This window comes from Tauraco erythrolophus, chromosome 1, assembly GCF_009769465.1.
Source record: "Tauraco erythrolophus isolate bTauEry1 chromosome 1, bTauEry1.pri, whole genome shotgun sequence".
NCBI classification, from domain to species: domain Eukaryota; kingdom Metazoa; phylum Chordata; class Aves; order Musophagiformes; family Musophagidae; genus Tauraco; species Tauraco erythrolophus.
The window spans coordinates 113,802,826-113,947,004 of record NC_141465.1 but is presented as its reverse complement, the minus strand read 5'-3'; the positions used below and the strand labels follow the sequence as shown (position 1 = coordinate 113,947,004).

The 144,179-nt window shown below is 43.6% G+C and overlaps 3 protein-coding genes and 2 non-coding genes across 8 annotated transcripts; 4 read left to right on the top strand and 1 right to left on the bottom strand.

Moving 5' to 3' along the window:
* Window positions 1-23,147: 23,147 nt before the first annotated feature.
* On the bottom strand, window positions 23,148-66,413 carry USP12 (ubiquitin specific peptidase 12). 3 transcript variants are annotated; one of them, XR_015222582.1, is made up of 10 exons: window positions 66,237-66,413; window positions 52,034-52,114; window positions 43,754-43,967; window positions 39,579-39,805; window positions 33,921-33,997; window positions 33,629-33,712; window positions 30,939-31,136; window positions 28,508-28,586; window positions 26,062-26,422; window positions 23,148-24,395 (listed from the first exon to the last, which is right to left on the bottom strand). XR_015222582.1 is itself a non-coding variant. In XM_086621291.1 (9 exons), exons 1-9 carry the CDS (start codon window positions 66,282-66,284, stop codon window positions 26,321-26,323), a joined length of 1,110 nt encoding a protein of 369 aa, XP_086477417.1. In that variant the 5' UTR covers window positions 66,285-66,413; the 3' UTR covers window positions 23,148-26,320. The 3 variants fall into 3 exon arrangements, 2 of the variants coding, with proteins under 2 accessions (XP_086477417.1, XP_086477424.1); XM_086621291.1 differs by having other exon boundaries at window positions 23,148-26,422; XM_086621298.1 differs by lacking the exons at window positions 23,148-24,395; window positions 28,508-28,586 and having other exon boundaries at window positions 26,349-26,422.
* Window positions 66,414-87,368: 20,955 nt separating this feature from the next.
* RPL21 (ribosomal protein L21) lies at window positions 87,369-92,393 on the top strand. The gene is made up of 6 exons (XM_086621279.1): window positions 87,369-87,428; window positions 88,591-88,669; window positions 89,294-89,355; window positions 90,271-90,383; window positions 91,225-91,375; window positions 92,259-92,393. Exons 2-6 carry the CDS (start codon window positions 88,603-88,605, stop codon window positions 92,346-92,348), a joined length of 483 nt encoding a protein of 160 aa, XP_086477405.1. The 5' UTR covers window positions 87,369-87,428; window positions 88,591-88,602; the 3' UTR covers window positions 92,349-92,393.
* Window positions 89,976-90,050, top strand: LOC147529460 (small nucleolar RNA SNORD102). The gene has a single exon (XR_015222680.1). It is a non-coding gene; the product is annotated as a small nucleolar RNA SNORD102 (small nucleolar RNA).
* LOC147529459 (small nucleolar RNA SNORA27) lies at window positions 90,443-90,575 on the top strand. The gene has a single exon (XR_015222685.1). It is a non-coding gene; the product is annotated as a small nucleolar RNA SNORA27 (small nucleolar RNA).
* Window positions 92,394-99,577: 7,184 nt separating the features above from the next.
* Window positions 99,578-101,147, top strand: RASL11A (RAS like family 11 member A). Of its 2 annotated transcripts, XM_086613128.1 has the most exons (4): window positions 99,578-99,707; window positions 99,804-99,860; window positions 99,930-100,009; window positions 100,668-101,147. In XM_086613128.1, the coding sequence occupies exons 1-4, from the start codon at window positions 99,587-99,589 to the stop codon at window positions 101,118-101,120; spliced, it is 711 nt and encodes a 236-aa protein (XP_086469254.1). In that variant the 5' UTR covers window positions 99,578-99,586; the 3' UTR covers window positions 101,121-101,147. The 2 variants fall into 2 exon arrangements, with proteins under 2 accessions (XP_086469254.1, XP_086469261.1); XM_086613135.1 differs by lacking the exon at window positions 99,578-99,707 and having other exon boundaries at window positions 100,665-101,147.
* Window positions 101,148-144,179: the final 43,032 nt, after the last annotated feature.

The following is a 144,179-nucleotide window of genomic DNA, read 5'->3' as shown; positions in this document are numbered from 1 at the left end:
AAGGGAATGAGGGAGGAGGTGGTGTGGGGTGTAGAGACATGCATCCTACCAATAGTCCCTGAAAATCCCAGCCGCTGCCCACTGAAGGCCAAACCCTGTCCTCAACCCCTTCAAATTTGTGCCCCACCATCTCCCCCCACACTCTTCCCTCTCAGCTGCCTGCAGCACCCATGAATTTGCCTGTGCAGCTTTGAGCCAGCTCTGGCATTTCCAAAGCTGCTGAGAAACTGTTTCTTACAGAACAGATGTGCTTACGAAAGCAAAACCACTACCTGGGTCCCCGAGAGGCAGGAGACACCAGCACAGCTTAAAGTCTGTTGGCTTGTGAGTGATGTACTTTGCACCTCCAAAGAACGTGACTCTCGGCTTATTTCTGAACCCAGAAAGCTCAAAAGGAATTTTTTTTCTACAGCATCACATTCTTGAAACAGTCACACACGCACACCCGCCCCAACCCTGTCTTTGCTAACTGTCTTTCGTTCTGCTGGTGAAAATCATTACTTGAAATACAGTTTAAAAAAATTCTAAACAGATGAATGGAAGAAAAAAGACACCCATGACATCAGCAAAACAGATACTAATGGATATCAAAGAGATGCTGCCTTCAGCTACACACTCAAAATAATGCTGACGTCAATCTGGGGCACATTTTAGCCTCCTGTGCTTTGCATTTAGGAAGCTGCAGTACATTACATATAATTGGTTCCACCTACATACAATTTGTTGAGGAGAAAAGCAACAAGATGCAGGTTCTCACCATGACTGTAGGCACAAGGCATATTCCTGATGCCTCAGCAGCTTTCCTGCAGACCGGCTTGGGTGAGGAGCACAGGGGAGTGCTGGTAGGAGCGGCCACAACTCCCAGCCACCATTTCCTGGTCCTTCCCCACCCGAGCCGCAAACAGGGACTGACCTCAGTATTGGGCGCAGGAGGGACCACAGTCCCATACCCACACACCACATATAGCAGATGATGAAGGGGACACAACTTTTTACCAGGGTCTGTAGTGACAGGACAAGCGACAACAGTTTTAAACTGAAAGAGATTTCATTGTAGGCTGGTCATAAGGAAGAAATTCTTCACTCTGAGGGTGGTGAAGCACTGGAACAGGTTGCCCAGAGACGTGGTAGATGCCCCATCCCTGGAAGTGTTCAAGGCCAAGTTGGATGAGGCTTAGAGCAACCTGGTCCACTGGAAGATGTCCCTACCCATGGCCTGTCATGGACTAGACAAAGATCTTCAAAGATCCCTTCCAATCCAAACCATTCTATGATCCTATGAGCTTTCACTTGCATCTTCAGCCCAGGGGCTGAGCGGGTGCTATCCTGGACATTACAGATTGCATGAGAAAATACTGATATTGCAGAAGAGAGTTTTTCCTCCCAGCTGTCCCAGTGCTGATGGCACTGACATACTGACTCAGCTGGGTGCCAGAAAGCATCCTTGGTGGACACAGGACCACAAAGGCAGCAAACCCAGGGCACTTCTGCACTTGGATCCCAGGTTCCTGTGACTCAGCCAAGAGCATTATTGATGGAAAAATATGTTAAAGGCCCTTTCTGTGAAATGTGTGACTGCTGACTTGATTGCTTTAATCAGAAAATAGGTTAATTGAAATAAATACTGTTGCTGCAGAATTTATAGTTGCACTAGTGCTATCCTAACAGACAGGTCAGGATCCCACGTGAGCTGGTGGGAGGAAAGGGAGGCAGACAGGAGCACGCTGCTCTTCCGGTGGAGAGGAGCAGGGACTTCTTCTTAGCAAGAACCTTACAGTGAGAGGCTTCATGCTGGCAAGGAGCTGGCAAAAGCTCTGGCTTGCCAATGCCCCCACCCTCCTAGAAGGAGAGGCATAAATATTTTTGCACTCCTCCATCACACGTCAAAGTCTCCTCCCCGGGCCTTTCATCAAATTTGTGAAGCAAGAGTTATCGGCCTCCTCTTGCTGTGTTGTCTCATCCTCCCTGCGTGGAGATGGTAATGCTCGGGGGTTTCATAAGCACCATCAGGTCTATCTGCACATTCGAAGAAGCAAATGTCCAGTTCTCTGAGACAGTCTCACCAAAATCACCCCCAGAGAGGTGTGGGATTCTGAAGCGGGCTGTAGAGAGGTAGTGTAAAGTCTTTCTTGCTGTGCTGCTCCTCTGGTTGAGTCGTAGCGGGATATTCCACTCATGTTGTTTATTTTAAGGTGCTCTTCTTCTCTGTGAGACGCCACCTGCAGTACTGCATTCAGCTCTGGGGCCTCCAACACAAGGACATGGAGCTGTTGGAACGAGTCCAGAGGAGGGCCACAAAGATGATCCAAGGGCTGGAGCACCTCTCTTATGAAGACAGGCTGAGAGAGCTGGGGCTGTTCAGCCTGGAGAAGAGAAGGCTCCAGGGAGATCTTCTAGCAGTCTTCCAGTACCTAAAGGGGGCCTACAAGAAAGCTGGAGAGGGACTTTTGACAAGGGCATGTAGTGACAGGACAAGGGGCAATGGCTTTAAATGGAAAGAGGGTAGATTTTGATTTGACGTAAGGAAGACATTTTTTACATTGAGAGTGGTGAATCTCTAGAACAGGTTGCCCAGACAAGTTGTAAATGCCCCATCCCCGGAGGTGTTCAAGGCCAGGTTGGATAAGGCTTTAAGCAACCTGGTTTAGTGGAGGGTGTCCCTGCTTGTGGAAGGGGGATTGAAACTCAAAGATCTTTGAGGTTCCAACCCAAACCATTCTATGATTCTATGATTCTATGACTCTATGATTCCCTCTTTCCAGTTGCTGTTTTTCCCAAGCAGAAGAGCCCCCAGGGTCTCTCCAACCTCCCATCAGCAAGAATCTTTCTTGGAGGAGACACAAGTGAGGTGACTCGAGGAACCCCTACAAGGTACCTGAGCTGACCTGACAGACTCTAGTGTTTGTGTGTTATTTTTCCAAGTTATTCTGCAATACTCCCCAAAAAGACCCACAGTGGCCCATGGCTACCTTGCAGCCATTAGCTCTCATGGCACTCTACGTCAGCAGAGCTTCTCCTTCCCTCCGCACTCCCCTTCCAAGCAGCTGCATATGGATGAGTGCTCCTCCATCCTACACGCGCTTCAGCTCGGCACAACCAGCTGAAGAACAGAAGAACAAAGGACAGCCCCAAACCAGTCACTGAATCAGATGAACCTTTTGCTCTGTAAGGATCTCACATGATGGCTGATTTTGGGCTCTTGCAGACCTACAGAGAAAAGGCTGCGTGTGCGATGTACCAGGGTTCAGATTCTTCACATGCAGTGGGAGCTCCTGACCTTTGCTGAAGGCAGCAGGCAGTACGGGTAGGTTGGACCTTTGGAAACCACATATTTTACAGTTCGACTGTATCTAAAGGGAAGTTGGCCTACATCTGAAGACAGCAGGCATGAGAGGGAGGAATGAAGTCACATTTGTGCTCAATCTGACCTACTAAACCAAACAGCCCAACGTGAGCGTTGCAATGTAATATTTTCGCCTCCTACAGACTTGGATTTAAAAAAATGGTTTTGAAAACCTTCCCATAGGTCTTGCTGAATCTTCCACTTGTCTGTGCCTTAAAATAAATGTGCTGCTTTAGTTAACCCAAGCTGGGCCTGGCTGTCCCTTCGGGGAGATTCTAGCAGACCCTGTGGAAGGGAATGTTGCTTCTGCCCTGTCTGCTGGGGGACATGAACACCCTTGTCCAGATGAGAGCTTGGCTACCAAGCTGTGGGCCCAGGGTGGCAGCTGGGGCTCTGCAGAGCCGTAAGGAGATGGCTAATGGGTGCCCACCCGCGGCTGGCCCCGACTGCCCATTGTTGAGCTCCTCAGGGCTCCCGCAGCCGCAGGCGGCACCTCCCGCTTGCCCCTGCCGGCACCCATCGCCGCACCGCCACGTCCGGGAGCCACTCCTTTAATTAAATCTCTCACATAATACACTGAGACAAGGACATTTCATGTGAAGTGGGAATAATTCACAGGGAGGTCTGGTAAGTGAGAGACACTTGCAATGCAGACTTCCAGCACCTGTCCCCTCTTATCTCTCTTCCTCCACTGGAATAAACCATGCTCCATAGTGGCAGAGACAGAGCAGGGAAAAGACGCTCAGACCCAGAATCTGCCCTCTGAGGAGGGAGCTGCAGAGAGCACGTGACCCAAACCTGCCATCTCTTTCCAAGGCTCTTGTCTCCAACCTGCAAGGTGATGCCCATGTTCGTGTACAGGAAATCTTCCCACACCCAACTGGTGTTGTCCTCTCAGCCAGGGGGACAGGGATCCTGCTCCTGGTCTCTTTATATAGTTGATACATAACAGACTTGGGTAGAAATAAATCTGGAAGGGAGGCAATGGTTGTCTTTAACACCGCTCCCCACAAAAAACCCTGGTAAGGCTCTGGGACACAGGGCCAGAGCACTTTGAGGTGGAAGCCCTCTTCATGCCCACCCCCAAGGACTTTTCATTTCATTCCATATTGAGCACTTCTCTGCTCATGTTTCAGTATCCCTGTTAGAACTGCTTGAAAGCAGTTTTTAGCATTTTCAGTACAACCTGGTTCTCACAGAGGCCCTAGCTGCCACAGGAAAACATGGCTGGCAGCTGCTACATGTTCAATGCTTCCTGGGGTACCTCTGTACCCACTGTTCATCACAGCTACCCACGTACCCACTGCTCATCACAGCCCAGAGGCCTTTTCTTGCTTTCTTTCTGATGTTTCTACCTTGAATAACAATCATCCTTCTTGATAGTCTGGTGATTTGTAAGACATCAATCAATTAACCAAGAGATGGGTTAACCATAGAGACCTGAGCCATCACGGTGCCAGCGTGCTTGTCTACTAGCTCGACCACTATGTTGTTGACTGGAGAACTTCTCCTCCTCTCCCTGGTACTTCCCTACAGTCATCGATTTTCTAGAAGTATTTGCCAGAAGAATGGCTTCTATTTTCCAAGTTAAAGAAGAGAGGGACGGTCTGTTTTGCTGACAGCAGCACTCAATCCTCAGTTGTTGGGGACAGAAGAAGAGCCCCTGTCCCCAGCCTCTGCTGCACAGACTGCTTGTCCTTGCCTTAGACATACCTGAGGGGCTGATGGAAGCCCATCACCAAGCCAGCTGGTGTAAACCGTGCCAGGAGGGATCCTCAGACAGGGCAAGCAAGGATTTACGACTGCAAGTCCAAGTCACTGCCTACTCCAAACAAGAAAACTGTGGCAGAGTGGGTGAATAATTCATATTAAATGGAAAGATATTCACGGATGCAAAATCCTTTCCAGGGGTTTATCATCAGCTCTAAAAATAACTGACTGCCTACTCAGTTCTTTCTGCCTTTGATGACGGCTGAAGTATTTGTGGGACTTTAATACATATGTCTAGCCTCAAAGCAGGAGGTAGCATTTAATGAGTTAGAGGAGCACCTGAAGAGACGCAAAGGCTGGCAGAACTCGGGTCACTTGGAATCGCAGCCAGGTGGGAAGTGGAGCCGGCTGTTGGCTTTGCAGAGCTGCAGCAGGTTAGCACAGCCCTGGGGCTGCCCTAAGGCAGGTAGCCTCATCTCAGCTAAGGTATCATATTTGGATGCTGACCTTAATTTCAACAACATTGTCCACAGCTCAGAGGACAAGCCAGCTGCAGACTCCTGGGATACTTGCTTATATCAAGCATATGCCCTAGTTTCAGATGTTTCTAAGAAAGCTGCACACCAGCAGAGCACTGCAAGGCAGATTGACCAGAACTAAGGCCTGGTAACAAGATTAATATTTTCGCATCATGCCTGGAATCAAAACATCCTGCCGTTATTTAACCCTGCCCCACTTCTGACCATCCTCCCTGTGCTGGAGTTCAAGGGCCCCTAATGGAAGCTTCTCAGAAAAGACCTAGTGTAAACATGGTGAAGGACTATAAATAATCAGCAAAAATGAGCACTGACGTATGTTTTGGTAGAGCTATTGGAGGAAGAATTGGTTTTTAAATGGAAAATATTAACTAGGATGGGAGTAAAATGAGATTCAGCCTAGAAAAATGCATAGTACCCTCTGTATAGGGGAAGCGCTGTAATAAAAACCTGAACTATTTGAAGAGCTTGGGGGAGCAGTGATGTTAAGGAGACATCCCCAGGATTTGGGGCAAAGTCACTGACACTTGGCAGGGGGATGGTTTTTCCATCTTCAGTTCTCAGATACAATTTCGTCTCCCTGATACTTCAAGGAAGATGAAAATTATGAAAACTTTGAAATAAACAACTAGTGGAAACATTTGTCTAGGTTTCCTCCTTAACCCACCTATCAGCACGTATGAAGTGTAGAGAAACTTGATGACCTTTGAGACTCCTGCACTTTGCTCAGGTTCGGTTCAAAAGCTGCTGCAGAAACAGCATGGAGGGAAGGCAGTGGGTGAGGCACGAAATTCAGGGAGAGGTTTTCCATGGTACAGGCTCTTGGGTAAGGAAAGCTGCCCTGCAGTGAGGAGGAGTGGCTGGACACAGAGGGTGAGGAGAGGATCCCACAGAGCCCACCAGCGTGCCAGCTGGTACCCCATCACATCACCAGGGGCCAAGAACCAAACCCTGCTCTGCTCTGAAGCAAAGCACCCCGTCCGCTCGTCTTGTCAAACTTCTGGGTTCAGTATCTGCTGCCAACTTGTCTGCCATTGCTGACCTGGATTTTGTTCTTGTTTCTATGCTAAATGTCAGGGGAAGAGGTAAACACCTTCACCTCTAGTTTCCCAGCCTTCAAAGCCCTAGGAAATGTTCTCCCCCAGGACGTTGCTGGCAGCAGCAGGAAAGAGGGAAGGTGGGTCCTGAGACCTCGGCAGCGCACCAAGGAGCCATGGGCAGGATGCTCAACAGTCATGGTCCCCTTAGACCTCCCAGTTAATCCAACCTGTTACCGGGAACAGTAATGCCAACCATAAGGGCTTCCATCAGTTAGAGATTTTCAATACATTTGAGATTGAGAATGAAACCTTTCCCTGTCATTCATGGCTGTGTCTCCCCCAGGCTGGGAGACTCAATTAGCTGGGGCAGGCTGTCACCCCAGGCCCTTGGGAAGCTGCTGGCTGGTGGGGATGGTCTGGCACAGCAGGAGCCAGAAGACCAGAAGCCTGCGAAGCATCCCCAGGGCCTCATATACCAGATGGCTTCAGTGTCACCCAGCATCTCTGCACAGCCCGGCATTCGATGTGTGCGCTTCCCATTTGGAAACACAGAAAAGGCAAGGGTGTGATCTAGAAAAGAGAGGATTTTCTAAACACGAGCAGTACCTTTCCCTTCCTTGGAGATTTCAGCAATAAATATGGACTGTCTGCACCCTTTGCATCATGGCTTGTCAAAACCACAGGTTCCACGTTTTCTCCTGAGCTGGAAGACAGGGACAGGGAGAAAAATGGACCCTCATAATCCAAGGGGAAATGGTCAGTGACCTGCTATGCCACTTAGACACACACAAGTCTGTGGGACCAAGGGTATTGCCATCATTTATCAGCAGTCCTGGCTAACCAGGGAGGTCCTGGTTGACTGGGAGTTAGCAAATGTGATGGCCACCTACAAGAAGGGCTGGAAAGAGGATCTGGGGAACTACAGGCCTGTCAGTCTAACCTCAGTGCCAAGGAAGGTTATGGAGTAAATAATCTTCAGTGTCATCACATGGCACATACAGGACAACCAGGTGATCAGGCCTTGTCAGCATGGGCTTATGAAAGGCAAGTCCTGCTAGACTAATGTGATCTCCTTCTATGACAAGACGACCCGCTTAGTGGATGAGGGAAAGGCTATGGATGTTGTCTACCTAGACTTTAGTAAAGACTTTGACATGGTTTCCCCTAGCATTCTCCTGCAGAAATGGGATGTTCATGGCTTCGACAGGCATGTGCTTCACTGGGTGAAAAACTGGCTGGATGGCCGGGCCCAAAGAGTTGTGGTGAATGCAGTTAAATCCAGTTGGTAGCTGGTCACAAGCGGTGTCGACCAGGGCTCAGTACTGGGGCCAGTTCTGTTTAATATCTTTATCAATGGTCTGAACAATGGGACAAAGCACACCCTCAGTAAGTTTGCAGATGACACCAAGTTGAGTGGGAGCGTTGATCTGCTCGAGGATAGGAAGGCTCTACGGAGGGATCTGGACAGGCTGGATTGATGGGCTGAGGTCAGTTGTATGAGGTTCAACAAGGCCAAATGCTGGATCCTGCACTTGGGTCATAACCACCCCATGCAATGGTACAGGCTTGGGGATGAGTGGCTGGAAAGCTGCCTGGAGGAAAAGGACCTGGAGGTGTTGGTTGATAGCTGGCTGAATATGAGCCAGCAGTGTGCCCAGGTGGCCAAACAGGCCAACAGCATCCTGGCTTGGATCAGCAATAGTGTGGCCAGCAGGACTAGAGAAGTGATTGTCCCCCTGTATTCAACACTGCTGAGGCTGCACCTCCAATACTGTGTTCAGTTTTGGGTCCCTCACTACAAGAAAGACCTTGAAGTGCTGGACCATGTCCAAAGAAGGGCAATGAAGCTGGTGAAGGGTCTGGAGCACAAGACTTATGAGGAGCAGCTGAGGGAACTGGGGTTGTTTAGCCTGGAAAAAAGGAGGCTGAAGGGAGACCTTATCACTCTCTACAACTACCTGAAAGGATGTTGCAGTGAGGTGGTGGACAGTCTCTTCTCCCAAGTAACAAGCAATAGGACAAGAGGAAATGACCTCAAGTTGTGCCAGGAGAGATTTAGATGGGATATTAGGAAAAATTTCTTCACCAAGAGGGTTATTAAGCATTGGAACAGGCTGCCCAGGGAAGTGGTTGATTCACCATCCCTGGAGGTATTTAAAAGCTGTGCAGATGTGGTGCTTAGGGACATGGCTTAGTGGTGGACTTGGCAGTGTTAGGTTAACAGTTGGACTCGATGATCTTTAAGGTCTTTTCCAACCTAAACAATTCTATAACATATAAACATGAAACTCCAAATAACATCCACTTCACTGGAAATTTTAAAATCTAAAAATTGGTGTGTTGAGCCTTTCTGACTCGGACAAAGTTTCCAACATTTGTGTATTTGTTCTCAGCTGGTACAGAGAGGAAATAAAATCCAAATATCAAAATCTCCTACAAGCTGGTAACATCCGTTTTGCCTAGTGCAACAACCACCAAGGCGAACGAAAAGGCTGTTTAAGGCAGGACCGACGTCCGACAGTCTTCATCCTACCTACAAATTAGAAAGTGCGGTGTGCTCGTCTCTGCATGAATTGATACTGGGTAATTAGCACATCCCTACAGCGCACGGGCACCAGCTGGAGGGCTGAATTACAGCTGGGGAGCCGATTTCCCAGGGAAGCCACGGCAGGCGCCCGGCACAGCCTGAGGCTGGAGCCCGGCCAAGCGAGGAAGCGGCGCCACTGCCATCGGCTGCGGGGAAACAACAAGCGCAATTTTCAGTAACTGTTTGTAAGAAAGACAGCAATACGATTTCACGTTTCAGTGCAACCGGAGTGAGTCCTCTCGACTTTGCCGGAGACTGTTCTTAGATGTGTGACAGCTCCAAGCGGATGGGTTTTGCCATGACTTTAGGTGATTATAACTGAATGTCACTTTATTTATTCATCAAGGGGAATTTGTCACGGGAGGAATACCACATTTTGAATTACAGCTGGAGAGAGAGGCACTGACAAGTGTGCTTGGATTTTTAGTACCTAATTAGCAGCGTGCTGGAACTGCACCTCCTCTCATTACTCCTGATTACAGCCTCATGCCATTTTGTAAAGCATTAATGCAATGTGTATAAAACCCTTCCTCGAGAGTTTGTTTCTGAGGTTTTTCTGCCTTGCTGCCAAGCTGTTCACCTTCCCTGGGGGGCACAAGAGCTGATATTTTGACAAGGGAAAGAGAAGTGGGAGTGCCGGGGAGATGTGCCCCCCGAAGCAGTGGTTAGCTATCCCAGGGCAGCTGTCGTAGCGAGGGGCTGGAGAGGCAGCTGCCCCTAAGGCAGGAGCAGCAGCATTCCCTGAGCAAGCAACTGGGAAAACTCCATCCCCCTTCACTGAAAACCAGTGCGTTGAACTGGAGCAGTGTTTCGATGATGACAACTCATTCCGCATCATGAACGCAACGGCACAAAGGATCCATCCTGCATCCCCTCATTACTTATCAACAGAAAAATTCTCAGCACCTGTGCCGTGCTCTTCCTTAGGCAGAAAGTGGTCCTCTAGCAAGCTCGGTTTGTTATTGCAGAAGAGATGAGACAGGCCTGCTGTTAACACCAGCAGCAGCACGGCAGCCATTTACAGTGAAGCTGTTGTAACACGCGGGTTGTTTTAGTGTGGCTTTTCCTCCTCGCCTTACCCAGCACCGGCTGCGTTTTGTGGGCGATGCTGTTTGGTCAAGCCAGGGATGGCAGCAGGGCAGCCGGAGCACTGCACTCTGTGGCTGTCTCCCCAGGACCCCCTCCTTGATGTCCCTGGTCTCCACCGCCATGGCTCGATTAAAGCAGCAGAAGACCCCAATGCACCTGCTATGCAGGACAAAAGATGAAAATGGCAATGCGTTACATGATGCTGAGAATGAAATATCCCACGGTGGATGGAAATCCCCACCACCACCAAAGGAGGGGAATAAAAAAGGAATTAGAAATAATATTTAACTAATAGCATCACAAAATGCAGTTTCCATCACTGTCATGGGGAATACAAGTATGAATCTGAGCTCGACAGTAATGAATGTCTCCTATTTGAGTGTCTAATATCTGCCATACATAATGATTGCTATAATTGCCCTTCCACAGCATATAGGGCCCCAGACCCACTGGACTCACGCTGTATAAACAGATGGTAAGAGCCTGGTCCCCCCCTACAATTTAAGGATAACTCAGTAACTCACAGGGAGACACAAATAGATGTGAGAGGTGCAAATTTAAAATTAGAAAATGAGAAAAGGATGATATTATTAGCGGCAGACACAGTACATCAGATGATTTTACAGGTGAGTTTCAAGGATAATTTTGTTTAGGAAGAAGGTAATGAAGTGAAGTCATCTTGCCAATGCTTTTAGTTTACAAATGATTACATTTTAAGCAGAGCGCTCATACTGTACGTAAATGGGGATGCAGGAAAAGGTACTGTGACTTTGTTAGGAAAATTAAACTGACATGGTTGCCCAAGCCAGAGTGCAGGTAGAGATGAGGAGCAGACCACTGATAGGTAGGAAGTCTTGGAACTAAAGTGTGTAGCTTTCATATAGTACAGCAAAAACACTGCACAGGAGAGGGGGTATCCAGGCTGGAAACAGTAAGTGGTAGCATCCTCTCTGGCACGCAGCTTTGCCCAGGCCCTTGCAAAGGGCGACCCCATGTTACACGGACTAGAATCACAGAATCATTAAATTCTGTCTACCTAAAATTTGTGAATCTGCAGGTCTCAAAGGTGGGACTCATGAGTCATAAGCCACATGCTGGGGTTGGGGGTTAGACTTGAATCTGCAGCAGAAGCATCCTGCGGCTGAGCCTGGGCAAGGAGAGGCCAAGATCTTCTAGTCCGAATGCAGGCGGAACAAGTCTGAGATGGACTGCAGAGGAGGAGGGAGAGAGAGCAGGAGGAGAGTGGGATTAGAGCTGGTGGGACAAGTCAGGGTGGGAGTCCAGGCTGAGGAAGACAGCAGGAGGAAGAGAGAGCAGAACTGCACAGGTGCAGACATCTCCCCTGAGACACACAGAGTTGGGAGGTGAGGAGCAGGTTATATGGAAACTGAGACTCACTCCCACAAAGAAATTGGAACCAGATTCAGGGAGAGAGACGTGAAAGCAGGCATGAGGAGAGAGAGACTAGTCAGATGGGAGGGGAGGAAAGGGACTATTCAGACTGACCATATAGGAGGTTAACACGAGAAGTGTGAAGGCAGCAAGAGAGAAGGGTACTGGGTTCCAGCAGCCTAGTTAGAAACACCAGCAAGAGGCACCTTAAATGAAAAGTCATGTTCTGCTTAGAGGTGTCCCACAGGAACAGCCAGATGGGATTTATAGCTCTGTGATGCCGCAGTGGGTTGACCCTGGCTGGATGCCAGGTGCCCAGCAAACCTCTCTGTCATTCTCCTCAACTGGACAAGGGAGAAAAACATGACAAAAGGCTCATGGGTCAAGATAAGGACAGGGAGGGAACACTCACCAATTACCATCATGGGCAAAACAGACTCAGCTCAAGGAAATTAATTTAATTTATTACAAATCAAAAGTTAGAGTAGGGTAATGAGAAAATAAAAGCAAATCTTAAAACATCTTCTCCCCATCCCTCCCTTCTTCCTGGGTTCAACTTCACTCCCAGTTTCTCTACCTCCTCCCCCAAGCAGCGCAAGGGGACAGAGAACAGGGGCTGCAGCCAGTTTATCACATGTTTCTGCGATGCCTTCCTCCTCACACTCTTCCCCTGCTCCAGCACGGGGTCACTCCCATGGGAGACAGTCCTCCATGAACTTTTCCAGTGTAGGTCCTTCCCACAGGCTGCAGTTCTTCATGGACTGCTCCAGTGTGGGTCCCTTCCACAGGGTGCAGTCCTTCAGAGACAGACTGCTCCAGCGTGGGTCCCTCACGAGGTCACAAGTCCTGCCAGGAAACCTGCTCCACCGTGGGCTCCTTTCTGTCCACAAGTCCACAGGTCCATGGTGAGGCCTCACCATGGTCTTCACCATGGGCTGCTGGGGAATCTCTGCTCCGGTGCCTGGAACACCTGCTCCCCCTCCTTCACTGACCTTGGTGTCTGCAGAGTTGTTCCTCTCACATAGTCTTGCTCCTCTCTCCCAGCTGCTGCTGTACAGCAGTTTTTCCCCTTCTTAACTATGTTATCACAGAGGCGCTGCCGCTGTCACTGATGGGCTCAGCCTTGGCCAGGGGAGAGTCTGTCTTGGAGCTGGGTGGCATGGGCTCTATCAGACATGGGGGAAGCTTCTAGCAGCTTCTCGCAGAAGCCACTCTTGTAACCCTCCCTGCTACCAAAATGCTGCCACACAAACCCAATACAGATACAGAAGAGGTCATATTAAGTAATAATAGATCTTCAGTTTTAAAACACGGAAAATAGAAGCCAGGCTATTCTCTGTGGTACATGGTGGATGGATGGGAGATAATGACCAAAAATTGAAGAGAGAGAAGTTCAGACTTGTAAGGAGAAATTTCTGCACGGGGGGCAACCAAGCACAGGTTTCCCAGAGAGGTTGTAGAGTCTCTGCCTTGGGCATTATCAAGACACAAATGGAGAGAGCCCTGAGCAATCTGGTCTGACCACAGCTGCTGTCTGAACACGGCTTTGGGAAGGGAATAGTTCCTGCTCTTTCACCAACTGACTGTTTAATCCTGAGTTAAAAGCAGACAAGACAATGGCATGGGAGACAAATTTTAAAAGCTTGCCAATTGTTGTTAAGTTTCCCACTTAACAACAGAGGGTTAAGTGGGAAACAATCTCCTCCAGCCTGGAGAGTCAGAAGCCTGCTCCAAGGTCACCTGTTTTCTTCAGAAAATCTCTGTGAAACCCACTTGTAACCTCATATGACTCATCTCTTTTCATACCAAACTGTTTAGGAGATAACCATTCTCTCTCTTGCTCTCTTAGCACAAATGCCAGGTTTTTTAGACAGATCCAAAGTTTCCATTCCTTCTAAGGCCTGATAAATTATCTGCACAAGAAAATATCTCTGCTTCTCCCTGTTGCCTTTCATTAAAAGCCAGAAAGCTACAAACAAACACCAGTGAATATTATTACCAAGTCTGTAACGTCAAGCATGCAAAGGGTACTTAGTCCAGACTCCTGGTGCATACGCAACAACACCCAAATGCTTAGACTGAAGCCACTGTAGCATGTGAAGATGTTAAACAATCACAGCAGCCTCAGATATTTATGTTGTCTTAAACCCTTGTGACTACTCAGTAGCCTCGTGGGCTAAGGGCTCCACCGGCTGGGATCTCCTCTCACTGAAGAGTTCACATAGCAGTTATGCCCTAGTCCTCAAATCTGGGTTCCCCATAAACCTCTCCGATGACCTAGGAGGCAAGCAAACCGATTGTTCTCTTCGCTCTGCAGCTGTTTCACAGCAAATTGGTGAATGACATTCCCACAAAGCATTTCAGTTTTCAAAACTCACTGATTTCTGATAAAATAATCTTTGCTGGAAAATTCCTACCCAGCTGTAGCTCTGAAGACACAACTGCACAAATACTGAGAGCTGACCCTCTTCAGAAAGCACTGTACTCCACCAGTGGTTTTCACCCTGGCCTTTGATGGTTTGGTGATCTCCATTCCATTGACGCTAATCAGCATGAGAAGGATGGGATTTGAGAAAGCTGGAGCGCGTTCTGTTGGCGCTCTGAAGACCGTGAGTAGCACAATGGATCTGAGCCAGTATCTTACTGGAAGCTCACACAGGGCTCAGAGCGCCCAGGTGTTACGTTTACTCTGACGAGCACTGCTTGGTAGGTGGCCCACAGCATGCTCAACAAGCTGGCTGGAACTTCTCCAAAGTTCCCTCCTGCAATCCCATTGTTTGCCCAAGCAAATTGCTGGATTTCTTTTTTGACACTGAAAGAGAAACATGTTTCAACAGAACCAGATTCCCTTTTCTCACAAAGCTGCTCGTGCAGCCCTGCTTTTAAAAGCAAGTCTCACTGACGTGAACGCGTCTACTTCTCCTCGCAACAGCACTCTAAACCAAAAAATCCCTGATACACCATTAGCCAACAGTGAAACTCCTGATGACAATCAAATACTCAGCACGCACTGTACGTGGCGTTGCCTTGGGAGGACTGGTTTAACGAGAGCATTTGTATCCTGTGCAGTGCAATGTTATTCCCCCAACAAGACAGCCAGAGCCGTACCCGGAGCCTGGGTGACAGGGTGTCCTGACGGGACCACCTGCTCTCTCCAGTCGGCATCGCTTGGGAGCCGCTGAAGGTTAATCCCAGGGTAAACCTTCAATTGCCTGCTCATGAAATCATGAATTTGGATAAATCTCTTCCGTAACCATAGTGTTTCAGCTCGCCTTGTTCTTGAATGATATGGGGCAACACTAATCATTGTTGCACAGTTTGCATGAAACCGAGCACACACATTATGTACAGCGACCAGTATTCCTCTTTGCTTACCAGTTCCAATCCAGCAACACGAACACTAGATTTAGATTTTAGTCTCAGGGCACTTTGAAAAGAGCACAAGACACAGATTAGGGAAAGGCCAATATTTACATCTGGCAACCAAAGCATGATTTACCAAATAAAAAAATCAAACCCTCCAGGCAGCCGACTATTCTGTAGCTCAGAATTGCACTTTATTAATCGGTATCATCATCAATGTTTATTTCAGTATTTTATCAAAGACATACACACTTTCACAGAATTATATGTATATATTTATATCATTGTAATTTTGTAATTTAGTTTATTACATGTCATAGAAGGGGGCTTTTCTTCTCAAATAGCATGTCTGCTTATCAAATCCAAAAAAGCTAAGGTCAACAGTATAAGAAAACAGAATAAGCACAGTTCTCCAAATATTAATCATTCAGTCCTGAAGATTTAAAATTCTATATGTAATAAGAGAGCTATTAGTGAATTGTGAATAAACTAATCAGAACTATGTTCAGCTGCGTTCTTCAACTCAGTTTTCGTTTGAAACTCACTCATTTGAACATAGAAAGGAATCCAAATTTACTGTGAATGTTTTCTGCAAGCCCCAAATGGTATCTGAAGGAGACTAGATTAAATTCTGGTGAAAGATTTGTGCAATTTGTGCATAACTGAGCACAGTAAAGTTATGAGCAAAGACTGTTTTCAAAAGGCTATTTAAAGAAGAGAGAACTTCTCTCCCACACTTAGTATGTGAAAGCTGTTGATGTTAGTATTTTTTGTATGAAGAGGATTAATCATCCATAAACACGAATTTGTGCTCATATAGGTTTGAATATGCTATGCTATTTTGCCACACTTGGAACATTCCTAATGCTTTGACCATCGCTATTACTAGCTCCAGTGATTTTAAGAAAACTAGGATTTAATAATACAAAAATTTTTCAATTATATGGAACTGTAAATTTTCGCCACCATCCATCCACGAGATGGATTCTTTACCTTATGTGAAGCTACTGAAAACTTCTATTAATAAATCAGGCTGAAATTGTCAATTCTGTGTAAAAAGTTAGGCTTCCAACTCTGTATTAGACACCTACGTTATAATGACCTTTCCAAAGACATTGAGATTCTGCAGCTGCTTTTCATTTCAGGGGACTTTTACTGTTAACACTGAAAAAATATTCAGGAGACAAGTAGAATTTGAAATCATAATGAGATGATTAGCTTCAGGCACTTGCATTTCAGAAGTTTTTGTTTTTAAATACATAGCCTGTTTTCCAGTATAAAAGTAGCAGTTTGAAAACATCCGTATTCAGATACTGCGGAGTTTAAGCATTTGCATGTACACATTCAGCTGACATTCGCACAACTATGTCAAAATGTTTTTCAGTTCCTCCTCACGCTTTAGGAGTAACATTCAAGAACTGACAGATCTGTGGGAAAAAACGCTCAAGTCGGCCATTAGCAAGAGTCGGTGATTTACATATAATTATCTAGACATCGACAACAGACCAATCTGCCAAATAAATGGAATGCTAATGTGACAGCTGACTTCTAATCTCATCTTCCTCACTATAATTAAAAAAATAACAGCAACAATGGGAAACCAGCATTGATATAAGGAGACTTAGAACTTTAATTCCCCTAACTTAATCATCTATGAGAAGTATTTCAGTAAATTATTAATCACAAAACATCGAACTAATTTTCAATGAAAAACATCTCCAGCCTCAAAATTCATGTAGGTCTTGCTTACAGAATGGGAAAAACGATTCATCACTTTTCATTTCATCAGAAAAGGTAAGTCCTTTGCATTCAATCAGCATCTCCAAGATGATGCTCAGGGAGAGCTGTTGCTTCTTGAGAGTCTATACGCTCTTATGGAGCACCTGGAAGGTTTATTTCTCAGATGTTCAAGACCACAAACTTTCCTTGCTTCCGCAGGAATTACAAGTGCTCCTTGCTTCCACAGGAATTACTATGGATTTTGCACTATACTATCTTTGGTCCTTATTGACACAAGTTATTTAAAATACATAACTCCTATTAAATCTAATGATTAATTGGATTTTTGTAATCTCTCTGCATGCCGACCACTACAATTTTATCCAGCCTTTGAGGGAACTAAACGGAAAATGCAGTGCTGCTCTTAGTATTCAAAGTAAATAGCCACGAAATATCATGAACTGCTTTCTATCCATGCCCTGCCAGCAATGGAAATTGGAGTCAGATCATGGTTTAATGAGATAATCTTCATGAGCAGATGCTAAATGCCCCTCAGTTAGCAACCACTAAACAGAGCAAGTTGGAACAAGGATGACGGGAACATAAAAAAACCCACCAAGGATATGTGTAAATTCTAGAAGCTGCGGTACCTGTGGCACACAAGCGAAGAGCAGCAACCAGCCTATGCAGCCTTGTACCCAGTCTGATATCTGTAACTTTGCAAGGAATGTTTTAGAAGACAGAATTTTTATGTGCACTTCATGTAGGGAGCATGGTGCCAAATTCAGTCATGGCTTCAACGCTATGGTGCAGTAAGCAAGAGGCAGGCAGGGGTCCTCCAGGGAAGATTTGTGGCAGCTCTTTGAAATACAGGGGTTTTCAGGAAGGGAAACACTGAAGTGAGACCAGTCTATTTAACATCTTTGTTGGAGACATGGACAGCAGGATTGAGTGCACCCTCAGCAAGTTTGCAGATGACACCAAGTTGTGTGGTGTTGTGGACACGCTGGAAGGAAGGGATGCCATCCAGAGGGACCTTGACAGGCTGGAGAGGTGGGCCTGTGAGAAACTCATGAAGTTCAACAAGGCCAAGTGCAAGGTCCTGCACGTGGGTCAGGGCAATCCCAAGCACAAGTACAGGCTGGGCGGAGAATGGATTGAGAGCAGCCCTGAGGAAAAGGACTTGGGAGCGCTGGTGGATGAGAAGCTCAACATGAGCCGGCAATGTGCACTGGCAGCCCAGAAAGCCAACCGTATCCTGGGCTATATCAAAAGGAGCGTGGCCAGCAGGTCGAGGGAGGTGATTCTGCCCCTTTACTCTGCTCTTGTGAGACCCCACCTGGAATACTGTGTTCAACTCTGGAGCCCCCAATACAAGAAGGACATGGAGCTACTGGAACGAGTCCAGAGGAGGGCCATGAAGATGATCAGAGGGCTGAAGCACCTCTGCTATGAAGACAGGCTGAGAGAGTTGGGGCTGTTCAGCCTGGAGAAGAGAAGGCTCCGGGGTGATCTTATAGCAGCTTTCCAGTACTTAAAGGGGGCCTACAGGAAAGCTGGAGAGGGACTTTTTACAAGGGCGTGTAGTGATAGGACAAGGGACAATGGCTTTAAACTGAAAGCGGGCAGATTTAGGTTAGATATAAGAAAGAAATTCTTTACATTGAGGGTGGTGAGGTACTGGAACAGGTTGCCCAGAAAAGTTGTGGATGCCCCATCCCTGGAAGTGCTCAAGGCCAGGTTGGATGAGGCTTTGGGCAACCTGGTGTAGTGGAGGATTTCCCTGCCCATGGCAGGAGGGTTCGAACTAGATGATCTTTAAGGTCCCTTCCAACCCTAACCATTCTATGATTCTATGATTCAGGACTCTGGAGAATGACACTCAGCATCTCCATAAACCCAAGATTTGTCTGTTTTTTTGGGACACAAGGCAGCTGTATTTTTGTATTATTCCTTCTCAATTTCCAAACTTGAAGTTGATATTTGTGCAGTTACAGACAAATATTCATGTGCTGTACGAATTGGGCACGTTCTTTATGGGAGTCTTCTGTTGAAGGAACAGCTGTGTCTTCTGATGTACGTACATGTATCTGAGATACAGCATAAACACCAGCAGACGCCTTTTTTTGGACATGCAGGCTCACAGCGCATGCTGATAATCTGTGTAACATAGACTGCCCCATCAGCCTGCACAAACAGCTTTTTTGCTCCTTTTTTTTTTTTTCTTTCAGTCTGGTAGGACGATCATTGCTTTTAGAAGATTTCAAGGCTCTGGGGCTTTTTTCATCTCACCCTAACCCTTATCAACAAGCTTTCAGTATGCTAGTTATTTTTATTCTTAAAAGTTACCAAATTCGGCCAAAAACAATGTTTTGCTGGTTTATATTTTTTAACTATTACTACTGAAGCACAAAATTATCATGTTTTGGGGGTTTTTTAGATGCTTAAGTTCTTTTTTTTATCCTTTTTCTCCCAAAATACATACTACCTCGCACACAATCCCATAACAAAGAAAGACAAAAAACAGCTTAGCAACTACAGTCACTTCTGTCTCATTTCTCTTCTGGTGAATTAACGACTTTTTCTATATGCAATATACAGAAAAAAAAGAGGCTAACTGGTGTTGCAACATCCCTCTTGATCTCAACCTGTAGTCCCTCTCCCTAATACTCTACAATTCAGAAAAAGTTAGCAGAACTTTATCACAAAAAAAAAGTGACTGAATTACATAGCCTATACATACGAAAACTGTATCTTTAGAACAGTCTCTCTTATAAAAAAAAAAACGGAATGAAAAGGGGCAGTGGTCAATCTCGGAGACTTGCATACACTTAGCAAGTACAGTACTGCTGAATGCAGTTTTTCTCTAGATATTCACAGAAGGTTCTTGGTGGCTGCTCTGCAAATATCACGGATGGAGATACTAGCAAAACGTGGGTCCTGCTAGAATACATTTGGATTAGCAAACACAGCGATACCTCCTTGGTATCTAGGTCCTAATTGGTCTTAACATAACCTGCTACTCATTCTGATAGATCTCTTCTGTGTACTATTGCCGTGCCTCCACACTGAACCCTAAGGGAACTCAAAATTAATCTGCAGGGTATCTTCTATAAATCAAATGTTTCCTTTTTCCAAATATGTTTCTGGTTCTGTAACAATCTTAGAAACATTGGATGCTTTTCAGTATCCTTAAAGAAAGAAAGGGGTATATCAATGTTGTGTTTGTTCAATCTCATGACTCCAAGAAAGTGTTTTTGGTATTGAAGAGTACTTTCACCAGAGAGGCATGAGGAGTAGAAGACAAAAAGCTCCAGATGTTTTCAGTACAAAAATGTTAAACATTGATCTCACCTCTGAAATACAGCTCAGTAATTAAGCAAACATTGCCTGTAGCTGCGCTATCAGCAGTCTTCCTTGAAATGAAAGATGCAGAGAGAAGACTGACGTGACATAACATTAGGATAATCAGCTTCTAGAAACACAAATAAATGTGCATGCATGGAAGTATGAAACTCGAGCTGAACGTCGTTAGCACATCTCATGAGAGCTGATTAAAGCAGCCATTACAATAAAGCAACATTTAGTGAAACAGAGTTGAAATAACGTAATGATTACAGCTCAAAGCAGTTGATGTATATCAACTTGTGTTATCAGGTGATGACATTCAGATTCTGAACCGCTGATACTTGACAGCAGTGAGATTTTCAGGCATCCATGGATATTGAATCACTTAATAATATAGCACACTAATAAAATATTTGGAGATCTTCATTTTTTTTCTAACTTAAAATCAGTAGCAGAAAATACAGAAATGAATCCTAGTGAATAGCTGAAATTGCTTTGCAGATCATATAAATCATCAAATGATTCTATTCCACTTGATTGACATATATGCATAAATTGTTTCTGGAGGAGCACTCGTTAATACAGTCGTATCAACCTAACAAATTTGTGTACAGATGGAAATTTCAAATGTAGGCTTGAATACCAAATTAAACACACAGACAAGGGCATGACTCTTTAATAAGCAACAAAAACCTAGCATGGTAGGGTGTTCTGAGCACTCCAAGTTCTCCAAACACCAGAAATCTGCATTAAATGTAACATTTTATCTTTTTGGGAAATGCTGCTTTTCTATCTAGTGTGTTAGTAAATAATTGTAAAGCTACTTCTCCATATTCTCTGACAGATCCTGCTGTGCATTTTCTCTCCCGGATTACAGAACCTACGGAATGCAGATCAAGGACATGACTGATGATCCTTCTGTAATTACAAGCTCCCTAATGCTGCCAAAATGAGTTCTATACAAAGAGCTATGTAGAAAGTACCTTGCCCTTTTCTGAGCCCTTACAATCTTTTATGCAGGCAGCAATCACAAGCCATTAGAGGCAAAAAAAAAAGAATATAATTTATTTGCACTTCTGGGAAGAAACTGGAAGATATTACTCAGTTAATTTCAAAACTGGTGATGTCTGCAAGCAATCCTCTTTATATATCCAACACATTCTTACACAAGTTCCCCCAAAGGGATTCATCAACTGTAACGGCAGATTCTTAGGTTTAGCCTAAAAATTAACTCACTTAAGAAAAAAAAAAATGGTAAGAGGCAGACAATTTTGCAGACGTTTTTGAATATAGACCAAAGAAAGTTTATTTCTGCCTCACTGCACTCTGTCATTAAGAGAGGAAAGAATAGATTCCAGAGATCTCTGTATTTAAAAGATGAAGCCTTTGTTTGTTTGCATGGTAGTTGACTTGCATAGTTCCTTTGTAACAATCAATCAGTAGCAAAGCTGCTGCAAAATGAACAACCCTTGAATAGAGATTACATAGAATATTAATTTCAGTAATAACTGAGTACTTGGAAGCTCGCATGTAAAGAAACTAATGTATTATACATCTCACATTATGCTGTGAGAGGTTAGAGGACTTTGAAGCCTTACAAGACAGAAACCATAAATGTGCATATTGCATTATGAAGAGGGAAAACAAAGACTGAATTTCTAAGACTCACAAACTTAAGATCAACCCAAACAAACATGGGGGGAAAAGTGGATAGGTAACACTGTAAAACCAGTCTTTGAAAGCAAACAAACTGTATCTGGATTATTTAAACTTTTGGAAAAAAGTCACGAAAGCATCTGCAACATGATACTGCAGCCCACAGATTATTAACATGTACTAAAATGAAGTTTTCTCCTCTTACAGATAAAGATAACTGAAGAGACACAGGTACTGCTGGTTTAATCTATGAATACATCTAAAGGGACAACATGCTAGTTTCAAATAACTGCTCTCAGACAACTGAAAAAAAAAAAAAAACAAAACACCACCCCAAAACTAAAACAAACAAAAAAACAAACCAACCACCACCCAACCCTTTCTGGCATCCTCAGTTGCTGGTGCACTTTCAACACTTTCTAAAAGTTCCCACTCTCAGTCTTTCAGCCCAAGCTGAATTTCATCATTGAACAAAGTCAGCAGATATACAGAAAAAAAATAAGTCACCTTTTTATGTGTGTAAGTAGACAAAGCTTTGTGTATAAGAAAATTCATCCCTGTTCTTCTATAAGCCATGTTGTGGAGGCATACTATACTAAGGGATAACTACTAATTTTGAAAGAACGATTACGCAGAAAGTGATGAGGATCTGATTATGACACTAACTGTACACAGTTAAGATCTTTCTGGTAAGAACAAGCAGAAATTTCTGTAGAAAAGGTTAAGAAGAAACAAAGCTAAGCAAGTTCTGGTAAATGAAGACTGAAGATTTCACATATCAAAATTTCTTTTAGCTACAAGGATGAGTTTAATAAGTCGTCTATACATGATCATCTTAGACCTACAGTTGACAGATCGGACCAAACAGCACAAGTTCCTTTAATTTTAATAAGGGAATTATTAAAGTAACTAGAGGCCTCAGATACTTCAAGTTTTAAACTTTACAAACATCATCACAAAAAAGTAACCAAGTCATACAGACTTTCATATCTGTATATGATTCAAATAGTGCATATGCAATAGTGCTTGTGGAAACACTGAGACAGACACGAGGAACAAGCCAGGATGTCCTGTCTGGCTTCAAGCTGCTGCTCCAGAAGGATGCAGATCTTCTGCACATCTTGTGTTATACCTGCCAGTCCTACGCAGATGTCAAAGGGTACGGCAGAAGATCTGAAGTGGCATCAAATCCCTATGTGCTAACATCCCAATGTCACCCAATGTAAAGATAAGCAATCTGATTTATGGCCAACTTCTGAAAACACAACTCAATTTAACCACTCGTACATGTACCTGAACATCTAAAAGTCACTATTTTCATGCAGTTAGAGACTATGGATGTGGGCATCACAACTACAAATATGGCAAGGTATGAACTGTTTGTAAAACTGTCAGTACATATATTCATTACAAACAGTAGTGTATACTGCAAGTGAAAAATGACTTAATACCAAATCACACATGGATAGTGTAACCAGCTGCATCTTTTTCTTCTGATGTTGGTCTCCCATTCTTTGGTCAGTCTCTCTCTTACATTTAGTGCTGTAAAAGCTCCTATTTTTCCTTCTTTCTGTCTTCCCTCGCACAAGGTGGCGACTCAAGAAATCCCTTAGGTAACTCGGTTGCATATTTTATAGCAAGGTACAGATTTTTTTTTTAAGAAATGGAAGTCAAGAAAGAACAGTATTTCAAAACACGCTTTTCTCCTCTACCTCAGAAACCAACTTACTTAAAAACTAATTCTAGAGAAGTGTATCACCAAAAACATGTCTGCCTCTGAACTATTTTCATAACAAGATATCTAGAAAGATACATAATGCAGTGTATCTACACACACTTCCCCCTCCATGGCTCAGGGCAGTTAGCTTAGTATAGGAAATTCCAGACACTTTTTAGGTTTGAAAACACTGAAAAGCACAAAAGGCAGCTGACTGACCATTTGGGCTCCATAAAGGATACAGTACTTACCTTTAGAGAACATACTTTATTTAATAGAAGTTTTTTGCTCCAATATACAAAATAGGGGACTGTAGTCCCAATTAACATTTACATAGTTACACAGCAAATAATGTCCACCATTTACAACAACTGACGACTTTCCCACAATCCCCACTGTATTACAGCCAGGAAAAAACCCTATAATGTTTTACATACCAATCAGTTATATTCTGTACTTCCCTGCCTCTTTTCTTTTCTTTTTTTTTTAAGCTGCAGTTTCTGATATCAGTTTAATTAAGAACTTACAATTGTTTTAGCTGCACTAAAAGAAAAAGGAAATATATAATTTGGAATACTATCTCAAAAACCCTATACAAAATAAAAGCCAGTATCTTATAAAAATACATTGCAGGAGTAAAACCAGCAATACAACAAAAACGTTTTAAATTTTGTTAGGGTATAAAATATTTAGCAACTAGACTCAGCTTTTAACTAAATCCAAAAAAAAAAAGAAAAAAAAAAACGAAAAAAACCCCATGAAACATTTTCAATTAGCAAAAAGTAACGTGACAGTTCTTTTACAATACTGTACCTTAAGTATGCAAAGGACTTCATCCTTCTAACGTGCACCATTATCCAAATGATTCATCCCTTAACCCTCTTCCCACTGAAAGCTGAAAAAAGGTTTTAAAATTATTTGAAACCCTTAAGAAAAATCCAATCATATTTTCTGCATCTCCCACAATATTTAAGCTTTACTTTACAATGCTGGTAGTTTAATCATGATACATAATTCTCTATAAAAGAATTCTCGCCAAACCAAGGCTTTAGAAACTTTGCATTTTACAAAAGCAATTTGTTACAGTATGAGAGTTGCTAAACAGCCCAATTTATTTAGTGACCCTGTTAAAGATTTGCTCAACTGAGTGAATAGGTGAAGTAATTTCCTGAGCTAAAAGATACAGGTAAGTAAATAGTTATAGCAGCAGACAGGAGACATTCTTTTTAAAAGTTGTAACAGTATCAATGAAATAACCTTAGAAAATTACAATAATGTAAAAATTGCTAGCTGAAAAGGGAGTGACAAGGACATCCAAGACTTGATTGCCATAATCTGGAATGCACATCCCATGACTTTCCAGAAATTACATTCAGCTACTGTCAAACAACATACTGGTAAATTGAAGAATGTCAAATCACAGAAGTTCACATTTCTTACAGATCAGGTGTTTTGTTAAGATTTAATTTTTAATGCTGTTTCATAAACCTAAAACAAGGTAAACTGCTTAGTTTCAGAAATTTTCACCCTACGGGACTTAAAGGAATGTGGTATCTTCAGTCTCATGAAATTCCAAGCCTATTTCTTTTCACTACTCAGGCACAATTTCTACTTGAGATCTTAAGTAGTTTTTAAGATTAAAATGGCATGTTCCCATGCCATTGGGAACAGAAATGGATCCTTTTTTAGGATAGGGAATGATATCCTGAAAATGGTTTATTTTGATCCAAATCATTCTAATTTGCTTAGAGTATGAAACATTAACAAATTACTAAAAAACTATAAAGACAAGTATACCACCACTGCACCATCATCTTCTTACGATATGTGTTCTTAAAGTTTTCTATGTAACAGTTAGATATCTTTTTTTCACATAGAGGATATTCTAATTTAATTAAATAAAGTACCTCACTTAGATACCAGTTCCTCCAGAAGGAAATCTCTCTTCTGTGTTATTAGTTTTTTACAGACATTGTAGGCATTGTTTTTAGGATTTATATTGGCTCTTCTTTAACATTTAAATATAATTAGTTTAAATTCAAATTAATATATAAAATTTCCAATACTTCTTAGAATAGAGGACAATACACAAGATCCTAAGTTACAATAATTTATAAATAAAAATAAACTATTACAAACCAAATCTTTCCCCATACGGAGATTAAAAGCCATAATCTTGACTGATTGTTCCCGATCACACATTATAAATAACGTAAGCTTCTTCAGAGAAGCAAAACATACTTGCCTCCCTGACACCAATTTGTATCTTCGGTTAAACTACTACCACCAAGAAGGCAATTGTGTTGGGCCCAGGCATATCTTCTTGCTTACATGTTAACCCTCCCAGCCTCATTCTTTTAAACTTAAGCACAGGAAACTAAGTTCACAAAGAGTCCTTTACCTGTCATAAACAAAGTCGGTATAAAATACAGATTTCTCATGCTCCTATTGCACCAATCTGGCAGTGCAGTTAGAACCTGATTCAAATTCCACTGAAGTCCATGAAAGGTTCTCCAGTGACCTTAATGGGCTTTGAATTAGGACCGTAGAGATAGTATTACCTAAAAGAAAGCTCCTGCAAGAGTGGCTGGTATCTCTCTTTTTGCTTATGGGATGCAGTGGAGATGTGTAGTCAGTATGATACCTGAGCAAATAAAATGAAAATGATACAAAGGTTTTAAGAATCCCAAACTCTTTGCTTAGTTTTGTGCAAACTGTGCTACCGCCCCTGGAGCTCCCTGCTTTCCTTTTTTTCAGTGCTTGCTCCATTCCAAGGTAAAGATGTGAGGCATCAAAATCTCTCTTCACTACAGTTCCCCCTCAATCCCGAGACTGATAGAAGAGAATGTAACCAGATTCAGAGTTCTTTGAGATGTCTGATGTCAACCCGTAGAATTCTTCAATAGCTTGTGCATCAATTTTCTGTATGTAAAAACCCAAAAATATAAAGTAAGAATATCTTGCGTAACATATACATAGCATTAAGTTCCACTCTAAAAACTATTGTCAAACAAAAATAACTTTCACATGATTACATAATGCAATAAAATCCAAGTAATTTTTAAAATTGTTATGTTTTGGTTTCCAGTCTGCCATCAACTGCACAGAGAGCAGTGGATATATACATTTTATATATATAAATTTTTAAGTATTAAGTGAACCTATTATGAGTGCAACCTTATGCGCATGGCTTGCGTGAATTTCACACAGAGTTTTAAAGACAACAACATCCCACCAAGACTTTACATTCAGTATGAAGAATGTACGTACAGACTTATCATTTCTAAATCTAAGCAGCATAAGCCGATCAAGTGCAGAGGAGAATAGGGAGAAGGCAGAGAATCAATACTAACTTTTTCTATGTTTTTCACACAGAACGTTTGCCTGTGATCCTGTTAGCTTGGAAAGCCTCCTATAACCAAGACTTTTGAGAAAGATGCAAAATTTCTGCTAAAAAGATGAAAAGAGTCCTGTCTGGTTTATCATTTTCAGCTACAAAAGAAACTGAAAGCAAGCTCTCTTGCCGCATTTTAAATCAAGGGCAATTAGGCTACAAACAAAAAAAAAGGTGGAAAGATGAATTTTCCTTCACTTAGGCAGATTTTATTTAATCTCATTCCCATTATTTGGAATAAAACCTCTCTAAGGAAGGAGTAAGCCATTCCAACTTGATGAACCACGTACATACACATCAATGAGATGTTTTAGATCTAAGAAAAAAAGATTATTTCCTTCCTCTTTAGAACTGCTAAGAGAAAAAAAAAAAAAAACACACACACACATTACTGCCAGGTGTTACTGCTTTGGAACTGGAGAGTTTGTCCTTGATGTGTGTGAAATGACAGGAGATCTGTAGTACAGCTCTCTCCATCTTCCCTGGAGGACAGTGAACTTTTGACCCTATTGAGACATTTCAATTTACTGCCTATCTTGATAAGACACAGAGGCAATACTTTCACTTTCCCAATAGCTCTGCATGTTTCCATGTTTGTAATTTCCTGTGTGAAAAACTGTCTGTAATGTGGCTTGGAGAGAACTTTTCAATACCATTGACTCGTCTTGCCAATTAACAAGGTAAGGCCAATATCTGTCTCATTTTCCTCCTTTTCAATTAAGCAGTTCTCGTGTATTGTAAGGAAAATGTGAACTATTCATTTTATTGATTTAATTAATCCAAATAAAGTCAGGAAAAGGACAGCATAATCATACTTCTGTTCATGCATAAGCATAGAAAAGGGGCAAAATGAAAGATGACAGAACCACCAAAATCCTAAGATGATATAATATAGGGACACCAGCAGTTTCTGCTCTTTCTCTCAATAAAGAAAAATAACTGATCAAACAGAAAGATGACAAAGTTAAAACTGTGAACCAAATTCTGCTGTTCAAAAAAATTAGTTAGATTTTTTTTTTCTTATTAAGAATTATTCCTGGAAGCTTGGGTAATATTAGCAAGAATACCACCAGAGGCAAAAGGCTCCTGTTTCAGAGAGTAACTTTTAAATTTTAGGGTGAAATCTCAAAAATCTGAAGTTTCGTCCTATTTTGATATTTGTTACACCTTTGAAACAATCCAGGATACTTGATAAAACAGACTGCCAGACTGATTCATTCCATTAAATCCTAAGCTCCTAGAAAATACGAACAAACGGCTTGCTCCAAAAATTGTCCTCAGAAAAAAATTGCAGTAAAACCAATTTATCTGTATCTTCATTTGCCACGTCTTCTGGCCACAGGAATAGCTTATTAAACAAAGGTGAAAGGCAGCGGCCATAAACAAAGAAGCTTCTTTTAAGAAATATAAAAACCAAAATGCAACTCAAAGTATTGTGCAGTCAAATCGCAAGGCGCAGCTCTGCACTCAGTTACTGCTCATTTAGACTGGGGTTGAACCCTCTTTTCAATGGCATATCAGTCCTGTTACTTTAAGTAATCATATACACAAGGGGGGGGTGCAGGCACTCTGGTTGGTATGAGAAAAAAAGTCCAGAGTTACAGAAAGCTTACCTCAACAATATCATCATCAAAAAGCAACCAAAAATCATGACTCTTCACTATTGCAATATAATGTCCTCTGTTAGGGCCACTGTAAAATGAAATTAGAAGAGAACACAGATAATAGTACACGTGTATGTACAAATGTATTTGTTTTTTTCTTGTTGAAAAGCAATACTTAACAGTAATTAAAATGGCTACCAGTACAGCTTCTGTTTGGGTATTTCTTTTTTTTTCTCTCCCCCTCACCCTCCACTTATATCATCTTCATAATGAGGTTTTACTTATCCCTACATTTAATATTGTACTAAAAAATGGATTTCAATTTCAAATGAGGAATAAGCAGCATAGGCATTGAAATTATAAAAGAAATCTTAAAGAAAAAAAAAGAGAGAGAGAAGTGAAATCAAGAAAACATTCTGATGTTTCATATGGACAGAACAAGATCCCAAACTATTTCTGATCTTCAGAAAGCAAAAACTGTAGAGCTGCAGTTCATTTACTGTCTCAATCAGGAATTCCTTTATCTGGTCCACTGGACACAAAAACTGAATTAAACTAGCAGTTTAGAAGTCTTAAGAATCCTCACAGAAATGAGAAGGGCTCCCAATTAAATTAAAACTGTGACAATGTACAGCTGTTCAGTTTATGGCAGATAAGAAATTTCTCCACAACTATGATAGGAAAGAAAAATAACTTTGAAAAGTGTCCTATTTCTAATCAGATTTCAAGTAAAGAAATAATACAATTTCTCAAGTAGCTGAACCTCACAACTGAAAGTGGACAACTAGTTAAACCTGTTCTGGAACTGCCTTAACCAGCTAAAAGCACTCATACAATTTTTACGTCTAGATCAGGGCAACCTTCCCTCTCTGATTGAACTGGACCGAATGGTCAAAAATAGACAGGTTCTATTTTCCCTAAAATCCAGAACGAGAGTGTCCCAGAAGACTATGGCACAAAGGCTTATTTTCCAAAATTGTCCTGGCCAACTTAAGATCTAGTCATCTTATCTCTAATCCCAGGTCTATCTAGGGACGAATGGGGATCGGGGTGGAATAAAGGGCAGTAACTGGCAACTAGAGGGCAGGTCTTCCATTTTGAGGGACTTCAAAAAGTTGGAAGAATGGGCTGATAAGAACCTCATGAAGTTTAACAAGTACGAATGCAAAGTCTTATGCCAGACTAACTCAATCCAACAGCACGAGGTGCAAACCAACTGGCTAGGTGGGCCCAGGAGGTCAACAAGAAGAGTTGCTAGCCAGCCTCGCACCATTTTGGGGCGTATGTGGGGCTGCACTGCAAGAGTAGAGCCAGCAGTGAAGAGATAATTCCTGCCACTCTGCATTCTGAGACCCAGAACTGGACATGGGATGCCAGACATGACCTTGTCATTTTAAGGCAGAGACAAACTGCAGGAAGTCCAGTGGCAGGCCACTACATTTGTCAGAGGGCTACAGCACCAGATGGATGAAGAAAGGCTGAGGGAGCTGGCTATATTCAGCCCGGAAAGGACTAAATGAGGAATCCAACTGCTGTCTTTCGCTACCCAAAACAGAAGAGTTATGAAGAAATCGGAGCCAGGCTCTTCTCAGAAATGCACAGCGAAAGGACAAGAGGCAGTGGTCACAAACTACAGGAAGGGAAATTCTGACTGGATATAGGAGGGACAGGGAAATCACTGTGAGAACAGTGATGGACTGAAACAAATTGCCTAAAGAGGCAGTGAAATCAGCATTCCTAGCCATGAAACCAAGCCCAGTGCAACCTCATCTAATGTCAAAGTTAGCCCCGCTTTGAACTTAATTAGTTGACCTCACAATTTAAGTTATTCTATGATTCTAGACATTTATACCTCATTTTCCATTTTGGGGCTTTAATCTACTCAATCAGCAGCTTGTAGAGCAGTCCTGATTTTAAGACATGAAACCATTTGCTGAATATAGGAAAATCAAATACAAATCTAACAGCCATATTTTGAAAGCAAGGAAACAATATAATCAATAAAACTCATAATTTATGGACATATTTCAGAAAATATTGCTCAAGCCTTAAAAAAACCCACCCTAGAGGAAATGCTTTATAACGAAATCTGTTCTATAATGCTTTCCTTCCTAAGAAACTTTATTTTTATATGATCTTTAAGTGTTATTACAGCTACATGACACTACATGTTTTGTGGGGTTTTTTAAACATAGTTAAGTTCATACAAAGATGCATCATGTGAAACACAGTTATCACTTTCCACGAAGAACCATCACGGCAATAAAGCCATACATTCCGTCAGGATCCGTAGCATCTCCCCACAAGGGTTTCTTTCCTAAGAAACTTTTCATTTAAGAGGTCTTTAAATGCTATTAGAGTTATATGATACTGGGTGTTTTGTTTTCTAAACACAGTTAAACTTAGACGAAAATCCCTCATGTAAGAATAGAGTTATTACCTTCCACAATGAACTACCACAGCAACAAGGTCATACATTCTGTCAGGATTGGTGGCATCTCCTGAAGTATTAAATAAACGAAGCTCTAAAGGAAAAACTACTCTATAAGAGAGTTTTGTGTATCGATGTAGCTGATCCATGTATTTAAATCTCTTCAAATGGAGCGCTAGAATCATAGGCAGCTTTTTTACTTTCATCCTGAAAAAAACAAAAACAAAAAAACCCAAACCAACAGTATTTCCGATATCTAGCCAAAACATTCAGTTGAGATCAACAGGAAATCTGTCTTACTGAAGTCTTTAAAAAATTTTGCAAGTATTAAACGAAGCTCAAATAATCAGCTGTTTAACAATTATTGAACGTGTCGTGTGTTGTTAAACTAAATGTGGATTTTAACAACCAAGAGAATTGCCAATGAATTGCAAATAATAAGCTACTATGTATAATAATAAGATGTAATATATAATAATAAGAATAGCCATGATGAACCCACATAATAATTTAGACACAACGACTGCACAGCACAGAATTCAATTTTTAAACATATCTGCCCATGGCTTTCCTGAGTTCCCAAAAGCAAAACCTAGATCCCACTTGGTATACAGTGGAGGTATTGCAACAAAGTTTTTCCAGAGATTCTGTTCCAGTTGAATTTCTCAGTAAACTTGCCAAGTCAAACAAGCTTTTTAAAATAAGCTTTGTCACACCACTTTGTTACACATGTATTACTCCAAGTTCTCCTAACCAGCCATTCATTTAACATTGCCAAGGGATACAAATAGCCCACTGTTACTCAGCTCACTTCATGATACTCAAACAAGATAACGCTGTGCTCTAGCACAGTAATTTTGTACAAATGTTGCACCACTATTTTATGGCAGTCAAAGCCAGAAAGTGATAATCTAGTTTTACTGAGGGCTCACTGGCCCCTTTCCCTAGTTCGAGGTATTGAGATATCCCACCAGTGACTGCAAATCTTCAGCAGCCAACCACAGCTGGCCTGGCAGCAAACACAGACTTCCACTCTCTGAGCAATAAATCTGCCCATGCCAACAGCGGAACCAAACTAGAGTGCTCTGCTTCTTGGCACAGCTAGTTGCCTTAGATCAGCACTGTGCTGAATTTTTCAAGCTGCCTTCAGCCCCAAAAGGTGGCTCAAAAGTCTCAACAATACAGCCCAGGTTTCATGTACGTCTACTTAGACCCTATTTTTCAGAATGTCAGGAAATATGTCTGCACAAGACAATCCTTTTTCAAAAGATAGGGGGCTGGGGACAAAATTCTTGAAAACTCACCTTTCTTCCCTTTTTCTCATTAAATTTAGACTGACCGTAACCTGTAGGAAACCTTTTTAGACTCAAATTTTCACCATGGCCCGCAAGGGAACTAGGAAATGAAAAAAGCTGGACAGGAGCAGAAAGATGACAGAAGCAACTATTTTTACGGAGAGTTACATTTTTATTTCTGCCCTCTCTTTTTTCAAAATGAAAGTCCTCTTCTTATAATGCAACTGTGTTTGATAATAAGAGCCCTTTCATTGGTGAAGATATTTAGTACACCGCTTTTGCTAGTTGAGTAGACGCTATCATAGATAAGCTCCATGGTATAGAGATGGAGAAAAATTATGACTGTAGTGAAACCGAACTAAAGACCCACATGAAAAGCAAAACATGAACAATAAAAGCTGTGTTTTGCCAATACAGCAGTGCCTACAGTACAGGTTTATGTCAACACAGCTTATATTGGTCAGGGATCACATTACCTCCCACACAGAAAAAGAGCTAAGGCAACAGAAAACAACCGAAAAGACTTGGCTTCACAACCCTCTAATACACACCAATTAGTAAGCTTAGGCAACACGTGAAGGCAGACTTTGCAGATGAGAGATGCCAAAAGCCATCTGCTGAATCTATGGTAAACCAAATAACCAGAACCAGTGGTAGAACCAGTAGAGCATGACAGTGTTCTCATCCCTTCAACTCACCTGTAAGTAGCCAAATACTTTCTCAGATAATAAATACCACATGGTACACAAGATCAGAGTTTTTTTAAAGGTGTAACCAAGAGTAGAAGAATTATTAGGCAGACAAGAATTGTTTTTAAACACAATGAATTTCAGGCTTCCACAGAGCTTCTGATGCTTTTCAGGAGCTTTGTCATACAGAAGTTTAGTACAATTAATTATGCACTTTTAAGAAACCAGAAACTCAGTTAAAAAAAATTACAAGCCTCATTCTGATTGAATCAGGAAAAAAAAAGTGCTATCAAACTGATTCTTACAGAAATTGGAAAACTTCTTTTATTATCAAGACAAAACTAAGTTTAAAAAGTCACATAAAATCAGCGACTTTTCGTCATTACCCATAATCTTTGATTAGTCACTGGCCATTTGTTTTAACTTGTCTTTTTAACTTGTTTTTATTCTTAAGATCATTCTTTCTCTTGTTTGCAAAACAGTGATCAAAGAACTCCCAAAATGCTTTACATGGATTCTCATTATTCATGGAAGTAGGTTCACTGAATTCAAGCAAGAGGAACACAACCAAGTTACTCAAGTGGAAGAAGAGTGAGAAAAATTACGGGGAAAAGAACGTTCTCCGCCTGCCTCACATACACCTATACAAGGAAATACAAGATTATTTTCATGAAATGCATGGGTTACTTTTTTTCCTTCCCTGAATCTGATGTACCTTTTATGTGCTTCTTGCTTACTGCGACATTCTTCACAGTAATACTTGTATTCACTGCACAGAGTTTCTGTATTGCTGAAACCCCTGAATAAACAAACAAAAAAAAAGAAATGTTATAGATACTAGTTTCTTATCTGAAATATACATACAAACATATACAATATAAACATAATTTTATACTCTTAAGCCTACATAAGCTAAAATTTGCTAAGCTTGTGAGCTTTTAGTTTTACTTCCTGCTTTCTAGGTAACAGATAAAAGACATCATGAAAATTCAGATTTTTGCATCTACCTTAAACAATGAGTGATTGAAGTATTCTGCTCCACGTCAACTGAAAGGTCTAAGAAGTCTTCATCTTTGCTGCTTATCTGCAGGAAAAAAGAACCAATACATCATAGTTACATCTAGTTCTACTAATTTACCTTTCTTTTTCAGTACCATTTTCTATTGACAGAATGCATCTTTTACCTTACAACGGCCTTTTGAAAATTGTTACAAGCGGCCTTTCTGTTTCAGAGGTTTGCTAGATTTCTGGTTCTGGTTTTGTTCAGAAAGAGGAAGAAGGAAGTGCACGTGTCTGTGGGGATATATAATGCCAGTTGTCATTATACCGTGATTTCGGCTCAACAATATTAAGGGCAAGTTCCTTCTATGCCAGCCTTTTCAAAAAAATACAATCACTGGGATTCTTCTGTTTAGTGCTTTCACCTCTGTTCTTCCCCTATGATTCCCTCCAACTCAACATTATGTACTTGCATATCATAGTGTCCCTAATAAGAGCACAAATACTTCGAATACTCTTCCTGGCTAGATTCATACTCTTAAATGAGGAGCAGATGGCAAATTTGTTGGTAAATGAGAGCTTGGGACTTGTTCCGACCGAGGCAAAATACATAGCCATTTCTCACAAAAATGCAAGAATATCAACTAAAGCAAAAGAGGAAATCCTAGAAGCAGAGAAAAAATTCCATCACAAATCCTGAAAAATGGTGATGGATGAAATCCACAGCTGCCCTGAAGATCAACTACGTAATTAAAAAGTTTAGGAAATAGCAATCTGCAACCTTAACATTTGTCTGCTAGTGTTTCCTCTCTGTATTTAGAGCTTCAGGCTGAGAGAGTTGGGGCTGTTCAGTCTGGAGAAGAGAAGGCTCCGGGGTGATCTTATAGCAGCTTTCCAGTACCTACACGGGGCCTACAGGAAAGCTGGAGAGGGACTTTTTACAAGGGTATGTAGTGAGAGGACAAGGGGTAATGTCTTTAAACTGAAAGAGGGCAGATTTAGTTTAGATGTAAGGAAGAAATTTTTCACTCAAGGGGGGGTGAGGCAGTGGAACAGGTTGCCCAGAGAAGTTGTGGATGCCCCATCCCTGGAAGTGTTCAAGGCCAGGTTGGATGAGGCTTTGGGCAACCTGGTGTAGTGGAGGGTTTCCCTGCCCATGGCAGGAGGGTTGGAACTAGATGATCTTTGAGGTCCCTTCCAACCCAAACCATTCTATGATTCCATGATTCTACTCAATGCCACTGCTGAGAATGCCCTCTGCCTTTTATGACTTCTAGGTACAAAAGTACATGCTTTTAGAAAAGATGCCTGGCTGCACTTTCTCGATTGAAAGTAGGAAAAGTTAAACAGCTACAGGAGAAGTAATGTAAGTTTATCCTTAAAACATACAAGATTTATATTCCCTTTTCAACTCAAAATAAAAATAAATTCAGAAAGTTCTTCTCTGATTATCAAGAGATGAAAAAACACACAGTTCCTATGGGCAGCATACATGGAGAATAAAAAGAAAATTACAGGTGGTAAAGACAACTGATTTTGAGAATTAATACCATTGGGCAAACCCAAAAACTTATGAAATTAAGTTAAAAGCTTCTGTCTATATCTGTGAGAGGACTGGGTAAGGATTCCTCCCACTCTTCTGTAGCTATCTTTCCAAGAGTAAGTGTACACATACAAAAAATATGTCACTATGCCACCATACATCACATCTGCTACATCATTTAGATGCAGAAGTGTAATGTTTATACTTTTAAAGGGATAACAGAACATATATGGAAAACTTCCAAGATATTTTTAGGGTGGGAAAAAATACAAGCTACCTGCATTTTCAGTGTGCACTACACATTTCCTGTCTTCAGGGACCTACTACAGTTCAGGTGGGAGGACAATTCTTCAAAACATCCGTTTGCAAACCACTTTTGGAATTATCAAACTTGAGTTTGTAACACTAAGAACTCTGGTGGAAATCATCTTAGCCTATGGATTAAGAACGGCTCAGGAAAAAAAAAATCATTTCTAGAAAATACTCTGCTGCAGTCTACAGCTAGGACAGCTGGAATTAAGGAGTCAATCAGTGTTATTCAGACATGCAATTAGTTAATTCTTCCTCTCTTGGTCTAGTCAAAGAAAATTCCATGAAACAATAAAGATTTCATAGGCAGCTTTATCCCACGCAGATACTGTAAGTGCAGGGAGATGGACAAGAAGAAAGAGATGTGTTGTACTTGGTTAAAAAGGAGATTAGTACTGAAACCAGAAGTTCGCAAAAGGAATTCTTCTATTCTTGGCGATTATACTGCCCTAAAGAGCCTCTCTCAGGTTAGCCATTCCATCGTGCACTTAGGATAATAATTAAAGGCTTTACTGAAAGAATAGCCAAGTGGATTTCTTCCATCTATATTGATAATTTAGAAATTGCTGTTCTTGATTTTTAAGATTTTTTGAACATTAGTATTTGAACAGTATCCTTTTTCCCGACACTAACTCATACAATTTTTATTTAACAAAAAAGAAAAACCATAAAAAAGTCACCCTCCATTCTAACCAGGCCCCACCTCTTCTGTAGAGGCCCTGTTTCAAAGAAACATCACCACGTTCCTTAGACCGAAGTCACCAATGCTATATATTTCAAACATCTACAGAACGAAAAATAGATCGACACAGTCAGAAAACCTCATCAGTTGAGAATCAAGCCCTGACGCATTCAAAATGCCATCTGAGTGCTCCTAATAGAAGCATCTGAACAACAGAGAAGAATTGGAGCGTTCCAGTATTCTGGCTAAAGGGGATGGTATGCTGTTCTCACATCAAGGACATAATCTGTGCTCCAACAGCTCCACTGTACTCCGACAACCAACGCCACACAGAACAGAAAACTCTGAAGGCTAACACTCAGGGAATCTGTATTTCTTCCAGTTTGGAATTTCACTAGCAATGTGAATCAGCTCACTGACAAAAAAGCTTTTGCAACTGTAGGCTCCCATGTGTGCTAAGACAGAAACTATTTTTAAATTAAGCTGAAACAAAGGGCATGATTTATCTTGTGGGTTTTTTTTTTTTTTTAAAAGAGAGAGAAAAAAAGTAGGGTATAGTCAAGGCTTCTATAGTACTCCTGTAAGAAACCACTGAGATTTTCCTTATTGCCTTCTCTCAGTCCAAAGTAGAATTGAACCACAGAATTTTATGCCTTGTAGAGCCATTTGAACACAAAACCAAGACTATCAGCTGGAGAAAAACATTGATATGTTTGGTGCTTTTGACCCAAGACAATCTCCTATCCTTCTCTGCAGAAGTACTGCCCACATTTATGCATTTCAAATTTAACCTTAATGAAGTCAGTTACATTATTTTCTGGTTTACTGTTATTCTTTCCTAAATTGTGAGAGAAATCTGTAAAACCATTGAACATCTAGATCATTTTTATCCATTAACCACAAAAATTTGTAATATTTACTTCATCCTACTGCCTCTATCAAGGAAGGGGGAAAGCATGATAAAAAGAAATCACGTCAAAAGCATGTAAAGACAATTTACAATCCATTTTTTAACATTTATTTTACAGTGTGGTTTGACCCACGAGACAAATCTTTGTTAAAGAATCATATTTACGTTCTGTATAATCCACCGTCCATACTTAAACTGAGGATAAATCTTTAATCAGTTCATTTTTTATCAATGATCCCAGTGTGTCCTGGAAAGGTCTTTTCTATAATCAAAACAACTGAGATTAGAATTGAATCTTGCCATGATGATTCTAGAAACTTTGAGTAGATTTAACTAGTTAGAAGATTATCATTCTCACTTAGAGCAAAGATATATTACACTTTATATTTAAGAATGCATTAAATTCCAAATTTAAATTTAAAAAAATATACTAAGCTCATTGTCTTATCATTAAGAAGCACTAATTCATCCTCTATTGCTGTGTAATCTTCTACATGAGCTATATCCAAATACTCCTGACATTTTAAGTAATTAGTTTCTAAACACAGAAAGACTCTAAATGCCAACAGTTTCCAATAAACCTTAGAACAATCACATATGCTCACTATATTTGAAAACAAGACACTATTCACAGTAATATTACTTAAATGTGTTTCTAAGTGCCTATTTTCAGGTCACTGTGTTTTAATTAGACACAAGCTGATATATTTAATAAATAGAAGCTGATAAAATAGTTTCCAGACTATTAGGGCTTGGAAAACAAAAGCCCTAATACACTAAAACAAGTGTATTAAAACACTAAATTTAAAATTCTACTGGCCAAGGAGGCACAGTGATAAAAAGACATGGCACATTCTGTTCAGCAACAGCTAAGAGCAAAACAGAACTGAGCCACATTAGTAAAACTCTCAAAATTGTGACACGCCTGATAACTAACAAAATATTCTAGTAAAGAGCATATCAGCATTTTAAAATTGTATTAAGGACTGTACCTAGATCAAAATCCTGACAGCGGTAATTCACTATGCCATAGTAAGGAAAGGTAATGCCATCAGTCATGTTAAGAGGCTGAGCTAAACTCACGTTTCAGGAAGAAAAAAAAAAATCAGTTCCAGAACTAAAAGAGAAGCAATTGAGAGTTGCCATGAAATAGTTATTGCGGAGGGGAAATGTACCAGAAAAGAAAATATAGGAGCTAGAAATCAGCACTTAAATTACTCAAAGCACCATGATCTACTGAAATCTGCAGTTACGTTACATATGACATTAGGAAGCTATTTTCTTCGAAACAAAAGAGAGGTGGCTATTTCTAGAAAACAGAGAAAATTACATGTGAAATATATAGATTTAACTGGATTAATTCTTCCTTTCCAACATAATGCTGAAATATGTGTGTTAACTAATTAGGGAAAATATGTAGGAAGAGTCATACAAAAAATACAGTCATTTAGCTTTTTACAATATCTAACGCATAGACCATGACAGAATTACTATGATTTTCAAATTGTGCTGCTTTTTCCTCTTTCTCAAGCAGGTAGAATTAAATTTATAAGTTTTTCTGGAATATATGCTTTCCCTTATTATAGAACTATTCTTGAAGAAAATGTTAGTATAGCTTCCTCAAAAGAGGAGTTTATTTCTCAGGGTCTACTATTAGAAGAATTCCCATGGACAGACATTTAGGGAAGGATTACTTTTCCTGTATGTTAAGTTACGTTCTATGAGAATCTCAGTCTAATGTCTCAGTGCCAAAAGCCAACAATAGTATTTTGATTTCAATGGCTTTAAATTTAAAAACTAGAAATCAGTGGAAACTGATTCAGAATACTTATTTATGGAAAGTACCACTAAGCATGACATTAAGTTATTAAGACATTAAATTTGAGAAGAACTTCACACTCCCAAGTAGCAGGCTTCGTTGCTCTTAGGAATACATCAATTCAGAATTTTCTAATCTAAATTTTGAAGTTGATTATGATCACACTGACAAAAATTCAATTTGGCACTTTCCTAATATTGACCAAAAGCCTTTTCTTACAATTCACGCATCACCTGCTGAAATTTTTTCACTAACAAAGAAAAAATGCAAATGTTCATACAAACATAAGATTTCTAAAGAAAGAAACTAATCTAGTATGTTTGCCTGTTGAAATAAATGAATCATGAAACACGAAGTTCTAAAACGTGGAAGAATTCATTTTATGAAGTATATACAGACTTACAGTTTCACACGTAAGACATCTGGTTTCATTAGTTAATGTTCCCTGAAAAATTTCATGCACCCAAGTTGGGTCTGGTGGGCTGCTATTTTCGTTTTCGATGTTGCCATTAGGTAGGCGACCATTTTGTTTCTCTTGTTTCCTTTCTTCTTGCAAGATATCCGCAATGGTATTTAATAGATAGTTTAAGAACTCATGTGCATCCTGCTGCATGTAGTTATCAAAAAGCTCTACAAGATAAAACAACAGAAGATTTTTTAATTAATCAGTTAGTTTTTAAAAAAACAAGTCGAATTTCAAACCCAGTCTTTATTTCATGTCTCGGATCATTCATGACAATACAACACCAATCTAAAATGTATACTTTATAAACTAAGCCTAAAATATAGGGGGTGGGAAGAGGGAAGGGCAAGTCAGCTCACATTCACAGAAACGTCTCAGATGCTCAGAATTAGCAGAAGAGTGAACCATTCTGCAAGAAAACTAGGGCATGATTCAACTACCTAAACACAGATGTACGTATAGTGCCACCTGAAATGTTATAGCTTATCCCATCCAGCCTCCAGATGCCAGTCCATGACAATTTGGATCTCCTGCAGGGGCTATGCTATCTCTGCCAAGCTTATGTCAATGTCTTGGATAACACAGGGCATCTCAAATGGCATTAGGTGTTGATATTTTCCAGATATAAACTGAGAACTAATGATAGGAAATGTTTCATCATCTATATTCTATCACAGGAAGAACATGAACAACAAATGCTCAAAACATTGCTTTAATTATTTTCACTTTTAGGATTTTAAGTCCACTGCTGCTCTGTCACAAGCACGGTGTCATCAATACTAGCAATGAAAATAAGATTAAGACTAAAAACTTAAAGATACTGACATTTTTAAACAATTATTTTCTTTCTCAAAGGTCTTCAAGTAAGGTAGTATTCGTAGAGCCTTGTCAAATTAGCCTAAAGTTCTAGCCACAGCAAGAGCAAACCGGTTTCACATTAGGACTTTGAGTAATAAACAGATTTGTCTTCCAAGGTCTGAAATATTGCTTCTGGAGACCAGTATATGTGGCACCTTTATTACTGGTGGACTTGTTGGATAGATAATAACAGATTCGCTATGCTTTCCACTTCACGTCCTCAGTTTGCCAACATTTCTAAGCATAATAGCTTTAGGATTAATTGAGTGGCAAGGAAACAGTTTCACCGGCAAATACTTATGAAGTACAGAAACAATACAGATTAAAGCATAAAGTCGAACTCTCTTTCTTGCAAACCTACTCTCTTATGTTCAAATTGGTACTACCCTGAAAACATTATTTATTGCAGTCCCCTGGGATATCAACCTGAGAAATCCTCTGCTGCTACAAATCCTCACATTAGGACTAGGACTAAGAAAACAATAAAGGCATTGAATCAGATTTAGGAATAGTTACTTCTCTCTGTGACCAGGAATTGTTAAAAGGAAATTTACCTCCCAATTTAAAAAGTGTTCTATATCACTGGCTAATATCATACAAGGCTTTCATGTGCAATTACTTCAGTTAATCGTAACTTGCAATTTGCTTGTAGTACAAGAATATACTAAGAGCCTGGCCTTCAGTGGAGGGATAGTTCCCAGGACAGGAAAGATGAATGAAAAAGATACTTGGTGAAGCTTAAGTTTTGAAGCGCATACAGGGACTACATTGAAGCTTTACCATCACTCACTTGAGGGCACATCCAGAAGTAAACTTCAAATAGAAAAAAACATTCTGAGTTATTAGCAAACTAGGGAGAATTTGATGCTAATCTAGATAATTTGGAGAGGTTAAGTAGTGCCAAGAGTACGAACCAATTAGTTTATTTAATGAACTATTACACTATATTTGAGAAGCAAGAGTAAGTTCGACTGAATCTAGCCAACCGTAAGGTCTTTATTTAATCAAGTCAGTCAAGGAAGAACAAGAGCTACAAGGCTCTTGAGGCAAAACACTTCAGAGATTCTTCAGTGCTACATTATGGACTTCTCAGGGCTATGTGCCAGTCAGTAAATTAGCATCAAATACAACAGAATGAAAGCTACACATCGTTCATTTTATGATTAGTAGAAATTTAAGATAACAGTGTATCTCCAGCTGACTTCAAGCCAGCAGCTGCTTCCCAGCCAGTTAAGCTTTAAGGTCATTAATATATGTACATTGGAGACAGACTTCGAAAATAAAGACGGAATAGCAGCATTGTAGTCTGGAATACATTAAGATTAGGTTCTCAGTCATCACCCTGGTATAGCTGGATACTGACTGGAACAGAATCTAGCCAGTACTGCATACGTACCTGATTCTTTAACTAACTCTTCTTTAAAGCTCAAAACTATATACCTTTACAATAAGCACTTAATAGCGTATATAATGTCCAAATAATCACTGCCTGACAATTTAGCCATTTATTTGTAGAAAAGGTGAGACTATCATCATTAAAAGAAACCCCAAATCCAACAAGAGCTGACCTTTCACATCTGATTTCTCTAATGAAGATTTTCCGATTGCCTTCTCCTGCTCAGAATTTTATTGTCATGCCATAATTAAGCATTAAATTAAAATGAGAGAGTTGGGGCTGTTCAGCCTGGAGAAGGGAAGGCTCCGGGGTGATCTTATAGCAGCTTTCCAGTACCTAAAGGGGGCCTACAGGAAAGCTGGAGAGGGACTTTTTATAAGGGTGTGTAGTGATAGGACAAGGGGCAATGGATTTAAACTGAAAGAGGGCAGATTTAGATTAGATATAAGAAAGAAATTTTTCACTCAGAGAGTGGTGAGGCAGTGGAACAGGTTGCCCAGAGAAGTTGTGGATGCCCCATCCCTGGAAGTGTTCAAGGCCAGGTTGGATGAGGCTTTGGGCAACCTGGTGTAGTGGAGGGTTTCCCTGCTCATGGCGGGGTGGTTGGAACAAGATGATCTTTAAGGTCCCTTCCAACCCTAACAATTCTATGATTCTATGATTAAAAAGCACATTTTCTAAAAAGAACTTAATGGCTCCTGTGGTTTACTTTCTGCTTTCCATTTGAACCATTCTCCATGTTTGTCATAGTTAGTCAACCTGCACTGACATCATGAACTATTTCTGTAACTGCATCAACGTACAAGCATACTTGCTCAAGTACACTTACCGAAGAACTGAACGGCAGTTTTCTATTCTGCACAGCTTATTGTGTAATTGTACATCACATTATTGTGAGATCGTACAATACGTGAGAGCTTTTTCTTAACAATATTATTTCAGCTCACGGTGTGCATTTGCGGGAAGGGTCACTTAAAATATTAAAATGACATTTCTGATCTGATTTCTTGTTTTTACTACAGAGATGGTCATCATAACATTTGAACACTTTTTTAGTCTGCATATGTAGTCCTGGATTGATTACAACAGTATGAACATGTCTATTGAAGCAGTGGTAAATATGGTACCCCATACAGTTTATTTAAACCTAGTGGTTATTTTTTAGAAAAAAATGTTATATTTTTATAAAAGTGTATCCAAATTGAGCAGTAGATTACAAGGTTTCCTTTATATTTTAACATCAAATTATTTTCTAAAACATTTTGTCTAATTAGTCCTGCAGATAAGAAACAAGAAATGTTAAAAATCTCTGGAAATCTCTTGAAATTTAGCGTATCAATTACACCAAAACCAAAAAGCCAAAACTACTTAGTGATTTTAAAATTCACTAATCCTTTAAAAAGTAGGTCAAGCTAAGTATTGCATAAGGTCTAAACAAATTTTAAAATTTCTGGGGTTTTAAGATAGATTCTTGCAGAGAAGTCTTAATGTCCTTTCAACATGCTCTGTCTGGGAGACTGATTCCTGCATTCAGAGAGTAATGTTTGTTTAAACACAGAAAAAAACCTTTACAGTGAATTTTGATTATAGAAACACCATTCATAGAGAGGTAAAATTAGCAAGCAATTTCCTAAGCAGCCACTGACAATACACTCAGTTTTACACGAAGAGAAAGACAAGGATTCTCTCTCTAAATGGCTCCAGGATTACACCCTTATTTCTAGGGTCACCTCTTCTTTATAGTGCAGCACCAAGAACACTTTCTATGTGTAACAAATATGTAGGTATTCCACTACGTCAACTTCAGAATTAAATCAAAATTGCTATGATCATTACATAAGAAAAAGGAAAAAAAAGTTACCATTTTCTTTTCGTAATCTTGTTATAAACTTCTTGGGAGGTATTACTCCAACTTTTTTCTTCTGGGTGGCTATACTGTGGAAGAGATCAGCTAAGCATGTAAGGAGATTCTCTTTTTTTCTTGGTTGACTCTTGTATGCTAAGACTTTGTCTCGAAATGGTCGACAAAAATAAAGTGCCTGAAGAACTGAATTGCAGTAGCATGTATTCCCAAACTATAAAATAAGAAAGAGATTTATTAGCTTGCATTGTATTACTGTAGAGAGGTAAAATTAAATCCAAAGTATAAGAGAATGCACAAGAAGGGGCAAATTTTCTGCAAGTCATTTCTTCTTGACTTTAAGACAGTAAAGCACATTACTTTTTCGCAAAGGATTAACAAGTACATTGCAAGTAAATGCAAAAAAAAAATAGATAAATTTGAACATTACTATATAATTTTGTCTACCTAGTAAAGTTATGAGTAATATTTCGCATTTACTTGGGTCAAAATGTTCAACAAATATCACTAATTCAACAGCTCTCAAAACGTGCCCAGGTAAAAATATCTATCCATCTACCACAAGTTAGCCACAACAGTAAAGAACAGGCACAGCACAACCTCGTACTGCAAAGAAATTCAGCTGTAAATTGAGAGCTTCTCGGACACTTCGGAAATTGGATTCTCCAAATCTTATTAGTTGTGATCAAAGTCAGAAATAACAGCTTTAATCTCTTCCTACATTTTCAGTTCTCATTTTAGGGTAACAGGATTGGCATTCAGGAGTTTTCTTAAAACAATGCAACATGGCTTGTTCAGGATTCAAAGCTATGGCACAGCTGGTAGTTTCAAATCAAAATTGAAAGGAAAGGATGGGCGATTTGGACCAGCGCCTTTTGAAGGAGGCAAGACACTGAATTGACACGCAGCAAGCAGAGTCAGCAAGAAAGGCATCCATAACCCTCCTTATACCAGAACACTCCGGACATCCCCCTTCCCCAGACTCCTTCCAGCTCTTAGGCATTTACGTCTTTTGGTCACTGACACTGTCTCCAGCTCACCCCAACACTGCAAGTCTCCCTATTCCCTCTGTGAAGGCATCGTGAGCTGTCAGAGGATAAAGCTACTCATCTTATGTTGCCCTCCTCCAGTGAAACCTATTATCTAACACTGAAAATGTGAGAAAAATCTTCATATGGCCTTCAGCAAGTAATCCAACCTTTCAGCTGCAGTCACGCAACCTGCAAATTGACACCCATACCTGTTACACACATTCTGTAAAATGTGAAAATCATGTTTGAATTTATGTTTTATATAAAGATAGTAGCATATACCGGTAGCAAATTCTAAGAATATCTTGTGACAGAGAGACTGTTATAGAGCAGAGTGCATTTACAGGTATTTTAAGAATAGGTTCTTTTGACAGAGAAATAGAACTAATAGAACTTACATCTTAAGAACAACAGGAAAGTATCTGTTTCTTGCTCTTTCCCGACATTGACAAACAAGACATTGACAAACAAGAGCACCGTGTAATTTAAACAGAAAACTGGAAAGTAAATTGTTTTCCTTTGGTTTAAATTAATGAAATATGAAGAACTACTTTCTAAATACCCAAAACATACTCAAAGAATCAGTAAGAAGTTTATTTTTTTAAAAAAGATATTAATAAGTCTTAAGATCTTCATATCAAAAGTGAGGAAATTAACACCCATTATTTTATTTCTTTAAGCTAGAGAAAATGCTTACATTAGCTTCTTTGTGGTCCAAATTTGTGCTCAAGTAGGTCAATGAACTTAAGAGAAAAATAAGGGCTTTTTTTCTTAAAGGAAGCAGATGAAATCACATAGTAGTTTGTGTCAAAACATCTAAAATTGTAAGCTAACTGTTTATGAGTTTATAATTAGAGATAGCTACAAAAGGAGAACTCCACTAAAATGTTAAGGAAGTTATTAAAATTCAATCAAATGGGAAAAGCGTTAAAATTTCTACAGCAAGTGTCGAAAGATGAAAAGGCAGCAAATTAGAAATTTCGTAACATTCCAATTTTAAAAAGGAACAATCTGATGATCAGTTAATTAGAATGGCAAACATGCAGGGAGACAACCAACATATGAAGCAACAAAGAACTCGGAACACAATTCAGGAGATTAATTTAATATGAATGTATGTTAACGTACATGCCTGTGGATAAGAAATAAAAGCAAGCAGAATAAGTTTATAAAAGATTTTCTTTAACCAAATTCAGACAGAGAGTAGGCAACAGAAGATTGTTTGAAAACAAACTCCTCAAGAAAACGTAATTAGCTTACATTTGTTTTATATCTAAAGCATCAACATTCACCGCTTCAAAACCTAAGATCTTTTTAAAACAAAAGCTTCCAATCATTAAAAAATTGTAATGGTACATGTACTAAACAACAAGGGGGAAAACGTGGGGAGGTTTCTAACTAAGCAAATAGGGAATTTGTTACACCATTATTACTTTACTTCCCATCTTTGACTCCAATACAAAAGCACACCTCTCATTTAGAAAACACCCAAGACCTCGCTCCAGTCTCCCCATCCTCCCACCACCTACTGAACACGTATCTTTCGCTTTCTTATTCTGCTTCTTCAATTCTCAGTTCTCCTGCTAACCTGGCCAACCATGGTGGGTTGACCCTGGATAGACACCAGGTGCCCACCAAGCTGCTCTGTCACTCCCCTCCTCAGCTGGACAGGGGAGAGAAAATATAATGAAAGGCTCGTGGGTCAAGATAAGGACAGGGAGAGATCATTAATTTACCTTCACAGGCAAAACAGACTTGACTTGGGAAAATTAGTTTAATTTATTAGCGATCGTATTAGAGTAGGACAATGAGAAATGAAACTAAACCTTAAAAACAGCTTCCCCCTCCCCTCCTTTCTTCCCATGCTTAATTTTACTCCCAATTTTCTCTACCTCTTCCCCCTCCAGTGGTGCAGGGGGACAGGCAATGGGGGTTGTGGTCAGTTCATCACACGTTGTCTCTGCTGTTCCTTTCTCTTCAGGGGGAGGACTCCTCACACTCTTCTCCTGCTCCAGTGTGGGATCCTTCCCGTGGGCTACAGCTCTTCACAAACTGCTCCGGCGTGAGTCCTTTATATGGGGTGCAGTCCTTCAGGAACAGACTTCTCCAGCGTGGGTTCCCACAGGATCACAAGTCCTGCCAGCAAACCTGCTCCAGCACGGGCTCCTCTCTGTCCACGGGTCCACAGGTCCTGCCAGGAGCCTGCTCCAGTACAGGCTTCCCACAGGGTCACAGCCTCATTTTGGCATCCGCCTGCTCTGCTGTGGGGTCCTTCACTGGCCGCAGGCGGATCTCCACTGTTCATCCCCATGGGCTGCAGGAGACAGCTGCCTCACCATGGTCTGCACCACGGGCTGGAGGGGAATCTACTCTGGTGCCTGGAGCACCTCTTCCCTCTCCTCCTTCACTGACCTTGGTGTCTGCAGGGCTGTTTCTCTCATATAGTCTCACTCCTCTGTCTGGCTGCAGCTTTCTCTCCCGCAGTTTTTTTTTTCCCCTTCTTAAATATGTTATCCCAGAGGCGCTGCCACTTGCTGATGGGCTCAGCCTTGGCCAGCAGCAGGTCCATCTTGGAGCCGGCTGGCATTGGCTCTGTTGGACATGGGGGAAGCTTCTAGCAGCTTCTCACAGAAGCCACCCTGTAGCCCTCCTGCTACCAAAACCTTGCCACGCAAACCCGACAGACCAACAGACACTGTCCTCCTCCCCTCGCTTTACAGCCAGCGCTGCCTCAGAAACACAACACTTGTAAGAAGATAATAATGAGAAGTTTGCAACCATAATCCGTATGTTTCGTAGTGACAGTGTAAACACTCCAACACCACTCTGAAATACGAAAATGCACAGCACTGGAAGCCCACCAAGCTATCCAAACAAGAAGGATGTTTAGCTAGCTTCAGAAATTAGCTAGCTTTATTCAAAATATAATTGTAGGAAAATGAAACACTTGTGAAGTCTGCCTCAGAAGAACAGCAGAAAACTCTAAGGCAGACTGTCATTGTAATTTTATCTCTTAAACTGTCAGCCTGTATGGGCTACTGAAACTCCTCTGCCTCATTCAGGGGAAGGTAATAGAGACTATATAGTTATTTTAACCTATGTTTTCGACCGGTTTATTGCTTGCCTCCTTGTTTCTGTGAGGATCATCTTAAGATGCATCTCTAAGAAAAGTAAAAAAACAAATTTTCTCTTTTTTTCAGTTCACATTGCTCTTTTGTTCTAAATTCTGAGAAATCAGATTATTTCCTTTCACAAAAATACTGTATTCTGTATGTTTCCCCTACACATTTTTTTTTTTTTTTAATTCCGAAATCAAAGTTACAACACTCAAACCTGTGTGGAAATAAAAAAAATGAGACAATCAGGAAAGTTGCAACAAAAACACCACACACTCACTAAGCCTTACAGCCTTATAGTTTACTGTTCTGATGCAACATACAACCAGGAAGAAACTTGGCTGTTGAACCCGACAGATCTACAAAAAGTTTCCAACAAGAGATCTACAAGAACTTAGATCTGCTTAGAACACTGTCTCTGTGCAGCACCAGGGTTCCCGCCATCTCTGATGCATCAGCAGCTCTGACAACTTTTATTCACTGCGGTGGGCCACACCAGTAAAAGCGACTTCTCCGAAACACACAGATCCACTGCAAGAGACTGAATAACCAAACTTTCTGCTCTAGAAGCCTGCTAAACTGCTGAAGAGCTACCAGAGTAGCTCTTAGGAGATTAAAAACATTAATTATTTCATACTTATTGTGTAAAATAACTGATTTAACTTGAATACCTAGATTTGAATAGTACGCATTACTGCACCAGAGAAGGAAAGAAGAATGATAGGCAGACTTGATGTTCCTGATTGTCCATGTGCATGCGACATCACACTACTAACATTTTCATCTTACCATGTATCTTAAATATTTCCTGCTGATTTAGTGAATGGTATTGTTCCTTCCAGCCTAAGCTGAATTTTCCATTTAGAGCTTTCATTGACAGACTCAAACATCCCATCAACCATCTGGTCTTCCATATGCTTCCCATAATTGCCCTTTCTTAATTCTTCTTTTACCTCTCAAATTGTTTCTTTCAGCACATCCTCTGAATAATCCCTAGATTCCGCCACAAAGATAGAGAGAATAAGATAATGCTTCTACCTCTTCTTCTTTTACACTACCTCTAGATAAATGCTACATTTACCATTGACAGATCTCTATTTCAGGACTGTCACCTTTACCTAAAATTTTGTCCTGCACTCCAGACACCTCAAATGGCTGGCTATCACACAGTTAGAAGAGAGCTATTGATTTCCACATTATCTCCAATTTTGCCATTACTCTAGACAAAGTTAGGACAAACAAAATCGATAAACAAAGCAGAAATATTTAGCAGTAAATGTTAATGAACCTCTAAAAGCTTCACTTCTTGTAATTGCTGTAAAACGATTAGAGAAATCAATGAAGACAAAAATTGTGATTTCTATCACTTCTCAGTCTAATAGTACTCTTAATTTACTATCTAGTTATCTAATATTTCTTTTAATTATCATTAACTCTGCCATTCTTTCTGAATGGTCACTGGCCATAGGTTGCTAATGAAGAGGTCACTGCCTTTCCTTTTCCTGATAGATTTAAATTCTGCAAGCTTATTACACATTTATGGCACACACATACTGTGTTAGTAAACAGAATCTGTGTAACAGATCTGAAAACCATCCAAGCAACAATATGACTGAATTTCATTACCCAAACACCGTACCTGAATAACACAGCACGAGTGTGCCATAGACGTAATGGAATCCAAATTTACTATTTGTTATGATTCAAAGAATTTTGGTTCATAAAACTTTATTATTTGAAGCTAAAATAAGCAACATTCCTGTACTACACAGAAAGGTAAAGAGCACTCCGAGATATCTTAGCTGCCTGTCTCTTACGTATATGGTTGAGGTGAATGAGGGGAAAGACAGATCTCCCCTCAAATCTCCTACTCCCTCTGGACTACAGAAAGCCAGAATTTGTTGATCACAGCATCACAGAATGTTAGGGATTGGAAGGGACCTCAAAGGATCATCTAGTTCAATCCCCCTGCCGGAGCAGGACCACCTAGATCAGATCACACAAGAACGCGTCCAGGTGGGTTTTGAATATCTCCAGAGAAGGAGACTCCACAACCTCTCTGGGCAGCCTGTTCCAGTGTTCTGTTACCCTTACTGGGAAGAAGTTCTTCCTCATGTTTAAGCAGAACCTCCTGTGTTCCAGCTTATATCCATTTCCCCTTGTCCTATCGTTGGATGCCAGTGAGAAGAGCCTGGCTCCATCCTCATGACAGTCACCCTTTACATATTTATAAACATTAATGAGGTCCCCCCTCAGTCTCCTCTTCTCCAAGCTAAAGAGACCCAGCTCCCTCAGCCTTTCCTCATAAGGATATTCATTATATATTAGGAAGACTGTCTACATTTAGCCCATATCCAGGGCTAAACAACAGCCAGCTGTTAGACCTCATCCCTCTCAAGAAGTGGAATCAAGAAAAGGAAGGACTCGAGGGCTGAGATAGGAACTACTTAATAGTTGAAATAAAATAAAATGACAAATAATAATGATGACGATGATGATGATAATAATAATAATATATACGGACAAGTGATGTACAATGCAATTGCTCACTACCGCTTGGTCAATTAGCCCATTCCTGGCTAAAGATTCTGGAGCAGGAAAATCCCAAAAATGCAATCTCAGAAGAGAGAGTAGACCTCGGGAGCAGAATGACAGCTGAGACCCTCCAGGGATGGTGACCATTGAGAAAGAGAGACCTTCCTCAACAAACTTTCCAATTTATAGTGAGCATTACATGGTATGGAATACCCATTTGTCAAGTTCGATGTCAATCGCCCTGGCCATGCTCCCCCCAGGTTCTTGGACATGGGCCATTAGGAAAAACAAGTTGAAAAGTCCTTGATCACTACAGATACCTGCATACCATGGCTGGCTACAAACTAAACCAAAGTGTCTTATCAACTTTGTTCTCACCAAATCCGGTGCTGCAGTCTTCTTAAAAACGCAGCCTACTTCAGAAACTTAGCTTTTCTGAACAGAAAATTGATTCTATGATTCTATTCCAGCGAAACCAATAAGGGCATTGTCCTTACTGAAACTTTTCTTAAGGGTACAAAATATGTAAAACTTCAAGATTAGATGTACAATCCAATTTTACTGTCAAGTCTTAAATTCTCTCTGGGCTTGGACAAGAAATTAGGAAAATAGTTTATCTGTCATAAGAATAAGGGATTTGAGAAAAGATAAGAACAGCTTTGATGGAAAGCCTAAGCTCTGCCACAGAACTAACAAGTATTAACAGTTAAACTACTGTATTTCCTGTTTTCAGAGAACTAACGCAACATTTTGAAGGTGTTTCAACTTTCATGAGAAAGATAAAAATTACTCATTTGAGATGCATGTAAGCCAGCTTATCAGTAAGAGTGTTTACTGACTGCACAGTGTATACTCAGATTGCAGACTCCTGAACCATGTCAGTGCTAAGAACCTAGAGGTAGAGACATATGTTATAGTAGCAGGACAGCAGTCAAAGTAATTAGTTTCATTAAGAGAAGCAAGACAATAGCTCTTGTTAAATCAACTTGGTTTAAATATGTACTTTCTGAAGCCCTAATAAAGAAAATATTTCAATATTTCATTTCAGAACAATGCAATTTCTAACAAGATACACTTTTCATTGGTAAAACCAGAAATTAAAATTTAAATTATTCCTTAAATGATTGAATTGAACAATTCAGTATGTTTTTCCACCATTGCTTTCTCCTTTGGGCTCAGCATTTTTTTAAAATCTTAAAATAAATAGCAGACATGAAGACTTCATATCAACAGCCTTTAATGGACTTTTTTCTTTTACTATATTTATTCACTCAGATTGGCATATTATGAACTACAAGCTACATATTTTAAACAGGGTTTTTTTAAGACTTATAAATTTTAATAGCAAGAAAGTTTTTTAAAAATTACCTTACAATTAGTAAAATTAAATAAAGTATTAAATATACAATTCAATTTCAACAATTATTTCAGTAGCATATTTCAATAAATGCACTGCATATTGAAACACAATTCAATAAGTATGTATATTCAATGACTATATCTTCAAGTGTTTCAATTATTCACTCAGTCACAGTCTTACAATTTAACAAATCCACTGATGGCATTTCAAAGCAATAAAGTTATGAACTGAAACTTACATTAACCAAACCAAAATAGTGCTCATTGACTGGAAATTGTTCTGGACCAATCTCTTTCTCCAAAGCTGAGGCATTGGCGCCCTAGAAAAATGAAAAGCCATAAAATGTTAGTGTTGTAACTACGCACACAGTGAACTTATCTAGTTGAGGAAAAAAAAAAAAAGTAAAGTTTTTTGGCAAGGAGAAATGACCAAAACCAACCAACCAAAAAAAATACCCCGAAAAAAATAGTCACAACTAGAGACCTCACTACTATCAAAGCAATATTTTCAGATCTTAGACCGTAAGACTTCAGGTTTACTATACCTACTTACAGTGACATTCTCTCTAGTTAGGACGGAGGAAAACAAAAATAAATGAGAGACTAAATATTGAAAATGGATGAAACATCTTCCTGTCTGTACCCTGGAGGGGGGCAGAAAGTGGAGTTTGTGATCCAGCTCAACAATCACGCATGGCAAATTAACCAAACTTGTTTAGTTAGTCTATTGCTTAATGCAAAGACAAGCTCGTAGGCAGGATAATTATAGCCATGAATGCAGAAAAATCAGTCCTTTGAGTTCTCTGCTGATTTGCACTCTCAGGATGTTTAGATTGCCCAGAAAACCATTTCACACAGCTCTTAAAGTAGACAACAAGTCTACTGTGCCACAACTTAATGCTTACCTATGTATAATAAAGAACCTAACGCTCTTCCACCACAAGAAAATTATTTTGACATAATGCAAAATGCCTTACAGATATGTGTTTCCAAATATGTTCTGTTCAAAAGCGTCTCAAAGTTAGTTAAATAATTTTCATGTATTTTCATGCAATTACACTGTTTTGACGTTCTGTATTTACTATTTTCAGAGTGGAGCTTCTTTAATAACAATTGCATTAAAACAGTATTGCAAAGCAGGTGATGCAAGGCCAAACGGTGAGCTCCTCTTAACAAGTGTAATTTTCATACTATACCACATTTCAGAAAAAGTTAAGAAATGCAGATTGTTCACAGGAAGCAAAAAGACTGGTCTGTTCCACTTACACTGAAAACATAAAGTGTGCAAAGCGCTTTGCTGAATACCTTGAACTTTGAAAAATTAAAAGACAACATAGTACACATAGTGTTGGTGTGCATTACAAATGCTGCAGGCTTTGCCCAACAAATATGTTGATCTGATCCTCAGAAAGAAGACAGAGAAGGTAACTTTGGTTAGTCTGTGGTTCCAACTGGTGACTGTTGACTGAACTGGTCCAATAAACATTGGGTTTCAAAGGAAAGTGAGGTTTTTCATTTAGAGACAGAAAAGCCTCTACTCTGGAAAATTCAGATTAAAAAAAAAACAGCTTTCTATGAGCTCTTACACTGATTGTTTTTATAGAAGAGCAAATGTATCCAATTCTAAATCCCTTTTGCTGCATACAACAACAGAGATATATATACATATCTATATCTCCTCTATCAAACTAATACATGAGCATGAATATTTCAGTCTAAAGTCAGGCCTAAGTGAAACTAAAATTGCACATACTATACAGCAAAAACAGATGTGACTCCTTCCCAACAAGTTCTTTCTTTACACCAAAGATACAGCAAAGAACCCTGTATATTACAACAATTAAATTAAACCAAACTCACAAACTGCATTAAAAACAGCATACAGGATTTCACAGATTAATTACAGATAGGGGGAAGTGGGATAGAATTAAAATGAGGACCGCATCAAAATGCATAAAATGAAAATGAAACTCTTATGTGGTATGTGCCATGACGCGACTGTGGTACTGCAGAACTTACGAGTGGTTACACAATCTAGCCTAGTAGTTCTGAAACTGGAAACACATGGTCAAAGGCCCATTAGGAGGTAACAACTTTAACTAGAATAGAGCAGAAGATAGCGTAAGTCCACACTTGAGACAGTACAGCTCTGCTCCACTCACAACACGGCCCCGGCTGCTTTTTCATCAGACCTATTGCCTGCAATTATGATAAAGCCTCTCCTGTACTGGGGATCTGGCTGCAGGGCTTACTGCTTTAGAAGCTGTTGTCAAATGGCAATGTTGGTGGTGAGGAAAAGGGGTATAAAACCTCATTCAAGATTAAAGCACTGTGATAAATGAGTGAGTCCCAAACAGAACTCCAATTAAAGTTTACAATTTATTAGGCAAATAAAAGCAAGCAAACAGCGCTGGCTGCGCCGGGAGTCTCCGCTCCACCAAGATGCACACCATATAGTTCTTATTTCTGGTTTATATTCCTTTTACTAATACATATTCTTAATTATTTCCGAGAAAAAGTGGTCTTATTACAATGAGCTCAGAGAAGTCATCTCCATAGTCTCCACCCCTAACCCCCCCAGTTGTGCATGCACAGTGTCTCCTGGTGGTCGTGACTAGGGGTCTCAGGGATGAAGGCTGTATGTCTTCCTCATGATGACTTTTTCACCTCCCCAGAAAACTAGCAAAGTCATCATGACTCTGCTCTGCGAAGTCATCAGGACCATCCTTGTTCTCCATCTTGGCTCCTGCTTATCTTACACAAGGGTTATGCAACTTACAGATACATGACTTAAGCAAGCTAACTTAAAAGTGGTTAAGCGAGATTAGAGATTAAGCGCATACAGGCCCCCAGGCCCCTCTTGTCTAACACCTTGCAACTGGCAGTAAAGCAAAAGAAGAAGAGAAAAAAAACCCAAAACATTAGGTGGCTTTTGCAAGAAGCGAGAACTATATACATACCATTCTGCTTTCTCTAGCACTACGGTTATACAAGAACGAACAGAATGGTTAAAGGTTACATATACAGAGAAGGTCATATTTCACTATGCGGCCCTGACATTGTTTTATATTGCCATGTATCAGGTGAACACATTTCACAATTGAGGCTCCTGGTTAGTAGCACCATGAGGCATTTTGCAGGTTTACGGTTTTGCATTTCACAGAGATCTTAAACTAAGACAATCACTTATCTTGAATAAGCACACTCTACTCCTTGACACCTATTTGCACATCCATCCATTGTCCCATATTGACACAAATCAAATGAACGTATTTCACAGCACTCCACAACTTCTGAATATTTAGTTTTGCACCCTTATTGAAATACACCTGCAAGCTCTGGCAAGGTCTATATTATTTACAAATAAACTAGAAAAAAACTAACTGTGAAGGCCTTCTTATCCTATTGTTAAATTCTCTACTTCTTTAAAAATAAATGAATTCCAGAGCAGGCTTTTATGAAATTCTTTCTCTTTTCGAAGCTAGGGTGGAGTAGCTGCTTTATTCTATTTTTGGAAGGAAGAATATTACAGTATAAACTTTGATGTTTCTGTTTTGTACAGACCTGAATACTGTATTTAGTCTTCCAGCACAATAAGGATCCTGACTCGGCAGTTAGAAAGACATGCTAAGATACTCCAATATTGTTATGGTCTTCTGATTATTCACAGGCTGTTTCATTCAAGGCTTAGACTCTCACCTGATTTCAAAGCACGGCATTACCAATGTTTGAATGCAGTTGTTTATGAATGTTTTATTACTACAAACCAGCATGGAAGTTTTACACGAAGATAAAAACCCTCAAGCTACTTAGACTTCCCTCTACAGCTCTCTTTTTGTCTGTCATAAATGATGTTACTCCTCCCCCAAAAGTAATCATTTATATCATGCACAGCGTGCCGGCTGCAGAGAGTGAAAACAGAGTATGCAGCAGGGGCTTGAAACAGTATGCTAAAACGCATGTTCACACCTGACCTGTGAAAGCTTTTTTAAAACCTAACTACCCCTCGCTACAAAAGGTTTCTCATTCAGCATTACAGTCCACATTATCAGTCCCAGCTGACTCTTCCGTTACGCAAACACAGATGCAGAGGAGAAGCACTGCAACACCATCAACTATTATGGTATCATATCATCCTTTGGACAAGAGGACAGCAGAGACTTAAGGCAGAAGTGGAGTCTCTCTCTTCCCATCAGCCAAGATGGACTTACTGGGCTTGGGATCTAGACTTGGGAGACTTCAGTCTGCGATGTATGCTGCAGAGCATAGAATTTCTTCCTCTGCCACTTCCCCCATCTGGGATGTGGGAAGATCCCAAAACAAACCTCTCTTTTTTGGGGCTCACTTAACAACCCATTCAATAGGTGCTCAGTCCCCACACAGCAACCTGGCTTTGACATTGTGCAGGGGACAGAAAGAAACATCAGCTTTGGTCAGTACACCCACCTCCAGCTTCCCCACCCTTCTGAGCAGAAAGAAGTACACAAGGTCATTACCCAGAAGTGGGAAGGAACAGAGGCACAACAGAAGCCCAAAAAAGCTAATATTGCTTTAGTACTGGCATTTATCAGTTTTTGCATCATTTAGTATAAAACCTATACATCACCAAACACTGCCTTACCTTACCCTGCTTCCAGCATGGAGATAATTATACAGGCATACAGAACACGTGTTTGTCACAGCTAACGTGGTATAAGAGCTTTATAAAGTGGAAAGTTCAGCAACCAAGGTGTGTAAACAAGAACACACAATGAAATCAGTATTTGCTTAACTTTTATTTGTTATTGAAAATGATTCTGGAAACAATGTTAAAATATCAATGATTATAAAAGAGTGTTCTCACACATCATGAAAGCTAGGTGTAAAGCTGAACTACTGTACATTTCATCCTGTGTTTAACGTCAAACCAATACGAGATAAATCCTGAGTAATCTTAGTTTAACCACATTCAAATCAGTTGAATACTTATTGCATCTCTCCCCCACCAAGTTAAAGAAGAGGGCTATATTGTTTGATTTATCAAAGATCCCCTTTGATGCTAATTTCTTAATGAAGGGATAAGAATGCACGTTTACCATGGAAGGTCCTTAAGTTTCTCAACTTTTATTTTCAGAAGAGCTTGAGGTTTCTATAAATTAACACATTGAACATTAACCAAATGAGTGTTTTCTTTCAGTTTAGTGGAATCAAAGCCCAGAAGGCACAGTAGGAGAGGAAAAGTGTAGTATCTTTTAAATTAAGGACAATTGAATTTTCCTGATTTTCAAGTTCTACAGATATATATTCTCCCAAAGTTCTAAAACAAACTTAAAAAAAACTGACCTTGTACATTTCTATGGAAAAGGGGAAATAAAGTGCAGACATATGATGAGGTTTTTTGTTTGTTTGTTTAGTTTTCCACTTGCTAAAGCAATAATATTCTTAAATGGCATTTCTGCTTTTATTATTGCCTTTTCTCACTGCCTCAGAGGTCACAGTATTGTGGTGCTATGTGTCGAACTAGTACTCCTGAGACACACTAACAGCTAACATATGGACGGATAAGCCAATTGGAGCCAATCTATAAAGCAAATCAGTTGGTGCTTACGTTCGGACATACACACTTCGGGTTTCAGAGGGTTTCTGCCAGATTAGTTCTAGGCTGGCTCTGTGACTGAACACCCAGCTGCAGCTGAACTATGATTCTATGATTTAGTTTCCTACAAAAGGATTTGTGCACTCTAAGACTACTCCAACATGCAAACCAAAGTATGGTAAATTGGGATGCCTGGGAGAAGCGCTTCAGAATTGCACACACCCTACCTGAACTTAAACACTAATGAAAATGCACCCAGCACGCGTCTAAAGAAAAAGAAAGGCTCCTTATATTAAAAATACTGTCTAAAAACATGTCAGCAAGCATGCAAACAATTGCAAGTTTAAAGAGTTCTACCTTGTTATCATCATCCAACCCAGCAGACAGCATTTCTCTTACAAAAATTTGATTCATAACGAGCCCAATGTGCTTTGAAGATTACACTAGTGTCAGTCTTACTGGGGTGGGAAAGAGGGGTTTGATCTAACCCTTTCTAGAACAAATATCAGTTGATAACTCGGTAGGTCATCTTTCGGGTAGTTTGCTATAACAGCTTTATCCTCTAATTTTATTGAGTTGTTACTTCCCGAGTAAAACCAAAAATTTCACACTTAAAAGAAATTTCTTATCTCAAAACTTGTATTTGTTGTCAAAATTCTGGAGATCCATTTCTCCCTTCCCACATGCACTAAGCTAGATCCTTCCCTACAATGCTTTCCACTTCCTGCAAGAAGCAAGGAACAACAAAAATAAAAGGTGACTCACATAACTAAACCATGTTGCATAGGTACATGTAAGTCCAATTTTTAAAACATGACCTTAGCTATAGGGAAGTGAACAACAACAAAACTTACAAAACAGAACTTTTATTCCTCCTAGTGGCAGAAAGGCATTACAAGTAAAAGGGAAAAATCAGTAATCAGAAATAGCAATGTTTTCCTGAACAAGAATAAAATATTACAAGTGTAAAATTAATTTAATTATTTATAATTAGCAAAAATAAATCTCAGAATAGAAGCACTCACTTATTAGTGTTTTCACTTTTTTTTTTGCCATGTATTAGAAGACTCTTCCTTGCCTGTGCCCCTAGTGAAGGTACACAGAATTTCATAGCCTACACTAATTAATGCACTGTGACTGATGGAATCTTCTGCTAAAGAAGAAACACATAATTCTACTCTTCCAGTTATGTTCTTTCAGAATATGCGAATTCATACTTTTCCATGTATTTGTATGAATCAGGATTAAGAGCAAACAGAACAGCTATATTAAATCAGTTTATATCTGTTATTTTGACTGCAACCAAAATGGAAGTGTATTTCTTTTGATACTGTTTCTAGCACAGAAAGCAGACGTGAAATATGCTGAGTGAGATTCAATAATCCTTGTTTTCATTTATTTGCAAAAGAACACGTGTTAGTAATACATAACTTGGTAATCTAACTATGAAATATTTTCATAGTTTTAGTTCACATTTTTAAAATACTTACAAATAGTGTTCTTTTTCTGTATGTTCTAATCATGTGCAGCTAAGACAAAAGGATTTTTATTGAGTACAACGTAAAAACATCTCCGACTGGACAAGGAAATGATAGCATAGCACAAAATTACCTTCTCTTCACATTCGGTATGTCTACCACACCCATTTTTCTGAGCCCCACTGAGCATATGAAACATATTTTCCCTCACGGCAACTAGATAGAGTCATACTTCCTTCTGTTTTGAATACTGAAGTCAAAGATAAGTCTGACATATGAAGCTGAGACTTGGAGAATTGGGGCTCTGGGCTTGGCTCTTTCATGGAATGGATCTTCAAAACATGAAATGATTTAATGATGCTTCTACAATTCTTCCTCAATTGCTGCCAGACTTGAAATGGACTTTACGACCCGCCCAATACAGAAGGAAATCATATTGCTAAAAATTAAAATAATGTCAACAAGATAAGTTGTATTTATACTGCCTAATTCCAGAAAATTCCTAGGGTAACGCTGTTTATGATGTCAGGTTCCTTTGCTACAGTTTCCTCCAATCAGATGGATTTTCAATAGCATTGGTGCAACACATCTCATAATGACACTTACTAAGGAGGGTCCCAAAAATTAAAACTATTACCGTCAAAGACTTTTAGTTAAAGGTTGAATTACACTAGTAGACAAGATAGGAAGTCTGTGAGATGCATATAAAAGAGGATCTGATGGTGGCCTTAGAAATCTTTCACTGCCTAAAAAGTACAGACAGTTATAAGCATTATATTCATCTGTTAGAAAAATCAGACTTAATCACTCAAAATACAAAGGGGGAGGAAAGAGAAGAACATATTTTTCTAGAAAGAAAAGCAGAAAACAAATGCTTTTGTTGATAAACTGCACACTGTGGTATGTTTCACATGCTTTTTTAACCCACATAATTCCTGTTTCATAAAAAGTAGTACATTGCTTTGATAATTTCCCATTTTCATGGAACTACAAAAAAAGAAGAGTTTATGAAAAATGGTAGAAATGTTTTCCAGTTCTGGTCTACTTATGTTAATATACCATTCCAGTTCTACGCTACAAAAAGATCTTTTTTTTTCCCCCTTCACTGAGAGATCACAGAGACCTGATTTAAATGCTTTTAACAAATGACATATTTCACTTTAGCAAACTTACTAAGCTAGGAAAACAAAAGTTATCCCCTATATAGGGCTTTTATAGACCTCTTTCCTTCCAAAAAAAATTTTTTTAAAAAAAATTGAAAGAGAAAAGTAGACAGTATCAGTTAATGGACAGACATCCAGACATTTTTACAGAATCATCCCTAGAAGTTTTAATGTAAATTAGTTGCTTCAGTAGTTTAAAAAGTAAATACAAAGACTATATAAATGACCAACCTAACTATTCAAGCTTTTCTAGTAATAGCATCAGTTATTCCCACTGACACAGCTAAAAACTCTGCTGGCAAGACTAGAGGCCAAGTTTGTATTTCATTGTTTCTTTGTGCTTAGAACTTGCAAGATTAATATATGTATACATACAGGTAAAAAGAAAAAGGAACATTTATATAATTGAAATTATCCAACTAAGTAATATGCCAACTAAACAGTTCTCTGTGCTGGTATAAATATTGCTTTACAGCTACATAACTTCAGGAATTTCTTCTTTGTGCCCATATTTCACATTTGGTTTACATTGATTTACAGTCAAATTCATATTTTGATGTAAATTTAAAACAAATTTGTCTAAATTAATTACAATACTAAGCACTGTCACAAAGCCAGTATTTTAAAGAGCAAGTGTACAGACCCACCTTTATTACCATATTGCAGCATGTTACATCTACAAAAATGATGACAAATGCCACAATCATGCTTGAGTCTTAGTGTCATATTTATCATGAAATAGTCTCCTGATAAGAACTCCAACAGATGAGTGAACCTCCCTACTGTGGTTTCAGTTCTTACCCCAACTGCGTAACAAATACTTCTCCAAAATGTAATGTGCTTGCAACAGAATCACCACAACAGAACACGTGTCTCAACACTCCAGTCCACTGATCAAGGCGGATTCAGGTCATGATGCCAGAGTGAAATGCAGTGGCTGAGACACAGCACATGTTCCTTCTTGCCAACCCTGCTACATAAGCAAGTCAGACAGCTGGACAAAGAAATACCATAACACTGCGATTTTCTCTATGATACTTCAGTTGTCTCCTCCTCTGCTTTCTTTTCTATCACTTCCTCACTTTGAAGCTATGTTTTTCCACAACTTTTCTTTCCTGGCTGTAACTCTCAATTCTCACTTCTTCCAGCACGAGTCTTCTGTACACTTTCCTGTGGAATCTGTTAACCTGATCATCAATTAATGTTTAAGTATTATAATGTGTGCTTCAGAGAAGACAGTGCAATTAGAAGGAACAGGAGTGAGTACATCATAGCCATTTCTGGCTGACTGCAAACTCTGGCAAACATCAATTTACACTAACTGCAGATTTCACAATCAGGTTCGAAAACCCTACTGTAAACAAATTACTCCTTAAGCAGTCATGGAATCCATACATGCATACCTATCTCACGGTTAGTTATAAGATTTTCCTGCAATTAAGTGTTTTTATAAAGCCTCTCTGCTACAACATCCGAGGTAGCTGCACTGCAACCTTTTCTCAACCAGGCACTTACAGGGTCCATTTCCTCTAAGCTGCCTTTCCCCCCGCCCCCCACATGCTTGATTGAACTTAAGTACCTTGGAGAACCCTTCACTCTTGTCAAATGTGACTGAAACTGGCAAAAGGGTACTGCTGACAGTACCCTTAGACAGGAGACAGGCAGGAAAAGGACAACAGCCAGCCATTCAGCGTGCCTCCACAAGTCTTACTCCTTTCAAAAACAAAACAAAAATTTGGATTTTAAGATAGGCACAGACTTCTCATGCAGAACACACCTACATCCTACAATCCACATCTAGCTACAGACTATGTATTTGATGTCAGTGTTGGTGGGCTGAATCAATCACTGAAGACATTCAGTGACACTGACTCTGTATATAAGATGCTAATCTGGCAGATAGAGAAAGGAACACTTAGACAAATACCTGAAACACGAAGAAAAGATTTTAATGTCTAATGCTACAGCTTCTAGATTAGCATAGTTTTTAAACTTCATTTACTTTCTTCAACTTGTGCTAACATCACCAATGTTTCTAGTTTCTAGAAGAAACGCTGAAGAACAAGTACTATTACCATTACAACTTCCTTCTGCACATCTGAGACTGATGTCTTTGCATCTTTTAAGCTACAAAGATAACTTCTATCTCCACTTCAGCTACTATAAGACTTGATACCTTTCAACTGCTGGCAAGCATTGCTGGATTCTAGACAACAGAAGCAGAAGTCAGAAGTACTAGACTCAATCTCTGTTTTATGGTGAGTATAGCTTGGGACACATCTTCACTTCAGTTAGCCTGGGTTACTACTGCCTTCCAATACCTGAAGGGAACCCACAGGAAGGCTGGGGAGGGACTTTTTTTACAAGAGTGTCCACTGATAGGACAAGGGGAAATGGGTTTAAGTTGAAGGAGAACAGATTTAAATTAGATCTTAGGAAGAAATTCTTCAGTACAAGGGTGGTAAGACTTTGGAATAAATTGCCCAGAGAAGCTGTGGATGCCCCCTCCCTGGAGGTGTTCAAGGCCAGGTTGGATGGAGCCTTGAATAGCCTGATCTAGTTGAGAGGCGTCCCTGCCTATGACAGGGAGGTTGGATTAGATGATCTCTAAAGTCCCTTCCAGCCTATGCCATTCTATGATTCTATGATTCTCAGCCATGCATAAAAACCTCGTATAATTCAGTCAGGTAAGACTTTGACTGCAGTTTAATGCATGGATGAGGGTAAAAGACCAAGTTCTACTTGTACTGCAAAGATATTATAAAAAAAAAAAAAAGAATAAAAAAGACCACACACTTTTAGCCTCATCCATTTTGCAACAAGAACAGTGGCTAAACCACTCAAGGGCAAAGGTATTTTTCAGTGCTTTTCCACAATCTCCAGCCATGTAATTAAGACTTACAAAGCACAAGGAGCCATGGGAGTGGTGATGCAGAGCAAAAAAGTCCAAGGAAGCTCAAAGGGGATACAACAGTAGGAGACAGTACTACAGGAAGAATTCTGCCATCACTGGTGTGAACACTGGAGTATAGATCAATGAACTACTGAGGCATATGAAAGAACCAACCCTCTGTAGACAGAACTTGCTCTTGGAAGGTCATCTCAAAAGGTACCATGGATAACAAACTAAAAAATACTGGCTATCACTCTTCACTGTACCCACACAATCTGCCAGTACTGTAAAACATTATACATTGCTTTCTAACATTCAGAGCTTGAACAAGAATAAGACATATAAAATGTGAGTCAGCAGAAGTGAAACTTGGATTTGGATACAAAAGAGGAAGTCATGAAATGCAGGACTGTGATGGAAGAGCTTCTTCAACACAGTTCCAGGCTGCTCTGTTACAGATTGTAGGTGTACGTGCATGCTAGGTTTGCGTAGGCACAAACTATCTCTTGGCAAAAATTGCCTGTTACAGGTTTTGTACTAACCAAACACAGGAAGAGAAGCAACAGCCTAAGAGTTCTTGCAAGAGGCATGGGGAAAGGCAAGAAAAACTTGTAAAAATTTTTAGGAAGTTGTTTGGCAGTTTATCAAACAGCGGATTGACACAAAGAAGAATTGCCAGGACAAAAAAAAATAGTATTACTCAGCAATTACGCTCCTTTTTGCCTTTGCAAAATATATGGTTAAATATGAGTATACAACTCTTGTTAAAAAGATCTGCCTGATCATAACCACATCGTTCTAAACAACTCCACAGTAAATACCAAGTGCTTCTTCACACTATCTTTACTGAAATATTTTTAAAAACAATCTTATATTATTGTTAAAAAAACTTTTACAGCAGGTATTCTATGCTAGCTGTCCCATCTCACAGTACTGTTAAAGCTCACGCATCAGAAAGGCATAGGAAAAATCTGATGCCTGGAGTTTATTCACCTCAATGCACATGACTATTATTGGGCAGATAATATCTAATTATTAGATATCCAGAAGTTCAGCTTCATGGATATAGACACTGTTAATCGTAAGAAGATTTTAGGTTTAAAAAATTTGTTTTGGAATTGACCTAAATATCAATGACATAATGTCATTTCTAATAACCATACATACAGAATCATCTTAAAGCAGCTGCTTGGCCAGTCCAGACCTACAGCTTCTATGCTGCCCAGAAGCAGACAAGTGAGGTCCCATACTGAACCTAAATCAAGAGGCCAGCACTGAATTTATGTTGACACAAAGGCCAACTTTGGTTGTGGTCAACTGCAGATGAAAACATGTTAGCTAGGATTGCAATAAAACGAGATCGTCCAAGCTCAAGGATCAATCACATTGACTCCTCAACAGGCTAACCTAAAACCTAACTACTTCAGAGAACGAAAACTCCTGAATCATAGAATGGTTTGGGTTGGAAGGGACCTCAAAGATCATCTAGTTCCAACCACCCTGCCATGGGCAGGGATACCCTCCACCACACCAGGTTGCTCAAAGCCCCATCCAACCTGGCCTTGAACGTTTCCAGGGATGGGGCATCTACAACTTGTCTGGGCAACCTGTTCCAATGCCTCACCACCCTCAGAGTGAAGAATTTCTTCCTTATATCCAATCTAAACCTACCCTCTTTCAATTTAAAGCCATTGCCCCTTGTCCTATCACTACATGCCCTTGCAAAAAGTCCCTCTCCAGCTTTCCTGTAGGCCCCCTTTAAGTACTGGAAGGCTGCAATAAGATCACCCCGAAGCCTTCTCTTCTCCAGGCTGAATAACCTCAACTCTCTCAACTTGTCTTCAGAGCAGAGGTGCTCCAGCCCTCAGATCATCTTTGTGGCCCTCCTCTGGACCCGCTCCAACAGCTCCATGTCCTTAGGAGTACATGGTGTATGACCTACAACATTTGGCCATACAAAGATCTTAGTACACAGCTCATGATTCAAGAAGTCATACTCCCCAAGTACAAATGAAAAGATGTGGTCTGCCATATCACAAAAAGCATTACTCCAGCTGATCAACAACCACCTGAGCAATCTCACCCCACAGGCTTACAGACGTCCATTCAAAATTCTCATGGGCCACCTCTGAAATGTCTGAGATGCTAAACCCTTTTTGCAGCAAGTTTTATGAAAATCATAAATCAGCTTTCAATAATATAAAAATGTAAGCATTTCCCACTGTTTGACATTATGGTATGTTATAATCCCAATTCAGCAAATTAACAAACTAGATTACAGTTAGAGTGCATTTTTCCCCTTAACCGTCTCTTCCCTTCCCCTGTGGAAACAGATCTGGGAACAAGAACCTTCATTTGGCCATGGAATACGTAGAAAAGAGCACAAATGCAAGACCTTCAGCTACGAACCATCAACACATCTCTTCCATGACAAGCAGCGACTTCTGACTAAGGGATGTTTCCTTCCTTAATTTCAGCATTCCTTCATCAGTGAATCTACTGAGCTCCTCAACACTCTTTAAAAAAAAAAAAAAAAACAAACAAAAAACCAGGAGAGCCTTATCACATCTGTGTATCTATCTGCTTATAGCTCTGATGTACCAAGACAGAGAGTAATGAAAAAGCAGCCACTGGAAGAAGCCTCCTATGAGGAGGCGGATCGATGCAGACAAGTCAAACCGCACGCCAAGGCGCGGAGCGTGCTCGGCTGGACCGATCACGCGGGGCGCCAACACGGTTCCGGGCAGCCGGAGGAGCGCCCGCCTGCAAACAGGCAAGGCAACTACGGCCCCACCGCACGAGGAAAGAACTCGCAGAGCTGGGGACAATCGCGAAGCGGATCGGGAGAAGGAGGGTGCTTCTAGAAACCCTGCCCTAGAACACCCCTGCGATCAGCAACCCCCCACTCGAGGCCATGCCCTAAAGCTCGCTGCCTGTCCCTCACAGCTTTCGGCGCACTTTGGGGAAAAGCTGTGCTCGGTAACCGCGACTCCTGCCCCGTTCCCAGCCGGGATTCCCCCCTCGCCCCCAGCCCAACCCAATCCCATCAGCGTCTGCACCAAGGCTGAGTCCCCCAAAGCCGATTAACCCCGCTCCGATCCCGATCCCCGCCCACGGCAGCGCTCCCGAGCCGCGGCCGCCCCCCCGCCGCCCCGTCCCCCCGCCGCCGCACCACCCACCGCCGGGCCGCTGCGCAAACTCAGCCTCCCCCGCGGCCCGCGCCCGCCCCTCGCCCGCCTCCCCACAGCCCCTTCCAGCCGCCCCGCGTCCCCACCCGCGGGGAGCCGGCGGGGCAGGAGAGGGCCGCCCTGGCTCCCCCGGCCCCTCACTCACCATGGTACAGATGGAGGCGATTTTGGAGACTGTCATTAGGATTTCCATCCGCCCAGCGCCATCTTCCGCCCAATCGCAGCGCCGAACCGAGCGGAGCCGGGCTGGGCCGGGCGGGAGTAGGAGGGGAAGGGAGGGAAGGTAAGGGAAGGGAGGGGAGGGAAGGGAAGGCAGGCGCCGGGGCAGCCCTCACCGCCCCCGCCAGCGCCCGCCGCGGGGCGCACGCGGCCCCGACCGCCCCGACGGCCGGGCGCGCGACTCCCACCGGCGCCGCAGACGCTCGCGCTCCCTCGTCCCGCGCGCGGCCGGCACCCCGCGCGCGCCCGCCCCGCCCGGCCCCACCTCCCGCTGGGCCCTAGCGCCGCCGGGTCACCGGCCGGCTCCCCTCCCGCCCCCCGGCCTCGGCACCGCCTCACGCCCTTCTCCCGCGCTCCGCCCCCTCCCCCGGCCAGCTCCTCCCCGGGCCTGGCCCCGCCTCCCGCCGCCGCCAAACAGGCATGCGCGGCGCGGAGGGGGCGGGGCGGGGAGTCGCTCTCCGCAGCGGGGCCGTCGCCCGCCGGCATGGCGGTTGGCGGGGGGTGGGTGCGGCGGCTCCTCTCAGCGGTCAGGCTTTACTTTTCTTTTCCGTCCTCAAGTGGCCCTAGAGTTGGAATCTAACGGGGAGTCGCTGGGAGAGCGCTGGTGGTGGAAGGTTGGGAGGGGTGGGCAGTTGGTGGATGTTTCCTTAATGCCAGTGCTGAGCTGATTCCAGGGAGTGAGTTTCCTTGCGGCCTGGAGAGGTGGGGAGAGCGAATAGGCGTCGCATCCTTTTATCACATTTGATAAAAGCAAATGAAAAAATAGAACTAAGAAAACTTTTGCCCACTATCAACTTAATCACTCTAATACCAATCTAGCTTCAAAGTGACTTCTGACATTGGAACAGCAGCTGTCAAATCTGTTCCTCTAGGGTCCCTCCTGGGAAGAGAGGCACGTGCAGAGGCACGCACCTATGGATTCTTCCTTTCTTCCCTTTTTTTGCTTTGTCTCTAGATTGCCAGCTGTTTGAATTATTTGAGTCTGCGTACCCCAGCCTCAGACATTTTGGAAATTAAAGCCGGTCTGTGTAGTAGTCACTTAGGTCAACAACTTGAGGTGTCTGCTTGGGAATGAGATGAATCATCCAGATGTGTTCGCTCATCTGCAGACTATAACGGAAATCTGGATGACTCGTTCAAGATGTTGATGTCAGTGTTAAGCGTAAAGCTAGCTAGGGTGTACAATCCTAGAATCATTTAGGTGGGGAAGGATGTTTAAGATCATCGAGTCCAACCATTAACCTAACACTGCCAGGTCCACCCCTAAACCGTGTTCTTAAGCACAACATCTACACGTCTTTTAAATACCTCCGGGGATGGCGACTCCACCATTTCCCTGGGCAGCCTGTTCCAGTGCTTGACGTGGAACATCCGCCCTGTCTTTTTTCCATGCATGGGAAACATTTAGCAGGTTAAAATGCATTATTATTAAGAATAATGTCTATGCCCATAAGGCCTAGATCATAAATGCATCCTTTTATTGTAAAAAAAAAGGTATTTTAATATCTATAACATTAAGTCATGATAATTTCCATGATCTTCAGAAGTAAACATTCTTTAGCAACTGAAGTAGCAGAAATAGTAGATTTTCCTTCAGCTGAAACATAAGGAATACGACTTTAGAAAGTCTTATAACTGAACTCTATTGCAACCTGAAATATCCTCAAGCAATATTTATGTAATATCTGTGGTCTGGAAGTGTGTATTTCAAAAGTATAGTATTTGATAAAATGAATACCTCTTGGATGACTACATTCAGAAACTGTTGCCACAGAAACCATGGGGGAGGACAGCATCAGGAGAATGAGAAATAATAGAAACAAAAGAAGTGGATTGGCCATTTGTTTGCAAAAAAGCAAGAACAGGTATTTGGCCAGCTAGAAGTGTCAAACCTTCGGATATCCAGCCGTTCATCTACTGAAAAACAACGCTGCAAGATACATCTGTAATACAGTCCCTTACAGTATTAATCAGACATGCTACAAGAGATACCCCTATATAATCCAGAGTGGGCAAAGCCTGCAAAAAATGACTCAAGGGAAATATGACAGCATGCTGTCTCCCCAAAGTAAAAAGCAATTGCACTAGTGCAGCAGCTTGTAAGATTATATAGGAGATAATTCAGTTTTGAACCAATTACGTGGCATCAAATGGCACTGTACAGGCCATAGAAAACTGCAGGAGTCTTGAAAGACACTCAAACAGAAAGCCAGAGATTGTCTTGAAGGTTCTTCCTACCCATAAACCAGAGAAAGAAGGAAAAATATACTCGGTGTGAAGTGCTCTTTCTGTCTGTAGTTCCAAGGGAAAATTTAGGTATTGTGGAGTATTGGACCATGTTTCAAAAAGAGTGGGGGATGTATGGCTACGCTGGCCTGCATCTGACAGGTGTGGGCTAATCGTGGCTGAAGACTAAGCAGAGAAGCTGGGAAGAAGCTAAATTAGTAACTTACAGAGAGATTGATGGGTTTTTTAAATGTCAAGTAAACTGAGGTGCTGTGTTACGAGCAAACTGAACTCATCTCTCATAGAATGAGAGGAAATGCAGAAACACTTTCTATGCCATCGACCATTAAAATGAGGTAAAATATAAGGAAATGAGTAAAAGAACTGGAAAGTGTAACTTAATTGTCATCTTTAAGCCCCTTGGAGTGATTGGAATTATTCACAAACTAAATATTTCAAGTATTTGACCAGCTAAGTAAAAAGGGTGGGTAGATCAGGATTGTGCGTGTTTTTATGTATGCTTGAGGAGACAGAGCTTTGAAAGCAGTTACAGAGTCACTGCGATGCGTATAGATCAGTGACTAACCAGGTCTGAGAAAAGATATCAGTCTTATCTCATACCGCTGGGGAGGCACAAGATCCACCTGACAAAACGAAACAAGCCCACTGTCCGGCCAACCTGCTGAGGAGAACACCTAGGGAACAAGGCAGTCTCTTGATCCCAGACCCTGGGTTTTGGGGGAGTTTCAGTTTGCCTGCCTGACATCTGCTACAAGCACCGCACGTCAGAATGCAAACAGTCAAGGAGATTTCTGAAGGGCACCTAGGATAACTTCTTGATACTGGCTGGGCCAGCCAGGTGTGATTCGCAGCTGGATCTGAGATTCACTAACAAGGAAGAACTGGGGGATGTGGTAATCAATGGCTTGGTTATCAAAGCCTGGGCTGTAGTGACTGAGGAGTGGAGTTTATGACTCTGTGGGGGCTGAGGAAGGAGCACAGTAGACTACAGACCCTGGCTTTAGGGCAACAGACCAGTTTATTCAAGAAACTGGTAGGTGAGATCCACTGAACAGCAGCTCCAAAGGGTAAAGTTGCTCAGGAGAGCACAAGGATCCTAATACTGAGAAAACCAAATAAATGTGTTAGTACTTTCAGCAATGAGAAAGCAAAACTGATATGCTGTGAAGAGAAAAGGAGCGGCTAAACGGGAAATTAAATTCAGGCTGGGGATATCATAAGACCTGTGTTGTTTGGTAAATTCAACCCATTTAGATACAGTGTGACTTAATATAGGATAAGCAGAGTTACTTAAAAATACAGTGAGCAGGCCAAGTCTGCAGAGATGGGGAGATGTGTTGTGGAGAGCAGCAACTTAAAAGAAATTACGACTTGACAGTGGCCAGGACAACAAAAATTAATTTCCATTCTAATGCCACAGTTTAAGCAAATAATGGAATCCTTGACTATATAACCTATGAGTAGGAGGAGACAGTATTTTCCTTCTATATATGGCATTGGGGAGATTTTTGTGGTAATACTGCACTAGCCTCTGGTGTCCTTGGTGTCCAAAGAATACTGAGAAATTATTTGAGGCTGGAGAAAATTCTTTACATGGAGAGACTTAAATCTGTTTGGCTTATCAAAAAGAACACTGGAAGGTGGCAACAGTGATCTTTAATATCGCACAATGAGAGGTGTAACAAGACAAAATATGTATAAACGGAAATTAAACAAATTCGAATTACAAATTACATACATTTTTTAACAGTGGAAGACAGTAATGGTTGGAATAGGCTGCTAAGAGTAATGGCACATCCAGTATCTCCTAAGGGCTTCAGTTAAAGAATAAACGCTTTTCTCACAGAAGTACATTAGTTGAACAGATAGAATTAATTCCCTGCCCTGAAAGTCTCTCAGAGCATGTAGTTGTTGTTATTACATAGTATTTGAATTACCATAACACCTAGAAACACCAGTCAGAGGCCAGGGCCCTTCTTCACCACCTTAGTCACCATGTAAGATGTTAAGAGAAAACCCCATTCTATCTTCTGAAGAACTTATACTCTAAATGTACAGACGCGTCAATAGACACAGAGGAGCAAAGAGAAAATATGACAAGTGTAAACTGCTGCTGCTCATACTGTGCCTCTCCTCGTTTCATAATCCTGTGGTTTGGCAGGAGCTCAGCTTACCCTGGGGTGTGTGGGTAGGTTGGCTTTAGAAATTGAAGAGTAAGCATGGTCCAGGTATGTTTGTGCCTGTACCATCTATCTGTGACTACAGATGGTTTTGCTGAGTCTGGGGCATGTCAGGTTTTTATTAACGTTGCTCGACAAGAGAATTGGTCCCATGAACCTATTTACCCGTCTGCTAACCAGTCAAACCACTAACTGGTTGGACTATTGCTGCAGTATCTGAATGCAGACATACCACATCTGTTGTTGGACTAGTGTACAGTATGTTTGCGAGATCACAGCATAATAGGACCATAGGATACGTTCGGTCAGACAGGACCTTGGAGGTCTCTAGTCCAATCTTCTGCTCATAGCAGAGTCAGAGCTGAGGTCAGAATAGGTTGCCTTGTGCATATATATCTCTCTACTTGTTCTGGAAACCCTTAAATTTGGATCCAGATGTAATAGCCGGAGGTTTTGAATTCACCATTTGGATTTTTATTGACACATAGCCCAGTGAAGGTCATCCACCATTCTCACGATAGATTAGCCAGCTCTGCTATGGAAATACACCACACCTTGTGGGCAACAGGTGTTGCAGGATTTGTGCTACAAGATCAGGGAGAGTAAGACATAAAAGAAATTTTCCCCAACTTGTATTTCATACTTCTAAGAAAACTGAAGCTGAACCAAATTATACAGAACTGGAATCTTAACACATTATGTGAGTGCAATTGGATTCTTCTTGGGAACGGAAGAGACGAACAGGAAACATATTTGGAAAGTTATGTTGTATCAAACCATCTTGTACTGACTGACAGTTAAACATCTATATTGGTAGATTAATCTTTGTAAATTATGTTGATGGTACATTTTCAGAAAATACAACCATACTATATAATTATGGAGTATATATATATATACTATATAATTATGGAGTATATAGTACTCCACAGTATTATGGAGTACTATATACTCCATAATACTATGGAGACGAAACCGAAACACGGAGTCCACAGTTGATCAAGAGGGATTTCAGGACCCTGGGACAGCTGGTAAGAAGATCTGGAGCACAGGTAATCTTTTCATTCATCCTTCCAGTTGCGAGCAATGACACTGGAAGAAGTAAGTCCATTCAGTCAATTAATAAGTGGCTCTGTGGCTGGTGTCATCGCCACAATTTTGGCTTCTTTGACAGTGGCATGGGTCATATGGCACCAGGCCTACTGGCACCAGACAGAACTTGTCTTTCTCAGAGGGGAACGAGAGTCTTAGCGCAAAAGCTAGCAGGGCTCATTGACAGGGCTTTAAACTAGATTTGAAGGGGGAGGGGGGGAATATCAAGAATGATAAAGATATGCTGGAAGTACCTGTAGAACAGAAGAAGGGAGTTCCAGCCGTTCCAGCCAGGAAGTCAGGTTCATCTGGGGCCCAACTTAAACGCCTTTATGCCATGGGGAATAAGCAAGATGAGTTAGAAATGTGTGCGTGCCAGCTGGGATATGATCTTATTGGCATCACGGAGACGTGGTGGGATGACTCCTATGACTGGAGTGTCAGAATAGAAGGGTACAGGCTCTTTAGGAAGGATAGGCAGGGAAGAAGAGGAGGAGGAGTTGCCCTCTGTGTCAAGGACCAGCTAGAGGGCATGGAGCTGCACCTGGGGACGAATGAGGTCCCAACTCAGAGCTTATGGGTTAGGATTAAAGGGAGAGAGGGACAGGGGACGTAATAGTAGGGGTCTGCTACAGACCATCTGACCAGGAGGACTGGGTGGATGAGGCCCTCTACAGACAGATAGGAGCTGCCTCACGTTCATGAGCCCTGGTCCTCATGGGGGACTTCAACCATCCTGATATCTGTTGGAAGGACAACACAGCAAGGCACAGGCAATCCAGGAGGTTCCTGGAATGCATGGATGATAACTTCCTTCTCCAGGTGGTAGAGGAACCAACAAGGATAGGTACTACACTGGATCTTGTTCTCACTAACAATGAAGGGCTGGTGGGGAACGTGATGCTCAAGGACAGCCTTGGCTGCAGCGATCATGAAATGGTAGAATTCAAGATACTTAGAGAAGCAAGGAGGGTGCATAGCAGGCTCACTAGGAGATTTCAGGAGACCAGACTTTGGCTTCTTCAGGGATCTCCTTGCTAGAGTACAATGGGATGAGGCCCTGGAGGGAAGAGGGGCCCAAGAAAGCTGGTTAATATTCAAGGATCACCTCCTCCAAGCTCAGGAGCGGTGCATCCCAACAAAGAGAAAGTCAGGTAGGAACACCAGGAGGCCTGCATGGATGAACAAGGAGCTCCTGGACCAACTCGGACACAAAAAGAAGGCCTATAGGGGGTGGAAGCAAGGACAGGTAGCCTGGGAAGAATACAGAGAAATTGTCCGAGTAACCAGAGATCAGGTTAGGAAAGCTAAAGCCCTGATAGAGTTAAATCTGGCCAGGGACATCAAGGGTAACAAGAAAAAACTTCTATAGATATGTCAGTGATAAAAAGAGATCTAGGGAAGATGTAGGCCCTCTCCGGAAGAAAACGGGGGACCTGGCTACCTGGGATATGGAGAAGGCTGAGGTTCTCAATGACTTCTTTGCCTCAGTCTTCACTGACAAGAGCTCCAGTGGCACAGCCCAAGTCGCAGAAGGCAAAGGCAGGGACTGAGAGAATGAAGAACCGCGCACTGTAGGAGAAAATCAGATTCGAGACTATCTAAAGAACCTGAAGGTGGACAAGTCCATGGGACCAGACGAGGTGCATCTGCGGGTCCTGAGGGAACTGGCAGATGAAGTTGCTAAGCCACTATCCATCATATTTCAGAAGTCGTGGCAGTCTGGTGAAGTTCCCAATGACTGGAAAAGGGGAAACATAGCCCCCATCTTTAAAAAGGGAAAAAAAGAAGACCCAGGGAACTACAGGCCAGTCAGTCTCACCTTTGTGCCCTGCAAGATCATGGAGCAGATCCTCCTGGCGACTATGCTAAGGCACATAGAAAATAAGGAGGTCATTGGTGACAGCCAACATGGCTTCACTAAGGGCAAATCCTGCCTGACTAATCTGGTGGCCTTCTATGATGAGGTTACAGCATTGATGGATAGGGGAAGAGCAAATGACATTGTCTACCTGGATTTATCCAAAGCATTTGATATTGTCCCACACGACATCCTTGTCTCTAAACTGGAAAGACATGATTTTGATGGATGGACCACTCGGTGGATAAGGAATTGTCTGGATGGTCGCACTCAAAGAGTTGTGGTCAACGGTTCAATGTCCACATGGAGGCCTGTGATGAGTGGTGTTCCTCAGGGGTCAGTACTGGGACCAGTGCTATTTAACATCTTTGTTGGAGACATGGACAGTGGGATCGAGTGCACCCTCAGCAAGTTTGCAGATGACACCAAGTTGTGTGGTGTTGTGGACATGCTGGAGGGAAGGGATGCCATCCAGAGGGACCTTGACAGGCTGGAGAGGTGGGCCTGTGAGAACCTCATGAAGTTCAACAAGGCCAAGTGCAAGGTCCTGCACGTGGGTCAGGGCAATCCCAAGCACAAGTACAGCATGGGTGGAGAATGGATCGAGAGCAGCCCTGAGGAGAAGGATTGGGAGTGCTGGTGGATGAGAAGGTCAACATGAGCCGGCAATGTGCACTGGCAGCCCAGAAAGCAAATCATATCCTGGGCTGTATCAAAAGAAGTGTGGCCAGCAGGTCAAGGGAAGTGATTCTGCCCCTCTACTCAGCTCTCGTGAAACCCCACCTAGAATACTGTGTTCAGCTCTGGAGTCCCCAGCACAAGTAGGACATGGAGCTACTGGAACGAGTCCAGAGGAGGGCCATGAAGATGATTCAAGGGCTGGAGCACCTCTCCTATGAAGACAGGCTGAGAGAGTTGGGGCTGTTCAGCCTGGAGAAGAGAAGGCTCCGGGGTGATCTTATAGCAGCTTTCCAGTACCTTAAGGGGGCCTACAGTAAAGCTGGAGAGGGACTTTTTACAAGGGCGTGTAGTGATTGGACAAGGGGCAATGGATTTAAACTGAAGGAGGGGAGATTTAGATTAGATATAAGGAAGAAATTTTTTACATTGAGGGTGGTGAGGCAGTGGAACAGGTTGCCCAGAGAAGTCGTGGGTGCCCCATCCCTGGTAGTGTTCAAGGCCAGGTTGGATGAGGCTTTGGGCAACCTGGTGTAGTGGAGGGTTTCCCTGCCCATGGCAGGGGTGTTGGAACTAGATGATCTTTGAGGTCCCTTCCAACCCTAACCATTCTATGATTCTATGATTCTATGATTCTATGATTCTATTTTCATAACAGTTGTACATGCTTTCTGGGAGCTATGACAAGGGTGTGATGGTAGACTAGCCGGATATCGGAGGGTCTGAGCAAGTAGTTAAACAAGGAATACATTTTATTCATAGTTTCAAAAGAATAAAGTCAGTCTTAGTTATAATCATAAGCAAGACATTAATAAATTTTCATCACAGAAAACTATATAAGCTATAAAAACTATGATACTATAATTGTACAATAGATAAATATTATTTTATTCCTTAGCACTTTTCATCAGTAAATCTCAGAATACTTTATAAAGAGGTGTGAGAAATAATCATTATTTGACCAAATTTCTAAGGAGAATAAATCCGATTAGAATGCTCTGACAGAGTAAAATTTGCTCATGATGATTTTTCCCTTACAATAATTTCGGAAGAGCAAAGCTTTCCTCAGTAAGGGTGTTGGTTTGTGTTTGTCTTTTTTAAGTAAAGGGCAATATTTGTTTCTTGCAGAGTTCACACAGGGAGATATTTTGATACTTTCATTTTCACAGCTCAGCTGATATGGGGCATCTTGCCATATATATATAGTTGGCAAACAGTTAATCTGTTATTACACAAAGGATTACCAGCATCTGAAAAGTTAGAAGAGAAAATTAAAAAAATTACAGTACTAAACTGAATACAAATTTCTACCAACAGCACTTAAAATATACGTCAGTTGAGAGAGACGTCCAATAAGTCTGTAAAATATAAAAATTTAGTTGTGTTGAAAATAATAGTAGATTTCTAAACTGTTATCACTATTTGATTCTAGACTCCTAAAAGCAGATGGAATTCTAACTGAAAATAAAGTTATAGTTCGTAGAAAAAGAGTCTATTTATAAAATGGTAACTCTTTTGAAAGACATCATTGTATTCTGCAAGAGAAATGCCTATTGTTTGGGTCTCAGTGATCTCGACACGAAAGAAGAGGCACGAGAACAATAGCTGTGCTTTTGACATTATTCTGAACAGAATCTTTTGGATAAATAGGTCCACAAGCATATTTCTAAATAAGGCTGTTTAATATTGTAATGAAATGCTTACAATAACAGAAACTTGTCTTAAAAATTAATGGATTTGATCCTTGGCACAGGCACTAGGGAAACCATTGTCAGCAACTCCACTTCCTCCTTAGTAGAAACCCTCAGGAGGCAGTGACAGTGCTCTGACACTAACTTGGAAAATCCATTACAAGAGGTGAGAAGTGAAAGACACTTCCTCAGTCGCTGTGTTCTCTGCCAGAATACCAAGCAAAGCTTCCCACTGCAGTCAGCAAGATGGTATTTTTGTGATCTTCGCAGCAGTTCTCCAAACGTGAGATTAGCTGACATGTAATAGCAACAGTGATGCACTATATGACAACAGGCAGCCTCTAGGTGAAGAGTCTTTGTATCTTTACAGTCTTCCCCACTAATCAGTTCTCTACAGTGCCAAGATACAAAGGAAGCTGAGGAAGAAGGCGGAAAACAGCATGCAGTGGAAAAAATAATAAGAGGTGAAAAAAATACTGGAAACAGCTTTGTGGAGATAATAAAATTGCTAAAGAGCGTTTCCCATTAGTAGCCTGTGTTTTTCCTGACACTAATGGGTGGTTAATTATTTTTGTTTTAATTGAAACATATGTCACAGCAATATTTTGTGCTTCCGCTGATCTAAAGCTATTGTTCAAGTGCATGTTGCAATCATTTCTCAAACAATGCTCTCTTTGTCAGCAATACAGAAGTAGGATGATTTTGATTTCTTCTCTTGGAAGATTTGTACCCTGGAAAACCCACAGTTCCCCTCAGTACCTTGCAGATGGTCAGTTAAATGCTCCCATCTGGTTATACTTAGTTTTTTCTTAAAAAAAAAAAACAAAACACAAACTCCCCCCCCCCCCAAAAAAAAACCAACAACCAAACAAAAAAAAACCCAAGCCAAACAACCACAAGTTTTTGCATAAGCAGCAGAACTAAAAAAGCTCAATTTCATGTGGATTTGTGCCCTGTGTCTTTATACTGCAGTAACCCTGGCATCACCTCTTTGTCCCATGTGGCCTCATTTCCTCCTTTCATTTCCCCTGCACTTTCATTTCCTCTTCACTCCCTGCAGCACTTCTTCTTGCCATTTGCCCTGTTAATTGTTTTTCCCTCTTTTGCCCCTTCACCTGCATTGCCTCTCCCTCTCGGATAAGTTGCAGCTGCCTTGGAGCAGCACATATGCTAATTAGCTCACATTACTATTTTGCATATTCCATGAAGGACTCCACAGCAATTCACAAATATTAAGGATTCGATCCTTCACAATAATCCTTCTCCATAAATATGCACTATTATTCCTATTGTACATATAGGAAACTTGGTCTAGTTTATCCTTGGCTGTCTGTAGCTTAGTCAAGTTTATCCTTTGTTAATTCTCCATTTCGCTTCTCCTTGACCGACCATTAATTTGTTCTTTTCTGGCTGTAGTATTTTTTCAGAGCAGCTGTTGTTGTCTCGTTGACAGGGGTTGTCAGAGCGTGGCCATCTCTTCATTATTTTATGGCAAGCTTTGTGATATTTGATAGCTCTCTTGCAACCACAGTTCCTGGGTGCAGGTAATGAAGATTACTTGAGAAATCCACCTTTGCTTATTATAATAAGTTTCCAGCTCAATAAGCTAGAAAACTGAAAAAATGTGATGGCAGGACTGAAAATGTTCAAAACAGGGTGAAAATAAAAGCACTTGTATTTTTTTAAAATACAACTATTTTAAAGCATTTGTACCTTGTGATGTCATGGGGTCTGTCTCAGGTTCGTCATTTCAGATACTGGTACGTTTGGCAGAAGCCAAACACCACTTCCCATTTTGGAAAGGAGGCTGGCCTGCAAAATGCAAATCACTCAGTGAAGGCTGACGTTTTCTGACCACAAACTCAAACTGTGCTAAAGCACCTGGGAAAGAATACATAATTGCAATTGTAATCACACGTAAAGTACTTCAATGCAGCAAACTGTGCTTTTTACTCCTGTATTTTCTGTATTTGATTCTTCTTTCTCTTTCTTTCCAGAAGAAGCTATGCAGGCGCAATAGGATTTTCTTTTAGCATGCAGAAGATATGGAGAATTAGAGTAAGGCAATAATGTTTACTGAAAGATTTTTACAATCTGCTCAGCATTTGAGTTTGCAATAACTCTGGTTACTTCATGCTTTATTAAAAAAAGCATTTTGTAGCACTATTAAAATCATAAACATGCTATTTTGTCTTTATGTATTCATACAGAAAAGCAGATTGAAATTGGCAGAGTTTGAAGATAAATTTAAATTTGTGCTCACTGGAATAAGTAGAAAACATTCCTTTACTTGAAATAAAACTAGCAGGATTTTATACAGCCCTTTCCTTCCAGCAAGGTTCTTGCCATTTCATAAGCAATTAGAAACAACGATGTTAACGGCTGTGATTAGAACGATTAACGAGAAATACAAATGGCAACCTCAGCTGTCAATATGCTAATACAATTCTATAGAGTATTTATAGAATAGAGAATGATTCTGGCAACATTTTTACTTTATGCTGTTGCATCCATTAGGCATGTTGCCTTTTTAACCTACAGCACCTGATGTTGAGAAGTTGGAATCACAGAATGGTTAGGGTTGGAAGGGACCTCAAAGATCATCTAGTTCCAACCCCCCTGCCATGGGCAGAGACATCTTCCACTACACCAGGTTGCTCAAAGCCTCATCCAGCCTGGCCTTGAACGCTTCCAGGGATGGGGCATCCACAACCTCTCTGGATAACCTGTTCCAGTGCCTCACCACCCTCAATGTAAAAAATTTCTGCCTTATATCTAATCTAAATCTCCCCTCCTTCAGTTTAAATCCATTGCCCCTTGTCCTATCACTACATGCCCTTGCAAAAAGTCCCTCTTCAGCTTTCTTGTAGGCCCCTTCAGGTACTGGAAGGCTGCTATAAGATCACCCCGGAGCCTTCTCTTCTCCAGGCTGAACAGCCCCAACTCTCTCAGCCTGTCTTCACAGGAGAGGTGCTCCAGCCCTCGGATCATCTTCATGGCCCTCCTCTGGACTCGTTCCAGTAGCTCCATGTCCTTCTTGTGTTGAGGACTCCAGAGCTGAACGCAATACTCCAGGTAGAGTCTCACGAGAGCAGAGGGGCAGAATCACCTCCCTCAACCTGCTGGCCATGCTTCTTTTGATGCAACCCAGGATACGGTTGGCTTTCTGGGCTGCAAGAACACATCGTCAGAATCATAGACTCAAAACAACCTCTGACACCTATGAAGGTCTGACACCTATGGAGGTCTTTAGTCCAATCCCCTGCTCAAAGCAGGTCCAGCTAGATCAGGTTGCTCAGGGCCATGTGGAGTTTTAAATAGCTCTGAGGATGCAAATTCTACTATGTCCCTAAGCAACCCACTTGAGTTTTTGACCACCTTTACATTAAAAATGTTTTCATTATCTTGAGTCTTCCAACTTCTATTCATTGCCTCTTGTTCTTTTACTGTGTACCCCAAGAGGTGTGTCTCCATCTTTTTTACATCCTCGCACAAGACAGCAGAAGAGAGATAAAAGATTTCCTTCTCCTTTGCCAGTTGAGCAAACCCAGCTCTTTCAGCTTCTCCTCATACATCCCTGTGCTCCCACCCTGTGACCGTCTTGGTGGTCCTCCACTGGGCTTGCTCCAGTGTATCTGTGTCTCTTGTGCCCTAGGGAGCCCAGAACAGGATGCATACTCCAGATGCGGTCTCTCAAGTGCCAAACAGAGAAGAAGAATCCCTTGCCTTGTTGGATAACCTCTTGCTAATGCAGTTCTGGATGTAGTTGACTTTGCAGCAAGGGCATATTGCAGTCATCCACCAGGATCCTCAGGTCCTTTTCAACAAAAGCCTCTCAGCCTGTCCTCTTGCATGGGGCTATTCCAACCCAAAGGCAGGACTTTGTGCTTGCCTGTCCTGAACTTGAAGGTTTCTGTCAGACCATATCTCTAGTCCATCTCAGTCCCTCTCAATAGCAGCCGAGCCCTCCAGTCATTTGACCACTCCCAACAAATAGGTATCATCTGCAAACTCACCTGAGAATTAGCATAAAAAAAATGTTCTGTAATATAGTTTCAGTGAGATTTCATCAGTTCAATCTCTGTGTGCCATTACAATAAACTGTTCTTATATATGATACTTTACATCAGGTACTACATTTCAGCAGCAAAGCTCATATTTGGATCTACTTAAACTAAATCTTTTTGTCCTCCGAAGTTAAGCCTGTCTCAAAAAAACAATTGGCATAGGTTGAGCTTCTGTTAAAATTATACTTTATAGTGAATAAAACAGTCACATGCTAGAAATCAGATAAGGAAAAGGTCAAGTAAGGCTGGCCCTCACCAGTCTGTAGTTTTTCCTACAGTGTATTAGTTTTGTTTTGGCCCATCTATTTTGAAGTGATTAAAGGCCAGTTCTGTCCTGTTTATTCCTTATAGACAAAAATTCTTTGAAGACACAAAGTTTTGCCAGAGCAAAATCATCAGTATACAAGACCCAACTTTGTGCCACTGAAATCACTGCGAGGCCTGCCATTGCGTGAGTGTTAGATTAAAAAATTGTCTCCTAGTTCCTGGCTAGCAGGTTAAGGACAAGCATAGAAACATTTAACAGCCAGGGAAAAAAAAATCAACCCCAAGAGCTTCACGTTTCGTGGATTGTGATTATCTTCAGTAATAGTAGGAAGTATCTTAGAAACAATCGGTGCACAGAAAGTAAGCTAAGTGGGACTGCCGTGTACGAATCTGATCACTGGTACTCCAGAGAGACGTGTGGGAATGGGAGCAAATGCACAGAGCCTGCTGTGTGTCAGGAAGCTCCAAGAGCCTTGATTATTTAGCTTAGTAAAAGGAAGGTGTAAAGGGGATATCATTCTTCTATGTAAACATTAAAGGGCAAGCATTGTTGTTAACCAGCCAGTTATTCTTAAACTGCAGTTAATAGTTCCCAAGAGGGCTAGCAAAGGGCTTAAGGGGGATTGTGAAAGATCAGATTTTTAAAAATATGTTTTAATATTAATTTTACACTTATATTCAATACATTACCAAAAGAAAATCCCTACAAAAATGCTCATGTTATGCAGATTTACTGCTGGCAGCAGCTCAGTTCCTCCTTGACAGGGGAGCAAGAAGTATCTGTAATTATGAGCTGCGTCAGCCAACAAGCGGCTAATCACCCTTAGTCAAAACAACTAAATATACAGCAAAGCCAGTGCTGACAATAGGAGGAGTTGCTTGTTCCTGGCTGGAACAGAACTGGACTCAGTGGAGGTTATACAGAGACAAGTGACCTCAAAAAAGTAGTAATTACAAGAAGTTTGAGAAAACACTACATTAGTGAAACGAGTTTCCTGAGAAGCCACACCGTTAGTAAGGGAGGAAAGGGACGTTAATTGCTTTTGAAATGAAGTTTGATAAATCTGAAGTTGGATAAATGGATTATACTATTTGGTACCTGCAAGAAGCTGGTCACAGTTACACAACAGCTTCCTTGCAAGTTCCTGAGGATTGCTGTATGGTCAGCACCTGGGTTTCGTCTAGGATAGAGTAAGTTTTCTTCTTAGTAGCTACAATAGCGCTGTGTTTTGGATTTAGCATGGGATTTGGTATGAAAAGTATGTTGACAACATACTGATGTTTATAGTTCTTGCCAAGACATCAAGGACTTTTCAGCTTTCCATGTTTTGCCAGTGTGCAGGTGCGAAAGAAGCTGGGAGGGAGCAAAGCGGGAACAAAGGACCCACAACCCCTAGTTTAGGATTTGAGTTTAGATTTAGGATTGAGGCCCAAATTGGCCAGTGAAACATTCCATATCATGCAATGTCATGCTGAGTATATAGATGAGGGTTGGCTGGGATGTTTTGGTTTTTTCTCTTTGGATCACTCTTCAGGGCTTGCAGTTTCGGGATCTCTCTTCTTCGGGATCACTAGCTGGGGTGGGGCAGGGTGTTGGTCAATGAGTGGTGAGCAATTACACTGTGCATCACTCGTATATATTATTATCATTTTTATATATTATTATTGTTTGATGATGATGATGATTACTTAAAATTTTATTTCATTTCAGTTATTAAATTGTTCTTATCTCAGCCCACGAGTCTCCTTTCCTTTTCCCCTTCGATTCTCTTCCCCATCCCCCAGGGGTGGGGCGGGTGAGCGAGCGGCTGCGAGGCGTTTAGTGGCCGGCCGGCTTAAACAACAGTCAGTAACAGTATTCACTGACGTACGTGCACAATCAGAATTCCATGTTACTCAAATATACAGTTGACTGACAGAACTTGCCAGTGTTTCAGATTCTGTGTGGCAGTTGAGATACTGATGGATAAAAGACCATTTGTTTGGCTGCGGTATCAATCTACCTGTATCTAGTAACCCTTTGAATGAGCCATTACCGTGTAAGTAACATCGGTGTAATGAAAACTTTCACCCCTGTGTGACGTGCCGGGCGCCGACACAATTCTCGGTCTGTACAGTTTTTGCCTTTGCATTCCTCTCAAAGGCACGCTGTCATTATTTTCCAGTCCTCTCTCCATGAAACGCCTCACTGGCAATGCAGCTCAGTACAGCCACCTGTACTGGCACTTGTGTGACCCCACAGTGAGATAGCTCAAGGAATTTTTCTGTATAGTCATTTTTGGGAGGTGACTGGTTGATTACACACAAATTTTATTGATTTTAACTCCCATGAAACTAGACTTAGGCTTATTATTTACAGAATAAGTTCTGTGGATGAGGAGTTGAACTGACTACCAGAAATAAGAAAAAGTTGTTAGAATCATTGGAGAGCTAAAGAGACCATGAAAGGGGACAGAACCATGACTCTGAGATACCCCATCCCTGGAGGTGTTCAAGGCCAGGTTGGATGAGGCTTTGAGCAACCTGGTCTAGTGGAATGTGTCTCTGCCCGTGGTGGGGGGATTGGAACTAGATGATTTTTAAGGTCTCTTCCAACCTGAACCATTCTATGATTCTATAACGCGATCCTTTTGGAAAGAGAAAACAATGGAACAATAAGAGTCAACTTAAGAGGTGATACATTCTTCTCTCTAAACTAGAGAGGCATGGGTTTGATGGATGGACCACTCGGTGGATAAGGAATTGGCTCAATGGCCGTACTCAGAGAGTAGTGGTCAACGGCTCGATGTCCATGTGGAGACCGGTCACGAGTGGCGTCCCTCAGGGGTCCGTGTTGGGCCTGGCCCTCTTCAACATCTTTGTCGGTGACGTGGACAGTGGCATGGAGTGCACCCTCAGCAAGTTCGCCGATGACACCAAGCTGTGTGGTGCCGTCGACACGCTGGAAGGGAGGGATGCCATCCAGAGGGACCTCGACAGGCTGGAGAGGTGGGCCCGTACCAATCTCATGAAGTTTAACCAGGCCAAGTGCAAGGTCCTACATCTGGGTCATGGCAATCCCAGGCACAAATACAGACTGGGTGGTGAATGGATCGTGAGCAGCCCTGAGGAGAAGGACTTGGGAGTACTGGTGGACGAGAAGCTCAATATGAGCCGGCAATGTGCTCTTGCGGCCCAGAAGGCCAACCGCATCCTGGGCTGCATCAAGAGGAGCGTGGCCAGCAGGTCGAGGGAGGTGATTCTCCCCCTCTACTCTGCCCTCGTGAGACCTCACTTGGAGTATTGCGTCCAGTTCTGGAGTCCCCAACATAAGAAGGACATGGACCAGTTGGAGAGGGTCCAGAGGAGGGCCACGAAGATGATAAGAGGGCTGGAGCACCTTTCCTATGAGGACAGGCTGAAGGAGTTGGGGCTGTTCAGCCTGGAGAAGAGGAGGCTCCGGGGTGACCTTATAGCGGTCTTCCAGTACCTCAAGGGGGCCTACAAGAAAGATGGGGAGAGGCTGTTCAGGAGGGCCAGTTGTGATAGGACAAGGGGTAATGGTTTTAAAATAGAGGGAGGTAGATTCAGGTTGGATATTAGGAAAAAATTTTTTACTATGAGAGTTGTAGAACACTGGAACAGGTTACCCAGAGAGGTGGTGGATGCTCCATCCCTGGAGACGTTCAAGGCCCGGTTGGATGAGGCCCTGAGCAACCTGATCTAGTTGGAGATATCCCTGTTCCTTGCAGGGGGGTTGGACTAGATGACCTTTGAAGGTCCCTTCCAGCCCTAACGATTCTATGATTCTATGATTCTATACAGATGAATTTGGTCAGTAACTTTTCGATTAAAAGGACAGGGTAGATGCTGCACTTATATAGATGGGAGCCTGCCATGGGGTAACCAATGAACTTCACAATCTTGATTTTCCATTTAGACTCTTGGTTTTGCAGTGGCATCACAAGAGGAACTGCAGATTTCAATCCTCTTTATTTAACAGCTATCCTCAGTTATTTCTGTTAAAATTTTGCTTCAGTCATAATTGCTATTTTTTCTTCATGTAATGAATGCATTATGTGAGACACAGGAGACCTGCTCCCTTCTGAAGGGGAATATTTTTCATTTTTCACCTCAAAGCCCTTTACAAACTCTCATTAATTTAAATTCCTTCCACACCCCTGCTGTATAACCTAACACAAATGAAATGTCACACTCGGTCGAGATCTCTGTGTGTATCACTTGGTCCCCTAAGCTTAGGAGCAAGCCAGATCCCACTGTGCACCAAAATTTCAGTGAAGGATTCCTGACAACCCCTTGTGCAAAACCGTCATAGTGCATTTATTTTTTAGAGCAAGCTGTTGTCTAGACAGATGCTGCAGAGAAGTGTCAGAAACAAAATGGAGCTCTCTCATATAAGATACTAGAATCATGACTATGGGAGCTTGGGGACTGGAAATGTGGGGGTTTTTGGCATAGTACTTTCCACTCTGAAAAATAAAGTGATGTCCATCTAGTGCCCACTCCTTGGACTTCTAATGAGTCCTCCCTTTCAAGCTCCTTTCCCCAGCAACTTTTGAACTGGCTCCCATTGAAGCTGTTTTCCCTCTCTTGCTCTACCTCCAAGCCAGGGAGAGTAGGAGGGAAACGCAGCCTACTCTGGTGTAATAAGATTTCCAGAGTGTATTAATGGGTGGAGCACCAGCCTGGGACCTTCGTGGGGTTTTAGATCTTCACATTAAGCTGGGTGTTGCCACTTGCGTTCACCTCAGTCTTGAGGATGTGGTGTTTCTGAAGCAGAACCTGGTGTGGTGTTAGAATCTGGATCCTACAACTGCAGTTCGATCAAGGAAGAGCAGTTTAGGCTGGGTTTCTGAGAGGATGAGGCAGGGCAGTAAAAGAAGCACTTGCAGTCTGGAATGTAGAGCTGCAGGTCTCCCCCACATCTGCTTGGCTGCTAGCTCTGGTTTCCAGACCAGAACTCAACCCACAACTTGTGCACCTTTATCTGTTGGAGACAGCCATTATTAAGAATTCCTTTTGTGAGCAACACACAAAGGCTCTGCAGTCTTTAAGTGCTCAGTAGGCCACAGTTTTGGGAAACAGTATATAAAATGTTGGTAGATAGGATGGACTTCTGGATCAGACCCAGACAGCACGCCCAGTGAATAATTCAATGGAGACACACTGTGAAACATGATTGTTTCTTTGAAATGTTGAGCTAAAGCAGGATCCTGGGAACGTGCTAATCCAGGTAATTTTATGAATAAAAACATTATTGAAATTTCGAATAAACCTGCCATGCAATTTATTCAGGAAAAAAAAGTAGCAAATCCTGAATGTCTTACTTGGCCCCAAATAAAGCAGAGTTCAATTAAGTTCACAGTTACTGCTCCCTTATGAATTACACTTACATGCTCTAGATGTGGACATGAGTTTCAACATGTGGAGTTTCTTCTCTGTTCTTTCCTGCTTGATGTGGAGATTTACTCTCTATGTAAATCACGAGCAAGAGTAAGGAGTTCAGCTCACTGAAAATCCGTATCTTCCTTTATTCAATCATGCCTTTTAGGATTTGGCTTCCTGTCTTTACTTTGCTTGATATCCTGCCTGAAATCTCTGTACCTGTTGCCAATATGCTTCCTCACCTTAGAGCTGTTCAGGCTTATAACTGTCTTCATGCTTGGAAACACAGGCTGAAGGCATATTAAATGATACAGATTTTCTCTGCCTAGATATCAGGTGCTGTAAATTCTAGCTTTTTTCATGGGGCAGAGCTGGAATACAGACACGTTTTTTTTCTAAATATAAATCCGAGAGATTTCGTGTAGAGACAGGGCCTCTGTCTATTGTAACATGCCCTGCCAGCTAGCTTTGCAGGCAGAACCTGGTAACGTATTTAATCCTCTATATCCATTCTTGTAATCCATAAATATTAAACTAGCTTTAAACTGATGACGGCAAGGGCTTAAGCTTAAGTTTTGCAAGACAACATTAGAATAACTGTGAAGTTAGTCAGAGGATCAAATATGTTTTTATATGCCACTTTAGGTAATCATCCCTCCCCTAAATTAAATAAGTGCTTATTTCATTCAAAACAAAAATTCCTGCAGTAGGGCAACTTCCCGCTGAGACAAGTTTTGAACTGTCCCTGCGTGTTTAGCTCAGGGAAGGGAGGGCCTCTTTTTACGCCCTCCCGCCTGCCATCAGCTTCCCATGATGATTCCCGTCTGCTCCAATATTGACGATGCACAAACACAATGAGTCACGCCGTCAGCTCTGGAAGCTGCTCTCCAGTCCGCTTCGTTTTCAGGCACCACACGGCTGATGATGCAACCCGTGGCTGTATAAAGGCTCTTTGTTGAGAATCCATACTTTATTTATCTTTGTGGAAACATCCGCCACACAAATTGGAGATTATGGCGCTATAAAGATAAGAAAGCTCCTTGCAATAATAATAAACTCCAAACCTAAGCAGTCCCTCAGCGCCTGCTGTTGGTTTGCTTCTCCCACCGTGCTTTCCTGCCCAGGACCACCTGGAGGTCCAGTCAGGAAGGTGTGACCATCGCACAGCAGCGGAAGGCTCACGTTACTGCGAATTTAAATTTCAGTGCACTTCTTGAAACAACTTCTTGGCTGCTTACGTTTTACATTACCAAACACAACTCCGTACGGACGGCGGGCTGGCCGCTCCACCACAGACCTCGCTCCTCAGGATCCCTGACAGGCACTTGGCTCGTTTTCCCGCTTCCCCGCTGTCAGACCTCTCCATGCCCCGTTTCACGTCACAGCCATGAAAAAATACGGCATTTGTCCCCGCTTTAGCGAAAGCGCCAAACTTCTGCCGGGCGCGCTCGATAGCTGTTTATCAGGACAAGCGTACAAGCGCTTCCCTCCCCAGAATCCCCTCCCGCCGGCAGGCGGGTAGCCACCTCTCCGGGGCTTTCTCTCAGGCGCGGCGCGGACAGCCCCGCCAAGGCCCCGCTGTTAAGGACGGCCGCGGCCCCGCCTCTCTCCTTTCGCCCCGAGCCGCCATTTTGTAGGCACCTCGGGAAGGTATGCCGTGCTCCTCTCGCCGGCCTTAGGTGTCTCTGTGGCTCTGGGTGGCAGCGGGCTGATGGGCGGGCGAGCTGGCCGCGCTGGCGGCAGGGCGGGTGGCCGGCCGGCCGGCCGCCGGCTGCGGCTGGGCTGGCACGGCACAGACCTACTGGGTCGAGGTTGCTGAGGGAGCGAGGAGGCCGCGGCCTGCAAGCCGTAGTGCTGGGCCGGGCTGGGCTGGGCCGGGCCAGACCGGGCCAGGAGGCTGCTGAGGGATGGAAGAACGGAGAGAGGAAGGAAGGAAGGGGGCTGCCGAGGCTAGCAGCGGGTGCAGGTGCGGAGGAATGGGGCTCCGCCGAGGCGGCGGCACGTGGCGGCGGGCCCGGTCGGCCCCGCGGCTGCCGGCGGGATGTCGGGGGCTGGGGAGCGGCCCTCCGCAGGCCGGGCGACTGCGGCCGCCCCCTGGGGTAGGCCCCGGAGTGGGGCTTGGGCTTCGCTAACGTGTGTGGTGGCCGGCGTCCCTGTCAGCCTCTGGAGTGTGTGCGCCGTGTGTCAGACGTAATAGAGGCCGATAAATGTGGTAATGGAGATCTTGTCTTTTGGATATCTTGTGAGGAGAGGCTGAAGGAACTGGGCTTACTAGGCCTGGAGCAGAGATGTCTTTGAGGGGCGCCTAGCAGCAGCCGTTAGCAAGAGGGATTCTGATGCTTGACGGGAGCACGTGGCAGAATATGAGCCGACTGATTTAAGTAAAAATTAGAAGCTCAGACTGAATATAAGGAAAAAGTTTTTCATCCGGAGAACAGCCAGGCCTCCAGACAGGCTGCCCAGGGAGGCTGTGCGGTAGTCTCTCTCCATCAGTGAAGGGTTTCAAGATGTGGCTGGACAAAGTCCTGAGCAACCTGGTCTGATCTCATAGTAAACCCTGCTTCAAGCAGGAGGTTGAGCTAGGTGATTTGCTAGCATCCATTCTAACCTGTGTTACGTTATGGTCCTCTAAATATGGTTTCCTGTGGATGTCAAAGCTAACAACGGTGCTTGAATGGACCTGGCAATTTGGCAGTAATGTCATTTTGAATAGGCTTAAAGACTTGTTTTTTTTGAAATGTCTGAAAATGCTTTAGTCACATTTTTAGTGAATGAACTAGTAGACCTGGATAACTTGCATTCATTTTTGCAGTAATCAGCCAAAATGACGAACACAAAGGGAAAGAGGAGGGGGACACGTTATATGTTCTCAAGACCGTTTCGCAAACATGGTAAGTATACCTTGTAGTAAGAACACTGCAGGAAGTTATTGACCTGTTGGATGTCAACAGTCCCTAAGTAGCATTTGTGGAACAATAGCTATGTCAAAGGATATCTGACAACTTGGGCTAAAAACTGTAGAATGAAGTGCAAGTGAATTCTCACCTCTTACAGCTTATGTAGTGGTGTTCTTATTGCTCCACAGTAGTAACAATGCTAATTCTATCAATGCTTGAAAATTATTTTGAAGGCAAAGAAAATATTTCAAGTTACACTTAGAATATAGTTTGTTGCCTCAGCAATAACAGCTGTTTTCACAATGAAGTTGTAAATAGTTGTAATGCTTTTTCAACTTTTGCATTAGGAGCAAGATTAAAGCTGTAAGTTTTGTTTAGTTGATTTTTTTTTTTAAATTGGGAGCATGTGAAGAGGTAATTGCTCCTTGAAAAAAAAATAGATGGTTTGATTTCTCAGTTTTAGGTTTTTGGAATAGAATTTAAATTTGAAGCCTTTTTAAGAGAACTTTATCAAATGTATGATCTGTGCTTCCCACGCCATTTGGGGGGTGGGTGTGTGTCTCTCTGTGTGTGAAATTGTGAGCTTCATAAGTATCCCATGTTTGTATCTCGTAACAGGAGTCGTTCCTCTGGCTACCTATATGCGCATCTACAAGAAGGGTGATATAGTTGATATCAAGGTACTTTTCTAGAGTGCTATGTAATTAAAAGCTAAAGCAGTGTAATCCTTTACAGTCTCTGGTTTATTGATGTAGGTTTTTTTTGTTACTTGAGTTGTGTGTCAACACAAGTACCCGCTGCTCAGCTTGGCGCAGTAATGGAATGACAATGCTGCTGAACCAATAGTGATGCTTCAGTGTCACATGCTGGTTTATTTGGGGTTTTTATATATAGTTTATGGTGATGTGGCTGGTAGTTATGTCTGTGGCTCTGTCATTGTAAGACTATACTTAAAACAAGTATGTACAGGCATGGTGATTGCAAAGCCACATTAAAACTAGAAAGCAAGAGTAAATGTAAGGATACATCGTGTTTATTAATACAGGGGGGAAAAGCAACGTTTCCCATCACTTGGTATTTTCTAGAAGTTGTCCTTTATAATCAACTGTTCTTCCAAAATTAAGTTGTAGTGAATCTGAAAGCCTTTCACCAAGGATTCCTACTTGGTTGAATACTGTAGTTTAGTTTGAAACGCAAAATTTTCGAAACAGTCGCATAAAGATGGTGTGTAACTTGCTTGTTTGTAATTTGACTCTTGGAGAACTGCACTGTTCAGAATTAACGCTTTTTGACACACTGGAGCTTGATGATGATTTTCTCCCGTGATTGCTTGCTGAAAGCAAAGTGATCAATCATTTCACCGACACTGAAAGCAACCAGAATTGTCATAGCAGAATTTGGTAGTCTTCAGATATAAAATGCATGGTTATATATTCTAATACATGAATAAAATAGGAGTAATTTTAAATCAATCTCAAGTAATTTGAAATGTGTACTTCAAAAATCTTATGAAGAAAAGTCCCTTGATGTTACTTCCCCCTGTGTGCCCCCCCAAGTTAAAGTTTACACTGTATTCTTGTTTTACCTCTTAACAGGGTATGGGTACTGTTCAAAAAGGCATGCCCCACAAGTGTTACCATGGCAAGACTGGAAGGGTATATAATGTTACTCAGCACGCTGTGGGCATTATTGTTAACAAGCAGGTTAAGTAAGTAATGAAATTCTGTGTATTGAAACTTGGTATTTGGGAAAGTCGGTCTGTAATTGCACCCTCCTGTCACTTTGCCAGTTAGACAGTTATTGTCTTGATTGGTCATTCAAGGTGGGTAAAGCATATATCCTTTTTATAACCCAAGCAAATGACGCTCATTTGACTTGGATCCTGTCAGAGGAAACAGTTTTTATTTTTCTGAGCAGCGCTTAAAGTGATGTTACCTAATGGGAGTTTTCAGCTGACTTGCACAATGATACTGGAGCCCTTTTAAAATGTTAATTTGTAGCTGTATCCAGCTGGGTTTTGCACAGCTTAGTCAGAAAAGGACAAGTTGTTTTTCTTCCAGTAACTTGCCTGGAGTACAGTGGTAATACCGTCCTTCATCTGAATGCTGCAAGGTTAGAATGATGTGTTCTCCACAATCTTAATCCTAAATTGTCAGCATATTGTTAATTAATTAGCAAGCTTTCAGTTATATAAGTTATATCTGATTTGCATCTGCAGCAGTATATTTTGAGTGTCGTGAGTTAGGCCAATCTGGCAACTAGACTCCACGCAGCCAGTCTCCCACTCCAGTAAATTGAGAGGAGAAGAATATAATAAAAGAGCTGAGGGTCGAGACAAGAACAGAGGACTCTGGGAGTCCGATCTGATGGGCAGCTCCTGCCCCAGAACCTCCCCCCCCCACATGAAACCATGACATTGAGTTACTGCCCTTCAAAGAAAAATTATCTGTTACTAAGCTTACAGAGTTACCCAAGTAAGGGCCATAAAACTAGCCTTGAAGTAACCTTTTTTCAAGTGCAGTAGATGAAAAACTGATTTCTTTTCTCAGGGGCAAGATTCTTGCCAAAAGAATTAATGTGCGTATTGAGCATATTAAACATTCCAAGAGCAGAGACAGCTTTCTGCAGCGTGTGAAGGAGAATGAAAAGAAGAAAAAAGAAGCAAAAGAAAAAGGCATTTGGGTTCAACTGAAACGTCAGGTAACGTTTCTATTACAGTTGACACATTCTTGATTAGTTCACAAAAAAAACCCCACCACCCAACACCAAAACAACCAAAAACCAAACAGCTAGAACCAAACCAGTTTAGTAAAATATTTTCTTCCAAAACAACAGTGTGTTATGCTGCAAACTGAGCTCTTTCTGTCTGGCTTTGAAAACAAATCCCAAAAAAACAACCTCACATTAACGAAGCTGCTTACAGTATTCTGAAAAATCCAGGTGTCTGGCAGATTGTGGGAGGTGTCTGTTGCTCCCGCCCTTACTTGGGTTCGCAGTCCTTTGCGGGAGGTTACCTCTTCGCTTGAAGAGCAGAGTGGCAGAGTGCCGTGTGTCTGCATCCCAACTGTCTGGTGCCTGAACAGGACTGCACTGTTCTTGGGTGGAAATTTTATCCTTGGCCATGAACAAAGGGCCGGATGCTTTCTGTTCCGCTCCTGATCTGCAGCAGAAGCTCTGACTGATTTCTAGGATGAGTGTTGTCTTTGGTTTAGCTGAATTTAGCTGCAACAGTTTCTGTTGCATCTCCTTAAGAAAAGAATGAAAAACTGGATTTTAGAAAGGAGATAATGGCTGTTGCTTCAGCAGCCCCAGGGTGCGTCACTTCATGATAACTTGGGATTGGTAAATTGCAGAGGGTAGAGTTTAAGTTTTTTCGTTCAGCATTGAAAGTCAAGCACGCTTTCGAGCAGATCATTTTCTTACTGCTGTTCTTTGAATCAAACTTTAAAGAGACTAGGAATGGTAAAAGTGCTGTCATGTTAATATAATAATGTGATGGTCAAAATGAATTTTGGGTAAGGTTTGTTTTGAGTTTTAGTTCCATGAGTTTTCTTATTTCTTTTTTTTTTAACTCTGTTTACAGCCTGCTCCACCAAGGGAAGCACACTTTGTGAGAACTAATGGCAAGGAACCAGAGCTGCTGGAGCCAATTCCTTATGAATTCATGGCGTAATGCACGTTTAAAAAAAAAATAAACTGAAGATCTGGTTTTGGACAATTGTGTGTGACTCTGGCTGGTTTCTTTAGGCTTTTTTGAACAGATGCTTTAGAAGGCTTTTCTTTATTGAAGTTTATTTAACTTTCTTTACATGGTGCTTGGTCATGTAAGTCATCTGCAGCTTTTGATGATCAGTTTAGTCGTTTATATAACCACAAATCCTAGGGGCACTGTAATTTGCTCATGCTTAGTGATGATAATCCTTCTTTGATTACCTAATGAGATGATACGAGAGGATATGGAATATTTCACCAACAAACTAAGCATATACCAAGAATTGTACAGTGTCACTTGACGGTTTAATTTTTTTTCTGGGAAAAGGGATAATGAACTTCAGATTTCATTGATAAAAGCTTTTGTCTAGGAGGCTTCAGATTAATACCAAAGAAAAATTGTGGAAACAGTTTTTGAAAGCAACCTCTTGAGAAATGGCTGTGGGCAGATTTTGGTGTTTGACCGTTGTAACCTGGAAAAGAAGGAATTTTAGAACATGCCCTTGCCAATAAGTGTTCTTAGGAACTAGTAGCAGTTTAGAAGCAAAGCTTTAATTCCAAAACTACCAGCCTTTGTAGTTTGATTTTTATCATTTGAAGTGGCTGGCATAGATGAACACATTTTGTTTGTTGCCTGTCTGTTGAATTTAAACATCTGCCTGGGTCTTCTCATGCATTCCTCTCATCCCATTGATTTTATTGATCATTCACGAAAAGCCAGTGCTGCCTGTCCAGTGTTTCTTGAATGGAAGAACATCTTCAGCCGACTGCTTGCTAACTGATGCTGTTGTTGTGAGCTTTGTTTGAGACAGTGTGAAGCTTGCTAAAGAAAGTGCTGAAGGCAGCCTGCTTAGTTAGCCTTGAGCATGCGTGAACTCGAGCTTAACTGTGTTGCAGATACGGACAAATATTATTTTACCTTTCTTAGTGTGATATAAGGCATTGCTTGGCCACCTCAAGTAAGTGATGCAAAACTAGTCTCTACATGTAGAGAGAGTAACGTACTAGAGAAGGTGGTGACCTCAAGCAATTTGTAGGTATTGGCTGTTGAAAATTATTGCATAGTCAATTGTAGGACAGCTAGTGAGTTTGGGAGTAAGAAGTGGAGAGGTAATCAAGTCGGCTTTTTCGCTTAATTCTGAAGTGTCCCTCAAGCAGAAGTGTCAAACTGTGCAGATTGCCTATAAATTAAGGGACTAATGCCTGTTTCTGTTTACCTAATGTTCATTCTGGGTGTTCCCATTCTCATGGAATGTAGTTTTTGGATGTTGAAGTCATTGTCTGGCTTGGCCTGCTATTTAAGGGTGACAGGCTTTAGGCACTGGAGGTTCAAAGTCACAGTGAGCAGGTACTGTGTTTGAAGTTCCTCCAAGCTCCGATCTAGGAAGATGGAGCAGGCTGTATAATCAGAATGACTTTGGAAATGCTTTGAAGAGGATGGAACAAAGCTTACCCATCAACAGGCTGCTACATGATGTTAGTACTGTATTTTGACACTGTACGTACTGTGCATGGAGTGCACCAGCCTCTCCTGAAGCAGGGTTGATGAATCTATCATAACTTTCACTGTTGTAGCTCGTGCACTTAGCATCAAGTGGGCCATTTCTTGGAGCTGCTAGGCCTGTATACTAAGCCTCTGACCCTTATTAGCTGCTTTGGCTTGTGGATTTCCACAGCAATTGAAAATAGGGATTTGACTCACAAGATAAGCATCGTTTTCCATTAGGCTTTGTGCCTGAAGGACTTAAGTGGAGGGGTTTTACTGGTTATGATCTTTAGTGATGGTATTTTAAATTTTCTTCTCATGCATTCCTGTGTAAGTTATTTTGGTTCTGTGTTTGTTTTGTACCTCTGTCAAGATTCAAGTGGATTAGTTGTAGCATCGTGATGAAATGGTTAACAGTCACTATAAGTGGTGGGTAGTTGTAAACTTTTGTATTTATTTTCAGTAATGTGGAATAGTAAGATTAGATAGCATGCGGTGGTCTCATTTAAGAGCTGGGCTTCCAGAGGCGCTGTGTGTTGCAACAGTTGCCAATGTATTTAGTCTCAGTTTTTAAGGTCACTGTACTGACAGTAGATGCTCTGAAATGCATATTTGGAAGCTGTGAGTGCACTGGGAGGAGGAGGGAATGCTTTTCTTGGTCAGAATTCCCAGAAATGATTGAAAATGAAACTGGGTTTGTGTAACAAGAGAGTAGCCTTTTCTGTTTGTTTGTTTTTTTTAATGTTTGGAAACAGGACAAATTAACTAAGATTTAACCTGTCTTGGGTTTGTAGACACTACCTGTTAGTTGTGCTCAGTACAGTTGTGCTCCTGGTAATCTCAGGTTTGTAGCAGCATAGCTCAGGTACTTACAGATCTCGGTGTCTGCTGTTGAAGTTTGCTCCCCGCGTGTTCAGCTGCCCTGTGTTTGCATAGTCCTGACAAAAGAGGGAGATCTGTGAATTGAGAAAAGTTGTTGAAGAACTGCCTGTCAGGACATCTTCAGTCGTGAAACTAGTGTCTAAATTGAAACGCATCCTTGATAGAAGAAAAGTTATAGACGTATGCAGAACTTGCAGAAGATTTGGGAGGGAAGGCGGGGTGATTTCATCTGTTCAGCCTCTCGGTCCCTCTGGGTGGAGGAAGCGTATTTCCTTACGGTGTTTGGAGTTGCAAGTTCCTCTCCCCTTGGACTCGCTCTAGAAGGAGTTTTACACACTAGACCCGTAAGCGGTAGCAGTTGGCTGCGGTCCTGCTCTGAGGCTGTGCCTAGCAAGCAAAACCTCGTAGTGTGCATGCCCGCTGCAGGCTAGGTGTTTCCTCTCTTCCTACCATGACAGCTGAATTCTGTTCATTCCACAGTGTGAATTGTGGGGAACTGTTGTGGTATCTGCAAAGCTGTAGGTTTCCTGTAGAACTGGACACACCTTGAGCTAGCAGAATTCAGGAATCCCTAGTTTAAAAGCCAGTTTTGCAGAAATTCGGTATTAGATGTTACCTGTCTTCCAATCCCCTTCTAGCACAGACACTTCCTTATCTCAGAGCTGGTGGACAGGCTATCCAACATGCGGAGAGTCAAGTGCTTATGGATTAGCATAATTCCACGGAGCCTAATTGGAAGGGTGGTGGCTGAGCTGTCTCCTCCTTACCAGGTTTTACTGCCTCAAACCATGGCAGCTGGTTCACTGCCAGAATCTCCTGTTGTCACTTAGAGAAGCAGCAAGGAAGCCTTCTCCTGAACTGTCAGCTTCATGTTTTTTTTAGCATATTCGGTGGCACCAAGATCTGAGGTTTCCTGAGGGCTGTGTAGGCAGTATTGGTGCTAATACCTTGTGTGACCGGGAAGGGTCAATGAAAGGGCAGAAAGGACTGGGGAGGAGGAACCGTGCCCATGCAAAGGGGCCACAGGCTGAAGACCACAGCAGAGAGCAGGAGAAGCATGCAGGCCGGGGGGGGGTTGAGAGAGGTGCAGACACCTCCAGTCCATTCCCAGGGAGGAGGCAGGTAAGCAGCTGCCAGGAGAACATCAAACAATTCACGCATTTGCTGTCTACCTGTGTATGTTTCAGATGGGAGAAACAGTCTTGATGGTCACTCCCTTGTCCTTCTCAGTGCAGTCCTGGACTTGGCATGTTCATGGCCCTCATGATCAAAAGGGCGGCTGGCATCCTAGACAGATGCTGTGCTGGGGTGTCCTGACTGGTCCAGAGGATGCCAAGAGCGGTGCATACACCTTCCAGAGAACATGATCCTCCCTATCCCAGCAGAGGCAGAGAGGCTCCCTCCCTCCTTGCAAGGTGCAGTGCATTCTGTAATTCAGGGTGTGTGGTGAAGGCATGGTTGAACTGGGCTCATCATTGTCTGGCTGGTACCTCCTGACTCCCACAGTGCAGGGGCACCCTGCTGCTGCGAATGGTCTCCTTGCACGGGAAGGAGGTACCAGCAACCCCTGTGATTCTGGGGGTGATGATACAGAAGACACAGATTACGAGCGTTCCCTGCACGAATGCATCTGCCTCAGTGGATGCACTACCAAGGTCTATGTAGGAATCAAGTTGTAGCTGCTGGGATTTATGTAGTCACAACCATCCTGGCTCAAGCGTTGGGTAGGGATGTGGCTCCCATCAGTAGCACCTGTGCAGCTCAAGAACCCAGAAAATACAAAGCTCTGGTTGAGGTTGCTTGATTCATTTTTCACTATTTGGACAAGGAGGCTTTAGGTGATGGACCCTGGGCTCTCAGTCACCTTTTTGTCTGTGCCCACTCCCCTGCTCCAGGAACTGGGGAGTATAAAGAACAATTGCAGTCTTGAACTTGGGCTTGTGCTCATGAAAGTTCATAGTAGAGTGATAAAGCCATGCCAGCTTAGTTCTCACCAGTGCTCCTTCACATGGGAACGCTTTGTGCCTGCTGCTGCTTATTGCACATGATCCTGCCAATCTTAAGCCTAGAACTTCGAGCTGACTCTGTGTCAGCAGAGACTCACAGGAAAACATTGTGCATTTTGTTTCTTGGAGAAGAAGGGAGCTCCAGAGGCTCTCGGGATGTCCTCCCTGTTGCAGCCACAGGAGTGACCCACCTACTCCTTCCCCAAAAAGTACCTGCTGTTGAATGTTACCAGCGCTTGGAATAGGGAGGTGGGTCAGGCAGCCCTATGGTGTCCCTGGTGCTCCATGTAAGCAGGACTGAGTGATGTTGCTGTGTGAAAGGGGAGAGTGACAGACAATAGGGATGGTGGTGTGGGCCATCTGCGTGGCATGGATGAAAGTACAGCCTGGTGCCTCCAAGTAGCACCTCCAGCTGAGAAGAGAAAGGCTCCGTGGAACAGTTGTGAGCCCTGTATATCCCAGGAATCGCTTGGCCCACAGAACAGGAACAGCTAATCTGGGCCCTGATGCGAGGAATCTTGAGCCCCAACTGCTTCAACCTACTGAACTGCTTCTGCTGCACCAGGATCAGTGTTGATGGGGAGACAGCCCATTGCTCCCTGGATATGAGTTCCTTCACAATGTTTCCTCCTTGCGTTTACAGTGTCAGCTCTGCTCACGACCATCACTGTTTGCCCTTTGGGGGTGTGCTCATCGGCGAGCGAGGTTGCATGAGCTCTACAGCTGCCCAGAAAGAGGGGGAACCCCTCAGGTTTTGGGGACGGTGGTTGTTTGATACTGCCGCGCTCTCAGCTCGGCGCCTGGCAATCATCTGCCTGGAACATACTTGTTTCAAGGGCACACTGAATGGACTCGGATAGCTCTTTTGTAAAGAAATGTATAAAAATAGCCTGTGCCAGCACTGCGTGCAAGGCCAAAGACGAGTGGTGGTGCATGACAATGGGAGCAGATGACAATAGCATGAACCTCTGGAGACCAGAAGCTTTTAGTGATAAAAGAGAAATCTTGTGTACAAAAAGAAAAGGGTTCAGTGGCATGGTGTGGGAAGTGAAGCAGAAATTTTAGAGGCAATTAGGTTTTGGGGTTAAAAGTGGCCTTGATTTTACTGTAAAGGGTTCTTAGGCACTAGAGTAATACAAATAATCAACAGCACTTCCACAGGCACTACTTTGATGTTAATTAGTGTGGTCTTCACTGCTGTGAAGTGTGTGCAGCCCTTCAGTGAAGAGCAGTGTGGAATCATGATCAGGTAGAACGTTTTGGGGCACCATGGGAGAATCTTTAAACAGAGCACAACATTGCTCTGGGGAGATGACCGGTCTTCTGGCCACTGGGAGTGCAGAGCCTGAGCTGTGCCTCTGCTTCCCACATGAACTCTGCACCCATGGGAAGGGGGGAGCAGTTCCTCCCCATCCTTGTCCCCACAGCACCGAGGGTTGACTTTCCTCAGGAACACCTGGTAGAGTAGAGCTGGCAGCGTTTTTCTGGTGCCTTTGTTCTGAGTTTTCATGTCACTGGAGTGACTGGGGCTGAGGATGTCCAAAGAAGCAAATACCAGAGTACCTGGGCTCTTGCATGGATGTAGGGAGAAAGTAAGTGGGAGGACAAGAGGAAAGTGAGGAAAAACATAACCTGTTGTCACTGCGTGCCTCTTCTGAGAGCTGCATCGAAGGGGAGGGGGAAGGCGGCTGAGAGCAGCACCAGCGCACAGCCCTGCTGCGGCTGAGGTTCAGCTCAGCTGCTGGTGTGTGGGTGTCCAGGGCCACCTGGGGTGCCCTCAGACATCAGCCCTGCAGCTGGGGCCCAGCAGCTCCTGCGGTGGCTCTGTCCCCCTGCGGCACAAGGCTGGGAGACCACAGGCCCATCCAGCTCCTTTCAAGTATCACCCCACTGGTCTCTTCCGTGTTGTTTCCTGCTGGCTTGTGTTACCTCCCTGATAATAATGAAAATAAAGCAGCCCCTGAGTGGGTTATTTAACTTGTGAACACTTACTCGCTTGCAGAAGTGATTTTGCAGGAGCTAGGGCAGCGGTTTGCAGAGGCTGAAGCATCTGCACAGCTGTTGGCAGGTTTGGGCACATTTCTCCTCTGAAACTTTCTTCTTTAAAAACACGAAGTCTGGCCTCAGGGCCTCGTGGACCGCTTTGGTTTCAGGCCTGGCTGTTGCTTGATCCACAAATCAGGATTTCAACACTGTAGAGGGATGTATCTGGCTGCGGGAAGCAAACCAGTCTGAGGTAGAAGGATAAATCTTTTCCCTTCTGTCCCGCGGGCCCCTCGCTGCGGGGAGGGTGCACAACGCGGGAGCCTGTTGCCGCGGCCGGTGTGGGGGGTGTGGGCACGACCTCCCAAACGCAGCGAGGCTCGTGCTGCTGCCCGCCTGCCTCGGGCAAGGGTGGGTGGTGCACAGCGGGGCGCTGCGGCGCCGGTCCCCGAACCCGGCCCGCAGGGCAGGCAGCCTGCCCGGGCTGCCCCGCGGCACCGCGCCCTGCGGCTGGGAAAGGCGGAGAGGAAGGGGCAGGGGCACAACCTGGGTGGGCAGCGCGGTGGGGCGGACGCGGGGGCGAGTGGGGCAGCCAGGGGGCGCAGCCGGCCCCACTCGGCGGGCGCGGGGCGGTACCCTGGGGGCGGTGCGGGTGGGGGGGGGGGGGCGGGTGGTACAGCCAATGCCTTTAAAAGCCGCCGGCGCCGCCCGCGCCTGGCGCTGCGAGCGGAGCCGGAGCCGAGCTGAGCTGAGCCGAGCCGAGCCGAGCCGAGCCGGAGCCGGTGCCGAGCTGAGCTGAGCCGAGCCGGAGCCGAGCCACCCGGCCGCCCCTCCCCCCCTCCCATGCGCCTGCCGAGCATGTCCCAGCCCTTCCTGCTGGCGCCCATCGCCGAGTGCGCCCCGGGGCCGCCCGGCGCCCAGGTCCGCCTGGCAGTGCTGGGCGCCCGCGGTGTCGGCAAGAGCGGTGAGTGCGGGGCGGCGCGGGGCTGTCTGTCCTCCCCATCCCCTGTCCGTCCGTCCGTCAGTCCGTCTCGCCTAACGCGGCCGCTCTGTGTTTCAGCGATGATCGTGCGGTTCCTGACGAAGCGGTTCATCGGGGACTACGAGCCCAACACAGGTGAGGCGGCGGGGCGCGGCGGGGACCCCCGCGGCCGTGGTTTGTGGCTGACGGCTCTCTGCTCTCCAGGCAACCTCTACTCCAGGCTGGTCCATCTGGAGGGGGACCACGTTGCCGTGCAGATCCAAGACACGCCGGGTTGCATCCAGGTAGGGAGATGCTTGGGATCGATCCGTTCTTCCTCATCCGTTCTTCAAAACTGATCCGAGGGCTGGAGCACCTCTCCTAGGAAGACAGGCTGAGAGAGTTGGGGCTGTTCAGCCTGGGGAAGAGAAGGCTCCGGGGAGACCTTGCAGCAGCCTTCCAGTACTTAAAGGGGACCTACAAGAAAGCTGGAGAGGGACTTTTTGCAAGGGCATGTAGCGATAAGACAAGGGGCAATGGCTTTAAACTGAAAGAGGGGAGATTAGACAAGGTCTGAGGAAGAGATTTTTTACAATGAGGATGGTGAGGCACTGGAAAAGATTGCCTAGAGAAGTTGTGAATGCCCCATCCCTGGAAGTGTTCAAGGCCAGGTTTGCTGAGACTTTGAGCAACCTGGTCTAGTGGAGGGTGTCCCTGACCGTGGCAGGGGGATTGGAACTAGATGATCTTTAAGGTCCCTTCCAACCCAAACCATTCTGTGATTCTATGATTCTCTACTGCCTAAAGGCTCAGCTTGTGAGCCACAGCTTCCTACAAGGCCAGGCTTAGTCTCCTAAGACAGAGCTCAGGCTTCCCTTTGGATCTGTTTAACAGTTATAGCCATGATACAGGCTTATACTTTCATGATTTGATGCCAAATTTTGGCTCTCTGTCGTACAGCAGGTGCAGGAAGACTGCGTGCAGGTGCTCGACTCCTTGTCCAGGTGTGTGAAGTGGGCAGAGGGCTTCCTCCTGGTCTACTCCATCACAGACTACAGCAGCTACCAGTCAGTCCAACCTCTCTACCAGCACATACGTAAGGTCCACCCAGATGCCAGGACTCCCGTCATCGTGGTGGGGAACAAAGCAGACCTCCTTCACGCCAGGCAGGTGCAGACAAAAGAGGGACTACAGCTGGCAAATGAACTGGGCAGCCTGTTCTTGGAGATCTCCACAAGCGACGACTCCCAAGGCGTCTGTGACGTTTTCCAGTATCTTTGCAAGGAGGTCAGCAAACTACAGCATGCTGGCAGCACAGACAGGAGGCGGTCATCCATCATCCCGCGGCCCAAATCTCCCAACATGCAAGATCTAAAGAGACGTTTCAAACAGGCTCTATCTTCTAAAGTCAAATAAACCCTCCCAGTGAGATCCTGCGTGACTCCATAGACTTTATTTTTGTAAACTAGTTAATAAAAATCTTTATTTTTGTACTAATGCCAGCAGTATGGAAGTAAGTATGTCAAAGCTTGCAATTTCGTTGCAAGCATGCTCTCTTGTTTGAATGGTTGGGTTATTTTTACAAAAAAAAAAAAAAGTGCTGCATAGCAACTGAATAGAAATAGTTGAAGAAGGGGATTTTTGCCAGGAGGTTTTGATTCTGTTTCTGTTTTGGGCTGGGATTTGCTGTTTTATGCTGCTCAAATGACTTTTTTGGGGCCTTAGTTTCCTGTTTGTAAAATGGGAATGGTGATGATGTAACACTCACCTGCCTTTATAAAATGCTTGGAAAGCCTTTGATGGAAAACTTTATATGGAGAGAGAGAAAAAAAAAGCTCTGTTAAACATGAAAATATAAAACTGTCTGTAAGAATCCCGATTATAATAGAATCACTTTCCTCCCTCAAAACTGCTGTTTTGCTTGCACCTGTAGTTGCCTGAATGATGATAAGCTGTTAGGAATGAGTTCCAATTTCTGATGTGCTTTAGAGATCTATCCTGTAGAATTAATCTTTTGAGCCACAGCATTTAACAGGAGGATTGAGTTTCTCCTACAGATTACCGTGGGACAAAGTGCTGAGCAATCTGCAGCAGAGGAGTGTGTGGGATGGCTGCTGCTTTCTCTGGAGCTGTGTGATAGGAAAGACTAATGCGTAGGTTCCCTTAACAGAAAATAGCTACATTTAAAAGGAATTACATCTTTATATTCCCCAGGGCAATTCTGTAGCCATGGGAAACAGGTCTGACTTTTTACTCTTATTTCACATAAGCTTTAAACTGTACTAGAATGTTTTTTATTAACTGTTTTCTGGATGTCTGAGCATGGAATGTGGGTTTTGCATTTCGAATATGACTCTGAAGTATGTGCATGGTATTAGTAAAAAAATAAAGCTCTGCTCCATGCTTTGTGCATGGAAAGTGTGGGAGTGGAGTAACCTGTATTGGGAGAAACTTGCTGTCTCCATTCAAGCACAGCTTCGGTAAGATTTTTTTTAATTTATTTTTTTAACCTCATAGATTAAGTCCAAAGACCGTTTTCTTCTTTCCTTTTGTTAGGAAAGGCAGGTTGCTGCTGTGTAAGTCCCTTGCAGTTAGCTGGCAGTCTCAGTTGTTTCTGACCCCTGGGACTTGAAGCTTTCTGGGACACCTCCGCTCCTGATGTGCAGATGAAAGCCTCCCTGATGGTGGTACTGGAGGGAAGGGTGACTGAGCAAGTTAAGAATGGTGCTCTGCAAGGAAGCATCAGAGGCCGGTGTTAGCACTGGTTAGGGGTGCAGGGTGCCAGCAGCACTATTTCTTATCTGGGGACTCAGGAACATCAGTCCAGGCGCGTTACCTGTGTATCATCTCCGCTCCGAAGGACCTGTGCTGCTCTACCGAAGGGAACAAGAGAGCCGAAGGGAGGCAGCTCCAGACCTGCAAGAACAGACTGAAACTGGGATCGCAAACTGGGTCCCAAACTCTTTTGGTTAATATATGGAAGTGCAAAAGCATGGTGTCAGCCTGGACAAATCAAAGTGCTGTTTAAAACACGTTTTAAATATTTCTTCACTGTGAGAGTTGCTCTGACAGGCCCAGGACTCTGGGCTGGGGGCTTGAGGGGAGCAGGAGGATGGGGTTAATGAGAGCAAGCGCATCCCTGGGAGACTCAAACTCAAGGAAATTTGAAGGGCAGTTGAAAAATCACAAGTGAGGTATTTATGTAGCATTTCACTGTCCTGAAATCAGGGATAACATTGTTTCCAAGAGAATAACCTTTGTGACAGGGTTCTGGTTGTTTTCTAGACTGTAGCTTTTGTGTTAGGAAATGACAAAGCTTGATTTCCTGCTCATGTATCCAGTACAGAGTTTCACCAAGCAAGTTGCTAAAGGTAGCCAGCTCATACATGGGCACAAAATGTGCTGAAAGGGCACGTGTCCTGGACCTGTCTGCATCTCGCCACGGCCAGGTGAAAAAGAGCCTCCGGCACCTTCTGCTGCCACTGGCCAAGCAGGAGCTCAGGGTCCTGCTGTGGTACAGGGGGAGAGTTTGGGCAGGAGCCAGTGGCTACACGATGGGGAGGGATGGGCAGGAGCAGGAGGGTAAATATAGTCATTTGCCCCATCTCTGCTATGAGGAGAACCTAAAGATATGTCCCTCATTACGTAGGGACCCACGTTCAGGTGGAGGTGCAAACCCTCCCGTCCCCTCCCCATGCTTCCCATGCTGTTGGGCTGGTTCAGCCATGGGTCGGGAGCAGGATGAGGCCCCTTGGAGATGTAACAGGGAATCTCGCTGGCTAAAGCATGCCTGCAGCTTTAGACCTGCCTCCAGTCTGAGGCAGCAGCTGAACTGGGGCATTCTGGATGACGATTTGGGGTGCAGGGACATGAATTGGGTATTTAAGCAGTTTGTCAGAATTTGTCCCAGCTGGCACAGATTTACCTGCACCCAGAAGTTTTCAGCCTGTGCGACTCTGAGCCAACAGGCAAAGCACGGGAAGAGCCCGTCGGCTCCCAGCTCAGTTTGCTCCAGCATTTTCTTTCGTCCTGAGCGAGCAAACAAAGAGGGGCAAAGAGGGAGGGAAAAGCATCTCACGAGTGCTAGCAGAAGAGCTCTAAAGTCTCACTTCTCTTTGGCCTTGGCCACCCACACCCTCCCTACCGAATACTCGCCATCACCAGTCTCTAAGCCCTTCACCCGGAGGCCAGGGTGGCTTCAGGAGGGTGAGTAAGGCTTGGCCTGGCTTTTCTCCTTGATCGGAGGAAAATATGTGTCTTCCTCCTTCCTCCCACCACCTCCGCTATGAAACAGCATTGCAGCAATTTCCCCTGACAAGACAGATGAGTGGGTTTTCAGAAGCAGGGACGTGTGCGGCATCACGCACTATTATGGCTGCTACGACATCAGCGTCTCCCCCCCCCGTTGGGCTATTTTGTCTAGTTATCTCCCAGCACTGAAATCATCCCGTAATGCTTTAAGACTTCATGAATTTTAAAATAGCTGCTGCCATCAACCTGTTTCATACGCTTTGGTTCAAGAGCTGCAGATCCCTAGACAGAAATAGAGATGTTTTCTTCAAAAAGCTTTATGGATGTCCCTTTGCTTTCTGCCCTGCTCGAGCAGCCTGAACACAGGCTGCTTCCTCGCTGCCTCTTGGCAAGGATCTGGCTATCAGTACATGCGATGGTCAGTGCCACAGGTGCATGCTGTATTTCTATGGCTTGTTCCTGTGAAGGACCATGGACAAGACAGACCGTGGATAAGATGGACCGCGGACAAGAAGTACCGTGGACAAGAAGGACCGTGCTCGCGCTGTGGGCAAGAGCTGGGTTCTAGCTTCAGACATGGAGCAAAAGTGGTCAAGGCGTGGACAGACAGGCAACTACAAACAAATCTGCATCTCATGCTTGGATCTCCTATAATACAATTTTAGTTCTGGGGCACATTAACAGCTTTTGGTGGAGTTGCTGTTTATTTAGGAAGATGTGAATAGGTTCAAAATAAAGTCCTTTAGGGGAAGTTGGCCTTTTGCAGCAGTTGTTGCACTTGGCATGTGACCATTGGCAATTCACAACAGTAAGACAACAAGATCTCTTCAATTGCTCCTAAACACAGGATCTGAAGCCAGTTGTCCTTCTAGGAGCGGTATCTCTAGAGGTGATGCTGTCACTGCATCACTGCACTGAGGTACATGCAATCCTCCAAAGAGTTGTCTTCTGGAGAGACTTTCAGAGTGACATCCCTGAAAAGCTTATTATGTTAGAACACGGCTCACAAAACAGCAACTCAGCTTGGATTTTGGGTAATTAGTGACAATTCAAACTTCCAGAAAGCCCCATTGACTCTCAGACTTGCTCTTCTGTTGCACCTCTTTCCACCTATCAAAAAAGGAGAAAACAATGCCTTTTATTGAAAATGGTTTTGAGATAACTGGTTTATGAGGCTTTCTTACTACATTCATTGCCTGATGCTCTTGACTGAAAGAAGCATAAATATCTATACTCTGACTTGATGCACCAGTTTGTCTTGTGAGGCATAACCAGTTATATACTGTGTCCTCACACTACTGAAAGAAAAATCAGGATATAGAAATTGAGCATCCATTTCACCGGCCTGTAATACTCGAATTACAACTGAAAAGCTATGTAGTAAAGTTTGCATGATGATTATAGAGCTTCATAGATGTTACAGCTGCATTTTTTTGAAATACATTTGGATGTTTGCTCTCCACATTTTCCTTTCTTGACTGAAAATAACCATCCATAGGAGAAATCACAGAATCATAGAATGGTTTGGGTTGGAAGGGACCTCAAAGATCATCTAGTTCCAATCCCCCTGCCACAGGCAGGGACATCTTCCACTACACCAGGTTGCTCAAAGCCTCATCCAACCTGGCCTTGAACACCTCCGGGCATGGGACATCTGCAGCTTCTCTGGGCAACCTGTTCCAGTGGTTTACCACTCTCCATGGAAAAGATTTCATCCTTATATCTAATTGAAACCTACCCTCTTTCAGTTTAAAGCCATTGTCCCTTGTTTTATCACTACATGTCCTTGTCAAAAGCATCTCTCCAGCTTTCTTGTAGGCCCCCTTTGGGTACTGGAAGGCTGCAATAAGATCACCCTGGAGCCTTCTCTTCTCCGAGCTGAACAACCTCAACTCTCTCAGCCTGTTTTCATAGGAGAGGTGCTCCAGCCCTCGGATCATCTTCCTGGCCCTCCTCTGGACTCGCTCCAACAGCTCCATGTCCTTCTTATGTTGGGGACTCCAGAGCTGAACATAGTACTGTGAGTGGGGTCTCACGAGAGCAGCAATCCTCACCCAGAGGCCCTCATGGTGTGAGCTGCTGTCTATAGGTGACTGCTTCAGCCCCATGCCTCGTCCTCTGGGCTTTGCTGGTTAAGTGCTTGGGCAAAGGCTTCTAACCGTGTTCCCTGGGCTTGTGGGGTCATGGTTCAGGGAACTGTATTTTGCTATTGATCTGAGCACAATATTGACATTAAAATGCATCTGTCCAGGAAATTGTGCAAGGTTATTTAATAGCCTGCATTACCGGGAAGTGGTAATTAATTCTTAAAGCTGGAATATTTCTCTTCTAAGGTATTTGGCTCTTTCTCCATCACTAAAAACATCCCCTTCTCGGGTTTCACATGGTTCTTGTAAACATTTCATAGTAATTTCCCTGTCTTGGGATGCTAAATCAATATCAGCAAATATTGTTTCTGGGTGCAGCTCTGAGAAGAGAGGAAGTGAATTTCAAACTCCGGTCCTGCACCTGATACTTCCTTCCCCTCCTGCAAACAAATCGCAGTGCCAGTACATCCATGCGCCTGTTGTCTGGGGCTCACAGCCCTGAACCCTTCCAGCAGCCTTTAAGAACATGATTTGATCTGAACCATACTCAGCAAACAGACTTGCCACCGATACTGTTTCTTTTTGTATTAAAAAGTCCAAAGGTCTCTTTAACTCTAAGAGATAGAACTGGCATAAGCCCAAGGAGTGCAGAGATCACTGAGAAGTGACAGCAGCATCATACTGGCAGTCCCCCAGGATCTAAAGCAGTTCAGGAGGTGTTGCCTACCTAGAGCACAACAGCAGGCAATAAATACGGATACAATTAGGCTGATTTTGGTGAAAATAGATGGGTTGCACTCAGCTGCTAGGAAGGAAAAGGCCTGGCTGCCATCCTGTGATGCCCAGTGCCAGTGATAGGGGCAACAGGCCCCCCAGCCCCAGGAGTCAGCCCTGGGTCCTGCCCAGCAGTGAAAGGGACTTCCCTCACCTGGACTGAGACATCTCAGCAGCTTCTGAGCAGAGCATCCTCTACAGCCCACGAAGAAGAGGCACATCCAACCATTTTGCTCCTCCACAGGGAGAACCACCCTAGGCAAAGCCCTCATCTTGGGCAGCGCCCCCCCCCCCCCCCACCCCCGGCCCCAGTCTGAGCACCCCAACAATGAGGAGACAAGCCCATGCTCCAGATTTACGGTATTTTGTCACTCTTTGCTATCTTGAAAGAGCCACATTTCCCCATCCACCTCTGAAATAAATTGAGAAAAGCTGGCCCAGGCTTTAGACATGAAGTAACCACTCCATCAGCGCAGGCAGGAGGGACATTTGAGGATTTTATACCACAACTATGATTTTTTTTTTCTTAACCTTTCTGTCACCCCTTCGTGTCCCAAACAGTGTATAGAGGCAAAGCCCGAGAGCTTTGTTTGGGCTTATTACATTCTTCAAGGTGCCCAGTATCCCATTCAAGTGGCAATGTCCCTGCAGACTAAGAGTGCTTAAAACACAGCATTATTCAAGAGAGAATTTTTCCATCTGCCCAAGTGCTGCTCACATATGGCCTATTAAAAGACCTCCTAATGGACCATTCCGTGGCTGTTCCACAACAAGGCTTTGGCTGTTATTTAGAACGTGCAGATGAGCTACAGCTCATCACCTACTCTGTGCTAGGGGTTCCCTATCCCTCGGCCACCCAACAGCAGGAAAGATGCTGTATCATTATAAGGAGGACCTCAAGGAAGCACTGGTGCTTCTGGAGTGAGCTCAAGCAGGTGCAGTTCTGCAGGTAGGTTTGACTATGTTTTCCTTTAAATAGGTACTAGCAAGTGCAGATCTCTTGTTAAAAAGATACACGAAATGTCAGGTCTGGAGTTTTACATAGTTTTCTGGCACATAGCAAACGGATGCAGATGAAGCATGACTTCTGGAGTCCTTTTGGTATTTAAATAGGAAGATGCAAATTTAAGAGGTAGTCTGAGTCTCACGTGCCTATCTCATGCCAATGATCTTGGCATAGAAGAGCCTATATAGAAATAAGGGCTATTGATAGGAGTCAGAGGTCTGTGCTAATTCAGGCTTACACCTTGAAGATAAAATATGCATCTGATTGTTGAGGTGCCTGCTAATTTTAGCTCTGGTTTTGAATAATGGAATAGCATTATTAGTCTGATGTAAAACCGTCCATACTTCTTATGCAAAATTGCCATCTCAGTAGTGAAACAGCCTACTTTGATTTTGCCTAGGCACTAGAGAACAGTGGACAATAAATATGCATGCAATTACGCTAATTGGAGTGAACAAAGAGGTATTACCTAATACAGGCAAAATTCCAAGAACTCATGCATCAGATGCAATGAATTGTTTTCCTTGGCTTTTGATTGATTCAGAGATTTCTGAGCAAGCTTGCTTAGGAGACGTTATAGCCCATTTGCCTTTGTTAATGAGGTGTTCAGATATGAAGCTGGTAAAATATAAGCAAGATCTGAAGCAAAACTGAGTTATTTTAATCTGGGCAATGAGCTGTCCTGCTGCCTGCATCGTCCTCTTGCATAGTAAGGTGAAAACACTGGAGGAAACTGGGACTTTCACGGGTCCACCTCCACGTGGACACAGCAGGGAAGGAGAGGTGAGGAGAGGTCACTTCTGCTTCCAGCCATGCTGCACAGACACGTGCCTTCAAGCTGTACAAAGGAAACTGGTAATTATTAAAGCTTCTTATTTACATGGAGGTGACACAGTGGGCTCCATCTTTCACTGCTTGTGCCCTCCCTGGTCTTTAACGTCCTGCTAGTAGGAAGCTGAGCTGGGGCACGTGATTTACAGCCACAGGGAAGTCTTCCCCTGGAAATTGACCATAAGTCTCTGTGATCATGCCCATGCTTCCAGCTGACAGAAGTCCTGTGGACTTCTGTATCCACTCTACTTATATCTAATTGTCCCTAGATTAGTCAGGTCTACACCAAAGAGCGTTCAATCCTGGGTCTTTTCTGGGTCCTCTGGGATACTCAGGTCACTAATGACAATTTTTCCCTTTTTTTTTTTCACCCTGCAGTTCAAAATATCCACAACGATATAAGAGCTGTGATTGACCCATAGGAGTGGGTTTTTTCTAATGCAAAAAAAGGCTTTGTGTTGTGTTGCACGAGGCTTGTGGAGGCATTTTAGGGTGCAATGCTCGATGGGGTCCTGTTAAAGTTCCTGTGGAAGGAACATAGCACCACCCTGTCCATGCTGTCTTTCGGGGACAACTTGTGGGAATGAGCTGTTCCTAGAGCAGTGCCTGGGCACTGGCTCAGAGGGAGCTTGCTGGGGCCACCCAAGGCAGAGCTAGGCAGTGACCTGTCAAATGGAGTGAGTGGTCAGAGGCCCACCACAAAGGTCCACTCCATGACCTTTCTTCAGGCCCCTGAAGTGACGAACCTGTTTGTTCCAGTGAAGACCAAGATTTTCCTGTATAGCTTGTCACTAATGTGGAGAGTTTGACTCTATTGTCTTTGTCATTCCCCTTCACGTAGGTGCAGGCTGTTTTTAGACCTCTCCTAAGTCATCGCTTTGCCAGACTACCCAAACCCTTGTCCTTCAGCATCTCCTTGCAGATCATAGAATCATAGAATAGTTTGAGTCGGAAAGGATCTTTAAAGGTCGTCTAGCCCAACCCCCCTGCAATGAGCAGGGACATCTTCGACTAGATCAGGTTGCTCAGAGCCCCGTCCAATCTGACCTTGAATGTTTCTAAGGAGGGGGCATCTACCACCTCTCTGGGCAACCTGTTCCAGTGTTTCACCACCCTCATCATAAAAAATTTCTTCCTTATGTCTATTCTGAGTCTACCCTCTTTTAGTTTAAAACCATTGCCCCTTATCCTGTTGCAAAATGTCCTACTAAAAAGTCTATCCCCATCTTGATTGGACCAGATGATCCTTTGAGGTCCCTTCCAATCCCTAACATTCTGTGATTCTGTGATCTTCCTTGTAAGCCCCCTTTAAGTATTGAAAGGCCACAATCATGCACTGTAGGCCACTGACCATCTTGGAGGCACTCCGGTGGACCTTCTCCAGTTTCTCCACAACCTCGTGAACTGAGAATCCCAACATGAAACAACATTCCTGGGGCAGTTTTACCAAAACTGGGTGGAAAGGGAATAATAAGTACCCTCTGATTGCCAGTCACATTGCTCCTAATGCATCTCCAGTGTATGATTTGCCTGATTCACAGTAAAAGCTCACTGACATCTCACAGTAAAGCTCAGGTCCTTTCCAGCATGGCTGTTATGTAGGCAGTAGGATGCCATCCTACACCAAAGCATAGGGTTTGCACTGCTGTGAGACTGAAGACTGCTGTTGTACTCTGTGGGGTTCCTATTAACCTAGGCCCCAAGTTTCTCAAGGTCCCTCTGGATTGAAGGTCTACCAGCTCTGCCAAATGGAGATGGATGTCATTGCTTCTAACCTATTACCGTCTGTAAATGTGCTGAAAGTGTCCTCTGTGTCATCAGCCTGGTGACAGATGAAAATATTGAGCAATATCAGCTCCCGTGTTGTTCCCTGGAGTCTTCTGTTCGTTACTGGCTGCCAGATGGCCCTTCACAACATTGATTACTATTCTTTGACCTAAAGGTCCAGCTAATTTTCAGTCCATCTAACAGTTTGTTCATCCAACATGTCTTCATGAAAATGCTGCAGGAGACTTTCTGGTTGCCAGAGCCATCCCTGATCACCATGAGTTTCTGATGATGGACAGCAGCTATGAAGGCACATCAGCACCCTCAGGTGAATCCCATCTGCTCACCTGGATCTGATACTTACAGTCTCTCTTGGTAGACCTTCATTTATTGCTCTTGCCATTGGTTGTCCCTCTCCTTCCAAATCATGCTGTACATACAAGGTGCGAGACTAGGCTTGTCCAATGAAAACCTATGCTAAAAAAGCATTGAATATTTTGGGCTTTTGCTTATCATCTGTCAGTGAGTTGTCTCTCACATTCATTAGTGCACCCACAATTTCTCCAAATTTCCTTTTGATGTTAACATACGTGTAACATCCTTGCACATTTGTGCTTTTCCCTAGCCAACCTAAGCTCCAGTTGGGCTTTCTCTTTTCTGATTTCATCCTAGAGTGAATGAACAATGCTTGCATGCTCCTTTTTGTTGCTTGCCCATGTTTCCAACTGTTGTTATCTCTTATTTTGCATGTCAGTTAGTTGAGAAGATAATTATTTAGACAAACTCCTGGTCTTTCTGCACAAGGAGATGGTTTGCTCCTTAGCTGTCATTTTCATATCCCCTGGGCCACAGTTACTCTCTCCGACCTCCCATGCCTTCAGCTGGGCTTAGAGTAGCAGGTCACAAGCATTCCTCCTTGAGATCTCACCTCCTGAGTGCAATCCTCCATCCGCTGGCACTTTGGGCCCATGGCACCAGCTCAGATCTCACCTCATCTTGAAGAACCATAGGCTTTGTTCTGAGGACCCCTCCTGCCCTCAGGCATTTCCACAGCTCAGCTGTGGAAACGCCTGCTCAGCAGGGCTTCTCTTCTCTCCTCCACAACAGCTGCACAGAAGACAAGAAGTAATGGATCTAAGATGCAACACAAGGATTTGGGACAGAAATTTGGAAATAATTTCTAAGAGTCTGGACAGTTAGCTCTAGAAAAGGCACACAGCAATCCTATAAAGTCTCACCATTCATAACTTTAAAGAATAGTCTAGAGATATATATTTAAAAAAAGAGAGCAGTAGAGTTAGATGTTCCTGCTCTGGGGCTGGCAAAGCTGGACAAGTTCCTGAGCCCTACTCAGTCTCGGTTTTCTGTCATCTCTTCAATGTACCATCCACTTTGTTCAGCTGTGAGTCTCTGCTCGTTTCAGAGCCTTCCTCCACGCAACCAGGTCTTCAAGGGCCTAGAGTGAAACATGATGGAGCTATGCAAGTGGGTGCCTATGAGAGCACGAGCTCCTGGACAAATAGCCCATTAGCCTTCCCTGGGGGCTGAAGGCTGCCCACCAACTTATCAGCCAGCCTTCCCAGAGCACCCAGCGAAGTGTGATGAGGGTGCGCTGCCAAGCGTGATCGGAAGGAATAAATCAGAATAAGTTTTCCCTTGGCACAGCTGTCCTTGACTTTCGTTGGGATTACTGCTGGGGGTGGTGGAAGCAGCACCATCCCTCTGACAACTGAGACAGCCATCTTGGGGGGAACCCACACCCTCAAGCGTGACCATCAGCTGCAGCTTGGATATTACTGAGGGGCACTTTTACATGACTTAATTTAGAGAATTGCTCAGCAAATACCAGCATAAATCTGATTAAATTTTCATAATTTCCACTCTCAATAGTAACTCCTTTTCAGTCTCCTCATCGTCGAAAAACAGCAGAGCTGTGGTCTGTGGTCTGGTGGTCTGGACTCTTTCTCCATCTCCGGTTCAGCAGTGTATAATGGAAACATTGAACCACCTTATCAACTGTGATCAAAGGTGGGATGCAGGGCTCTGTACTCACGAGAGAGGAAAGCCCTGGTGCTCCGGGTGCAGCTTGGCTCCCCAGGGGAGGGTTCGAGGGCTGTCCCCCTGCGAGGGTAGGAGCGGCTCCCACCTGCGCTGCTCACCCTCCTCTTCCCCAAAAGCACTTCATCTCCAGGAAAAACAGTGGCGTGTCATCCTGTTCACCCTTCCCCAGCCCTCTCGCAGCTCAGGGTTGCCCCAAAGGAGCCACAGTTAAGGACAGTTGCAGCCATCCCAAATCATAAATCAGCATCTTCGCCACAGTTAGCTGAAGCCGGACGTGATAAAAGCAATATCAACCCCAGACCTCCACATTTCTTTACAAAATCAACCTATTCCTTGGTAACCTTGTGCAATCTGTAGTTTAAAAGCTCCTCAAAAGTGGGTTATAAAAATATTAACCCACGGGTGTCCACTGCTTTGTTTTAGTTTCCAGCGAACACTGAGGATTTGCTGCAAAACTGTAAGCAAGGTGGGATCTAGTTTTGGGATAGTATTTTGCACACTGCAAAGGGTGAGGGAAAGGAAGACGATGTTACTTTTGTGGAGTGAGTGTTGTACATAAAATAATGTGAACGCGAGCAAGGAAATGATGGATCCTACAACATAACTGCTGTAAGAGTTTGCAGCATTTAATCAGCATTCAAAATGGGGAAACCCCAGGAGGTCTTCTGAAGTTTGCCAACAACAATTTTTGTCTTAAGGACACTTTAGAGCAGCGAACTCCTTAATGAAAGGTTTCCCAAAGGGTATGGAAACTCGGAAGGCTTATGTGTCTTATATTTCTTATATTTCCTTTCTGTTCCTGACCATAAACTGTATAATCTATCTACAAGCAGGTGGACTGACAGAAGATTTTGTTGCTGACAAACACTGACAGTGTTTCTCCTGCTTGAATAAGAAAGATAGATTCGTGCAGCCATTGCTGCTGCTCTCAAGAAAATGCAGCTTCCCTCAACAGAAACCCTCTACAAATGCAAGCCAAACTTATTTTCATATTAATTTTTCTAAATTATTTCTAACATTACATATTTTTGTGTTCAGAGTACAAGTCCCATGGTATGTCTTGGACTAGATGATTGTTGTAGGTCCCTTCCAACTGAAATATGCTATTCTATTCTATTCTATTCTATTCTATTCTATTCTAAAATAAAATAAAATAAAATAAAATAAAATAAAATAAAATAAAATAAACTTTTATTTAAAAACTCTTGAGTCCTGGAGATGAATCTCTGCTGTCACTCAAGGCAAATTTCTAGCTTTTACACATGAAAAGAAAAGTCATGAGCTATGATCTAAAGTGAGCCAAAGGCTCAGAAAATGAGAAGGCATCCTGAGCTCCAAAGCTATTTTTCAAATTGTATGATTTTCAAGTCAATCTACTGAGGTGGAAAGAGAAGAAGGAAGGAGGGAGGACAGCTTATGGCGATTTTCTCCCATCCCCAGCTTTTCTGTACTCTAAGGAAATGGCCATACAATTCATGGGAGTGAGGTGGGGAAAGCCGTGCCATCAGAAGTCATTGGCCCCTAGAAACCTGGGAGCCACAGGTCCTGAGAGGACCCTCCTGGGAGCTCCAGACAGGGGCCGGCTGTGAGTTGGGAAAAGAACCGCTGGTTACTGTGCACCACCCTGCTTGCATTCCTGCTGCCCTTTTCTTCCTCCAGGATTGCTGAGCCCCTTGATTCATCCCTCATGTTCAGAGAAAACACTCACTGGGACTCAGACAGCTTTGTTTAATCTTCCCAGGGCTGTGCTCAGAGGCTTGAGCAAGTTGTCACTAGCAACAGCTCTAATTTGAACTAGGCCCTCGTTGCTATCAACTAATTTTGGGCAGAGGGTCGTGCTCAGCTAGGAGAGCCAAAGCAGGTGGCTGAGGACAGAAACCTGCAGGGAGCAGGAACCTCATATGGGTGTGAGCCTGGGCCGGGGTCACTGCCTGGGAGAGGTTGCATGGAGAAGGACAGGAGCCACCGGCACTGCCTTAGCACTGACTTGGAAAAATCAGCCTCTAAAGAGAGTGGGATGTTGGCATTAGTCCTGGCTCCTAAAACAAGCTCAATAAGCACCATAGGGATCAATGACACAGGAACAGCCATGGGACACTCTTACTCCATCACTACCAGAAATTTATAACACTCAGACTAGTCTTTCTGAGTCTTTTTTGCCTCCGTGCAGAGGCTAACACCGAGCCCAGGAATCACAAGGCACCTCGGCAGGGCGTGTCGCTGCAGCAGAGAGTACCCTCAGCTGCGTGGTGGCCCAAGGTGGGGGTTTTGCTGGCTGTCCCCAACCTCACAGAGACCGACATGCGGCAGCTCAGGCCGAGCACAGGAGAGGGAGCACAGGAGAAAGTTACAGGCTCTATTGAAAAGTGGAGGCTGTTTTTTTTCCTATTTTCCAGCATATAGTAAGTAAATATTCTCATCTTGCTAGCATTGTCTCAGTGACGCATAGCTATACCAGTGTCATGTGCGTAATATCATTGCGTTAAAATTCTGTTGAGTTCGATGTGTGCATGTTTTCTTCTGAGCTCCTCACCAAGCAGAAGCGCTGGCCCCAGGCCTGCTGAGGACAACCTCTTGGTCCTCTGTGGTAGGGAGGAGGACAGCGCAGCCCAGCTGCACTCCCTGCCCATCTCTGTGCCCACTCCTGTCCCTGTTCCCCTCGCTGAGGTGCTGGCTTCCCTCCCTGCCCCCTGTTTGTGCCAGCAGGGTGGACAGAACCCCTCCAGCCCTGGGCACCCTGTCCTCCTGTCATTCACCAGCATGAGCTGTTGGAGTGGTGGTGATTGTGCCTGCTGCATAGGCTGGCGTGGTTTTATTTCCTGGAGAAGAAGATGAATGGAGGAGTTGATGGGTCAGCAGGTAATTGAGTTTGTCTCTGCTGCAGTCGCCTAAATGGGTGATGGATGGTCCAGCCAGATGGGAAGGCAGTGCTGTCATCCCCTGCTAACACATCTCCTGGGTTTTTTTCTTCAGAAGCCCCAGTTGCATTAGGCAATCTCAAACACCATGTTTCCAACTCCTGTGTGCTTGACCCTTCCTGCAGAGCCACTTCTGATACATAGCTGCTACCTGGTTTCGGCAAAGCTGAGCTCAGTGCCTGTGGAGCCCAGACTTGCCTCTTTCTGTCAGCAGGACATGGTGGCCCATGTGCCTGGGCTGCTTCAGGCTGCCCTCCAGAAATTTCCACTAGTCAGATGAGGAGAGAATGTGAGCAATTTACCGGTTTAACTTTCCACAGATTACTTTGAAGGCACCAATTAATGTGCAGCTGGCTTGCAGTTTTTAAGAATAGTGCGAGATTTGGCAGTTGGACTAGATGATCATTGTGGGTCCTTTCCAACAGAAATATTCTATTCTATTCTATTCTATTCTATTCTATTCTATTCTATTCTATTCTATTCTATTCTATTCTATTCTATTCTAGCAGGGTGACTGCTGATGCTTGGCTGAGCCAGAGAAGCTGGGAGAGAGAGTGACATAAACTGGGAAATGCTACTGAGTGCTATTTCACCATCTCTTCCCTGCAGAGGCAAGCACCGTATATCCTCCAACCTCATTTCCTAGATCATCTGCCCACCACAAACGTCATGCCAGGACATCACATTTGATGAGTGGCATCGGGAGAAACTTTTTCAGTTCTCAAGCTCTACTTTGCCATCCTCTGCTGCCTAAGCTGCTGCTGAGAGCAGCGTTGATCGCAGCACCAGTGACCACAGCCGTAGGGTCGTGTATATGTGTAGGTTCCCGGCACTTTCCATCCCCCGTGCTGTGTCCTTACTCAAGCGTTGGGGAAGATGCTTGACACAAACATTTTCCACTTCAAGCAATGAAACAGAGTCTTGATGACATCATTTGCCAAGCACCTGCAGATAAACAGAGAGGGTTTTTTTCAAAACCAGGGCTACACATTGTCTGCCTCCTCCCAAGCACATCCCACACCGACACCATGAGCAGTGCCGGGGGAGCAGAAGGTACTTGGGGCATGGAGGGTGTGATCAGCGCCGTGATGGTTACGCCATGCATCTCGCCTGGTTGGTAACGTCGGTAATAACAACTGGTATGCTGATACACCCACACACTGCAGGAGGGTTTGGCTTCTTTCCTTCCTCCTCGTAAGAAGTGCAGCAACTGGTTGAACTGGACTGTCAAACCTGCTTCAATCTGCCTCTGTTTACAAAGCCAAACTTCCCAAACCTCCACACAACCCACGGGAAGGATAATTGAGAGGAATGGGTCAAGGGGCCCCGGGAAGGTACTTTTCACAGCTTTTACCTTCTATCTGTTGAAACTCTGATGCTCCTAAGCAGATGTTTTGCCTTTCCAACATCCAGGTGACTTTGGCACTTGAGCTGCTAAAATCAGAGCCAATTACTTTCCAAAAAGGTAGTAAATTGCTCCGGTCATCCCATATTGCTCAGCCTCACCACCTGCTGTGCTGAGCAGCTAGCCAGTGAGTTGGGATGCCAGACTTCCTGGGTGCAATGCCTTTAACAGCCAAGGCCCCCAATACACTTTGCAGAGAGATGCTCTGATGGTGTCTCATCGTTCCTGAAAATTGTTTTCTGTAATAAGAGCAGAATTGTATCTTAGATCATGAAATCTTACCACTTCTCAAGACAGATTGAGAAGTTTGCAGCTTCCCAAGGCAGCTTGAGGAGTAAGGCATCGTTTTACTGACTGTGGTATCTGACCTTTAGAGAAGAACAGAAGGTTGTACTGGAGGCAAGAGCCACTGTGAAGACCTGAGTGCCGAAATGAAGGTTTTATTACAAATGTATTCCTAAATCTTCTGTAAAGATTTATCTTTGTATGGACAAAGATAAATTTTGGTTTGCACTTAATGTGCTTTCTCATTTTTTATTGTTTTGAGATTACTCTTACATTCAGTCTGATAGCTATGCTGTGTCTTCTCGCAGTCACTGGCTGACGACATCATAAGCATCTCTGTTGTGTTCACAGCCATATGTAGAAGTGAACAGAAATGTCAGGGTTTGACACAAAGAGAATGTCAGAGGTGGATACGTAGGTCAGCTCTTTTTTCTTTTTTTTTTTTTTCTTTGTGAAAACTGCCTTTATTTTTCAGGAACAGCAAAGTGGTAGTGGTTCTTTTATGAGAATACAAGTAAAAACAATTTCACTGAATATGTTTAAGAATGAGACCCAACAAAAACAACCTTTAAGTATAAACCTGTTTTCATGTTACTGCTCATTTCACAAAAGCTTGCCGAGTTGAGTGCTCTATCTGGCAACCTGAATGGGACAGGGATTACATATTCCACACCAAAATGACAGAAAATGCTTTAAATGTTTAGCTTGTTTTTTTTCCAAGAACAACTAAATCTTCATTGATTTTTCTCAAGATCAAAGCTGAACATACTTAACTGGAAAGAATAGCCCCAGGTAGAGCAGAAAAAAATGCATGACGCTTTACGTTGATTTAGCCATTATGTTCTGCCGGACAAATGGAATATAGCAAGAAGAGTCATTACACACAGTTGTTCCCAAAGGTGGCCTTGATATTTACAAGTACTTACACACAATTACAGCTTTAAGTACAGTAGCAAGTGGTAGAGCTCTGCCCTTTCCTCTTTATGTTTTAAGTCATAAAATTACACACAGTACTTCTCAGTTACCCAAAGGATGCCACAGAAGTGACAAAGCATCACCAAGTTCCTTTTTATAGCGAAGGTACTAAAAGGATGGAGAGAAAAAACCCTAAGCAGATACAAAGAAGAAGGAGGAAGACTTTTCCATGCAGAAGAGATGCTCCTCTGGGGCTTACTGGCTGCAGACAGCTGAACCTTCAAAAATCCTCTAACTACCAGTTCCTGGGGAACACACTCAAGGTACTGCCTGAGGCACTAAAGAAGAAGTCAGAGTCTGAATTGAGGTTTGCCATTTCCAGGCTTCACGTTTTGGTCAGTGGAGCACGACCACATCAGCCAGCTACTAAGAAATCTCTTCTGAAGAGAAGGAAATGTTATCCGCTGATTACTCAAGATCCATCCAGTGATTTCAGAGAAAGAGCTCCCACCAATAGATTCTCATCTCACTTTTTGATCCCAATGGAGAAGGGACAAGCTCAAGTTGCCTTTGACTTGATAAAAACACAGTCAGGAGTCAGGGATGGGAAACACTGCACACATCTTAAAGATCAGTACATTCGTTTTCAGCCCAGAAAACCTGGTAAGTCCTATTTAGGACCAAAACACTGCTTCTTAAACTTTTATGCTCATAGCTTTGCTTCTGTTGGTACTTCTTGATTAATTTTCCGGCTTTCAACCCTATCCTACTTTCAGGATCATGAGCGAACTTCATATCCTACTTCACACGATCATGAACCCCTTTTGGATCTGGAAGTCTAAGGATATTTCTAATGGCCTGAGGATAGACCAGCTATCCATGCACCAAATACCCAGTGTCTGCATGGGTGTATTTAGCAGTCCATACTGCTAAATACAGCAGAGACTAGACTAGTATTTCTGGAGAATAAATAGTGCTGGAGACAGACCCCTAGCCTCACTGCTGAGCTGCTCTGGGTGTCCACACTGCTTAGGGCTAGTCCTTCAGTAAGAGATTTCTCTTGGAAAGATCTAGTTGCAGAGATCCAAACTGGAGCCAGGGAGTGAGCTCAGAGTGCGGACAAACATGCAGGTGATTCAGTGCTTGAACTCTCTCCCTGGGTCTCTTTTACTCAGCAGTGTAGGTGCATTCTTTAAGACTCCTTGTTGTTACACTTTTAGTCCACTTGTTTATGTGTTTTTCACATAAACAAGCATGGGCCTTGGCCAGGAAAAACACCTGTTTCTTAGGCAAAGGTAGCAAGTACTTACTCTAGCTCCCTTGTATGGGGAGCATAGCCTCAGAAGAGTCACTTGTGCTTGTGTGAAAGTACCACTGGGGTTCAACTTCTGCCTGGCATGCAAAGGAAAAGGGTGGAAGTCAGAGGACAAGGGAGGTCCCTGATGACCACTTGTCTCATCTCCTGAATGACCCTATTCAACCATGCTCCTCTCTGCAGACTGTACCTAGAGAAGGAAGGGAGGGACGGATGGATGGATGGATGGATGGATGGATGGATGGATGGATGGATAGATAGACAAATAAATAAATAGACAGATGGATAGACAGACAGACAATTTGTTTGATATGTTAATTGCCTGAACTGCACTGTTCCCTGGGTTGCTTTGTGTCCTTCCTAGCAAATCTTTAGAACAGAACAGCAGAAAAACTGAGCTAGAGTTGTCAGAAACATGGCAGAAAACGGGGAGGTCTGAGATAATATCAAGTCATGGACATGTTGGTCATAGTCGCCTTTGAGGTTGAAAGGGATGCCACCAAATACATGGTATGAGTACAGTAAACGCCTGGATCTAGTCTCCAGGACTTTCTGTCTTGTGGGCAAGTCCCACCAAATTCCATTTGACTCAATAAAATCAATAGTTGCTGTCCATGGCAGTATCTCATGAACGCACTGTTTTGCTACCAGCATTTCCACAGGCGTTTTTCTGGAATATACCTGCGTTGTAGTTGCCCCCTTCTCTTTTCCAGACACTCTCTCTCCATAAGCAAGGCATGAGGACTATACCTTTGCTAAAACAGTGTCTGCTTCATTCTGGGGACATTTGCGGGGACATTTTGTCAGGACCCTGGGTATCACCCCACCTTCACTCAAGGACTGTGTTTAAGTTCAGGCCCTTGCCAGTGGTCCCTGCTTGAGCTCCATTGCAGGCATGCTTGTGCCTGGCCATGTCCCCCACTGAGCCCTTGCTCCTCCCTGACAGCAACTGCACACACTCAGGACACAAAAAGCAGAAGTGTCCAGGATCTTTTGCCCTGTTTGCTGATGTGAAGTATTTACAAATCTGTGGAACAGAGAGTCATCCTATGCTTTGTCTCCATAACAGTCCCCTTCAATTAGCTGTGCTGGATCCTGTGACATCTTAGCTTATGTAATTGCCTGAAGGTATAGCTGTAGGGCTGCACGCTACAGAGCTGCTGCTCTTCTGCCACAGTCATGGAATTCTGTTTTTGTTGGACCACTGTGCGACAAAAGCTTCATTCTCTCTATAATGCTATTGTTCCCTCTCGAGTGGCTCTTATGTTTCCTCTCCCTTAATGCATTGCTGCAAGATCTTTATTATAGGGAGCTAAAATAGAACTAACTAATTGTTTGCTAACAACTCCAGAATTTGAGGGGCAGCTGCACACTTACTCGTCACAAAACAAAGAATTCCCATCATTGTGGGCCTGGCTTGGCGCTCTCTGGAGCCAGTAGGACTTTGTTTTGATGTGAATTAAGCCTCAGATGCTGAGGCTGATAACGGCAAGTACAAAAAGAGCAAGCAGGCATAGTTGCTTCAGAGCTGGGTCTTCTGGTCAGTGGGGCTAATCTTGATGTTGATAGTCCTGGACTACCCTACCAGAAGTGATGCTGTTAATTACCACGTTTTGCCTGCTGGAAGTCAGTCTCTGCTGTAGAAGAGCCACAATGCGGTTCATGAGCAAGCAGCTGTACCTGATGTTTTATGAAACTGTGGTAAGTCTATCATCACAGCTCTGCTGAAAGGAGTTTGGGGCAGACAATGACAAAGCCAGAGGAATTGTCTGATCTAATTCTGCAACCCAAAGTTTATGGCATAACTTTAACCGTAGCTGATGGTTTTGGGTTGGTTCCCTCTCCTGACAGTGTCACCAGCTGTAACATTTCTACTCCAAGCTATCCAATCCCTGTTGATTCAGATGGTTGGCCGCTGCTTTGAGCAGCATCTTCTGAGTTTCCAAGCTGGCTTCCCAGACTCCTAGATGTCCATAAATTCCAGATGTGGATATATAGTGGATCTGCTGCTTCCCTGACACTGGGAAGCAATTCTGCCAGTGTTGGTATATTGAATGGTCTGAGAAGAGACCCTGGCAGTCTTGTCTGGAATTGTTTCGAATAATCTAGTAAAGCTGACAAAGTTTTGGGAAGGACACGTAGATTTCCATGAAGTTTGCAGTTATTTCATCAGACTTAAGTCTGCTTTACCAACCGCAAAACAAGCCTGTTCATTGTTTTGACTGATTTGTTCCGGTTCATGAATGCCATGTGGTTTGGAGTGGTCTTTAATTTTTAAGGAATGCTCTGTGTTAGATAGCTTCTTCTCCTGGGCTGCGTCCTCCAGCCGCTGTTACCAGACCAGCACCAATTTGCACACAGCACCTAAGGAAATGACCCAGTGACTCTTGGACAGGGAATCTGGCAAGGTTTTGCTCTCAGCTTCCCTAGTGCATCTCTGCCCACATGATATTTTTGCTGTAACTAAGTGTAATTTGCAATAAATGTCTGCTCAGGTATAAAACAATCATGTGCCTCATAAAAGGTCTCCAGTTAAAGTGCCCATGTTTGTGTGGGAGTGTTTTCTTTTCCGCTGGCAGAGTCCTTATAAGGAGTAATAACATTGAAGAGTCTGTTAAAGAAACATGTTTATCGAAGGTTTACTATTTCACAGGTTTTACTGTAGAATCATTTACGCAAAGCTGTGAGTCACAAGCTGAAGTTCAGTATCTGAAATTGCTGGCAGAGTGAATGAATTTTGTGCATGACAAAGAGATCAGTAATCTGCATGCATTACAGTCGATTCATAATTACTTTAAAATCACATGGCAAATGATTATAATTAGGACAGGAGCTGTTAAAATCAAGAACAAAAGAAGGCCAGAACCTGAAGCTATTTACTGCTACGTTTCTCCTCCTTGAATGTTTATGAAAGATGTCCTAACTCCTAACCAGAAAGTATGATAAAAATCATCGGTGCCCCTTCCAACTGCTGCAATGTCAGTAAGTTTGACAGAAATGTCCATGAAGTGCAATGTCTGCTCGTGGTACATGTCACAGGGACCTGGGCATAAAGACCCAAACCAGATAGGTCTTGACAGCAATAACTTCATTATCTTGCCTGGATGGTCGAGCCTACCTAGCAAATTGAAATGACCTCTGTCTGCGTCCAGGTTGTGCAATATCTACTAACACAGACCTTCCTCTAAGAGGTTTTCTCTCTAGTAGCAGGGAGGAGAGTTGTCTGTGTGTAAAGGGAATATCTCTAAAGCTGATAGACTGATGGACGCCCTGGGAAAGTACATGTCACTCTTGAAAGAGGTGAGTATCCATCAGCCCCGCAGACCGGAGGAGGACTGAGACAATGGCTAAGTGACTAGAAAAAACGGAACAGGATGACATCTTGCAAAGAGATATTTTGGTGACACAGACCCTTCCTGGTGAAGGACTTCAGTGCCCTAGGACATGGTGGCAGATGGCAGATGTCTTGGCAAGTTGAGGAGCTGAGGGAGACACTGGGACAACCTGGCACACGTGCAAGGTGTTGATACAGGACACCAGCAGCCGAAATACTGCCCAGAGTTTGGAAGCCATCAGAGCAAAGACAAGTTTTTAAGAGGGACTTTGTTGCAAGCTATGGCTGTTGCCGCTGGGTATTTGTGTTTTATCCATGCGTGACGGGCAGGATGGGAGGCAGCGTCCACGCGAACGGTGGGCTGTGGGGCAGCGTGGCCCCATTGCTGCCAGCCGGTGTGCTCTCCCAGCCCCACGGGAGTGAGGAGCTTTCTGGAGATAGTTCTGCGCTGGGGAAGGGTGCTGACTCCAAGTGCGTAGGCATAACTGAATCAAAGAAGTGAACTCACCCAGTTTACGGCAGCTGGTACAGATCATGATTTAACTGAATCAGAGCCGAGCAAAAGCTTCCTACCGCATAAATCCAGATGAGCCTGATTAATTCCTGGGAGATTTTATTATCAAGGGACTATATTTACTCTTCATTTGAGGATTTGTCTGAGGGTCTTTTTTGGCAAGGTCAGCCTGCTTTCTCACCTGTCTAGCTATCCCCAATGTTATGTGCACTTTATCATAGACACGTGCACAGAGGAGCTGTTTTGGTGATGTCAGCCCAGGGAGTGAGGTCACAGGCCAAACCCTGCCTGAGAAGGGGAGCATTGCTCACCCCTCTGCTGGTCCATGCACCAGCAGAAAACCCATTGCTCTGCATCTGAGAGATGCCAAGACTCTGTCATCCCAGCTTCGGTTCTGATCTTAACTACAACCTCCATCACAAACATATGCCCAAGAGAAGGCTAATATTTTCTCTTCACAGATGAGACAGAAGTCATACCAGCAGGCGGTTGTGACTGCCAGGAAAACATGAGTCTCCTAGCAGGGAGTCTGCTCAAGTCCCTCAAACAAGGAAGTTTTGTCTCTTCTAATGACTCCTGAATGACACAGCAACCCCTCTTACCTGCTAGCCTGCCGTGCAGATAAGAATTGCTTTAGGGCCCCTCTAATGTATGCTAAGAAGAGATTAATCTGAGGAAGGACCCTTGTCTCTCTTCCTGAGGCTCTGACTAGGAGGACTTTCTCCAGGTGACATATTCTGTATCACACCATCTTTTTGCTCTCAGCAAGTCGAGGAAGGCAATGCTCCTGACAGATTTCTACTTTCTCCTGATATGCCCTCTGAAGTGAGGGAACAGAAATGGCTACTTTGTGCCTGTAGGAGGCTGACCCCCTTCTTTTCCTAGAACTAAGAATACTCCTCAGATGTTTTGGTGCAGAATTCAATAACCTTCCCGAATAGCACAAGAAGTTCCAAGGCCTGGAGGCATCATATTTAATACTAACAATCAAGCATGCTGTCGTGTCCAGATCTAGCATCCCTGTCAGCCACACAAGAGCCACAGAAAAGAAACTTCAGTAAGATCAGTTCATTTTTATGGAAAACAAATCCAGACAATGCAGGATCCAGACTGATGCTCTTTCAAGAAGCATGTGCAAGTCACTGCAGCTCTTCCCAGGATATGAAGTGCTTGGAGTGATGCCCAGAGGTCAAGGTGCCTATGTTCTGACACGTCTCGGCAGCAGTGAGGCTGTGCAATGTGCTCACCTTGGCAGAGACAGCTGATTTGATGACTATGGAGACAATGCCAGTTAGGAAGTAATGTACGTTTTGTCAATCGCCAGTGTAAAATCAGATGTTGCAAGCTTATGTTTGTTGCTACCTGGCTGATCGAGTGACAGATCCTTCGTCTGGAGGAATGAGAGAGTTTTGCATACAGCTGTTCCTTTTGACATGGCAAGGAAGAAGGTTGATGTGTCTCAATTAATCAGTTAAGTGCAGGATAAGATCAAGGGAGCAATGGACCTGAGATCAAAGCCACTAAGTACAAAGAGGCAGTTTAGATTCCATTTGCTTTGAATTTGCACATTTGTAAATAAATAAGATTATCCTTAAGGGGTTGTGTTAGCGTTTATTATTTCTCAGCTAAATATAAAACAATCTGGCTATCGGTTTAGCCTTCGTACACATATCATGCTCTGCAAAACCTTCAAGCGCAAAGCTGGAAGGGTCCTCTGCAAAAGCTCCAGAAAATAAGTCCCCTGGGACAACTCAAGAGCTGAGTGGTGGGCACAGCTGTGAGCAGCTGGGCACAGACTTGCCTTTCTGCTATGAAACTGATCTGTAGGCTTTGAAGGTAATTTACAGTCATGTATCCTAAAGAATCGCTGCCTGGGTGGGTGTTCATTGCTGGGATCACATGGTTATCATTTAAGACCAGAAATACTTTTCCAAAGTCTTACGTACGGTTCTCAAGCCTCTCTTGCAAGCCAGATTCAGTGCATCATGTTATGTTACAGCTCTGGTGCTTGTTTCTTCTCTTTTTTTCCCCAGGTCAAGAACAACATTAGTCTCCAATGAGGTGTGGTAGTTCTGAAAGAGGGAAATAGTAGCCTAGAGCAGCTTTCATCCAAAGCTCACAAGTTTATATGGGTTCTGTTGATCTATCGGAGAAACCAACAATCAGCAAAACAGACACAGGCATCGAGTTTTATCATGCTGTCTGTAACAAGCAGGTAATTGTGAAGTCTAGCCATGTTTCCAGCATGCACTTGAAGCCACTGGACTTTCGTTTCCTTCTGGAGAAGAACAGTAATAGGCACTATAAGTGAATGGGATGGGATATCTACATCCCACATGACAGCAGCTCAGCAAAGATTCAATGGGGCTTCTTACAATCTCAGCTGCATCCTTCAAGTCTGTTCAGTGTGGCTCAAGAAAACCGGGGCAAGGTATATCATTACTCAGAGAGACTTGAAGGCTGTAATGGGCTGAGGAACAGGGAAGGAAGGAAGCAGCAATAAATGCTATGAAGCACTCTTCAGGAGCACTCTTCAGCAGCTGAATTTGAAGATAGAACCTGACTTTATTCCCTGACTTCCTTTCAAGTGGGGAGAACACGGCTGTGAAAATGAAAGCCAAAAATAAGCCAGACTGGAAGAGGTCTGACACTGTCCATAGGACCACTGAACGTCAGAGTGCCATTGGACTCTTATGGCCAGAGAGGAAGTGGAACATCAAACATCGTGGAGATATTTGACAAGGATCATATCTCATGGAAAAGTTATCCTGCAGGTGTTCCTAGTGCCTCTTCATACTTGGCATGTAGAAGAAGATTCCTCAAGGATATAAATTATTAACCATCTAATGGGACTAACACTCAAAAGGAGACTCCCTTCCAGAGCATCTTCAGTTGTGGAGGAAGATGCAAGTCCAGTTGTTTATTCAAGAGGCATGTCATTAGAAAAAGGACACTGCTGAAATAGTTGAGCTGCTTTATGCAGCATCGTGTGTTATTAGTTTGAGTTATACAGACTTACAGTTAACTTCTCTGCCTCCTGCCAGCAAGCTTTCCAGTCTCACATACCTACATAGTTCATGTGCAGGGTAGGTTTATTGAATTTCTCTCAGCTAGCAGCTACCCAGCCTCGTTTGTTTTAGTCTTAGGTTTTCCTCGGGTGGTAAAGGCACAGATTTCTACATTTTTGCAGAACGTTTAAGTAATTTCCAGGAAATAGATGCATATCTGGACGTGCTCTACTGTTACCTAAATGTTTCTTAAGAAATAGACAGCAGATGATTTAGGCCAGAAAACCCCAGCATTTCACAAACAGTCTCAAGTTCTGTTGATTTTAAAAACTTACTTAATAAGTCCATTGTAAGCATAATCATAAATAAAGTAAACTGGATGCATTTGCTATGACACTTTTAGCTGGAACTCTTCCGGATCTTATTTTCTTTGGAGTTCAGCGAGAGCTGATGACCCAAAAGGTGACCTTCATAATTCATTAATAATCACAGAACACTTCCTTGAGAGAAAGAAATATGAAAGTTATGTGCAGTGCTGAAAGAGGGTGGCTTGCTTCACAGGAGATTTGAGAGTCTGGGCTTTGAGCCAGAGGATGATTTTTCTTAAAGAAATGGTCCATCCAGCCCTCATGTGCATGGTGGGTCCATCCAGCCTTGTGCGCACGGTCGTTCCCCCTCTGCTCCACCTGCTTCTTCCAGCCTGACACTTCCTGCTCTCTCTGCAAGGGTCAGGGCTCACCTTCCTTGGCAGCTCAACTGAGATGGACAGGATGGTGGCTTGGCTTGTTAATCCAGTTATAGCTTAGCTCTGAAGCTGTCGCCTCCACCAGAGACTGTCCATGCCCTGCTCTTCATCAGCCAGTTTACAGCACAGCCCCTCTCCTCCTGGGCCTCCTTTTGGTTTCTGGCTACATCTGTGCAGGTAAACTAGAAAGGGACAGGACATGGGCTTTGAACATCAGCCTGTGACTGTCCTGGTGGGATACTTCGAAGCATAGTGCCTGGCATGGTTTTGGGCCCTGGCAGCTACCCCTCTACACACCAAATGCCTGGGCACAGATCAGCTCCAAAGAGACCCAATGTACATATAGACCCGATGGACTGTATCTTGGAGTTGGCAAAAATAATCCAGGGACTGACCAGAAACCTCTCAGCAAACCAGTCCTACATTGCCTGCTAGCTGCTTCACCTACGTTCCCACCATAAGTCATGTGTTCTCAGAGTAAACCCATCGCTAAAGCTATCTTCATCTCCTCGCTTGTCCAAGTGTTCTTTTTAAGCCGGACAGTAGATAATAAGAACATGACTTGGCTTGGAGGAACATGAGCTCATTCTGGAAAGTTACATAAGCCCCAAATGTTTGTAGGGAGAAGTGCATTCAGGAGAGTATGTCTGGAGACACTGAAGTGACAAGGGACAGTGAATCAGACGAATATTTGCAAGAAAACACACCCTGAACTCCATTCACATGCATGCATTGTGTCACAGAAAAATGGGCACAAAGTCCTTTTTTTTTCTTTAGTGGGCTTGATGCAGAACAGACAGAGCCCTCTGGTCCCACTCCAGAACAGCAGCTGAGCAAGGTTTTATTTTAAGGGTATGTGTAATCTCAGCAAAGCAAGTAAGATTACTCATGTGCTGAAAGTTAAGCACAGGTTGAAAATTGCTTCTCTGGCTGTGGGCGAGGGTGCTTACCGTGCAGGTCATCCTTGCTACCTTCACAGCTTCTGGGAGCATGTGTTGGGCCCCAAGACCACCATCTTGGGGGGACAGCAGAGCCCAGAGTAAAGCCAGAACGTCAGGAGAAGACCAGAGTGATCAATTCGTAAGGGAAAATCATAAAGCTAAATAGGGTTTGTCTACAAACAATCACACAGTATGTGGGCAGATGTGAAAATAGTCTGTAGATATCTGAGAAAAGTAAACACCACTGATAGAGAAAAATTGCTTAGGCATACACACTGGCAGAGTAATTAGGGTAAATGAGAGGAAATTAAGAAAAGGAAAATTCCAATTAAACACTACGAACATGTTATTGATGAGAGTTTATACTGTGAAACTGCTGTTTACAGTTTTGCTAACTTCTGCAGTTCTGCTTCTCAGAGAGTCATCACACTGTAATTGAACAAATTAACATTAATACTGTGTATTTTTCATTTGTTTTAGGTTTAATTGAAATGTCCTTGCATGGTTCAATGTATTTCTGTTACACATCAGACCACTCAGTGTCACCTCTACAAGAAGGGAGATAATGAGCCAAACTATGCTCTGAATGATACCAGTATGATTCTTATTCACCTTCACTGGTTTTGGGCAAGTGATGCTAGAGCAACAGAAATCAGATGCTGTTCCAAGCTGTCGAGCTTTAGGTAATGCAACATATTTTTGGATGTCTTGTCTTTTTTTTTTTTCATTTTTCAGTGTCAAAGACACTGTATCTTCACATAATTACTTCTATCATCTGAAAATAGTTGACATTTTACAAAATTATTCACACAGCTCTTTCACATGGTGAAGCAAACCACACACTGAGATTTTAATATGAGTGTTATCAAAGGAGAACCAAAGACTAGTCCGAGTGCCACAGCATGCAGTGAAGGCAGTGCTGCCATGACCTGAGGCTTTCTGTTCCAGATAGCTGATGGCTTTGCTTTCACAGAGGACATGTTGCTGTTTGATAGGCCCCTGGATCCAGATCCATAGGACAATTTGGTCACAGTGGGAGGATTCCAAATACCTGTGTTGAGCTAGACAATAGTGTCTAGAAGAGTTTGTGACAAAGCCATCATCCCTTGGCAGTGTTGTGTCCCAGCTTTAGGCAGGGCATATCCTGCTTCTGTTCCCATCCTTGTTTTTTTCTATTTCTGCTTTTGTTTCTGCACAGAAGTAGCCTGTGCTGTAGGATCACAAATAGCCCAAATAAACACCATCCAGGGCACATGGGCACACGTAGGCGGCAGAGCAAGCTCCCACAGCGGCTGCAGAGGAATCGTTCCCACTGGCAGCACCAGCTCCTGTTTGCCTACAAACCCCCCATCCATGGATCTCTTGGGGATGTTGCACCAGAGTTGGATGAGAAGGTCTGCTGCAAGGACACAGTGTCTAGTGTCGTGGTTTAGCCCAGCTGGCAGCTAAGCCACCACAAGTTTCCTTGTTCACTCCTCTCCCTATGTGGGGCGGAGAGGAGGAAAATGTAACAAAAGGTCTGAGGGTTGAGATAATGGCCTTGGGCATGTTTCTGCTGCTCCTTTCTTAAAGCAGGAGGACTCCTTACACCTTTTGCCCCCACTCCAGTGGATCACCTCCTCATGGCACAGTCCACAGACTTCTCCAATGTGAGTCCTTCCCGCAGGATGCAATCCTTACCCATCAGATTGCTCCAGTGCGGGCTTCTTCCCCACAGAGTCACAGCTTCTTAGGGAGCTGCCACCCACTCTGGCATGGGGTTCTCCATGGCTTCAGATGCCTCTCCACCTCGTCGTCAGCCTCCAGCAGCTCACGGTGACCATTCTTTACGACCTCCTTCAGGCACAGGCATCTCTGCTCCAGCATGGGGTTCTCCACGGGCTGCAAGTGGATCTCTGCTCCACCATGCCTCTCATGGCTGCAGAGGGGCTGCTGCCATCTCACCACGGGCTGCAGGGGAATCTCAGCTCCAGCACACCTCCTCCCGCTCTGTCTTCACTGACCTGGGTGCCTGCGTGGCTGTTTCTCTCAGGTCTCAGTCCTCCCTCTGCTGCAGCCATGCCAGACTCCACAAACCTTGGCAGTCCCAGCAGGACGAACTCTGTTCAGCAGGCACTCTGGGAGAGGGGCACTTCGGAACTCTCCAAGCTGTGCCACTGCAGCCATCTCCAGCAGGGGAGCGGCAGTCCAGCGTGGGCAGTCACCTGCCTGGGAGGTGGGGGGCTGGCACCCTGCCTCCTCCCTCTCTTCACTGTTGGTCCAGTCTTGGTTCCAGCTCCTTTGTCCCCATCTTAAACAGGGCATTCGCAGAGGAGCTGATTGGCTCAGACTGGCCTCGAGGGCATGAGGAGTCCGACCTGACCAGAGCCCAGTCCAGCCAGTTTTGGAGCTGAGGAAGCTTTTCACAGCTACTTACAGAGGCCATTTCCATAGCCCCTCCCGTGCTACCCCATCACACCTGGACCGGGTTGTCCCTACCTGGGATTTGGTGTGCAAGGGCGAGGAGACAGCCCAGCCCAGCCCAGCTCAGCCGTGCGGTTCCTGGCAGCGTCCCCAGCCTGCTGCAAGGGCAGTTGGGCAGCGGGTCCCTGTCTGCCAGCAAGGTGCAGAGCAGCGGGGTTACCCCAGGGCTCTGCGGCTGCTCCCCCTCCCCTGGTGGGACTTAAAACGTTAAAAGCACAAAGTGTGTTTTACAGCTTGATTCATGGCTGAGAGTCGCTTCCTCCGCTATTTGCCTGCTTGGGGTTGCTAGAAGAAGCTGCCATGAGAGCAAGATTTGAGGCTTTGTTTTCCTTCCGTGGTAATCCTTTTTCTTGGCAAGAGTGCCTGCCGTCTACATAAGCAGCTGGTGGCTGAGCAAATAACTTCAGGGGAGCTCAATTTCCGAGGAAGCGTTGCATGTGCCCCTTACTGTAACACTCCCTAAACACTCGTGTCACTGCGAGATCGGATGGCAGCTATCGCTATGTTTCCCGATAAACACAGATGGTGTTTATGTTTAAATATGCCAAATGTGGTAATGAGAGCAAACTTTGAAAGGATTTATTTTTATGTTGTTTCCATTCTGGCCTCTGATAATTAAGGCTGCTGTGACCTACCTTTTAGAGGAGGAAAATATATTTATGCAGTGTTATTCAGATTTCTGAAATAACTCAGGGAGGTTTTGTTTGGTTTTTGCTGAAGGACACTGAGCTCCTATTTCCCAGGAGGTTTTATTGCCCTGTATTGAAAACTGTAGACCATGATTTACAGAGATAATCTGGCCATTGGTTTATACACATCTTAACTGCTTCTAAAGAATCCTTTTAAAAATTCTTCTTTTTTTTCTTCAGAAAATGAGGTTAATGTAAGCGTTGGAAAAGTTTCCCTCTATTCTGTGTGGGTTCTTATGACACGCTCATGCAGTAGGGTTGACCAGTGAGGAGTCTGTTCAGCCGTGTATCTGTCTTCTGGGGCATGTCTCTTCTCTCATCTCCTCTGGAGGCGAGTGTGTTGGGAAGCCTTGTTTCAGATAAACACTGACACATGCAGGTAGGCACACAAGTGTTTATGCTGGAGGCAAGATCTAAGAAATCAGTCCTACACTCCGTGAAGAAGGTGACAATATTTCCCAGAAAGCTCCCTCCACAGCTGTGAATATCCCGGCTCTCCTTGTCCCTAAGGGAAGGAGCTCCTTCTCCTGCAAGGATAAGATGGGGTTGCTTCCAGGCCTCCTGGAGGAGGATCTGCTTCTCAGCAACACAAGTGCAAAACCTCCCCCAGATTACAGTGTTTAAAATCTGCAATAAATCCATGTGTGGTTTCTCTGAAAGGGCAATCTTACTGCCTGAGCTGGAGCAGAGAGCTCCCCTATTTGTCTTCTGCTTTTAGGCCAATGGATGGGAAATGTTTCAGAGCTAAGGCAATCTTATACCACTAGCACTGGCACTGGATGATTGAACTGAAGGAAATGGGCTGTGACATTTCAGTGGGGTCAGCATGGAAAAGATGCTAATGTGGCATATCAAGCAAGGTATGACAGACAGCTCCAGAGATGCCTTTTGCTTCGAGGGCCCGGCATCAGCCATGCTGGTTGTGGGTTTAAATTTTGATCCTTGTTATCCCACTGTTTTATTGCACTAAAGGTCATAGACTCTCAGGCACCTTCTCCGTTATAAAATATAACCTGTAGCAGAGCCTCATACACTGAGTTCTTAAATAGCTGTGCCTAAATGTCACTGTTCTGGGAGAAGACTGTGTGCACCAAGACTGTTGGTACAGAGCTACTGCGGAGAGAGCAAACTAAGCAGAATAAAATTATAATTTCTTTACATTATCTTAAAATTTTGAAATCACCTTGAGGTGACTGCATAACGCAAACATCATTTGAACTTTCAAGAATACTGGTCTCTTTAAGGAAAGCTAAGGTCTCACTGCATGTTTTGTGTCTTTGAGATGAAAATAATATTTAAAATCTTTATTATTCCTTCCCATGGCTTGCAGATACAGTGAGGAACACGTTAGGGTGGTTTTCTTCTTCTACAATTGTTACCATTTAAATCATGGTCAACAAGAGCTGAGTGTAATGGTACTTACAGGAGTCTATAAGACAGCAGCTATATTGGAGACAGTCTCACATTCTTGAGCCCTGGTCCTCATGGGAGACTTCGACCACCCTAATATCTGTTGGAGGGACAACACAGCAGGGCACAGGCAATCCAGGAGGTTCCTGGAATGTATTGATGATAGCCTTCTTCTCCAAGTAGTAGAGGAACCAACTTTCTGCACGCCTCGGTAGCACGGACGGTAAGTTCTGCGGCCGGGGGGGTAGATTGAGGTGGAAAAAGCGAGTGTCGAGTGAGCTAAAAGCCAGGCATCGCCCGGCGGGAGCCAGGATCTCCTGTGTCCCGGTTCCGGCAGTGCCTACGTGACTGCTGACGCAGGGAGGCGGACCCGGAACAGACGCGGGAGATTTAAACTGCCCTGAGGAGCGCAGCGACCCGGAGCGGGCAAACAGGGGCGGGGCGCGGCAGAGTGAGGGGCGCGGCAGTTTGCGCGGCAGTTCGAGCAGACAGAGCAAGCAGGCAGAGCGTCGAGCCCGGTCGGAAGTCCCTGACTGACATGGTGGTCACTAGGCATAAAGCTAAGGCTGCCTCCAGCCCGGTGCCAGCCAGGACCGATGCAGCCTCCCAGACGGACCCCCGCTGGGTGCACGCTGCCACCCAGGTAAGCTGCAGGTCTTGTTCCCCGAGTGTATTGGCTCAGGTTGCCACCGGGGAACTCACTTGTGGGAGCTGTGCCAGGGTGGAGGAACTCCTCCGCCTGGTGACAGAACTCAGAGAGGAGGTAAGCAGGCTGAGGGCCATCAGGGAGTGCGAGAGGGAGATTGACCAATGGACCAGTACTTTGTGCTCCCGCCCGCAGACCCAACAGGCTACCACAGCTTCTCAGACTGAGGAGCCCCCAACCTCTCCCCACCTGGCCGGGAAGAGGAATCCAGGTGGGAATGAGCAATGGCAGCAGGTCCCTGCCCGGCGCGGCAAGCCTGCCCCCTCTGCTCCTGCAACTACCTCCCAGGTTCCATTACACAACAGATTCGAAACTCTGCAAGTGGAACCATCACCCAGGGAGGATGATGATACACACACGCTAGTATCCTTCCCTAGGACCACACGTATCATCAAGACAGCCTCAGTTAAGAAGGAAAGGCGGGTGATTGTTTTAGGAGACTCCCTTTTGAGGGGTGTGGAGGGCCAGATTTGTAGACCTGACCCTCTACACAGGGAGGTCTGCTCCCTTCCTGGGGCAACAATTAGGGATGTAACAAAAAAACTCCCATCTATAGTCAGGCCCACTGATTACTACCCTCTTCTTCTTTTCCAAGTTGGTATGGATGACATTAGGAAAAGAAACATCCGGACTATTAAGAAAGATCTCAGGGTTTTGGGAAGAATGTTGAAGGGATCGGGGGCCCAAGTAATATTCTCTTCTATCATACCGACTCTAGGACATGACACAGGATGGAAAACAAAGATCGAGGATTTAAATAATTGGCTACAAAAGTGGTGTGAGGAAAACAACCTAGGCTTCTTTAACCACGGGCTGACCTTAATGCCAGATCTTCTATCTAGGGACGGGGCGGGTTTGTCTCCACGGGGGAAAAGGCTGCTCGCTACAGAACTAGCTGGGATCATCAACAGGGCTTTAAACTAGATGTGAAGGGGGTGGGGGGTATTATCAGACTTAGAGGATTAACAGCCGAGGACGGCCCTCCATTGTCTGATGAAGGGAGTGTAGGCAGGTGCCTTTGGCCTGCTGCCTCAGTGATACTAGGGGGTGATATGTGTAGTCAAGAGCAACACACAAGTTGCCTAGAGGTTAAAGAGAATCCCAAAAATAACAGCTCAGGTAATAAAACTTCCCCCCCTAGGGGTGCCGTGGGGTCGAAAGCCCAACTTACGTGCTTCTATACGAATGCACGCAGTATGGGCAATAAACAAGAGGAACTGGAAGCTCTTGCTATCCGGGGAAACTACGACATAGTTGCCATCACTGAAACATGGTGGGATGACTCGTATAACTGGAGTGCTACCATGGATGGCTACAAACTCTTCAGGAGGGATAGGAGAGGTAGAAGGGGTGGTGGGGTTGCCCTGTATGTAAGGGAAGATCTAAACTGTTTAGAGTTAAATGTTGGGGATGACCTAGTAGAATGTCTATGGGTGAAAATCAAAGAGGGGCCTATGAAGGCGGATATTGTAGTGGGTATCTGCTACAGGCCACCCTATCAGGACAGTGAGACTGATGAGCTATTCTTTAAACAACTGGGGGAAGTCTCGCGCTCACTAGCCCTTGTCCTTATGGGTGACTTTAACCTGCCTGATGTCTGTTGGAAGTATAACATGGCAGTCAGGAAACAGTCTAGGCGGTTCCTGCAGAGTGTGGAGGACAACTTCCTCTCACAACTGGTTAGTGAACCGACTAGAGAAGGAGCTCCCCTAGACCTGCTGTTTGTGAACAGAGAAGGTCTTGTGGGAGATGTGAAGGTTGGAGGACGCCTGGGGCTTAGTGACCACGAGATAATAGAATTCTCAATTCTAGGGGAAGTTAGGAGGGGGAACACTAAAACGGCCAAGCTGGACTTTGGGAGAGCTGACTTTGGGCTGTTTAGAAGTCTGGTTAACAAAGTCCAATGGGAGACAGCTCTCAAGGGTAAGGGGGCGCAGGAGGGATGGTTACTATTCAAAAAGGAAATTCTGGAGGCACAGGAGCGAGCTGTCCCTGTGTGCCGGAAGTCGAGCCGCCGGGGTAGAAAACCAGCTTGGATAACAAAGGAGATTTGGGAACATCTCAAAAGAAAAAGGGATGTCTACAAGTCTTGGAAGAATGGTCAGGCATCCAGGAATCAATACAGGGAGGAAGTTAGGGCATGTAGGGAGATAATCAGGGAGGCAAAAGCCCAATTGGAACTTAGACTAGCCTGCTCCGTAAGGGACAACAAAAAGTCTTTCTATAAATATATTAATAACAAAAGGAGGGCTAAAGATCACCTCCAGCCCCTACTGGACTCAGGGGGTACGTTAGTCACTAGGGATGAAGACAAGGCTGAGGTCCTTAATGCCTTCTTTGCCTCAGTCTTTAATAATAAGGTCAGCAGTTCCCAGGTGAGCTGGCCTTCGGTGTCTGAGTGCAGGGAGGGAGAGCAGATTGAAGCTCCTGTGATCCAAGAGGAACGGGTCAAGGATCTGCTCCTTCGGCTGGATGCCCACAAGTCTATGGGGCCTGATGGTATCCACCCGAGAGTCCTGAGAGAGCTGGCGGATGTCATTGCCAAACCCCTGTCCATTATCTTTGGGCAGTCTTGGCTCACTGGGGAAGTTCCGCTGGACTGGAGGCTGGCGGATGTTACCCCCATTTACAAAAAAGGGCGGAAGGAGGATCCGGGGAACTACAGGCCTGTCAGTCTGACCTCGGTGACGGGCAAAGTCATGGAACAGGTTATCTTGAGTGCTATTAATGAGCACATACAGGTTAACCGGGTGATCAGGCCCAGTCAACATGGGTTTATGAAAGGCAGGTCTTGCCAATCAAACCTGATCACCTTCTATGACAGGGTGACCCGCCTGGTTGACGAGGGAAGGGCTGTGGATGTAGTTTTCCTGGACCTCAGTAAAGCCTTTGATACAGTTTCTCATAGTGTTCTGGTGGAGAAACTGGTAACTGCTGGCCTGGATAGGCACACCCTCCTTTGGGTTAAAAACTGGCTGGATGGCCGGGCCCAAAGAGTGGTGGTAAATGGGGCTAAATCCGGCTGGAGGCCGGTCACCAGTGGGGTTCCCCAGGGCTCAGTGCTGGGTCCAGTTCTGTTTAACATCTTTATCAATGACCTGGATGAGGGGATTGAATGTACCCTCAGTAAATTTGCGGACGACATCAAGCTGGGAGGCTGTGTCGATCTGCTCGAGGGTAGGGAGGCCCTTCAGAGGGATTTGAACAGACTGGATCGTTGGGCTGAGGCCAATGGCATGAGCTTTAATAAGGCCAAGTGCAGAGTCCTTCACTTGGGGTATAAAAACCCCAAGCATCGCTATAGGCTCGGGGAGGAGTGGCTGGAGAGCTGCCTGGCGGAAAAGGACCTGGGGGTGTTGGTTGACTACCGGCTTGATATGAGCCAGCAGTGTGCCCAGGTGGCCAAAAAGGCCAATGGGATACTGGCGTGTATCAAGAATAGTGTGACCAGCAGGAGCAGGGAAGTGATCCTGCCCCTGTACTCGGCACTGGTGAGGCCGCACCTGGAATATTGTGTCCAGTTTTGGGCCCCTCGCTTTAAGAGAGATATTGAGCTCCTGGAGCGAGTCCAAAGAAGGGCAACTAAACTGGTCAAGGGGCTGGAAAATAAAACTTATGAGGAGCGGCTGAGGGAGTTGGGGCTGTTTAGCCTGGAGAAGAGGAGGCTGAGGGGAGACCTGATTACGGCCTATAAATACTTGAGAAAAGATGGTGGGGAGGTAGGGGAAGGGCTCTTTACATTAGTGATGGGAGATAGAACAAGAGGAAATGGGCATAAGCTTAGTCAGGGGAGATTCAGGTTGGATGTTAGGAAGTATTTCTTCTCTGAAAGGGTTGTCAGCCACTGGAATAAGCTGCCCAGGGAAGTGGTTGAGTCCCCATCCCTGGATGTGTTTAAGAATAGGGTGGATGAGCTACTTGAGGATATGGTTTAATGGGGATTAAGGATGGTTGGACTCGATGATCTCTAAGGTCTTTTCCAACCTAGAAATCTATGAATGAAGGAGAGGTGCTTTGCTGGACTTTGTTCTCACCAACAAAGAGGGGCTGGTGGGGAACGTGATGCTCAAGGACAGCCTAGGCTGCAGTGACCATGAAATGGTAGAGTTCAAGATTCTTAGGGAGGCAAGGAGGGTGCTCAGCAAGCTCACTACCCTGGTTTTCAGGAGAGCAGACTTTGGCCTCTTTAGGGATCTCCTTGGTAGAGTACAATGGGATGAAGCCCTGGAGGGAAGAGGGGCCAAAGAAAGCTGGATAATATTCAAGCATCACCTCCTCCAAGCTCAGGAGCAGTGCATCCCAACAAAGAAGAAGTCAGGTAGAAACATCAGGAGGCCTGCATGAATCAACAAGGAGCTTCTGGACCAACTCAGACACAAAAAGAAGGCCTACAGAGGATGGAAGCAAGGACAGGTAGCCTGGGAAGAATACAAGATATTGTCCAAGCAACCAGAGATCAGGTTAGGAAAGCTAAAGCCCTGATAGAGTTAAATCTGGCCAGGGACATCGAGGGCAACAAGAAAAACTTCTATAGATATGTCAGTGATAAAAAGGGATCTAGGGAAGATGTAGGCCCTCTCCAGAAGGAAACGGGGGACCTGGCTACCCGGGATATGGAGAAGGCTGAGGTTCTCAATGACTTCTTTGTCTCAGGACATCGAGGTGCTGGAGCGAGTCCAGAGGAGGACCACAAAGATGATCCAAGGGCTGGAGTACCTCTCCTATGAAGACAGGCTGAGACAGTTGGGGCTGTTCAGCCTGGAGAAGAGAAGGCTCCAGGGTGATCTTGTTGCAGCCTTCCAGTACTTAAAGGGGGCCTACAGGAAAGTTGGAGAGGGACTTTTTACAATGGCATGTAGTGATAGGACAAGGGGCAATGGCTTTAAACTGGAAGAAGGGAGATTTAAATTAGGTATAAGGAAGAAATTTTTCACTCAGAGGGTGGTGAGGTACTGGAAGAGGTTGCCTGGAGAAATTGTGGATGCCCCATCCCTGGAAGTGTTCAAGGCCAGGTTGGATAAGGTGTTGAGAAACCTGGTATAGTGGTGGGTGTCCCTGCCCATGGCAGAGGGGTTGGAACTAGATGGTCTTTGAGATCCCTTCCAACCCAAACCAGTCTATGAGTCTATGAGTCTATGTATCTCTTTTCTTCTCTACTTCAGCTTGACATCTATAGCTGTGTTTATAGACTCACACGAGAGGCCTCATTTCCTGCACTGTCAAGCACTTCAGATTCCGTCTTTGAAAATGAGGATGGATTAGGGGACTGAACACTGGAAGCAGGAGATACTGACTTTCATGGCTATTTCAGCACTACAGCATCAATCGGCAAGGCACCCAAATGGAAATCACAGACCAGGAACTGCTGATCATACCTGTTTCTCTTTCAGTGCTACACATAAGTCTATTGGATGCTCCTGGTCTATGGAGTCTGTTTCCCATAAAAGCTGACCCAACTGAGGACATTAACTTATTCTTCTAGGGTCAATGCAAAAGTTACAATTGAAATAATGGCTGGATTACTTGAAAGAAGGTAGTGCAGATATGAGAGTGTCACATGCATTAAGCACGTAACCTGTGACGAAAACTTGGCTAAAGGTTGATTTTTGCACATGTGGAAACCAATGCAAAAGGCTTGGCAAACTGGACACTCACAGGGCAAGCTTAAAACCAAGTCCAAGTTAGTTGTTAGAGTAGCAACTAAACAACTCAAGAAATTTAGGCTTTCAGTCCTGATGGTCCAGATCCCCCTATGACCTTCAGCGACTCACCTCATACTAGATTCATATCACCTAATTTTAGGTATTTAGGTTCCCACTGTAGCTGATGGAGAGAGAAAGGCACGTCAGAGATAATTCATCTGACTCACCTCCAGGAAGAAGTCTTGGTGGCCTCTGCTGAAATCTCCCCAGGCCGGTTGCTGTCTTTCCTGTGCTTGGGAACCCAAAACTGGGTGTATTATGTAGATGTGGTCTAGAAAGTTCTGATTAAAGAGGATAATCCCTTCCCTTGATCCAGTGCAATGCTCCTGTTATTTCAGCCCATATGAGCAAAGACTGAGGCACGGTTCATGTGCCTCATCCTTTTGTCCAGCTTGTAAGAAGTGAGAGGCCATGGGCTCTTTCCCTGGCCACATTTCCACCCCAAGGCAAGAGCAATGCTACAGCTCACTTCCCCTCATGGACCTCCATGTAGGCTTCCCTGCACAAAAGTGCAGAGAAGTTTTGACATTTAAGTTCAAGCAGGACTTAACTTTACATCTGTTATCAAAGACGGGAAATATCTGGACAGCAGTTTACTAGGATGTGAGCAATACTTGCTCAGCTGAAACTCTGGTCCACCTTCTCATCAGGGTCCCAAAATTTTCCCCCTAGAAGCCAGTCATGATAATGTAGAACTTAGAATAACTGATTTCTTAAAAAAAAAAAAACCTGGAATTTGGTTCGATTTTGCAATGATAGAGTAATAAAAATAGTCATAGCCAAACATTAGTCCAAAAGAAATAAAACGCGACGGATTAAGACATAGAGATCACTAGATTTTCCATGTCGTTTGAGTTTAAACAGTTGTTAGGGACTAGGGGAAACAAAAGAAACGCTTGTCTTTTTATAGAAGCGCAATGTTTGAGGGAATGCCGACTGCCTTACAGCATCCTGAGCTGCATCCCAAAATAGGTTATTGAAGTGCAGCTCAGAAACACAAAAAATACTTTCAGAGTCGCTGGAACAGATTAGAACTGAAATCCTCTACTAGAACCAGAGAGGAGAGGTGCCGGGAGCCGTCTGTAACTGATCCTGACAACCCCAAGCCAGGCTGATTTCCCTGGGCCCGTCCCACCCCGGTGTCCTCTGGCTGCTGGCACCATCTGGTGGCACCCGAAATGCTGTCGGTCGGGACGCAGCGAGGGCTGGGGGGAAGACTGGCTCAGCAGAGAGAGAGAGGGCTGCCCACGGGAATGGATAAATCAAAACCAGAGCAAACTCCACTCTGCCGCTCGAAGTGTGATTATTAGGAACTATCAATCAAAGCAACCGGCCCCTAATCTCTTTCTTACCCAAAACGATCATGTTGCACTTAGTCCAAATTCCTGGCGGTATCACAGCTGGGCAGATTTCCAAGATTTTCACAAAACTGGTATTTTACAGAATACCGCTGACATTTCTACAGCTGTAAATTCCAAAGGACTTTAAAAGCAATAATTATAAGGCACTATAAAATTGTCTCTGGGCTGGAAAATGTCAACTGGGGGTAGATGAGCAGCACATCTCGTGGGAGAAGTGAGAATTTTGCCAAAGGACATCTGAGCTAAGTCATGGTGTTAAAGGGAAAAAAAAAAAAAAAAAGTACAGGACCTTAAAATGCAGGAGTTTTCCTTATAGGATCTTATCCAAAAGAGCACTACAAAATAAACTGCAATAAATTTCAGCCAGTCTAGCAGTTGAGATCAGACATTAAAGCTGCTAAACACTTTTCTTCCACATGGTTGACAATCTGAACAAATAATTTTCTGCATGATTCCCATTCTCATATCTCTAGAAGGAGTTTATTTTATAATTCGCAAGATGAAGCATAACAATACTCACTTGTATCACATGTAGAATACACTCTGCTTGCTTATAGCATTCCAATTTTTAGCACCGACTGTTAACTATGAGCAAGTAGTGATTAATAGATGAACTAACACTCTGCTTTGGAGCATAGGGAAGCTTTCTTGGAGATTAGATGGAAGTAATCTGGAGAGATTCAGACTAGAAAAAATACAAAGAAAATAATAAAAGTAATTTAAGTGGTCTTAGCGGCAGTAGTTGAAACCTGTAAATCTGCAGAAGACAGAACCAAGGAGGACTGAGCTGAGGTTACTCAGGAGTATGGGAGACTGGAGAAACTATGGGCCTATTTCTTTACAGAGAGGGTTGTGAAGTATTGGAACAGGCTGCCCAGGGAGGTGGTGGAGTCCCCATCCCTGGAAGTGTTTAAAAACCATGTAGATTTGGTGTTGAGCAATATGGTTTAGGGACCCTGACAGTGCAGGACAAATGGTTGAACTTGATGATCTTGAAGGTCTCTTCCAACCAGATGATTCTATGATTCTATTAGGTTGCATGCCCACAAAAGGCTGAATAATGAAAGCCAAGGAAGTGGACATAAAGCGGGAATAAAAAAGAACATGATTCTACAAAAGATAGGTCACGCCAGATAAACCTGCCATATCTTTTCATAGGGGAAAAGCAGTATTTAATCTCTGTGGGTATCTGAAAAGCATTTCATTGGATGCTTTAGGAGAAATTATCAGACAGCTTGTAGAAAATGGGGTCCAGCATGGCACATATGTAATGCCAGGCATTACATTACAGGGCATCAGCAGACAAATTGCAGCATTCTTCAAGGACTGGTCTTGGACAGAATTTCCTTGGTGGTTAAAGGCAGATAACAGGACCCTGAGATGGTATCTGGAGATTTTCGATCAGTACATAGGAGGATCAGGGCATTGTAGAGGAACAACAGGTGGCCTTGGAGATTGGAACAGCAGCAGTGAGATGGTGCTCAAATGCCTCAAGTGGAAAGTCACACCCTTGGGAAGAGACGCTGAGAAATTCAGAGTAATTGATGAGTGCACATCTTTGCAGAATAGCCAACAGCGAAAAAGAGGTGGTATGGCAAAATCTGTCTACACCCATGTTTAGGGCTGCTCTTGAAGCTGCCTACCCCCAGCCTGAACCAGATCTCCCGTACTCAGCTCACTTTGTAGCCTGGATCACAGCTCGGCACATTATTCTTGCCCGTGTCCTCCTGCCTCAGTCTTACCCTTTAGGAGATGACAATAGATGTGAAGAGATAACATAGGAAAAGACGACAGGCTGGATTAACATCTATGGTGTTGCAGATATTGCAGTGGCTGCAAGAGGTATTATACTGCGTTAATACCAAAGTACTGCTTGTCCAGTCTCTATGGGAGCCTCACCTTGCCTAAACACTCACAAATTTTATGCCAGGTGCCAAAATAATGAAAAGCTTAAAAATCACAATATTTGAAACACCAAACTTTGTTTACTTTTCTTTGAGTTTGAGCCTTTAAGTACTGTATTTATAACTTTTTTTTTTCTTTGCAACTACATGGGTAGGAATTTGCAAGTAAGAAGAGCAAGCTTCAGAGTCTCACGCAAGAACCAAGACATGAAGCACCACTGCTCCAGCTCCAGCTTTCTGGCCCATCTATGCCTACGACCAGGCACTTGGCGAGTTGTATCCAGCCAGGGCAATTTGTTGAGGATAGATCCAATAGTTATTATCTGAAGCTTAACTAGAATATTGCATCACACCAGAAGCCACCAGCTCGGAATTGCTCTTTTAAGAAGGATGCAGATATTTCCTTTTTGCAAGTATTTGTTGGATTAATTAGCATTCTGGTTTCCAGAGGCAGTTAGGCATTTGCTTTTTGTTATTATTTCCTTCTATTCTTTAAAAGGTAAAAAACATTAGAGACATGACAATTAGTTTGCCATTTTTCAATAAACTCTAGGACCAGTGGCAGTGTTTTTCTGTAAAGAAAACTCCACTGGTTTTCCTTCATATGTTTAGTTTTGCTCTGGCGCGGTTGTGAACTAAAGAAACAGATCCAAAATCTAATCTTAATTATAGGAGAATAAATCTCAGGGGAATAACCTCCATTCATGTTTACGGATTTCCTACAGCTTTGCACTGCTCCATTTCAGAACCAAGTCTTGGCCTTTTGTCAAAACCTGGAGAAGGGCCCCGACACGGGGCACACAGTCTTCAGGCAGCTATAGAAATAATTTATGGGCTTTTACCCTGGGACAGGGAAACGAGCAGTTGTAACGGCACACGATTTCAAGCATCGTTGCTTGGCACGGTTTTATTGAGAGAAGTAAAAGCATAAGATGAAACCGAGGACACGGTCAGTAGATGTCACCCATGCACCAGGCACCAGCCTGCAAACCTCAGTCCATGGCCACTCAGAAAGGCACCTTCCTACTGCGGGCAGGAGCCGAGGCGGGGCAGGGAGGCTTGAGGGGAAGGTTTACTTCAAAAGCAGCCCGTGGATGGTGCGGTGATGGATATTCAGAGCATGGTCAGCCATGGTGGCGACAGGCAGTGACCCTGGCAGCCCCTGTGCATCCTCTGACTGCGTGCCTGGGCGAGCCATGGGCATCCTGAGGAGGGAAAACTCCTGTGACCCATATTGGACATGGGGAGAGTACCCAAACTTCTGTCTCCACTGCTGGCACCTGTGCATGGGGTGCATTCGAAAGGGAGGAGGTGCTGCCGTCAGCTCCGTCGCGCACAGGGACACCAGCCCCGAGCAGAGTGTCAGCGCTCTAGGGGAGAGGATCTCCACCATCACCCCATCTTCTGTCCCTGCTGCTGATGAGGGCAGTGGGAACGGGGCTAGAGATGTCCCCGGGAACTCGTGCTCCTCAGTGTGACAGCTAGAGACTGCTGGCCTCTGTCACTCCTCTTTACACGTGTGTCTCATGGAAATGAAACTTCCAGCTTGTTTCTTCTCCTTTAAAAAAATCGATTCAAAGCAGCTCAATGCTATCCAGCTTAACTACTAATAAGCAATGAGCTGGTTAATAGTGTCTATTCAGACTTTCCATAAAACATTTAAAACCAAAACCCCGCCACCCCCCCCAAATCCCATCCCCAAGAGTCTCATTAATCCCAGACATAAACACGTTGCTTAGCCCCCTTCCACCGCAAGAGGTGTAGAAACAGCCAAGCTTACGCCCTGCTCTGCTTATCACAAGGTCATTTGGGCTTGGCCCAGGGTTTTGCTGCTACTGTGGTCTGGCAGAAGGCAACCACTTTGGCTGAGCTCCTCCTGCCCCGCACCAGCCTCTGGTGCTGGCAGAGAACTTTGCTACCTAATCATCCCTTACGTTTTACCAGCTAAAGGCGATTCCTGAGGAAAACATTGGGAACTTCCAGCCTAAAGAAATGGAAACAACATTAACTGAATATACCAGTGATTTTGACAGTTGCTTTGGGTTTTGGGTGCTGAGCAGAAGGCTGGGGAGCAAGAGGTCCT

Bases quoted from the DNA above. Each gene is read 5' to 3' on its own strand.
- USP12 (XM_086621291.1), bottom strand. From the start codon at position 66,284: ATGGAAATCCTAATGACAGTCTCCAAAATCGCCTCCATCTGTACCATG. The intron at 39,806-43,753 runs GTAACTTTTTTT...TTTATCTTGTAG, and splicing joins AAGATTACGAAAAGAAAATG to AGCTTTTTGATAACTACATG. The intron at 31,137-33,628 runs GTACATCAGATT...TGTTTTTTTCAG, and splicing joins AAGCAAGAAGCACATAAAAG to GATGAAAGTAAAAAAGCTGC.
- RASL11A (XM_086613128.1), top strand. From the start codon at position 99,587: ATGCGCCTGCCGAGCATGTCCCAGCCCTTCCTGCTGGCGCCCATCGCC. The intron at 99,708-99,803 runs GTGAGTGCGGGG...TCTGTGTTTCAG, and splicing joins CCGCGGTGTCGGCAAGAGCG to CGATGATCGTGCGGTTCCTG. The intron at 99,861-99,929 runs GTGAGGCGGCGG...TCTGCTCTCCAG, and splicing joins GGACTACGAGCCCAACACAG to GCAACCTCTACTCCAGGCTG.
- RPL21 (XM_086621279.1), top strand. From the start codon at position 88,603: ATGACGAACACAAAGGGAAAGAGGAGGGGGACACGTTATATGTTCTCA. The intron at 88,670-89,293 runs GTAAGTATACCT...ATCTCGTAACAG, and splicing joins AAGACCGTTTCGCAAACATG to GAGTCGTTCCTCTGGCTACC. The intron at 90,384-91,224 runs GTAAGTAATGAA...TTCTTTTCTCAG, and splicing joins ATTGTTAACAAGCAGGTTAA to GGGCAAGATTCTTGCCAAAA.